General features: G+C 40.6%; 4 protein-coding genes and 1 long non-coding RNA gene across 7 annotated transcripts in view; 3 read left to right on the top strand and 2 right to left on the bottom strand.

The window, feature by feature from the left end:
* The window catches only part of LGI1 (leucine rich glioma inactivated 1), a 39,128-nt gene extending 18,186 nt beyond the window's left edge, over positions 1-20,942 (bottom strand). The window contains exons 1-4 of one of the 2 annotated variants that reach the window (XM_082722097.1): positions 20,339-20,942; positions 19,860-19,931; positions 663-734; positions 493-564 (exon numbers count right to left, since the gene is read on the bottom strand). In XM_082722097.1, the coding sequence (XP_082578223.1) occupies positions 493-564; positions 663-734; positions 19,860-19,931; positions 20,339-20,805 (683 nt within the window). In that variant the 5' untranslated portion in view covers positions 20,806-20,942. The remainder of the gene's footprint in view (positions 1-492; positions 565-662; positions 735-19,859; positions 19,932-20,338) is intronic. The other variant, XM_082722098.1, reaches the window with a different exon arrangement.
* Positions 1-24,923, top strand: part of LOC309859371 (uncharacterized protein) — a gene marked incomplete at its 5' end in the record, with an annotated part of 202,471 nt that extends 177,548 nt beyond the window's left edge. The window contains 3 exons of the mRNA XM_082720003.1: positions 21,117-21,220; positions 22,151-22,398; positions 24,500-24,923. The remainder of the gene's footprint in view (positions 1-21,116; positions 21,221-22,150; positions 22,399-24,499) is intronic.
* Positions 24,924-57,203: 32,280 nt separating this feature from the next.
* Positions 57,204-91,381, top strand: LOC309860236 (protein FRA10AC1). Its single transcript, XM_082721985.1, has 15 exons — positions 57,204-57,393; positions 57,496-57,563; positions 59,255-59,331; positions 60,853-60,948; positions 61,076-61,121; positions 64,212-64,288; positions 65,535-65,618; positions 66,176-66,260; positions 70,698-70,743; positions 73,183-73,296; positions 74,464-74,506; positions 78,395-78,513; positions 83,366-83,404; positions 88,861-88,939; positions 91,214-91,381. The coding sequence occupies exons 3-15, from the start codon at positions 59,255-59,257 to the stop codon at positions 91,254-91,256; spliced, it is 948 nt and encodes a 315-aa protein (XP_082578111.1). The 5' UTR covers positions 57,204-57,393; positions 57,496-57,563; the 3' UTR covers positions 91,257-91,381.
* A 1,722-nt stretch (positions 91,382-93,103) lies between these two features.
* LOC309860235 lies at positions 93,104-107,750 on the top strand. The gene is made up of 3 exons (XR_014309272.1): positions 93,104-95,184; positions 103,472-103,510; positions 106,959-107,750. It is a non-coding gene; the product is annotated as an uncharacterized lncRNA (long non-coding RNA).
* On the bottom strand, positions 95,192-143,190 carry PDE6C (phosphodiesterase 6C; the record flags this gene model as incomplete). 2 transcript variants are annotated; one of them, XM_082721979.1, is made up of 22 exons in its annotated part: positions 95,192-95,622; positions 97,470-97,626; positions 97,997-98,080; positions 98,193-98,267; positions 101,137-101,200; positions 101,306-101,413; positions 103,205-103,305; positions 110,091-110,178; positions 116,301-116,410; positions 116,815-116,922; positions 117,162-117,308; positions 121,797-121,865; positions 123,131-123,274; positions 123,855-124,004; positions 127,803-127,850; positions 132,276-132,342; positions 132,443-132,507; positions 133,873-133,947; positions 135,188-135,328; positions 136,257-136,346; positions 136,450-136,602; positions 142,756-143,190. In XM_082721979.1, the coding sequence occupies 22 exons, from the start codon at positions 143,188-143,190 to the stop codon at positions 95,561-95,563; spliced, it is 2,541 nt and encodes an 846-aa protein (XP_082578105.1). In that variant the 3' UTR covers positions 95,192-95,560. The 2 variants fall into 2 exon arrangements, with proteins under 2 accessions (XP_082578105.1, XP_082578106.1); XM_082721980.1 differs by lacking the exon at positions 95,192-95,622 and having other exon boundaries at positions 97,142-97,626.
* Between the last annotated feature and the right edge of the window lie 989 nt (positions 143,191-144,179).

Raw genomic sequence — 144,179 nt, 5'->3', positions numbered from 1 at the left:
CCCGTGAAGAGCAACTCTTATAGCTATAGTCATCCATTGAATAATTAAGTATTCCATTAATAAACAAATTGTTCAGGTACTCTGTAGCCATTGCTGGTGGTTATAGGATATGTTTAAATGTATATAAGGTCAGGGCTTACACAGAAAAAGAAAAACAGCACATATCAAATTAAGCTATACAGTCAAACCATAACTATCCATGAAGTGAGTAATGATGTAGATAATAAAAAAGTTATTTCAGTCACACAACTTCCCTGCATTAGATTATTTTCCTAATTATCGTTAGATTAGTCTAATCATATTAATAATGATCAGTTTCCTGGATCCACACTGGCTGATGACAGGGAGATTTGGCACATGTGCATGGAGAGAAGTCATTTGGGTTTCTTAAGTTTTCATGGACTAACCATGAAGTGGGTGTTTGACCCACAGATTATCAAACTGCATTATCCATTAGTAAGCTTAAAAAGTAATAGCAACATTCATACTTACAGGTGAATTAAAGACTTTAGTCCCCGGAAAGTATGTCTTGATATGGACTTGATGTTGTTGTTTTCTATGAATCTGCAATAGGTTATAATATTTGTTGTCAGACAGCTGTAGGAAGCTGAGAGCACTTGTCCTGAATCATTATGTAAAAAAAAAAAAGTTTCTTTACTTACAAATACTCTAGATGTGGAAGACCAATAAAAGCATCATCACTGATCACATCAAAGGAGTTCGATGTGAATAATCTGCCCAGAAAAAGTACACAATGAAAATGGTTAACCTGATAGATTGTTAATCTTCGCTGCTATTATCTCTTAGAGAAATTAGAGGGAGTTGTGTATGAAAAAGTGGACATCTACCTTTTAAAGTGTTATTTATTTAGGTAATCTTTGCAGCCTTTTTTTTAATACCCTCAATTATCTCCTCATTAAATACTCATTGAGAGAGGCTTTATGCCCCACTTTTCACAGTGTGGATGTCACATGCCTTGGGTAACATTTTGAGATATAACTGGACAAGTATGACAGTCAAAGCAGCCAAAGCAACATTTTGCACATTAGCACAATGAAGACACTAACAGAATCTTTTCCTTTTGCTCAAGAAACTTCTGGAACATTCTGATCAGTTCAAACAATGGTGCCTCAGGGTATTAAGTCTGGAAACCCTGGAAAAGTAGCTCCATCAAAGCCTAGTTGTGCTTTGGTATCTAAGAGTAGATAAGCCATTAACATTGGCTCAATGAACATCAACTAAACTTCTTAGAAAATAGGACAGGCTGAAGATAGGAAACAATGAAGCTTAAAAAAGGTATTAGATCCATTTTATTTTTAACTAGTCGAAAAGAACAATTTCACTTGGATACATTTATTTGCAATTTCAAAATAAAAAAAAATTTTGAAATTACTGATGAAAAGGAACATCAACCAGCAGTCCCAACATCCTGTTGAACAACTGGGAAGAGTTGTCAGTTTTTGAATGGGAGATTTAAAAGAGGTGGTTGTAGGCCAAATAATACAAAGGGTGGGGATATTTTTGTTTGTTTGTTTTTTTAGAATGAGTTTTAATTTACAAAATTCATTGGCTAAAGTGTTGGTACAAGCTAAAAATAAGGTTTTAAATGTACTGATGACAATTTTATACCTCAGTTTAAGTGATGTTCAGTCTACATATTAAGGTTCTCGTGTGGGGGAACCTCTTATTCCACTTAGAACTATTATCCAAAATGTGACCCTGGTCATGGGCCAGACCAGATGTTTTACTTAATTTGACAATTCGTGTCTCATACATACCATTTAACTGCACTATGTAAAGTCCAGTATTCTCTGTTAGCAACCTTTTTGACTTACTTTTGAAGTCTAGGGATTAAAAATAATTGCTACTAACCAGCTTGGTGACTTTGCCTCTCTGTGCCTGTTAACTAAGGAGATTAAAACTAAGAGACCTCACTTTCCGAACATTTATGAATAACTAATTTGACAGCTGGGATTGCTTTAGAACAGTCAGAGGAGGGGAAGGCAGTGGGTTAGAGATGAATAGAGCATGATCGATAATCTTTGAAGGTAAAAGATGGGTACATGGAAGTGAATCTTACTATTATCTCTACCTTTATTTTTTTAAAAGATTTTATTTATTTATTTGACACAATGAGAGAGATCACAAGTAGTCAGAGAGGCAGGCAGAGGGGGAGGGGGAAGCAGGCTCCCCACTGAGCAGAGAGCCTGATGCGGAACTCGATTCCAGGACCCTGAGATCATGACCCTAGCTGAAGGCAGAGGCTTAACCCACTGAGCTCCTTATCTCTACTTTTATATATGCTTGACATTTTCCATAAAAATGGGGGAAAACGGGAACCAAACTAATAAAACTAGATTATCTGTTCCATTTCCTCTTAAGCTATCAATCCTGGCGTGACGTTGGGTTTTCTATCCCTCCTCCATCATGCTCAATCATTCACTAGGCTCTGAAAAGTCAACACCAATGAATAATGATGTATATTAGATGCTTGTAATTATTAAAAGAAATTCAAAGGTTTATGATTTCAGTCCAACTTTGGCAATTGTTTCTTCTTATTTCATGGTTCTGGAAAGCAACAAGATTGCTCAGCTTTACTCCAAAGTAAGCTAACATCCAAAGCCTTCTTTAGGTTCCAGATTTTTGTTTCATTCTGTATAGGCATTATCAAGGATGGAGAGAATAGAATAAGGCAAAATAGATACAGAGCAATACCTCCCCTGCTCACTGGTTTACAAATTGTCTCATGGTTGGACTAGCAACTTCAAAGCTATATACTGCAAGTCGCCAGAAGAAATAGCTTTCAGCACCAGCTCCCCTTATGTTGAAAGCAGATGCAAAACAGAGCGGGAAATGGGTATTAGTGGGCAGCACTTGCCCACACATGTCAGGGAAGTAAAACAGAGAATTTCCACTAGAATTTGTATCTGCTTGTTCATTGCTTATCCCTAGCACCTGTAACATTGTCTGCCCTATAGTGGACACTGAATAAATATTTGTTAAACAATAAAGGAATTCACTTGACATTAAATTGTTGTCAATGTTACATTACTAAATTGAATGTTTCTTATAGCAGGGACATACCCTTATTTGCTTTTGTGTCCCCAGCCCTGAGCACAGTTCCTGGTTAAATAATGCTTGTTTAACTAGATTTCAAGGATCAAGATCTCTGGCTAAAGCTGAAACTACATGCAAAAGTATGAATGAATCTCACAAACCTAAGTTGAGGGAAAGAAACCAGAACACAATAAAGTATATCATATGTGATTTCACGTATATAAATTAAAAAAAAAAAAACAGTAAAACTCATCTATACTGGCAGAAATCAACATAATGGATACCCTCAGAGGTGGATAGTCACTGGAAGGGAGCACAGGGGGAGCCTTTCAGGTATGGATAGTGCTGAGTTTCTCAACCTGGATGCTGGTTACAAAGGTGTTCATTTTACAAAAAAAAAAAAAAAAAAAAAATGGTGGTGGGGAGGGAGGAATGAATAGGCAGAGGAATTTTAGGGCATTGAAAACACTCTGTATGATACCATAATGATGGGCACTTGTCATTATACATTTGTCCAAACCTGTAGAATGTACAACACCAAGGGGGAACCCTAATGTAACTAGGGACTCTGGGTGATGATGTAGCTTCATCAGTTGTAACAAATGTCCTACTCTGGTAGTGGATTTGGTAATGGGGGAGACCTGTGAGGGCTGGGGGCATATGGGGAGTCTCTGTGCCTTCTCCCCAATTTTGCTGTGAACTTAAAGCTGCTCAAAAAAATAGTCTTAGGGGTGCCTGGGTGACTCAGTGGTTAAACGTCTGCTTTTGGTTCAGATTGTGATTCCAGGCTCTTGTAGTCGAGCCCTGCATTGGACTCCTGACTAAGTGGGAAGCCTGCTTCTCCTTCTTCCACACCCCCTGATAGTGTTCCTCCTCTCGCTATCTCTATCAAATAAATAAATAAAATCTTTTTTAAAAAGTCTTAAAAAACCATTGAGATAAACCCTTAAGATATATGCACTCTTCATTGTGTATATTTCAATTAAAAAGTTTCTTAATAAAAACAAGAAAGATAATAAGGTAATAATGAATATCTTAGTCTTTTGATTCTAAATTCAATTGTAGTTTTCTTTTTTTTTTAAAGATTTTATTTGTTTATTTGAGAGAGAGAGAATGAGAGAGCATGAGCAGGGGGTAGGGCAGAAGGAAAGGGAGAAGCAGACTCCCTGCTGAGCAGAGAGCCCCAATGCAGTACTTGATCCCACAGCCCTGGTATCATGACCTGAGCCGAAGGCAGATACTCAGCTGACTGAGCCACCCATGTGCCCTCAGTTGTAGTTTTCTATGGACAAGGATTCTGTGGACAAAGATATATAAAATTTATATATACACAATAAATATAGTTGAGCAGGCTATTCATTTTATTGCCCTATCTATACTTAGAAAAAGACTAAAAATCATGTTCTATAAAGGGGTAAAACTCTGATCCCTAATTTTTATGAATTTCTTGGAAATATATTTGACTTCAATATTATGATTTGTTGTTATTGATCCAGATATTAAAGAATCCCACAGTCGCTGTTAAAAGGAAACTGTGCCACCCGACACCATCTTCACATGCGACAGACCTGGAGAGGACCACGGTGGCCATCTTTTATAGCACACGACCTGTGTCCCTTCCCACAGATTATTAGGGCAAGAAGGGCTCGGGTCTTCATCCAGGATAGCTGATTCTGAGGTGGGTCAGCCTCCCAAGGCCCAAATGTCCTGGTCAAAAAGGCTAGTTGGGTTAACAACGAGTTCCCTTCTGGGGATTGGGAATCAGCATAGATGGAGCCAGCCAGTAGAAGAGCCGAAGGAGAAAGCATGCCTCAGGTTTAGTTAGCTATATGGCATGCAAAGTGTATGCAAGCCACACTCAGGAGAGAGCAGAATGTGGAAGAGGCCTCACAAAGAGAGGGAAATGTTGGAGCAGTGGGGATGCCTAGATCTGTGTTCAATCCCAAGCCGCTGCTTCTCAGTTTTGGTTGCACTTGGGAGTGACCTGAGAAACTTTAAAAATACTGATACCCAGTTTTGCCCTGAGGGGTTCCAGTTAAATTCTACATGTGGGGTGTAGCCTGGGCATTGGAATGTTCAAAAGCTCCCCAGGTGACTCCCCAGGTGCAGCCTGGGCTTTCCTTCTGGTCAGTTTTCCTACTCCTGTTCCCCTCCTTTACCTGTGGCCACGGAGAAAGCAGTCAGCTCTCCTTGCAGCAAGTCTGGTTGGAGCGGTGGCTGTGGACTGTCCTGTCCCCTTAACTACATGTAGTAAGAATCTGCAATAATATGATTCAGATTTGACAATCATCCTCACAATAGCATCATGGAAGGGTTGGTGGGGACCAGTGTACCATATGAATGAAGTTGGTACTCTGAGCCACAAATCAGAGATCTGGATCCCGCAGACTTTCCAATCAGTCATCCTGTGGATTTGTCTGGAGATAGTGTAGAATCTGCCCTTCACTCTTCCCACAGGTCTTGTGGGAGCCTGTGAGGTCTCTGCCATTTCCTCTATTTTCACTGAAGGAAAACACTAGGCATTTCCTTGTAGAGTTTTGGTGGAGTTGGACACAGGGATGTGCGATGAGCTATCTGTATCTTACCACCAAAGGTGATGCCCTTAGATCTCTTAGCACCCTCACAAATTCGGTAGGAAAAGGAGCTACAGGAGGAATGGGGAGGACTTTTTCTCCCTCTGCAACCAAAGGAGTATATGTTTCCTTACAAGAAGGAGATTTAGGATGACCGTACAAACCAACTGTTAATTCTAGACAGGCAATAGCTCATTATTTAAAGAATGGCATTGCCTTCATAATAGCCTATATTTCATAGACTCCTGCTGGATTATATTCTTTGGTCTTTGGAAAAATTCTGGAAACTGGTAGAGGAGTTGCTAATATCTATTGAATGGGAGGAAACTGAGGCTCAGAGGGCTGTTAAAAGCTTTGCTTAAGATCATGAGGCCCAAGACTCCTCGTCCGGTAGCTGCTCAGAATAGGGTCTTAATATCTCCATTCTGGCAAATAATCATGACAACACTGCTCAGCTCATAGATTTAAGAAATCTAGTAAAATAATAATTCCTTTTTAAAAGGAACTAATAAATCAATTTAAGTAGTCTCAAAGTGACATTAAGATCATTTAAGCCCGTATTTTTCTTCAAGTAAAGATGTTAAAATTTTGGAATGCACTTCAGTGTATTCTGTTTATGAATACAATATCCTCATTGTAGAGATTCTGAAAAACACAGAAAGTTTGAAGGAAAAAATAAAGATTGCATAATCAAACTACCCAAAGATATTGATATGCATATTCATGAACATATATGAGATATACACATGTATATTTATAAAATTGGGATAATGATGTTATGTTCTTCTGCCCTTTTCACATACTTATTTTATCATGACCAATTTCTCATGACAATAAATTTTCAATATAATTTTAACAGATGAGTATGTTTTCTGTTATAAATGTAATTAAATTTTTTTCTTGTTGATTCCAATTTTTATTATTAATCACTACCATAACCATCCTCATATACAAATATTTTTGCCTGTTCTACCACATCAACATTTAGAATTATAATTTTTGTTTCTTTTTCTATGAAACCATGTCCTTTGATAATTTCTGTTGGTTCTGAGCCCTTTTATATATTAAAAACATTACTTACTCTTTTCTTATCTTTATTTGATGCTAAGAGTTTTTCCCTATTAATTATGACTTGTCTTTTCATTCATGATTTTTAACAGGTAGACATTTTACATTTTTAACAAAATGCATCAGCTTCCCTTGTATATTCTTTGCTTTTATTCTTAAAATATTCTTTCCCACATAAAGATCAATGAAATATCACCTATGTCCCCCCTCTTAAATTTTTTCTTTTAAACGTTTGACTCCTCAATCGATTTGGGACTTCCTTTTATGTATAATGTGAGGTGAAACACTGCCTTGATTCTTTCCCAAACACACACTCAAATTTACTCAAAACCTTTTGTTGAATAATTGATGCTTTCCTCATTTATGAGTGTTTTTTCCTTCAAATGTCTCCTATTTTATTGGATTTTTCCAAGAACCAAATCTTGGATTTATTGATTATTCCTACTGCTTCCTAATTTATTATTGTATCCGATTATTATTTATGTTCTCTTGATTTCCTCAAGATACTGAGTTTAGTGCTCAATTCATATATTTTTATTCTTTTTGATTTGAAAGGAAAGCATTTAAAAATATGACTTTACTTCTGAGTAAGGCATCCAGTAAGTCTTGAAAGGTAATAATCTTTTAAAAATCGCATATCTGATTTCTGCAAGTATTTAGAATAATATTATTAAAATCCCCTCTCAATGATAGGATTTTTTAAAAAAGATTTCATGATTTTAATGATGTTAATATTTCACTGGGAACAGAAGATGATATCTCTGAAAAATATCTGTTCACCTTGAGTTCTAGTTGCTCCTTCTGGTGCCTGTTATATCCAACTACCTAGATTGGGCGGGTCATATTTCTTCACAAGCAGTAAATTAATACCAAGGTTGTAAAGTTGTTAGGGGGTTCCTGGTTGAACTGAAAAGCTAGGACCAGAGCATTTAATTCAAAAGGAGAAAAAAGTGGGCAACAAGGTTAGTGTGGAGCTCAGAGTCTTGAGGGAAACCAAGGTGGCGACAGAGAAGTAAAGAAATGAGCAGATCAGAGAATGCAGATCTAGCTACAGGGGAAGAAGGTCAAGTTTCAGGCTGCCAGATATCCAGCCAAGAAGCCAGAGATGGGAAGCCACCGGAGCAAAAGGCCTGGGCAGGCACAGGTGTTGATGACGAGGCTGATGGGCTGCTGAAGTGGTTTCCTACCCAGGTTCCTCACTTTTTCAGGTTCCAGGGAAGGAGCATAGTGAAGAGCGAATCAGGAAGTCTGGGTCTTAATTCCTGTGAATTGGTCATAAATCCTCTGTGTGGCCTTAAGACTTAACTCTACATTGTCAAAGGAGGAGGCTAGGTGGTTTCTAGCTTGAGATATATAGGAATCTATGCTTGCAGCACTGTGGGCTTCATGGAAGAGTAGGCACGAGCTCTGCACAGGGAGTGGGGAGTCCCCTCAGGTCTGCAGACAGCTGAATGACAGGTGTAACCCTGCTGAGAACACCTCCCTTGTCTCAAGCCAGACTGCTCACCTGGTCGTGTGCAAGGGCCCCCTGGTTCTACCGATACTTCTTCAAACTTCCTGTAGGTACTTGCGACATCTCCATGATCGTCAGAATTGTCATTGATCCATGAGTGGCCTGCATGGTGTCAGAGCACGATTTTAAGCCAGAGCAGATTCTCCTGGCTACTCTCACCTTGGTGAGGGCTACTCCGGATGAAAAAGAAGAGTGAGCAGCCAATACGTGGTTGTCGCTTGGAGATGGCATTGATCAGATACAGAACAGAGAATCTGGTTTTTAAGTTTGTAACTGCCACTCATTACATGCATGATACATGAAGTAGATGAATCTGTTTCATCGTCTGTCAGGATAGGAATTATAATAGCAAAAGGACTTCCAGGAAGATTCTAAGAATTACATGGGATAATATATGTGAGCATGTCTCCTATGCTTCTGCCAAAGAATATCTAAGCAAAGAGCATAGACATAAAACACTGGAGCTGGGAGAGCCTTTAGATAGATTTTTTTTACTTCTAGGGAAACTGAGAGCTAGTGAGATTGTCACCTGTCCCAGACAGGTGTGGTCCTGGGAATGAGGCAGTCATGGGGAGTGTGTGCAAACACAGAAATGCACAAATTTAGGAACATCTGTGATGTATACATGCATATACAGCCAAATGAGACGTGAAGCCACCTAGGCCATAAGCTGCTGGGAAAGTTAGGGGCATAGCTGGAGGGATTTGACAACTTGTGTACAGTTTGCTGTGCTAAAATGATTCAGCCCCTTGAGATCCTAATATTCTCCTTTATCCAAAAGAATAGGGATGGTTGGATGATAATTAATAATAGGCTGATGATTCACTTTAGTTAAATGCGCACATTCTAAGGGCATGTGCCATGTGAATAATTTACATTTGAATATTTAAAAATATACTTTTAAGACAGGAAAGCATTAAAATGGGAAGCATCACATGTGAGCACCTTATGTCATGGTGTTTCATTTGGGGGGGGGGTTGGGTCTCTTATCCTTGAAAAAAATTTTCAGTGAAATTCAGCTGATCCTTAAGTAGACCACCAGGTCTGCTTCATCCGGGTTGATGGGAAATAGCCCTACTTTAGCTTCACATAAATCTGGTGGTAGCTGAGGGACTTTCCAGAGAGATAGATGGTTCATTTCCTCTTTTAACAGGTGAGGAAACTGAGGCCTGCAGAAGTTAAGGGATTTACCCAAGGTCACATACATCTTTTATCAGCAGCAGGGCCAGGATTAGAATGTTGGTTTTAGATCTGCAGGGATCCCCTTGGGAATATTCTTGATATGATGCCTACTAGCAAAGATCACATCATGGGTCTACTTCTTTGTTTTTATGGTCTATTACCTCTTATCTCAGGACAGTCAAACTTTTCCTTTCTGGGAGTTGGCATAACTAGTCTAGGAATTGACATAACTAGTCAACAGCCCACCCCTCCCGATGTTGTTTATAAATTCAGTCTGTATTGCCCTGGTCCTGAAGCACCAAGAATAAAGGACTTACATTTTTTGGAAAGCCCATTCTGTGCCAATCCTCATCTTCAGCAGCTTGCCATCTATGAACTCATTTTAATCTTAAAGTGAACACTGTAATTTAGGTTTTATATTCTCCTCTTGAAATATGAAGGAAACTGAGGTAAGAGAGGCAAAGTAATTTGAAGCTTGTAACTGGCAAAGCTGGGATTCTGTGCTCAAACTGGTGATGGTCATAGGTGAGGCTATGCTTTCTCTTTTTAGTCCCATCAGATCTGCCCAGTGTCTGCTGCAGATCTAGAATAGCCTTGCCTAGAAGTTCCCAAAGTCTATTCCCTAGAATACAAGGCCTTCTTAGGGTTGAGAGGTTTTACATGAACAGAGAAACAGATAAGTCTGGGGAAAGTAAATAAGTAAAGATCATTAGGGTTCTTAATCACACTAATCTTTCTATCCTTAAATAAACTGAGACTCTTCAAAATGGAATGAAATACACAGCTTCCCAATTTTATTGATCATGGGACCCTTTTATCATTGAGCTTTATGTTTAATGAATATTCCATGAAATATACCCAGGGAAATGCTGTATTAGCCATTTGGGAAATGGCTGTGAGGGAACCTGCTCCAAACAAAAATAGTGAGAGTGTAAATATAAGCTCAGGGGCTTTTTCCTGTTAAATGTGCTGTGAGGGGTAGCTACTTCCTCAGAAAGGTGGAGCATCCCCTGAGAGGTCCCCAGAGCAGCTGTGTGTGCCAAGCTGCTTGACCAGCTGGACAGTGTGGGAGGCAGGCATGCTCCTGGATATCACACTCCATGAATCCACACTAATAAAACTGAGTTAACTCCTTATATGGAGATAGATGGTTTAGTGTATCCTTTAAGGTGGAGTTCTTTGCACTTGCCTAAGCACTGCTAGCAAGCCTTTCTAGAACAAGGTGAGGTATAAATAATTAAGTTCGTAAATACTATGAATCCCCAAAGCATAGATTCCAATATCCTATGAGATGTGAAGAGAAGTGAAATGACATAAAATAATTCCAAAGGCTTTTCTAAGCCAAAGTGCATTGTGAGTAGCCAAGGTGGGGAGATAAAATGTACAGTTTCCCAAATTTATTTGAGCATAGACCTGTTTCTTGCTGGACAACAGTTCCACTGGACACAAGTTTAGAAGATGTTGGTCTAAGGCATAACTTTAAAGTATGTAAGTCCTTTTTCTTTTGCTATTTTCTTCTCTCTTTTTCCAAGCAAGGGGACCAGGGCTTACACATACAAATGAGAATTAAATCCTAGGGAAACGAGTTGCTCTTGCCAGTAATGCTGCCGTTCTTTCAAAGGGCTTTTGAAACTCCTTCTCATTAATTGTCCTCAGGAATCAGGACACATTCCCCTGAATACCCCCATTAAGGGCAAAGGTTGACCCTTTGAGAGGGGGTTGGATTTGGGGAATGGAACTATGTGAAGTCAAGCCCAGTGATTCATGTTCAAGAGGAAGTAGATGCAAGTAGTTAAAAGTGAGGATGTAAGGTTAAGCTCCAGATGTGCCACTTAGGAGGGTTGTGACATAGAGGAGGTTACCTAAAACCCTTTTATGACTCAGTGTTTCATCTGTGGAATGGAGGTAATCATATCCCCTCATGGGGTTATTGTGATGATGAAGTAAAGAAATGAGGTCCATAAAGTGCTTAGCCTCAGGCAATACAAACATGACAAACACCCCCTAACAAAACTTTGCCTGGTTTTATTGTATGGCTTGTAAACTGGCAGTAAAGATAGTTCTCAAAGAAGGATCTAGAAATGCTTAGCTGTGGAATCGTAGCTGGGAGGAATCTAAGACCTCCCACAGGAATTCTCTAATGACTCCAGAATTGTTTGTACATATAAATTCTGGTCTATTTTTTTTAAGGCTTATTGCTTTTTAATCACATTGTACACAGGCAAACACCTGCCATCTTGTCATGTAAATGGGCACAACAATTTCTCTCTACTCCCTACCCAGGGGAGAAATAATGAAATATTGTTTTATCATCAGTCATCATGGGGAGGTCTTGGTAAAATCCCGGAGGATCTACTTGGAAAATTGAGAACCACATAATTATTTTTAATGATGAATTTATAATAACCAATTCCATATTATGAGACTCTTTCATTTAATAATCTAATTTGCTGCTTAATGTTAGAAATGATCCAATAAATTTTGTTCATTTCTTTAATGAGACCACCTTCTATATATATTAATTTCTAGGAATTCTACTTGTAGAATGGAATACAATGCAATAGAATTTTTTTAAGACAGGAAGACACCTTAGTTAATTGAGTAGACAGGTCTCAAAATGTCAACTTATGTTTTGTTTGTTTTTTAGCCTTTAAAAAAAATCTGCTTCCAGATTTTTGCCTTTCCCTGAAAATTAGAAAAATATGGCTCCATGCTCATGTACCATATTCTCATCAGCAATGATCTGCTGGAGCTGAGGATCTTGTCATTTTTAGACAAGGCATGTCTTCTCTGGTTTACCTTGGTCACTACCATCCACTATGGTCTTATACTCAACTGCTTCCTTTATTTACCCTAACACCCAATCCCCATTGGCATTTGAGTTTGAGAATCACAATTTTATCTATCTCTGGTATTTTATACATATAAAATCTGAGGCCCAGGGGCGCCTGGGTGGTTAAGTGGGTTAAAGCCTCTGCCTTCAGATTAGGTCAGGATCCCAGGGTCCTGGGATTGAGCCCCGCGTCGGGCTCTCTGCTCAGCAGGGAGCCTGCTTCTTTCTCTCTCTCTGCCTGCTTCTCTGCGTACTTGTGATCTCCGTCTGTCAAATAAATAAATAAAAATCTTTAAAAAAAAAAAAATCTGAGGCCCAGGGGTATTTCGTGACCAACCCAAGTTCAGAAAGCCCATTAGTGGCTGACTTGGATTTGAAACTCATGTCTTTGAGTTCAGACCTCTTTCCTCCTACCACAGAACTACTCATCTGAAGACTGGATAGTGTTAATTATTTTGAATAAAATAGTGTTTTACAAAATTTGGTGCTAGTTTTTTTTTTTTTTTTTTTCTCCATGAGGAAGAAGGGAGAGGATTCTGCTTCCTCTCAGTCCTGTAATCCCAGAAAGGCAAATAGTTCATGTTTTCGGTGAGAGGTATTTGAAGGCAAGATTGCTTAGAGGTTCTGATGGACACCTATGGGTAGAACAACAACATTTTGAATCTAGGATCATAAGCAAACACAGCCCATACAATCAGATGCTAATCCAATATCATGGTTGGTCAAATTAAAGTGATTTTCAAAAACCATAATAAAAACTAACGTTTATTATTGAGGTACAGGAACTGTGCCAAGCATTTTCCATCTATTGTTTCATTTAATCCTCACTGCAATCCTGTGCAGGAGGTATGATGGTTATTCCCCATTTTGCAGATGCAAATCATGAGACTTGATTAAACTTGCCCCAAATCATGGAACTACTAAGCAGCAGAGTGGAGACTGGACCCATGTTTATTTGACCACAAAACCTGTGCCCTGGGGCACCTGGGTGGCTCAGTGGGTTAAAGCCTTCCACTCAGGTCATGATCTCAGGGTCATGGGATCAAGCCCCACATCGGGCTCTCTGCTCAGCGGGGAGCCTGCTTACCCCTCTCACTCTGCCTGCCTCTCTGCCTACTTGTGACCTCTGTCAAATAAATAAATAAATAAAATCTTAAAAACAAAAAAAAAAAACCAAACCAACAAAACCCTGTGCCCTTTACTACTTGCCATATTGCCAGCTCTCCAGGGTTAGCCATTTTGATATCACAGCTGTCAACATAAAGGCCCTGTAATCATTTTGTAGCCCATATCTCAACAGTTAGCGAAAGTCATCATCATTGCCAATCAACTGAGTATCATTTTGAACAAAATGAGAAAGGCCATCAAGACTACCTGAGGATAAGAAAGTTTAAAAAGAGAACACCTTGTGATACATTCAAACGCAGGCGATTACAATTTATCTTTTTAGGGATTGCTGCCAAACTCTATCTGCCATACCAGAGCAGGGAGAGAGAGAGAGCTGACTCTCATCTTCGTGTCCCTCACAAAGCCCAATGCTGTGCCTGTTGCACCGAAGAATCCCACAATGCATTTACTGAGATGGGAGGCTTTTGCTTTCATTTTGTTCCTGCTTGCAACACTACAATGAATACATACTGATAGCTAAGCAAGTATAAATAAGTCAGAAAGGAAATTACCTTTCTATTAGGGAATTTTTTTTTCATCTTAATACTGCTTAACCAACATTTCGCTTTGGAGGTCGTATCAGACTGAATAAAGGGGAAGTTTTACCCTTCATACACCCTTGATGCTAGTCAACCTCCAGAATCACCAGAGAACCTGGGAAGCAAATATGATTTTTTTACATGTCAAAGGCCTAGAAGAAGTCCAAGTGGGACAGAAGAGACTCAGCAATGGGTCTAAGAAAGGCTTTGGATGCTTTGCCTTGTAAATTCTGGTACACTAGAAATCTCTGTTGAAGAAGTTTAACATCATAACACCATGTTTTTTCCTTTTTCTTCTTTTTGGAAGTATAATTTATATGTATAACCAATACACATTATGCAGAAGAGGGGATTGAGATAGCCCAGGAAAGTGGGTGAAGAGATTAGGGAAAAGGCAGCAAGAAAGTGAAGGGACAGCAAAAAGGAAGGAGGTGTTCGCCGACAAACTGCCACTCTCTCTGGCCTCTCCTGGGGAAGAAAATGTCCCGTGCCTCCCAGACTTCCCTCCACTATTTTGTTCTGGTTCCAAAGGCAAGGCAGTTTCCTGACTAGACTCTGCTTGACCCACTCAGATCTAGGCTGTATCCAGGCCTTCAGGAGGGAGAGTACAGGTCCTCCAGGAACTGGAGCCTCAGACCTGGGGGTTCCCCGATGATGGCCTGTTGTGTTCTGTCTCACACTTTCTAGGTTACCTGGGTCCCTAAGACAGATTGGGGGTGCTCCTCTTTAACTTGAGGGAGTATCACCCAACCATTACTCTCTTTGTATGGGTAGTCCTTGATTCCTCAGGAAGGAGGCCGATTCCCAACGTAAAATGCCAGTACGCGGGAAATAACTGAGCCCGTGAACAGCACCTTCACTCTGAGGCTGAACAGAACCTCTTCACATTGTTTTGATTCCGTTCACTTTCTAGATGTCCACACAATTAGTTCGCGTGATATCTGATAGGGTACACTACCATAAAAAAGAATGTGACTATCTACTGTTAGGAAAGCAAGACTCTTCAGTATAAAATTTGTGAAAATATGGATTGAATTCAACAAATTGAATCCAACAAATGGATTGAATTCAACAAAAAATTGAATTGGCTCTGGATAACCCTCCATGAGGTCCAGAGACATGGGGCAGATAGAAGCACAGATAATTCTAGTAAATGACAGGAAGAACTGGAGATATCCAGAAAGTCTATAGAGTTTGAGAGAACAGAGGTCAGGGAATTAGGTACTTCAGTTTGTTACGGATGGAGCTTGGGGAGTGTCTGTGTGCACGTGTGTGTGTGTGTGTGTGTGTGTGTGTGTGCACGTATGGTATCAATATTATAAACGATGACCTTGCCCAAATATCTACATTCTATGAATGCCAACTCGGGTGTTCAGATTTTCTCTGTTTTCGGGGAACTGAGATCGGAGTTTCTGGAAGTAACACTAATGGAGGCGGGTAGCAGGAGCACCTGATGCAGAAATTCCCACAGCAGCCCATGAGCCCCTGATGGCAGCTTTAATTAGGGCCATGGTCTTGGGGTGCAGAGGAGGTGGCAGGTTCTCATCCTGTTTGAGAGAGGACTTGTCTGGTTGGAAGTGGACAGTGAAGGAGGAGGGCCAATAACTCCTAAGATTCTCGCTTGAATAATTGAGAGGAAGAAATCCATTTTCAGAGAAAACATTGATTGCACAAGGTTGCTTTGCAGTAACAACAACTAAGTAATTAAAAAAGTTGAAAATCAGAGCCATGGGTCATGAGGCGTATTGTAGACAACACAACCTAGTTGCTGACTGAAATTGTTACTTCGTGGTCTATTGTGAGGGGCACCAGCTGGCCCCAAACAAAACCAGGCTCATCCATAACCAGCTAACAATTCCCCCAGAAGCCCCCTTAGCATTTAGGTCTGGCTTGAGTAGTCATTAAAGGGTGCTACATTTTTCTTATTCTTGTAATATAAGGAGGAATAGAAAAAGGGGCCAATCACTTCCAAAGGTGAGATATGGTATTTTTTTCCTGGACAGATAGTATTTTGAAAGACTAAATGATAAAACCTTAATAAGAACGGACATATTGGGGTTCCTGGGTGGCTCAGTGGGTTAAAGCCTCTGCTTTCGGCTCAGGTCATGATCTCAGGGTCCTGGGATCGAGCCCTGCATTGGGCTCTCTGCTCCTCAGGGAGCCTACTTCCCCCTCTCTCTCTACCTGCCTCTCTGCCTACATGTGATCTCCATCTGTCCAATAAATAAATAAATAAAATCTTAAAAAAAAAAAAAAGAACGAACAAATTATTTATCTTGTTCGTGGTATTTACTTTTTCCTTTTTTAATATTTTACTTCTTAGGGGCTATGTACTTGTGTGCTGACTGTGGATTAATAAAAGAAATAATGATTTTTTTTTTCCCCAAAGGGATCAATTCTCTTGCTTCAGATAGGACCAAATCTCACTGGAATAAATAGAATTTTTTTTTCTGACCACATTGAATTCTTATATACATGGATTTTTTTTTCTTTTCTTTTCTTTTTTTTTTTTTTTTGAGCACAATACTAAAGTCAACCCTGTAATTTGTTCCCTGCAAACAGAACTCTTGCAAGAGTTGGAGGGATTTGGTTAATTAAAAATTTTATAAACAAATGGCAATGTGGCCACATTTTATACTCTTCAGTTAGAATTTTACTTCTGAAATGAGCCTTTGTCATTGGGGATTTCAGTCAGTAGTTGAGAAGAACAGGGCTTTAATGTGTGAAAACACATTTCTGCAAATTCCATTTGCTACAAGCACTGTTCCCCACCACTAAATGCAAACCCAAATGAATAATTATTCTCATTGGTTATGTCTCACAACTGACTCTATGGAAAACATGAATGAAATTGCGTTTGCTTGTGCAAAGTTTTGTTATTGTGGCTGTTTAAAACCAGAAATAAGATATTTTTTAAACATTTTGCTCACTGTGATGAATTTTTATTAGATAATTCTATTCTTCCTCTCCTCTCTACAGAGTGTGGGTTTTTGTTGTTCCTGCCCTCCAAAACACATTGTCAGCCTCGGCCTAGCAGGATCTTTTCTCCCCAAACACTGTGTATAACTCAAAAGGGCACTGCATCTGTTTTCCTCAGTACCTCATGCTGACATTTCAAAAAAGTACTTCTCATCATGCTTCTGCATAAGGTCTGAAAAAGCATTTGGGACCATAACAAAATTATCAGATTGTTAGCATGGATCATGGGAATGGGCCATTTCTTTTCCCTTTTCAACAACAGAGCAAGAAACCAACTGTCTTTGCACAACAATGAAGCAGCATCAAGTCTGAAGTTTATCCCTTCCCAGGATAGGACAGGTCAATTTGGTAATCCATGGTCACAAAGGCTGTTAGAATTCATTGCAAAACACAAGCCACCGCTGCTGTGATCCAGGCCTTGTCTGATGGCCAAAGTCACACAAAGGCAAATTCAGGCCCCTTCCTCTTCGTATTCCAGGAGGGACTGGCAGCCCACGTGGGGTTTTCAGGCCACCCGTCGGCCCTGCCCCACAGAAGAACTATTCATCCATGAACCATCTATTCCCATCAATGTTATGATTATGGCACAATTCCCATTTGGATCCTTACGATTTAGTTCCTCCTCGGTGAAAATGAGCTTATTAGACCCTCTTCTGAAGAGGAGAAAGCAAAAAACATTGGGCAGGAAGAATAGGGAGCAAAATCTTTAGAAAACAAGGTGCCGGGATCAGAGACAAACTTCGACACCTGACACTTACGCATAAACTCTGCCCAGGCACATATCTGCATGTCGAAGGTTAGCCAATGTGAGTTAAGTAAGGACATACAGGGCAAGAATTACTTGCCCTTTTGTTATTTCTGAAACCTGAACTGCTTTTAGAAATAAGGGCTGGAATGTTCCATAGGAACTCAGAGCATGGGACACAGGGGCATGGCACACACTCGGTGTGGGCTATTTAAAAACCAGTTCCTTGGCTTCCCTCTGTGATTCTAAATACGTGTAATCACATTACCCCGCAGCAGCCGGTAACTATTCCTATACCACTGTCCAGCATCTGCGCTTGGGAGGCTGGTCCCCTGGCAAAAAAAAAAAAAAAAAAATAGTAGACATGTTCTAACTGATTGGGTTGTTCAGTCCAGGTTTTCTGTGTCACAGCTAATGTCTATTTAGTGTTGGAATATTAGAATGTGTTGACTGACGCTTCTCCTTGAATTTTAAGGACTCACCTATTTCACTATCCTGGGAGGGAAAGAGGTGCCTTAGCTCTGGAAAAGGATGCTTTTTAAATGAGCCATTTATTTATTTAACAAGTGGACAACATAAGCACAATTATCACTTTTTCAGATACAACCAATTCTTACACTGCAGAAGGATCCTGCCATGGGAGACTTTGCCTCTCCATGTACTGAAGACTCTTTTTTGGATTTGTCTGATGTGCTAACTCTTCCCCTAATCATACCACCAGCCATCAATCAGATAAATCCCTTAAGAATACTCTGCTCAATTGCATATTACCCCAAGACACTCGCTAGTAGAAAGACATTAGCCAACATTGTTACATAATGTCCGAACACCTAATCAGGTTTATGAATTCAAAGAATTAGTCAAACCAGTTTTGGAATTTCATATAGATAAAACAACAGAGTAACAGAATTAATTTATAGATTTTTTTTTAGCTTTTTAGCTTTTTAGCTTTATGTAAAAATTAAAAACACTACCTTTCCTAAAATGTGTAACCATTTGTCATACCCGATGCCAAGCATTTATCTACTTAAATATTATCTATCTCTGATAACAATCCTTCAATGTATCAACACCTCCATTTTATAGATGAGGAGACTGAGGCTCAGAGAGATGGAGTCATTTGTACAATATTCCTTGTCTAGTTTCTAGTGAGTGCTGGGGTTAGATTTACACAGATCTCTCCAGTTTCAAATCATGCTGTTTGTCTCTGTATATATAACCTCAAAGAGCCAAAATAACTAATTAAGGCAAAAAATAAAACCCAAAAAAACCCCAAAAACAAAAAAACAAGCAAGCAAAAAACTTGTGTCCTGAATCATGCAGTTCAGATAATGAAAACTCAGTTGATCAACAATTGGCTAATTTCCTCCTGGAACCATATCACTACAACTTCAATCTGTCGCCTGACACCTGAGTCTGGGGAGACCTCTTGACCCTCACATGGTCCAGCTCTAAGAACTAGCACTCCAATGGCCAAACATTACACGTCAGAACAAATGATACATGTGATATTATGCCGGTGGAGAAATAGAATTTCTTAGTCAAATATTGTTTTTTGACTATTTTGAGACATAGCCAGAATAGGTGGTTCCCTCGTGGCTAACTCAAAACATACGGCAAAGACTAATCCTTCGCACCACCCTATATTAATATTTTCTTTGCCTCCTTGTAAGGCGACTAGTTATAAGTGATGGGAGATTAGAAAACAATCTCACAAGAGTTAATATATTAAGGAGTTACCTAGAAAGAACCCGGATTTGTTTTTCCCCACATGGTAAATCATACAGAATAGCAGCCCGCCCCAGATCCCCGGGAGACAACATCTTGAGCGCATATGTTATGCAGGGTTCTCTATCGACTAATTCAAAAACTCCAGGGCAAAATAAGCAAAGTTCCCAAGTCAAAAATGAAAGTAAAATAGTGGCATGGAATTGGGAGCATTGTTGCAAACATTCCAACAACTTCATAAATAGCCGTTAGAATAGTCAGCATTACAGGTTAGCAAATTTACCATTGCAAAGAATCAACCTGCACTGCTCGTGTCCGGTCCCAAACAAACCCAGCTACCTCTGACTTTACTGATGTCTTTTTCTTCCCAGAAATGCAATCACATTTGACAAAATTAATATTGAGATCGTTTTACTAGAGGGCTTATCCAAATATATGCTATATTAAAAATAGTCATGATATAAATATTTCTCACAAGAGCTGCAGCGATGGTGTGAATAAAAAACTCCCTTCTGAGATTTCAGTAAAACCAGATCTCACAAAGGATCTGAAAGAAAACAAACAAAAAACAAACAAACAGACGTACACAAAGAGACACACACACACACACAGAACAAACCTTATGTTAATCCAGTTTAGCAAAACAGTCACTATTTTGACACTATTTTATGAAGTACCATACTGTTCCTTCCCAGATGGAGCAGGAGAGATGAAATCGGCTACAGGTTTCTCATAATAATGTTCAGGGGATGGGGGATATCTAAGCACGTTCCATAGCAGCTTAATCAAAATCAAAATTTCTAAATGCAGCAAAATGTTAGCACTGTCAAATGGCCAAGCACGCAAGAGGAAATTCTCTCTCCATGCCCTTCTACCGATACATACAAAGCCCCAAATACATCGGCTGGAATTTTTAAATCGTAAATTAGATATCAAAATGCTTACGGGCCTTACAATGAGATAACATCAGGAGGAACGGTGCGTGGGATGGATCTGGCATTCTCACATAAAGCATTATCTTTGGTACAAGTACACACGGCAGGGCATTTTGGCTTCGCTGGTTTCTTCCCCTCAGTCAGCAAAAGCGCAGATAAGAGACATAGGAAATAAGCAATTCTTTTCAGGGGGATGCAGGCAGTTCCCATCCTTTGGCTTCTCTCTGATTCCATGCAGTCGAAAAAATATCCCCAAACATGAACAGAGCTTCTGGAATTCAGCTGGTGATTGTCTTGCTCTGAGACCAGGTCACACAGGAGTCCACCCGTTTCCTCTGCCTCTGTATCTCTGCTTTTCAAAACCGGGACCTGCAGCTGATTCGTGAGCTGCTCTTCGCTCCAGCAACGCACTGCTCGGGGAAGAGACCTGTGAGGTGCTGTGCGATGGGAGGGACCCAACTGCTGGAGGAGAGAGCCGACTTGCATCACCACGAGAACACTGAGCACAGAACAGCCTTCGAAGGCAAAGTGAAGTGATGTAACAGAAAATAAACAGCGTTTTGCTTGCACCGAGAGGGCCTTTAATTGTTACCAAAAATAGGACGGCTTTATGTCTTATTAGTGGGTGGGTGGGCGGGTGGGTGGGAGCCGTCCTCTTGTATCAGATCTCAGCAGTCTCAGAAACCTCTGGGAATTTGCTGTGCGTGCAGCAGAAGAACGAGTGAGAAAAACTCGCTTTGGAGCCAGCCCTGGCTGGAAAAATGAAGTTAAATGAAACTCTCTCTCTCTCTCCGCAGCATTTGGCTAAAACCTTGGTCTTGCTTGCTGATTCCACCTGACTGATGCCATCGTTGAAAGACAAATAGGAACACATGGAGAATGTGACTTTCAGGGAATGAATGTGAGTAAACACTTTTCTGACACTTATCAACTCTTATGAATTCTTGCTTTTCATAATCCGCCCCCCACCCCCTGTGTAAGCCATCCCCTCCTGCCATGATGAGGGAGGAAATGAGGATGTAGACTGCCCCTGTGCATAATCCACCCTCCTCCTTTCTCAGGCTCCCTTCGTCAGCCGTCAGCCGTAGGACCAGAAGCCCTGAGGGAACTCCCTGCCAGCAGGAGGCAGCCCACTTTGGCTTCTGAGGGCCCTGTAAAGGCCTGGTTTAGCCCAAGAGGCTCAGACAGGGCGGGGAAAGCACTGGATTAAGAGCCGGAGCCCTGGCTTTGAGGTCCCAGGTCTGCTACAAGCGAATTGGCCTTACCCCTGCATCTGTTCTCCTGTCTGTGAAATGGGGATGGTAGCATAGGTGTTCCATAAATATCATGAACATTACATCAACGTGGTAAGCTATCTCACTGTCATACCTGATGGGAAGGAGAACATATCTTTGGAATAGGAAATTTATTTAAAGAAAAGAAAAAAAAAACAGACCTTGACACTGGGGCAAGATGGTATAGTCCAAGAGGGTGGGAAGACCCTTGGCTTGGAGGACAAGGAGGAGAATAGACCCTTGATCCTCTTACCATGCTGAAGTCGGCCACTCTGGAGCTGGCCCAGCTGGCCAGGGGATGTCAGTCTCTAGTCCTTTCTCCTGCTCAGCTTCTTAGACTGAAAACAGTAAAAGGACTGTTTGAGCAAATGCATGATTATGACCAAACTCGTCCTCCACGGGAACTTGACGCATTGGTGGTCTACCCCTTCCCTTCCGTCACATGCCCCATGCTCACTGCAGTCACTTGTTTAATTTCTCTGAGCTCTGGAGGTGGGGGTGGGGGGGCAGTGGCAGGCATGTTCACTCTTGTATTTGGTTACTGTCTGTTTACCCAGAAGACGGTAAGCTTCATAAGGGCAGAGACCCTGCAGTGACTCCAGTGCCTGGACAGCATTGTGCACGTGCTGGGCACACAGTTCACCTTCTAGAGCAACAACAGAGCGTAGAGGCTATTCATGACCAGGACATGCTCATCCAATGAAACTTCACATCCCGTCTCAGAGTTACAGTAGAGGCATTGGATCTCATCAAGGGAGCCAGAGGACAACTCCCTAAAGAAGTATTGATTGAGCTGAGTTCCCAGGTAAGGGGGAATGAAGGAGAGAGCTGGAGCTTTCCGGGTGGAGCAAATAGACCCAAGGGGCCGGCCTTGACCCTGAGGACAGCAGACACCTCTGCAGTGTTTTGGGCAAGGAGTGATATAATCTGGTTTTTGCTTCAAAAGGACCAGTAGATTATGATCATTAGACCGATTTTTGAGGGCATATAAATGTGTTATATTTTTACAGAAAAGGAAAAAACCTCCATGCAAGAGAAGTAATGATTTTAGAGTATATTCTAATAATGTTTCACTATCTAAGTCTCTTTGAAGGGAGGGAATATATGATAGTGTTTATAATAACTGTGACCCATGGGCAAGCCCCACTTGGAATGGTAAAAGTGTCACTTAAAAGTTGGCTGCAAGCCAGATTTCTATAAATTGGGTCTTGTTTCAAGTGCACACTGGAAACTTGTTCCATAAAATAGTTATGTGGTAAAAATTTCATAGAGGATTGTTTTTATTTTAACTACCCATCCCCTAACTTATCTGACTTGTAAATGATGCATTTTGTAATTATAAAATAAAGACCGCAAGAACCTTCAGGGACTTCAGAGTTCTCAGATCCAGTCCCCAAAATGTTACATGTGGGGAAACTGAGTTCCCAAGAGGTCATACAGATGGTGGGGAGCAGAGCAACCATTCTGTGTGAGGTGACATTCTCAGAGATGTGGTGAAATGGATCAGTGTGGTTAAACAGGGTAAGTCACTCCCTGTGTTTCACTTTCAAACATACCAAGTTACCAAGATTGCTTGATCAACCCTTCGCTTTGCACTCTGTAGACACAGTCAGAGAAAGGGTGAGCACTTTCATTTTTGACTGGACAAAGGCAGAAGGGCAAATGAATGAGGGAAAGAAATCATGCCCATAACTTCACTTGGCAGCTATATTTATCTGGTGGTTCAGTGTGTCAGTTCTAGTGGAAAAGCGACCATGGGGAGGGGAGGGAGGTCTCTAAGGGCAAATTACAATGGGCATTCTGAAAAGACAGTAACTTTTTCTTTCTCTTTGGCATTTAAAGACCAGACTTGAATTCCTTATTCAATTAAAACACCCACTAACCCACTAAGATCAGGCAAAATTGTAACTGTGTAATGTGGAATGCTGATGGCCTTTTAAGGGAAGAGAAACTGCCTGGTTCCCAAATTGGAACTGAGGAGGGGGCTAGGAAGAGCAGTTTGCCATAATGAAGTCTTGAGGGGCCTGGAGAGGGGACTCTTGTTGCTGATGAGACTTCCTTTCCCCACAACTTCCTCCTTCTCCAGGAAGCCCTGGTACGGCACAGAGAGGATGTGGAAATCGGGAGGGTGGAAGCTAGGGGTTTCCACCAAGTCGAACACCTTTAGATACAGTTTGATAACCCAACTGTGGATTATGATGGGGACCCTTGGGACAGTAGGCTAGAAGGGGTGAAAACAAAGCTAGAAGGATGCCCAAGGGGGTTGGGAGGCTTGGCTGAGGAAGGCTAGATGCACAGGCCCAGCTGTAGAGGAGAAGATGAGTGGATCTCAGGATGGCGCTGCGTGTTGCCAGCTGTGTGACCACAGGCTACAGTGTAAACTTTCTAAGCCTTAGATTTCTCTTCTGCATCTTGAGAATATTAGTAATACATATCACATGGAATTGCTGACAGAATTAAATAGATCTAAAGTGTTTAGCGTGAGGTCTGATACATGGGGATGACTTGTTACCATCATTGTCATCATTGCGACAACAGGACTTGAACTCTGAGCATGTGACTCCCAAGACCTGGGAAGCCAAAGCTCTCAAATAGAAATGGGTTTATCTTAAATCTGTATTCACTCCAGGAAGCAGGGTCTTGTGGGGGGAGGCAGGGAGTAAGAGTCTATTTGCATAAAGCAACCAAGGATCCTCCTGGGAAAAGAACTCGCCAGTCTGGGTGAGACTAAGAACATCCAAGCCTAGTCCAAGGGCAAGGTCCAGAGCTGGAGAAAAAGAAGGTTGTTTGGGTGATGAACGCAGGGCAGAGATTGTTGTCAGCCTGCTGCCCTTGAACATGTGTAAGTTAGAAGGGGTAAGAAGAATCTACTTTCGGGTCCCTGGAACAAAGGGTCTTCTTTCTAGGTTAGCGGCCATTATGGCCTTGCACGTGGGTGCTATGAGGAACTGTGCCCAGCGCTGTGGTACCAGAACTGCCATGGAGATACAACAGCGTCCCTGTCCAGGCCCGTGACTCATACGTCACCAAAGGCTTTGGGTTTTCCAGCAGGAACAGCTCGATATTAGTGGCCCAGCCACAGTGACAGCCACACAGAGGAGTTGGCAATGATCCCAGCAGAGAGCCAGAGCACAAGAGAAGGGAGGTGAGGTCCTGGTGTGTGTTAGGGAGCACATGTGCGAAGTTCTCCAGGAATCCTCAGATCAGGACCGGGGCTTTGTGGAGGGGCTGGAGTTTCTGGGAGAGCTGATGAAAGCAGAGGGAGAGAGGAACAGCCTGTGCTGGTTCTGATCCCAGCTCTCCCCTCAGGCTGGCTGTGGCCTAGGAAACACGCATTATGCAAGTAAACAAATCATTATTATGAGCCTCAAAAGCTCCAGCTTAGCCCTGCCTCCCTTTTACAAACACTGACACATGCAAATGGGTGTCAGTTCTCGTGTGTGTGTGTGTGTGTGTGCGCGCGCGCGCGCACGCATGCGTGTGCTCGCATGCGTGTGTACACATGGTTGTGATGTAAAATGTTGCTTACAATCAGTCTAGGACCAAAAAAAGAGAAAGAAAAAGAAAACGCTTTATCAGAGGATGAGAAAGATCTTCACCCACCCCAGGAGTCTGTGAAATTGCTGAAAAATGTTGATCTCAATTCCAAAAGAATTCACTTTCTGATTGAGGGCAGTAAGTAGACTGATCAGAATATCATTTCTGTTATAGCTGTGTGACCTTGAGCAAGTTGCTTGGCTTCTCTGTGCCTCATTTTCTACATTGATAAAGTAGGGCTGGATAGGTAAAACCAAGGGACACTCACTAGGGGACGGTATGTGTGCTAGCATCTGTTAGCCAATATTGTATCCCTTGGCCCCAACCTATCACCCCAACCAAACAACCATATAATTTTTAAGAGAATGACCAGAGGACAATTTAGACAAACAGATATGGGTAATTTCTCAAAAGACAGCTAAACCCTTGTGTCCTGACTATGGAATTGGGGACTTTTTGACTCCTATGGTCCAACTTTGGCCAAGAGAGGAGTTAGAAGACAATAGGAATAAAGCTGACACTTAAAGAATGCATATTTTGTGCCATCTGCTGTTCTAAGCCCTTTATGTAATTAATTCATTTACTCCTCGTAACAATCTAATGGGCTAGATATTTATTATTATTGTTGTTGCTGTTATTATTTCCTCTCCACTTAGAGAAAAGAAAACTTAGGGCCAGGAGATGAAGTAGTGTGCCCAGAGTACTGTAGCTCGTGAGGAGTGGCACTGGGATCTAACCCAGGCATCTGAGTCTGATGTCCACGGTGTTAGCCACTACAGGGCACTGTCTCCCCAAAGGGTCAGTGGGATGCGGGATTCTGGGTGCTGTTTTGGAGGTCCAAAGTGCCTCAGGGGGAAAGTGTGGTTCTTGTACTACAATTCCCAGCATGCAACTGGGCTATCATCTTAACCCCTTCCTCACCAAAAGTTCCTGGTGATATTGAGTAAAAAAATTTTTAAGGGCAAATGTGACAAAATCTGGTCTCCTTAAAGGATGACTATGCAATTGAGGCATGAATGCAGCTACAAGTGGAAGTAGAAGAGGAGAAGGTAAAATTCTAGTTTAAAATATCCTCTATGTTTTTTTTAGTGTTACTGGAATTACTGTGGGAAAGACGGTTTTTATTTTTATTTTTTTAAAAGATTTTATTTATTTATTTGATAGACAAGAGTACACAAGTAGGCAGAGAGTGAGAGGAGGAAGCAGGCTCCCCGCTGAGCAGAGAGGCAAAGGCAGAGGCTTTAACCCACTGAGCTACCCAGGCATTCCAGGAAAGGTGGTTTTTAAACTGACAAATGTTTACTGTGATAATATCACTAAGGGCGTTATAAAGCACCCATTCTCAAACTTTGTTGCACTTTGTAATCACTTGGAGAATTTCTAAAATACTTAATGCTGGGGTCACATCCCTAGAGGTTCTGATTTAATTGGCCTGGAGTATGACCTGGACATCGAGACTTTTAATTCTAAATTGTAGCAAATTTCTAAAGTACAGCAAAATTTGAGAACCCTTGTTTTGAAGAAGAGAAATATTCAGGTGGGGTCATAAAGGCAAAGCAAAGTGTGACTTGCTCAGGGACCTTGTCAGGAAAATGACAGGGAGACAGAATAGACTATCAGGCGATGATTTTCAATCCTGGCTGCACGTTAAGATCACCAGGGAACTGTTTTTAAAAATTGCCTTATCCCGGACCAACTGAAGTAAATATCTCTGAGGATGTATTCTGGTGAGAGAACTGAACCCCAGAACAGTGATTCTCGAAGTGTCCCCAGACCAGAACTTGGTAGAGCTAGAGATTCTTGGGCCCCATCCCTGACAAATGGAAACAGAAATTCTGGGGGAGCGCCCAGCATTTTAAGTTTTCACAAAGCTTCACAGTGGTTCTGATGCACTGTCAAGTTTTGATAACCACTGCCCTGGAATGGAGGCTTCATGGAGAAAAGAACTTGGTCTGACGTTTTCACCAACGATCCTAGGAAAGTGGTAGGTACAGAGAATGTGCTTTCCATAGTCTGTTCCATTAAGAGCCCTCAACGAACCAGGCCTCCCATTACTCATGTCCTTGTGCCCTCTCCCCTGGGAGCAGGACTGGCCCTCTTTAACCAACAAGATGAGCACAAGTGATATACTGCCAGTTCATGGCCAGAGTCTTAAGAACTAGCAGCTTCTGCTTTCGTATTTTTAGAAGGCTTGATGTGCTTTATCAGTAGTCAGGCTGTTTGTGAGGAGGCCACATAAGAGTTAGAAATCCTGAGTCTCCATAGAGAGACACAGCCACCCCAGCACCCAGGCTGAGTTCAGCTCCAGCCAGGTTTACCAGATGAATGCAGCTGCAAGAGAGACCAGTGGCAAGACCAACAGCAGGAACTCCCAGCTGAGCCCACACCAGATCAAAGAGCCATGAGCAAATAAAATTATTTTAAGCCAGGATGTGTTGGTTGGTTGGTTAATGTAGCAACAGGAAACATGAAACAATGCTCAATACATACCTGTTGAATTAATGGTGAAAGTGCTTTGGGGACACGGAGCCAGAACACAGTCTCTCTCCTTTGTCAAAGGAGGAAAAAGAGGAGTTAAATAGAAAGCAGGGACATACTCGCCAGTTGACAAAAAGAATGGCTGAGGAGGGGACTTTGACCAGATGCCATTAATACTGCACTCTCAGCCCAGCAAAAGGCCCACAGTGCCCAGCCAAGAGCAGAAGTGTCAGATAACTAACTCTTGCTATCACACACTGACTACTGATTATATGCCAGGCATATGGATAAAACATTTTTTCCAATATTAATTCTCAGCAACAAATATTACATATTTAAAATATATAATTAACTATGGGACGCCTGGGTGGCTCAGTTGGTTGGGCAGCTGCCTTCAGTTCAGGTCATGATCCTAGCGTCCTGGGATGGAGTCCTACATCATGCTCCTTGCTTGGCGGGGAGCCTGCTTCTCCCTCTGCCTCCGTCTGCCAGTGTTCACTTTCTCTCTCTCTCTGACGAATAAATAAATAAAATCTTAAAAAAATAATAAAATATATAATTAACTCATATAATATTCTATATAATTGTATTATATATATTTGAGTTATATATTAATTCTTCTCAACAGATTTGCATAAGCACTATTATTACCCCATCTTACAGATAAGGAAACCATGTGACACTGGTGTGTCAGAACAAAGAACAAGAGAGAGAGGGTCAGTGGGCTCCTAAGGTGCTTGGAACTATTTACCCGCCCTTTTGATTACTCTTCATTCATTGGTTCAACGTATACTTCTTCATACTCTGTTATGCATGAGACATTGGGGAACGCAAGGACACCTAAGTCTCTGTCTTCAGCCAATGGAATGAATACGGAGATTATAAGATGGTAGATAGCTCACTCTTCCTTTTTAGTTCTCACTTTGCTTCTTGGGGATGCAGCAGTAGAATTGTGGATACAGATAGATCTGAGTTCAAATTCTGACATTGCCTCCTACAGGCTGTGGGATCATGGTCAGTCACTTAGCCTTTGTCTCAATATCTTTGTGTGAAATCAGATTAATGTTGACTTCACAGACTTTTGCCAACGGCTGGATGAAATCACGTCAATGGAAGCACTTTATCAACTCTAGTCTTTTACAAGTATGAGGGGTTCTTTTGCTGTTCTAGTCATGTTTACTAAATTGAAATCAACCCTTCATCCCCAACAAGCTCCTTTTTTTAAAAAAAAATTTTAAAGATTTCATTTATTTATTTGAGAGAGAGACAGAAAGAGTACATGCTGGGGGAGAGACAGAGGGAGATGGAGAAGCAGATTCCCTGCTGAACGGGGAGCTTGCTCTCAGGACCCTGAGATCATGACTTGAGCCAAAGTCAGAAGCTTAAACGCTGAACTGACTGAGCCAGGCAGGCACCCCTTCCCCAGCTGACTCTTATCTCTGATTCTTTCCCCTTTTCATTCCCTTTAAGAGGATACAAGTAAAGGTAGCCAAGATTCATTTTAATCTGGTGTGGTACAACAGGCAGACATGGAAATGACTGTCATGAAGGAAGAAGTTGCTGTACCCAGCCCTGGAGTATGAAACAGGAGGCAGGGCACACCGTGCAGGAAGTCCACATGAGGAAGCCCTAGGTACTGTCAAGAGGCAGAAGTTATCAAGGGAAAATGTAGACAAGAGCCTTTATTGTGCTAGTTTGAATAATCACGGTGGGCTTTGGGACGTGGGTGCTGTCTCCCATTATCGGATACCTGCTTCTGGGATGATTAGGGCAGGTGGACATTGGCTCAGAGTAGGAGAGCCCAGTAGAGGCGATGGTTGGGGAGATGGACGCTGCCTTGGTTGGTTCACATATGACAGATATTCTCACAGATGAGTCATTTACTATTTCTAGGAACTGGTTAACTCTGGCCGGGATAGTCCCTCCAGTATCAGGAAGACCCCAGATGTCAAACCATCAGAGTAGAGAAAATAAGAAGACGTGTTTAATACACTCATCCAAACACTCCTCATCCTTCCAAACAACTGGCTGGGCTCTAAAACAACTAAGACCAGTGTGGAAGCCTGGGGAACCACCCCACTAAGAGTGGGTTAGGGTTAGGGTTAGGGTTAGTGGTCTATAAGGAAGGGAGCAGGAGGGGCAGTGAATCCAGTGGGATTTTGGCTTTCACACTCTTTACCAAGATTCCAAGCCCATCACAGAGTGAAACCCAGGTGAATGGGATGAAACGTAGCAAGTTGTACTTCTTTAAAAAGCCTCCTTGAAGACAGGATCTGCAATTAATGAATCTTTCTAGTCCCTGGATTGAAGAAGGTGATGATGGTGCTACTGTTGCTGACAGATAACACTTAGCAGGTGCTTACAGTGTGCCAGGCGCTGGTGTGGGGGCTTGGGAGCCATTACCCCATTTAATCGTAACACAGTTTGGCTACTGTTGACTCCTGATTTATAAATGAGGAAAATGAGGCATAGAGGCCAGGCAGCTTGTCCAAGATAAGAGGTCCACCTGGCTTGAAACAGAGACATCCACACTCTTCCTCACTCCACAGCACTGTCTCCTTGCTGCAGAGCGGTTTCCTGGAACAAAGGTGACCCCACCTTACTCATACAAGGATGGGCAGGCACTACGGGTATGGAACCTCTGGGAGTGATGGGTATTGGGCCCTTGTGCTGGTCTGGCCATGTACCCAGGGCTGATCCCTTGGAGAGGTGGTGGCACTGAGATGTGTTAGAAAGAGAAGGGGCCAAGATCTGGTTCTATCTGGGATGAGCTGTAGGACCTCGTGTATAGCTCTTGACATCGAGGCTTTGCTTTTCAAAGAAAGTGCCAGGGCTGGGTGGGATCTAAGGATCCTGTACATGTGAATGGCCTCTGCCAGGAGTCCTGCTGGAGAGGTTATTGGAAAGGCAGGGAGAGTGTTGAGCAGGTTCTTGAATGTACAACAACAAGTTACTAGTAGCTCTGGGTGCCCTGAGTTGTGCTAACATTTGCCTGGTTGCCTCCTGCTTCACCGTGGCTATAGCCGCCGGACTGGAGATGCCAACATCCTGAAACTCTTGGAACCTCTACACACAATAAGGAATTGTCCTGCCCCAAAGCTCTTAGCATTCTTGCTGAGAAGGAATAAAAGAAGTTCTCATAGTGGGAACATAAAAAACTTCCTTGTGTATTTTTCTGAACATTAATCAATAATCCATTAACCCAAGGAAGCTGAATGCTCTACACACAGAATCCAAAACAATCTGACAGATATCCCCTGGCAAGAAATGTGGAAGGGCTGTGTGGCCGTGGACAGGCACTTTTTTTCCTCAGGTCTCAGTTTCTTCATCTTTCTTACACTAACATTCAAGAACTTCCAAACTTTTCTCCTCAAGCAGGAGAAATACTTTATCAAAACAGAAGCTTGAAAAGACTTTGTTTTCTTCATTTTGTGTATAGTACATGCACGTACCACTGTTAAACAAAATGCCCATGGCAGTGTTTATTTTATTTTTTTTTTAAAGCTTTTATTTATTTATTTGAGAGAGAGAGAATGAAAGCAAGAGACAGAGCATGAGTGGAGGGGGAGGGGAAGAAAAAGGAAGAGAGGGAGGGGGAGAAGCAGACTCCCCATTAAGCAGGAAGCCTGATGTGCGGCTCAATCCTAGGATCCCAAGATCATGACCTGAATCAAAAGCAGACACTTAACTGACTCAGCCACCCAGGCACCCTGCACATGGTGAAGAATAAATCAAAATACAAAAGCATACTTCACCGAGTATATTGACTGTAGTTAACAATACCAAACTGCATATTTGAAAGTTGCTGGGAGAGTATATCTTAAAAGTTTTCATCCCAAGGAAAAAAAACTCTTTTGTGGCTTTATATGGTGACAGGTGTAGATTACGTAGATTAATTGTGGTGATCATTTTGCAAATCGTTGTATAAATGTCATTATGTTGTATGCTGGAAATGAATGTACTATTCTAGGTCAATTGTACCTTAATTTTAAAAAAGTGTACAGAAGCAAATGATCCAAGAATATTTTTAATAAACTCTGATTTTAGCTATTTAACATTTTCTCTAGAAATGTATTTGAATATTTCAGAGCCGAACACCAAAAATGCACGGAAGATCTCGGTAGGCTGCCCTTCTTACCTGCTAGACTTGAATAGCAAAAAAAAGGTTGTTAGTGAATAAAGCAAGCATAATTCTCAGTCATGAAGAAGATGAATGAAATTGAGCCAGAAATATGATTTGGGGTGGTACTAAGGGAAAGCAATGCCTCTGAGAGGCGTTGCCATAGGGAGGACTTGTTTATTAGAATATAAATCTGAAAATATGATTATTCTCCTTTCTTCTTCTACTTTATGCCCGAATCACTCCCACGGTAGTTATTAACAGTCATTTTTTTCCTTAAAGGAGACACTTCTTCACCATTTCAAGGAGACCATTAAGTGCTTTTTTGTTTAGTTATTTTGGTTTAAGATTCTGAAATTGAAGGCGAAACCTGCAACTAGACTGTTCGTGCTTTGGAAATGTGAACATCATGATGCTGGATTTCAAGCTTGTTGCTTTTGCCTTATCCCTTTAGAAAGGCCCTGTTTTGTTTTGTTTGGCTTTGTACTCTTGTTCTGGAAGAACTGAGAGCTTTCCATTGCTGCCTGTGACTTGTGGCCTGTACTACACCCATTAAGTTGCCGTAGGAATGATGATCCCAGAAGCTTGGAATTTAACCCCAGAACATGGCAAGGGAATGACGGAACTGGTTATGACCGTAGGATTAGTGCCCTGCTGATCTGGAGTAGGGAGAAACATGGGCAGCAGGGGAGCCTCAGGCTTCTGCACCAGCCCCTCTCCTGGACACACACTTAGCACTGCCTGGACCGCTCCCAGTGGTGGAGCCAGGGAGATGGAAGAACCAGAACTTACTGGACCAGTTGATCATCTTACCTGCTCTGCCTGCCAGGCATTATCATCCTCACTCTGCAGATGAGAAAACACAAGCTCCCAGAAGTTCAGTGACTTGCCCAAGGCCATTTAGTTTGGCTTCAAACTGACTTCTGTCATCTTCTTCCAAGATGTTTATAATAGGATTCTCTAGTTTTGATGTATATGAAATTATGGGCAGTTCTAGAGCCCTTCCTTGTCCACGTGAGGTGAGTACTGTGTAAGATGTCCGTAGAGTGTATGGCATTTGGGGCATGGAAATGAGTGAGGTTGATCCAACCCTGGCTCTGGAGGCTCTCAGGGGAAGCATAGGGGAACTCTTGGGTCATCCCAATCTAGTAGGATGCAGTCTAGTGTCGTGGTTATGGCTCAACTCCTGGTGTTGACATTTACTGGCTGCATGACCTTGGGAAAATGTTTAAACTTCCTTATCCTCAGTTTTCTCACCTATAAATTGGAGATACTGGTACTCATCTCACAGGATCTTTATGAAGAGGAATAGAGATAACTATGTGCAAGCTTAACACACAGCAAGTTCTTATCATTCGGATCTGTCCCTCAGTCTCCGAGGTACCCCTACGAGAGCATCCCTCCTGAAGCTGTCAGAATGAGTGAGGGAAGGGAGCACCTGGGTGGCTCAGTGGGTTAAGCATCTGCCTTTGGCTCAGGTCATGATCCCAGGGTCCTGGGATGGAGCCACGCATTGGGCTCCCTGCTCAATGGAGAACCTGCTTCCCCCTCTCCCTCTGCCTGCCACTCTGCCTACTTGTGCTCTCTGTCTGTCAAATCAATCAATCAATATTAAAAAAAAAAAAAAGAGAGAGAGAATGAGTGAGGAGAGAAATCAGGCCTGGCCATGGGGGAGAACAGGCTGGAGTGGCTGCCTTCCCGACCCAGGCTCTACTCTCAACCCCAGGCCTCTATGATGGGTTTCCTCTGGTTAGTTTGAGGGTAAATCAGAGGATCCTGAAGAAACACAGTCCAGTGGTGGCCTTCCTTCCTATCCCCACTCTAGAGAGCAGCCAGATTTCAGAGGGGCTCTCAAATGATGTCATCAACTCTCTGAGACGGTTGTTCAGGTTTTTCTAGGAAAACCCCACTTTCCCCTTTTGTCACTTTTCTGGACCTACGTTGAAGTGATTTGTGATGGACATGCACCCTCCTTTTTTTTTTTTTTTTTAGATTTTATTTATTTATTTGACAGAGAGAGATCACAAGGAGGCAGAGAGAGAGGAAGAAGCAGGCTCCCTGCTGAGCAGGAGAGCCCAATGTGGGGCTTGATCCTAGGACCCTGGGATCATGACCTGAGTCAAAGGTAGAGGCTTTTACCCACTGAGCCACCCAAGTGCCCCAGACATGGGCCCTCCTGAAAGGGACTGTTCATCATCTGATATTTGACTATAATCATGCCACTCAGATTAGAACTAAATAAATGCTGGATTTTTTTTTTTTAACTGTGAACAACTGAATCTTATTCTTACTCAGCATAATTATCTAAGTTCATTCATTCAACAAATGTGTGCTAAGTGTGATTTCTAGGTGAGGCACAGCCCAGCACTGGACATTCAGTACAGGGCAAGACCCACAGAGTTCTGCCTTCGGGCATCACATAGTCTAGAGGAAGGGTCAAGAATTAAATAAGAGGAAGCACTTGGGGACCAAAGGCAGTGTCAGGGGAGAGTCAGGTCAGTGGAGCAGTGATAATAGCACAGAGACTCGACTAAGGTGTCAGGAACGTTTATACTAAACCCAAAGGGCTCCGTTTCTGTTTTGGTCCATCCTGACAGCCTCCCCAAGGTCCCCAGATTCCTTGTGGGTGTTAGGTGGCTCTCTACTGAAAGGGTCCCACTGTAGCACATGTGTCCCTCTGCTCCCAAAGATCTGGGAAAACTCCTCTATCCTTGGCCTCTGAATCCTCCCCACAATGGCCAAGGCTTCTGAGGGATGGTTTCTAGGGTAAACCAGGGAACACAGACCATAATGTGAAACAAGAGAAAAATATGAGAGGAAAAGGTTTTCATGCCTCTGTTAGGAAAGTTCTCTTCTAATCTCTTAGATTTTCTACCTGAGCCCTGAAAAATAAACTGACAAAAGGCAGATTAATAAGAGTTTTTTTAAAAAAACAGAATTTAATTGTATACTTATGCACAGGACTTCACAAACAAGCATGACTTAAGGAGGTGTTAGAATTTGGGGTTCAGGTATCACCTTAACAAACGGTGACACTGTCTGGAAAAGAGGTTAGACAAAGGAAAATGGGTTTGGGGCTTCTGGAATGTGGATAAGTTATAAGAGGAAACAGATGGTAAATAAGAGTTGTTTAGGGGCACCTGGGTGGCTCAGTCAGTTAGGTGTCTGCCTTTGGCTCAGGTCATGACCCTGGGGTCCTGGAATCAAGCCCCTATATAGCTCAGCAGGGAGCCTACTTCTCCCTCTCCCTTCCTGAGCATGCTCTCTCTGTCTATCTGTCTCTCTCTGTCTCTCTCTCTTTGGCTTTCTACTCAAAAAGATAAAATCTTTTTTTTTTAATAAAAAAGGTCTAATAAGGTTTGTTATATAGATAAGAGTCCTCTCAGGTGTTAAGAATTGTCCCAGAACATTTCTTTCTCTGGTACTGGGGAGGTAGGCACATTCACAAGTGAAAATTTATATTACACTTACAAAGGGAAATGTGTGCCCTGCATTTAGACAGGAAGGGAAAGGGCAAAGAGATCATTCCTTTCAGCTCAAAACAAACCTTATTCCAAAGTGGTATATATTGGGGTAACATACTCTGATCTCTTTCACTGGTCCTGTGTGGGTATTGAGCACTGTGCTGAAAACTTTTCACATATATTTCATTCCATAGTTTTATTCCTCATTATAACTCTGTGAGGCTGGTGTTCTTAGGCCCATTTTTCAGGTCAGGGAACTGAAACAGCGTTGCTCCTGAAAAGGGGTATTTAAAAAGAAGTAAGAACTGGGACCTTTGGTAAGAATAGTAAGTCCTCCTCACCTGGGAATATGGGTCCCAGGAAGAGCTCCATCAGCAGGAACTGAGTAAAGCAGAGAGGGAAGGTGTGAAGACAGGAGGAAGGGGAGGAGGGAAGCCCCTCAGCTAGTCTCTCCCAACTTATCAGGACCCTTCCAGGTTCTCCTCCCACAAACCCCAGTCCCAGTCCAGCTGGCTGCACCCTCCTCTCTTGTACCTGCCTGCTCCCAGGAATTTGGGGGGCGTGGTGGCTGGTTTCCACCACTCTCTCTGGTCCCTAAAATCCTGATCCTCAGGTACTTGACAAAATACAAGGAATACTTCACAGTATTAGCCTTAAACATCAATGTCCAAAAAACAATAATCTATTAGCAGCAGCAGAATTTGATTCCCTCTACAGGCGGAGTAAACCTGAAGCAAAATGTAAAGTTGGTTTTCATTCCTTTTTGTATTCCTTTTCTCCTTCCCACCTGGCCACACACCAACAGGGCCCTTCAACCTGGGTTTGCTATTCTATCTCCCTGTCTCAGCTACTAGGAAATTATCTGATAGGATATGATGTATGAATGACACGAAGTGGTTCCTCTAAGGCCATTTGTATCAAAATAGGGCACAGCTGCTTTAAGCTAGTGGATTTTGGACTGCATTTTTTGGACTGTGCATCGAATTCCCTAAACTTTCCCTCTCCCTGCCTCTCCACCCCATAAATACACTTTGACCAGAACAACTCCACATGTTCACTACGATTCAGGGTCCCACTGAATTTCATTTGAGTGATCAGTTATTTAGGAGATGCCCTGAGCCCAAAGAAATAAAGGTTAAAAATGGCAGAGGCAATTGTGCTGTCAAGAACTCCGAAGCTACTAAACACATTAAGGGTCCCCATTCTGCTCTTTCCAGCTGTGCAGTCGTGTGCACATCACTTGATTTCATGGAGCCGTGGGGTCCACGCTTATACCCCAACTTTGTTGGAGATTTGGGAACAGTATGAGAAATCCTATAAAGGGACATGTATTTGTGAAAGATTGCTGTGAACCATTTTTCAGGCATTGCCAGCATGCGATGGAGGAAAAGTTTGGGGGCCATGGGGGGAACCCCTGAACTCCTCAAATCATGCTGATTAAGTGGCCACATAGTCACATGACTATTGATTTAACTCTTACTGTAGGAACACTGGCTTCCTCATTGACTTAAACTCCTTGCATTTGTCAAAATTCCTTTTGCTGCCCATCTGGTTCTCCAGTGTCTAATCAAAATTTGGAAGTTTTGTGAAAACTCAGCAGGAACACTTTTTATGGAATGTTTTCTCCAGGGGAGCAGATTGTGCTGCCCTCCAGTTTAGTCCTCAAACAAATTCATCTCTCGGCCCTGTAGCCCTCATGCGGAAAGGCAAGGAAAGCAGAGCTGAGCTGTGGGGAACAGTGCCAATTGGACTGCCTCATGCTTCTGACTCATTAGCATGTTAACAGAAGCATCTCCTCTCTCCCCATATTTTTTGCAAGGAAATGTTATTAGTGAAGCAAGGTCCAGGCAGAAGTATTGCACTGACATTGTGATCAGGCTTAAAGACAAAGCAGAGAGAGACATCTACATATGCCTCAGTCACTGGATCAAAGAGAAAAAAATAACATTAGAAAAAAATGGAAAGGGAAAGTCTAAGTTCCCAAAGCACAAATATCACATGATAATAGATAACTATTCCCTACTAAACCTTTGCTGTTCTTGACATTGTGCTTCTACAGAAATTAACTTGTTGACTCTGTGATTGCTGTAAAGTCAGGGTAGGCTAACGGCCACCACAAAAATTCCCCAAATCTCAGTGACTTAATAGAGTAGAGGCTGACTGCTTACTCACAGGCCACCCTCCTCAGGGCCTTGGAGTCATTCACTGGACTCTGCCTCCCAGCAGCAGAAGAGGGGAGAGGGAGAGAGTGCAGGCATGGAGGTTCTGGAGCAAGATTTTCTTCAGGTCTAGCCCTGGTTGTGGTGTGTATCACTTCAGCCCGCATTCCTTTGGTCTGAACTCAATCTCATTGTCCTTTACGGAGAAAAAGGAGACAAGATTTGGGGACTACACAGCATGTGCTATAACAACCATGGCATCCTTTCTCAAAGATTTTTTGAGATTCCCTTTTTTAATAGCCTCTGCTGTGTTGTGGCTGCAGGGACATCTACCATAGTGTAGATTTGGGGACAGGGAATTAAACCCTACACCATTACCTCCATTTTGCACTGGACAGTAGTAACCCCACAATGTCACCTGTTGCTTCATTTCCCTGTTCTGTGTTCCAGGCATGTAGAACCCTAAATAACCCTGTAATCTACCCTGCTCTCCAGACCTTCTTGCTCATTATTCTTTTAGCCCAGGGGTGTCTAGAATCACTGGAATGGGCCTAGACATTGGGAATTTTTTTTTTATGTATTTAAAAGAGAGACATGGAAAGAGAGAGAGAGAGAGAGAGAACAAGCTGGAGGAAGGGGAGAGGGAGAAGTAGATTCCCAGCTGAGCACAGAGCCCAACACCTACACGATCCCAGGACCCTGGGATCATGAAGTGAGCAGAAGGTAGACGCTTTACTGACTGAGCCACCCAGGCACCCTGGGAAATTTTTAAGCTCCTTAGGTAGATCTGTTTTATGGCCAGGAAAAAGAACCAATGAAAGGATTTGTTGAATGAATGTACTCTTTAACCAAACAAGATCGGTGAGATATTGAGGAGTCTACTCTCATGACCAAGATTATCTCTCTAATTATCCTAGGCTGATATGGGTATCTTTTAAAGGGCTTTTAACACCTTTAATCTATTCCTCTCATAGAGCTAATAGTCCATGTTAGGTGATTGACTGGCCTGGGCCATGGTACCCTAACGATTTGGAAGACTGGCTACTCCCAATGTGTTGTCACAGTTCTCTAGTCCTCCCTGAGTCCATCACTGCTCTATAGGACAATAAAGTGATGGCAGTGGGTTCTGGGTTTTGCCCCAAGTCTAAATGCGGTACACACAGCAATCTTTTAAGTTATCTCTGTACCAAAGGAATACCAAGGAGAAGGCCCAGGTTGCCCGTGGGCAGCTCCCTGCCACACAGCACCATCATGTACATGAGACTTGCAGATTTCAAAGCTCTCTACCAGATTGGCACAACTATGATGAGTCACTAGAGGAAAACGATAACAGTGCAAATGGAAAACACTATTGTGAGTGCTGGGCCAGGGACGATGTCTTCATCAAGCCATCAGTTGTGACAGTGGGGGACTTCCCACAAGGAAGACTGTGAGTTCGATGAGATGTGATGCCCAAAGGCGGGCATCCCCCTGCTCCAGATCCTAACTCGTCCACTTCTTACCCCTCCCTGTGCATGCCTATGGCCCTCCTCCCTGATCCCATTTCTATTTTATTCACCTTTTCCTTGCCATTGAGTTTTGAATGCTGTGCATTATGTTTGTTAGAAATCCAAGGAAAACAAAAAACTACTCTGTTGTTGGTGATACTTTCTGCTTTCCTAGGATACCTATCTGCTCTTCTCCTTCTCATCCTTGAAGGTTCTACTCAAATGTTACCTTCTTGAACTCAAGCTCAGTGTTTCTAGGCTCTCCAGGAGAGAGGACAGTCAAGACAAGGGTTCTCAGCATGGGGTGAGGCTGATGCTGGACTTGCTGGTCTGGCCACGCAGGCACCCTAGACATGCCTTAGGATAGGCTCTGTGTGTGTGTGAGTGTGTATAAACTGGTCAGTGATTAATGCTGGAAGCACTGATCTGTTTGGTGCAGAATCTTTTAGGATTGTCAATGGCTGTCTGTCTTGGTGTTATAGCAATACCTAAAAAAAACCTAGAGGCTCCTTCTACACAACTTTATTTCTTCTGCACCAGTGTAAATCTGTACCGACAGCCAATGACAGAGTCCTTAGGTGGATGGACCAGACTTTATGGCTTCTCCTTCTTGGAGGCCATATTAACTAATTAACAAAGAACAGGTTGCTCTCACTCTTACTAATGTGTCGGGCACACTAGTAAGAAGAGCAGATGGACCCTTGATCAAGAATGAAACCTCAAAATCGTTACGTTTTTCTTTTATTGATGTATAATTGATGTAAGACATTGTATTAGTTTCAGGGGCACCACATAATGACTCAATATGTGTACACACTGGGAAGCAAACACCACAGTAAGTCTAGCTCTGTCCATTACCTTGCAGAGTTAGGAATCTTTATTGTCTAAGTCCTAACACAAATGTGGCCTCATTCTGAACCAAAGGCAGAGGAAGCAAGACTACCAATTAAATTGTTGAAACAGAGACCTATAATCTGATACCTCATTTTCTTCCTCATATCCCTGATGTGCGGAACTCCTTCAATGAATGTGCCCTGAGGGCTCGTGACAGGTTGGGCATTCTTGCCAGTGCTGGATGGTGCTGGGTCCGTGGCAGGAAATGGGGTGGGGAGGTCCATGCCTTCAAGGAGCTGCTGGTCTGCAGCCAAAAGGTCTTGCTTCATTCTCAGAATTTCTCTTTTGCAGGTATCTGTGTTAGGCAGGTGGCTGTGTTAGGGGGACTTTAAAAGCAGTGTTAACATTTCCCCCTGGAGAACAGAGCAGTAATAATCAGTATAGGAAGAAAAGTTGCTACTCTGGTACTCACGAAATGAAGGATAAATGTCTTAGTTTCGTGTCTGTTTTCTCCACGTGAGAAGTAGTTTGCTTACCTGATTCCATACCGTTGTGGGTGACTTTTCCATTCTTCTCTCTTGGAAACATAATTTAATGAGAAGCATCTATTGGTGGGCTGCAGGTATAAAGAATTCTAGGATAATGTATTTAATTTCCCCCTTGAAATCAAGTCACATTTATTAAGTGTTCTTTATATATAGGAGGCACGGGACAAGGTGCTTCACATACATTATCTCACTTAGTCTCCTGTAAGCCTTCCAATTGCCCCATGAGTGAGGCATCATTAGCCAGCTTTCACAGAGAAGATAAAAAAAAAAGAGGACAGAGGAAATGGTAGCTCAGGGCTCTGAAAAGTGCTAATTCACTTCCAGGGGATGAATGCACTTACTGTCTACTTTCTATTCAATGGATTTCAGTAAGCATGTTTAATATTAATACCTGTCACGTATTTGCATAATCCTTTCAACTTTTCAAAGCGCCCTTATGTCTTCCAGATCTTGTTTGACGCTCATGCTAGTTCTGCACTGTTAACAGTCTAGAACTCTTCAATGGTGTTTCTTTTCTAGCCTGAATGTCTGCAGAGAAACTTGCTTTTTAAGCCAATGGAAACCTTGCTTCCAGAAATCAAATCTACATCATATCTGCTGGGTCTCCCTGGAAGGGCGTAGTCGACTGCTTAGCACAAGCCGCAGACATTGGCACTCCTAGTGGGGCTGATTGCTATGGTTACATCTGCCCCCAACATTTTCAAAAACTCCAGATTTTAGAAATTTAAGTGCCTTTACTACCCTGCCTTTGTCCAGATCTTCCTGCTACTCAGTTCACCCCAGTTAATGACAGCCAAAGAAATAAGAAAGAAAAAGAAGGGAAAAGCACGTTTGTGGGCTTGTGCACCGAGGTGCATTTATTCTCATAAAAACAAACAACCCCTCCCCCAAAACCAAAAGCCAGCCTTAATGAAGCAGGGAAGGGGTGATGAGAGATGAAACATAAAGCAGGTGCTTACTTAATTGCTGCAGCTGGTGTCAAGCGTTTGGCATAATTTTTCTCCTCGTTTTATTGGCACTGGTGTTCATTTAACTTTTAGCTGAAGCATCTGAAAGGAGTCTAGGAACCCACTCTGTTCTTGGTTTTACAGAAAAGCAAGCAAAACAGTTTTCTTAAAATAATAAGTAAATAAATAACAGTAATAAAAGTAAGTAAATAAAAATCCTAGGATTTATTTATTTATTTATTTATATTTATTTTTGCTTCAAAACAACTCATTGATTATAGAAAGGAAAATTGGCTTGAAGGCCATTTTCCATCTTATTTGATTCTGCCTTAATTGCCATGGGTCAAATTTTTAATTTGTTACCAAAGACTTGATTCAACTTGTTCAGACTCATTTGTGTGATACGGATTTCAGAACTGTGGGTGTGAGCTCAAAGCTTTCCAAGGTGTTTTCTTTGGAAAAGCAACTTGTTAGATTCTTCACTTGATGTGGCAACATTCATTTTGCTGTTTGTCTTTTCTCCTTTACATGGTGAAGGGACAAGTCGCAAAAATGTTGGCTGCAAGTTACTTTATGCTCTGTCATTCCACAAATGTTTATAAGGTGTAAACACGGGGCCAAAACCTTTTGAAGAATAAACAACGTGCCAGAAACAATACAAAGAATCATGAGGTATGATTGGGTCATGGAAAGAAAGGGAACCGAGGACCAGGAATAACATAACGTAGTTCCAAGGGAACTTACAGGAGTGTGCCAAAGAAAAGCACATGTAGACCCGTTACATCTGATGGCAGATCTAGCTTAAAGGAAAAAATTCTTCTTTTTCCCCTTTCTTAAAGTAATTCGATTTAAAGAATGCTGTTCGATTACTTCATTTAAGGTGATATTTGAATTACTACACATTTACTATAATTTTTAAAAGATTTTATTTATTTGGCAGAGAGATAGAGCCATAGCGCACAAGTGGTGGTGGTTGTGGCGGGGAGCGGTATCAGAGGGAGAAGGAGAAGCAGGGTCCCTGTCGAGCAGGGAGCCCAGTGTGGCTCAATCCCAGGACCTTGGGATCATGACCTAGGCTGAAGGCAGATACTTAACCACCTAAACCACCCAGGACTTCCCCCCCAACACTTACCATAACTTTATTGCCTTCTATTGACTCTAATCTGTATATATATATGATATATATTTATATATCTTACATATTTTATAAGTATGTAATTATATCTTATAGAAATATGTTTATATTTTATATATTCTCTCTATATAATTAAGACTGAAAAAATTTTTTTTTAAATTTTGGAACTTTATCTCAGGTTGCATTTCATAGAGGGGGAAAGACAGGTTTTAGTACAGAGAGGCCTTTAAGAGACCTGGTCCTGGTCTTGTTTTCTCCTTCACCACTCGTGTTTAGGATCTGTGAGACCTTAGCCCAGAACCTCGCCCTAACCTTAGCATGATGCCTCCCATTTTCTCAAAGGAGCCAAGGAAGCTGGAGGCATGAGGGAGGAGGAGCAGAGATGCCGGAAGTGGGACAGGAAGTACAGGACTAGAGGGGAGACACCCCAGAGCTCTGCTCTGTCAGCCTTCTCTTTAAATACCACAGTATTTGTAGAAGGCCATGAGGTCAGGACCACTCACCATTTGTGGTGGGTATGATTCCTCTTAATTACCAGTGGGTATAGCCCTGGCTCTGGAAGATGGGGAGCATGGTCTAGCAAAAAAATATCGGAAAGATCTACAGGGTGGCTAAAGACTGTGCTGAGTTGTGTCCACAAAGCCTTGAAGACAAAAGAAATGAGTTCTAAAGGATGGATGGAAGGAAACTGGGGATGGTGTGGAGTGAGGGAGGAATGCCATGTCTCTCTGGGGTTCTTGACTAATGGCACAGCCAGCAATTCATCCAGGCCCTAGCTGACCCCATGCCTAGAGATTGCTGCTGGTCCCCCAGCAATCTCCTCCCTTCACACGTGACTGTCCTTCCTTGGACACTCCACTCACCATGTTGCTTCCCAGGCTGTGATTTCTCATGAATCCCTGTTACCTCTCACATCTCATCTCGACTTTTCAGCTCGGGGTTTGTTATTTTAGCCCAGGAGGCACAGTAATAAAATAGGAGATCTAGCTTCTGCCTTGGTCTTTGCAGCTTTCAAGCTGTGTGACTCTGGAGATGTTCTTCAACTTCCCTTGCCTTCATTTACCTGATCTATAGAATGACTGGGGACTCCAAATGTAAATGGTCTCCTAGAACTGTTTGTCCACCATGACCACCCTGGTCTTCCATTTGCCAGGGGTGCCCAGATTCTGATTTGCTGGCCCACACTCCCAATAGCATCTATACTCCCAAGCTGGTCTTGGGTCACAAGTTTGGGTTTTAAAAATGTCATCGCCCTAGCTTATCAAGACGATCTTCTGTTATTCTCTATAGCAATCTCTACTCCAGACACATGGGTAGCCTCAAGGACTCTGAACAAACTCAAATGATTCTATCCTAGCTGCTCTGGCTCTGGACCATAGCAACCGCCAGAAAGCAGCTTCTGGTGCCTCACCACCCCGTGGCTGTCAACTCCCGGATTAAAGCCTGTCTTACCCAGAAGTCCTCGCTGACTAACACTTCCTACCAACGGCCAGCTCTTGCTTCCACTGTGGCAAGTATAACAGCCATGTTCTTGGCTCCAGTGGCCTTTGGCAATCTATTTTAAAATTCCAATCATCCTTCCAAAAGTGCTTAACAAAAAGAAAAAAAAAGCACAATTGTTATTATACCTATGTACAGTGTTGGAGGCTCCCCCCGCCACATTGTATCACAGATATTCTCTCTCATTGTCTCAAAGTCTGCACAAGGAGTAAATGAATGCCTTGGGAGTCTGTTAATGTATCCCCTCATGTGGGGCAATTAAGTGTTTAGTTTTTCAATATTATACATACCTCAGTGCATGGTGCTTTTGAATTTTATTTTATTTTATTTTTTTTGGTCACCTCAGATGTGTTGTTATTGTAGGACAGAAATGTTCTTACCTGCTTATAGCATCTTGTGGTTTAGAAACCCCTGCACAGGTCTTACCGATACTCTGGCACACATCCAGGACAGTTGTCCCAGCCTCCTTCTCTGCTCTTTCAGCCTCCCCATGTGCCCACACTCAGCAGATGGCCTGCCCAGAGCACCACATAGCTTGGTTTCAAAGATCCCTGCCTCTTCAGCTCCTGCCTAATCCAGTGGTTCTCCAGCTTCAGGTACACTGGAATCACCTGGAGGGCTCGTTAAAGCAAAGATTGCCTCATCCTCCAGTTTCTGATGTAGTGGTCCATGGTGGAGCAAGATAATTGTGTTTCTAGCCAGTTCCTGATGGTACTCAGGCTGCTGGGACAGGGTCCACACCTGGCGAACTCGGGCTGTAATTCTTCCCTCTGATGTCAGGGGAAATGGTTTAGCTTCTCTAACTCATATCCATCCTCTGAAACTCCTTCTCATCTTCTCTGAGACTGGACTCCTATTCCCATTTTCTTCCAGTGCCTCCTATATCCCTGCCATTGAAACTGTCCTTACCAGGCCCTTCAAGCTCCCTCCCGTCACTGCCCCTTCAATAGTCACCTTCCTCTTAACAACATTACCCAGTTCTAGTTAGAACTACCAACCCCAATGGCTTTCCTTCTGCCGCACATTTTTCTGAACTTAACTTTGATCTTTACTTGCTACTTCTACTTCTTGTCCATGTATTTGCTTTCAAATTACCAGAAATTTCCCAAGCTACTCTCTTGAGACTATCTGAAAAATTGAAAATAACCCTTCTTCCCAAATCCCATGGCCTTTCTTTATTATGTAACAATAGCAATTGATATTCATTGACTTCCAGCTGTGTTCCAGGCATTGTGCTAAGCACTGAATATATAGTTTGTATATATAAATATAATCTCATTGTGAAGATTATCCTCATTTCAACCCTATGGGGTAGATATTATTTTATAGATTTAAAAAACTAGGCTCTGAGAGGTTAAATAACTTGCCTCACAGATTATGTGAAGGAACCAGAATCATACCCATTTCTGATTCCACATCCCGTGTTTTACATATTACTCCAGAACATGCATCAGTATCTCTGAGCACCTATTAAAATGCCAGTTCCTGGGTGCCCGGGTGGCTCAGTTGGTTAAGCGACTGCCTTCGGCTTGGGTCATGATCCCAGAGTGCTGGAATTGAGTCCTGCACTGGGCTCCTGGCTCCTGCCTTCTTCTCCCTCTGACCCTCTCTCTTCTCATGCTGTTTCTCACTTTCTCTCTCTCAAATAAATAAATAAAAATCTTAATTGTTAGTTCCTGCTTGAAGGACCAGATGTTCCAAACCAGTGTGGCTGAGGCCTGGGAATCTGAATTCTTAATAATGCCCCAAGTGATTCTGATGTGAGCGTTCCCAGATCCACACACATTTTGAGAAACAGTCCCTCGGTATTGACATAATTGGCCACTTCCTTTCTTTAAACATTTCCTTCGGTTGCTATGATACAACATTTTTTTTTCTGGTTCTGTGGGCTCTGAGTCTGTTGTTCTCCATCTCCTTCTTCCTCTCCTGGCCCTATCAGTGGCCTCAGACTCTGTCCCCCGCCTTCTCTTCTCCCTGCTGTCTGTCTCCGTGCGCCCATCCACTTGCAGCACTCCAACTCGGGCAGATGGTCCCCAATTCAGCCATGCTGGTGCCAGCATCCTGGTGAGAGTCATGGAGCAGCGTGATACGATTTTGGAACAACGATGAACTATTGCCAGGCTCTGGACAGAATCGGGAGGCAGATGATACATTGATCTGGGTGCCCCATCACCCGATACGACCCTTGGGTCTCTCCCTTTGCCTGTAAGAGACCTGTGCCTTGCAGCTTTGTCATCAAATCAGTTCAGCAGAAAGCTGATCATTGTACACAGTCACACTAATGTGTTAATTCTCATTTGCCCCTCATTTGCATTTTTAAAGCCTTTTATCTTTTTTGGGGGGTTCAACCATTGTTCACAAGTTGAAGACATTTCAGGCTTCACTTAGCAGAGGGGGGTAGTCAGAGGGAAACTGGGTCAGAAGAAGGAGGACAAGCTGGTTCGGGAGCAACCCTTCTCTTCTCCTTTGCATTTTTTGAAGCTTAGACTCAAAGGCAACCAGTTCTGCCACTGGGAAGTCAGGACCTGGCCTTTGTTGCCTCCTAAGCACTGGGGCAGGGATAAGCAGTAACTGTAGCTGCTGCGGACCAGTCCCTAGAAGCACAGAGGGTGAGGAAAGACTGTAGAGTTGGCTGCTCTCTTGGCTTCCTGCCGCCCTCCACACTCGGAGTAGCTGGCTCTTCTTCATTTTCCAGTCTCGGCTGAAATGTTCTCTTCATAGCCGCCATCCTGACCACCCTACTTACCTAAACCCTTCTTGGGGATTCTCTGCATTGACAGCTATTTGCCTTCGTTGCGTTTATCAGTTTGTAATTATTTTATTTGTCTATTTATTATTCTTCCTGCCCTATTTGGACAGGAAGGCGCCAGAGGACAGACATCAGACGGCCCAATACCCACTGTGCTCAGAGCATAGTGCTGGCTCAGAATCCATAGTAAGTATTTGTAGCAAAAATGGCTGGATGGCTGTACCTCCACCACACGGCACCCCATGAGCAGTGCTTGAGCTGAAATAACTGTCCCCAGGAGCCATCAGAGTGCTGACGGACTAGAGGCAACCTGAGAGCAGCTGGTGTCCCTCACTGGTGGGGGAGTGGTGCCGGGGGTGCTCTGAGAGCGGCGTCAGGAAAAATTATGAAAGACACTGAAATAGGCAGAAAAGGGTTACTAGGCTGGTACCCTATTGAGTTATTGGGACTTCCATCATCTTTGAGCTATTTTACAACTTGTTAGGTTGTACAAAACCGATAGCATACAAATGATTCTTACCAATAGAGATGTAAATGTGTTTTGTCAGGTGAAAGCGCAATTGATTATTGCCCTTGGGTATTGACCAGTTTTTTTTTTTTTTTTTGCATGTTTAATTTTTTATTTTTTATAAACATATATTTTTATCCCCAGGGGTACAGGTCTGTGAATCACCAGGTTTACACACTTCACAGCACTCACCAAAGCACATACCCTCCCCAATGTCCATAATCCCACCCCTTCTTCCAAACCCCCTCCCCCCAGCAACCCTCAGTTTGTTTTGTGAGATTAAGAGTCACTTATGGTTTGTCTCCCTCCCAATCCCATCTTGTTTCATTTATTCTTCTCGTACCCACTTAAGCCCCCATGTTGCATCACAACTTCCTCATATCAGGGAGATCATATGATAGTTGTCTTTCTCTGCTTGACTTATTTCGCTAAGCATGATACGCTCTAGTTCCATCCATGTTGTCGCAAATGGCAAGATTTCATTTCTTTTGATGGCTGCATAGTATTCCATTGTGTATATATACCACATCTTCTTGATCCATTCATCTGTTGATGGACATCTAGGTTCTTTCCATAGTTTGGCTATTGTGGACATTGCTGCTATAAACATTCGGGTGCACGTGCCCCTTTGGATCACTACGTTTGTATCTTTAGGGTAAATACCCAGTAGTGCAATTGCTGGGTCATAGGGCAGTTCTATTTTCAACATTTTGAGGAACCTCCATGCTGTTTTCCAGAGTGGCTGCACCAGCTTGCATTCCCACCAACAGTGTAGGAGGGCTCCCCTTTCTCCGCATCCTCACCAGCATCTGTCATTTCCTGACTTATTTTAGCCATTCTGACTGGTGTGAGGTGATATCGCATTGTGGTTTTGATTTGTATTTCCCTGATGCCGAGTGATATGGAGCACTTTTTCATGTGTCTGTTGGCCATCTGGATGTCTTCTTTGCAGAAATGTCTGTTCATGTCCTCTGCCCATTTCTTGATTGGATTATTTGTTCTTTGGGTGTTGAGTTTGCTAAGTTCTTTATAGATTCTGGACACTAGTCCTTTATCTGATATATCATTTGCAAATATCTTCTCCCATTCTGTCAGTTGTCTTTTGATTTTGTTAACTGTTTCCTTTGCTGTGCAAAAGCTTTTGATCTTGATGAAATCCCAATAGTTCATTTTTTCCCTTGCTTCCCTTGCCTTTGGCGTTGTTCCTAGGAAGATGTTGCTGCGGCTGAGGTCAAAGAGGTTGCTGCCTGTGTTCTCCTCAAGGATTTTGATGGATTCCTTTCGCACATTGAGGTCCTTCATCCATTTTGAGTCTATTTTTGTGTGTGGTGTAAGGAAATGGTCCAATTTCATTTTTCTGCATGTGGCTGTCCAATTTTCCCAGCACCATTTATTGAAGAGGCTGTCTTTTTTCCATTGGACATTCTTTCCTGCTTTGTCGAAGATTAGTTGACCATAGAGTTGAGGGTCTATTTCTGGGCTCTCTATTCTGTTCCATTGATCTATGTGTCTGTGGTATTGACCAGTTTTACATCTATTTGTAAATTCCTGTCAGCTTTTCTGATTGCCTTTATGGGTGGGTTCTTTGGATTCTTCTTCATAACTGATGGTAAACTCCAGCTGGTTGTCTCATGAATTAGGTAAATAAAATCTCTGATATGTGTTTTTATATCTGTATATCTGTAGTCATGATTTTGGCTTTTAAAAATTATCTTTTTAATTAAAGGGTACTATCAAGAAAGCAATAAGATAGCATGTAGAATGGGAGGAAATATTTGTGAATCACATATCTGATAAGAAATGAATACCTGGAATCCATACAAAACCCAAACTCAACAACAGAAAAAAAACAAAGAATGCAATTCAAAAATGGGCAAAGGACTCCAACAGACAGTTCTCCAAAGAAGGTACAAAAATGTCCAATATGCACATGAAGGGATACTTAATATCATTAATCATAAGAGAAACCAAATCAAAATTACAATGAGCTACCACTTCACACATACTAGGATGGCCCTAATAATAATAATTTTTTAAAAAATGTATTCGATACAGAGAGAGAGCACAAGTAAGCAGAGCAGCAGGCAGAGGGAGAGGAAGAAGCAGGCTCTCTGCTGAGCAAAGCCTGATGTGGGGCTCAATCCCAGGACCCTGGGATCATGACCTGAGCTGAAGGCAGCCGCTTAACCAACTGAGCCACACAGGCACCCCTTAATTTTCAAACATAACAAATATTGATGAGGATGTGGAGAAAGTAAGAATGTAAAATGGTAACTGCTATGGAGAACAGTTTAGTAGTTTCTCGAAAGGTTAACATAGAACTCCCATATGACCCGGTAATTCTACTTCTACATATATATCAAAGGAATCAAAAGCAGGGACTTGAACAGATGTTCATACTGTCATTATTCACAATAGCCAAAAGGTAGAAGCAACCCAAGTACCTTGTCAATGGATGAATGAAAGAATGAATGAATGAGTGAATGAACAAAATATGATATATATGCAACAGATAGTATTCAGCCGTTAAAAGGATATAAATTGGGGCACATTAGCATATAGGTGGACCTCTGGGCCATGGCCATGTCTGTTGGTGCAGGTAGAAAAGAGCACCCAGCCCCAGCCATGCAGAGCCCCAGGAGTCTGAGAAGGCATAGACTCTGAGGAAGAGGGAAGACTGAGTGTGGTGTGGCAGAAGCCAAGACAGACTAGTGACCTTACTGCTGACATCTTGTAACTCACTGTCCAGTGACTGGGGCCACTTCAGCTGCTGTCTAATTCTTGTCATGTGAGGGCATCATCCAACAGAGTAATGCTTTTGGTTATAAACAGAATCTTGTCAACAACACACCTCATTGTCATAAATTGTGCTAAATAGTATAGGCTGAGTAAGGACACCGTCTAATAGAAAACAAATCAGGATGCAGTTAGAAGAGACTTTTTTTTTTTTTTAAGATTTTATTTATTTAACAGACAGAGATCACAAGTAGGCAGAGAGGCAGACAGAGAGGAGGAAGCAGGTTCCCTGCTGAGCAGAGAGTCCTATGTGGGGCTCGATCCCAGGACCCTGGGATCATGACCTGAGCCAAAGGCAGAGGCTTTAACCCACTGAGCCACCCAGGCGCCCCTAGAAGAGACTTTTATTCAAAGATATTTACAAGGGAGGAAAGGGACTATTACAACAGGGGGAACCTACAAGTGTCTCAGGGGTCAGGGCACATAAAGGTTGTTTTCTGCAGAGAGGCATGAGCAAGGTTGGAAAGAAGCAAGTGTGGGGAAAATGGAATGAAATGGTGTCATGATCGTATGATGATGAGAGAGGATTTTATGCTAAGGCCAGACTGTTCTCAGGAGGGGCTTGATGCTGGCTCAGGCTGTGGGTGGGTCAAAGTTCAGGGGCTTGGAAGGTGGAAAGAAGCTTACTCAAAGTTTGGTTAATAAGCATTGTGTTCTGATTGATCAGTGGAATAAGCAGTTCAGCTCATCATTTAAGAGGCAAAGAATGGGAATTTGGAAGGTCTGTGTGTACCTTTGTCACAGGTTAAACAGGGGTTATCTGAGTCTTATCTAAGACTTATGGTAAGAATGGTTCTTCGTTTTAAGCTGTTTTCCAGAACACAAAAATGAGGGGATTCCTTTAATTGTCCTTGTGTTCTAGGAACGAAGAGCTCGGGTAAAATTCAACATTGTCAGCATGTTCTGGGATGTGAGTTCCTTCCCCCAGTCTGGGAGTCACCCTGCCCTTTTCAGCCAGCATAGATATTCCTGACCAGGGACTTAGGGACCACTCCTTGCTGTGGCCCAAGCTGTGACCTCTCCAAGCCCCCTTTCCTGAGTATTTATTTAACGCTTTAATTCCTTCTCCCTGACTTGCCAGGAGCCTATCTTATCCCCAAGAGATTAAACCCAAGATAGCTTCATAATCTATGTTTCCGAACCACGACCTCCAAAGAGGATAATGGACCACCCCTTGGAAATTGGCATCCTATGGGCTGAATGCGCCTCACAGAAGTGTTTTATTCCAAATGCTGTTTTTCTTTGATTTTTAAACTTGAATTAGATGCCCATATTAAAAATCAGCCTACTGAATCTGAAAATCCAGATTTCCAGCCTCTCTGGAAAAATGGATTGCTCGGGTAATTCTGGCCTACATTTCTATTGTAAGCCACCCTACAGCATTTAACAGAATTCCTGACAATAAAGTGTGTCATTGAAAAAGTTCTATTTATGGATCCAAATACGACTTTGGGTGATGTTGTTCAAGCTCATGGCATGAGGTCTCCATCTCCTGTTTACCACCGCTCCTCTGAGCCTATTCAGTCATTTGTGCTATTGTGTGTGTTGAAGTGTTTCTATTTCCTACCACCCGTGATCACTTTCGGTACGGAACAACTAGTCAAAGAGGTTTTACTTTCAAGAGATTATGTAATTAAGGCGTCATTTAGGAAAATTGCTTGCTACTTACATATAATTGCCTGAGCACATAATAATGCTGAGATGTGTCCTTAACCATGCCCCAGACCTATTTCACTGGACATTTTCCTTGACTATACCAGCATTCCCTCTACGTGGTCAACAGTGTTCATACACTGTGGAATCATGGGATTTGGTCAATTCCTCCTTGGTTTTTGGTTTTGCCGTATAAAGAGAGAGGCTGTTGGTGGTCACTGGGGAATGTGGAAGGCCTGGGAAGTCATACGGTCTTTCTTTTGGATGCAAAATCAGGGCAGTTTGTAGCATAGAGTTAAATCTGTGATTTAAGCATTTGGAACATAAACACAAAGTCCTCTCTCTCTTAAGCATTTCCATTCTTCCTATTCTCAGGTCTAGAAGCCTCTCCCTGGCACTTCCACAGCCTTTTGGGGCTCTCCCAATCACTGCCCACAGCAATGTAATCTAATGACTTGTGTCTGTGTCTGTGCCCCCTAGAGAGCTTGGGCCTTGATGGGGGAATTGTGTATTTTCCATGATGATGGGCCCAGGCCTAGCCAGCCCTTGAGGCAGAACCAGAGATATGACACCCATCAACCTTCATTAGTCTAGTGAATCTCTCTACTTTGCACGTGCCTGAGCAAGGCATGAAATCTTTAGACACACAGATATTATATGACAAAAAATAAGTGCATCAGTTTTCCAGTGACATTTAGTGTTCCTGGTGTCTGCTTCTCATCGCGTCTGATCTGGCGTCTCCCTATCTCTTAATCACAAGGCTCCTTACCCATGACTGCCTCAGAGAGGAATTTGATAGACATCCTGTCTCCATTCCCGCCTCCTGGGAGCAGGCCTAAAGATGACAATCAATTCATTTGGTAATTGGTATCTTGCTGTCTCTCCACTTAACTTCCCAAAGTCCATCCAACCTCAGTGTTGGTGCTCTGGCAGTTTCCTTTGGGCGTTTACACAAGTAAGTGACTGACTTCTGACCAGCTTGCGAAAGATACCTATTGGACTGTGTCTCTATTCACGGACAGAGCTCCACCATGGAGGCTGCAGGGCTGCCCTCTGCCCGACCCTGACTTGTAAACGTTGGGGAAGCACAGGCTGACCTTGCCGAGGATTCTAGGCCTGGGGGCTTTCAGTCCTTCGGGTGCTGACTAAGCACTTACAGAGCTCCCTCCCACCCCCCGGCTGCCCCCATCTCAGGGCCTAGGAAATTTGTCTTTTACTATGTAGCATTTATATGCCACGATTTCCCAGGAAATCCCACCTCTCTACTGCCCAACCTATTCCGTCATGCCTGACACTGCTTTAATCACTGACACTTCCATTAACCCATTAGAGCCAAAATTTTTAAAAACCTCTAGGAATAGTTCGATTTTTTTTAAATGCAAATTTTTTATTGAAGTATAATATTCACACATAAAAGTACACAAACCAGGGGCACCTGGGTGGCTCAGTCGGTTAAGCACCCGACTTCTGATTTCCGCTCAGGTCATGATCTCAGGATCATGAGATTGAGCCCCACACCCTGCTCCACAGGGAGTCTGCTTGCGATTCTGTCTCTCCTTCCCTCTGCCCCTCTCCCCGTCCCTTCTCTCTCTCTCTCTCAAATAAATAAATCCTTAAAAAAAATGTACACAAGCCATAAGTACAATTGAACCACTCATGTACTGAATGCAAGGATCAAGAAACAGAATATTGCCATCTTCCCCAGAAACCCTCCCCACCACTGCCTTGTAGCCCCTTCTTGTTACTTGCTCTTCACCCATCAGGGAAACCATTTATCCTGACTCTATATAGATGGGATTGTAGTATGTGTATTCTTTTGCATATATGATGTTTCTTTTGCTCAGTATTATATTTCTGAGATTCATCTCTGTTGTTGCAAATGCAATTTGCTATTATTGCTCTATGGTCTTCCATTGTGTGAATAAGCTACAATTTACTCAACTATTTTAATGGGGATGGACATTTGGGTTGCTTCCAGTTTTTTATTTATAAATAGTGCAGTTATTTGTAACTAGTGTTTCATAGTTCAGGTCTTTCAGTGAACATATGTATAGTCTTATATTGAAAATACGCTGAGGAAAAACAAAAAAAAATTAAAATTTAAGAAATTAAAAAAGAATATACACTGAGGAATAGAATACATGAGACACAGGATATATTCATCAGTGCTAGATCCATCCCTTCCATTTAACCATTGTGGAGCATGTGTAATGGGGTATGTTGTGTTCCTAATTTCCATTTCTCTGATAACTACTAAAGATGAGCAGTTTGTTTTATATGCATTGGCCATTTGGATATCATTTTTTGGAGAACTGTTTGTTGAAGACTTTGGCTAAATTTTCTATTAGGGTTTCTTTTACTTTTCACTTTTTTCTTTTACCTTTTACTTAGTGGCTTTTAAAGTTCTTCATATAATCTGATAATGTGTTAAATATGCATACTGCAATATTTTCCCTTACTTTGTGAATTAAGTTTTCATTGTTTAATAGCTTTCAGAATGAACAGAAGTTGTTAATTTGTTGTTTTTTCCCTTTACAGTTAGCCAGCCCTTTGTGTGCCCTGTCTAGGAAGATTTTTTAAAAGATTTTATTTATTTATTTGACAGAGAGATGGAGAGAGCACAAGTAGGCAGAGAGGCAGGCAGAGGGAGAGGGAGAAGCAGGCTCTCCACTGAGCAGGGAGTCCCATGTGCGGCTCTATCCCAGGACCCTGGGATCATGACCTGAGCCGAAGGCAGTCGCTTAACAGACTGAGCCACCCAGGCGCCCTAGGAAGATTTTTTATGCCCTAAGGAAGACATCATCAAATATCACAAGATGTTTTCCTGTTTTCTTTGAAACTGACTTTTGCATATGGTGTAAAGTAGGAATCAGTATTTTCTTACATATTATTTAATTGACCCAGAACTATTTATTGAAAAGTCCACCCTTAAAACTATGTCATTAATCATGGGATTATATATGAGTGGATCTGTTTCTGGGCTATATTCAAGCAGCAGTTAATTTTTAAACTTATTCTCAAGAAAGAATGCTTGTAATCTGCTTCTTTCCTCAAGTAGCATTCATTACATACTCCTTATGAACTAGGCATAAGAATTTTTGCTACATCATTTAATTTTAAACCTCATTAACCCCCTGTAAAATAGCTACTAGTATGATCTCTGTTTTGTAGATGAAGAAATTAAGACTCGGAGAATGAAAAATTTGTCCAAGATTTCCCACCTAGTAAGTGGAAGACAGTCTAGCTGACTTTGGTATGTGTCTCTTTACCATACTATTTCCCAAAGCAGCTTTCCGAGCGGGCAAAAAGAGTATGTATGTTGACAGTTAAAGGTAATGCGGAGGAGTGAGACTAACTTCCCTCACCCCCACCACATACCTATCATAGTATTTTGTTGCTTTATTTGAGTTATATAGCACATGGCACTGGTGTACATTTAAATTTTCACATTCATTGAAATAATACACTTTATAGATTAGGAACTATAGGTTTATGCCATTTGCTAGGTAGTTGGCATATGATAGAATATATATTTCCAACATGAGGCTTGAACCCCGAAATTAAGAGTCTCATGTTCTACTGACTGAGCTAGCCAGGCACCCCCACAGAATATATTGCTGTTATTATACTATAAATTCTTTATTACTTTTAACCTTTGAGAGTAAGGATTGGCTTTTATATATTTGTAATCCTTATATATTTGCAACTCTGCCCAGAGCAAGCACTACAATTAATATTTATGTTTTTATAGTTGTTGAGCTGATTACTAACTTGAGATTTTCTGTTCAGGTAGCTTTTCTATCCTGTAAAAATTATTTTTAGTTCAGATGGGGTGATCCATCCCTAACATATATTTCCCATTATTTTCTCTTTCAACAATTGCTGCCTCAAGGGAAAAATACAAATCTTTAGCTGAATGATCTGGCACAACAAATCTGAAATTCTTAAAATGTTAGAACCAGAAGCTACTTTCCACACAATCAGTGCGCTAAAAGAGAGGGAGAAATTGATAGATAGAGACACAGAGACAGACAAAAAGCTGAGTGTTGTAGAGAGACAAGCACTCCTAGTTCTAGACCTTCACCAGGTCTGTGGTTTTAAGTTCTGTGCTTTAATTTCTCACGTGCAAAATGGGGCTAATAACAGGGCTTGTTTTTAAGAGTAAAATGAAGCAGTGGACAAAAACATACCAAGAATGGTAGAAAAATGCTATTAAATGTCAAATACTGATAGAAAGTAAATTGAATACCAGGTACAGATGTATTTTATGTATTTTAGTGATAATAAAAGAACTAAATATAGATTTTTAGATTTTTACTAAAAAAAGGAACTGCTTGACAAAGTAATTCATTATAGTATAAATATAATGTTAAATTGTGAGGCTTCCTATTACTTCAAATTTTTTGAGTAAATATCTTTATTGAAGCATAATCTGGGGCCCCTGGGTGGATCAGTCAGTCTAGCACTGATCTAGATTTCAACTAAGGTCATCAACTCAGGGGCCTGAGCTCAAACCCAGCATCAGCCTGGGTGCCATGTGTGCAACCTGCTCAAGGCTCACTCTCCTCCTTCCTCTGACCTTCTCTTGCCCTCTCAAAAAAAAAAAAAAAAAAAAAAAAAAAAGGTATGATCTGATTGTATTTTGAAATAACCGAATTTACACTACTTTGACTTACAGATTTTTGAGCTCACATTCACTGCATTGAGGAAAACAGGATTTATCTATAATTCACTGTCAGAAATAGAAGGGGGCTTTGAATATCGTTATCTTCTGTTTAGCGCAGAAGATGTAAAATGATATGTATGTTAAGTGCCAAGGTTTTCTCTGAAATGGGCCCACTGTAAAAGTCAGTGGCGTGCCAGTTCAATTCACCAAATATTTAATTAGCGCTTCTGATTTCCAAGGAACTGTGTAGGGGGCTGAGGAGGCAGCAAGGATGAACAGCATCCTCTGAAGGCAGGCAAGACCTGAACCCAGTAACTAGTCTGCAAAGCTGAATGAGGCATCATAACATAGAAAAGGTACAACACAGGGAGAATCTAGTGGAGCTCAAATAATTAAAATTTCCTGCTTACTTTTTCCCCCTTTTTTCTTCTTCTTCTTTTTTTTTTTAAAGAAGTCTTTTGGATCCGTTTTCACATGTGCCAGATGGCTGTCTGCAGACAATCTGCGACCCTGTGAAATCTCCTATTCCCTCTTCTTCCTTTCCTCCCATATTCCATGAGCTCTTCTGCCACCAGCACTGCATTTGGAATAGTATCTATTGTGTGGGCGGTGAAACGATGGAAAGTTATTTTTGTTCTAATTATGAGAACTGTTTTATGGAGTGGGGGAGGAGAGGCAGATCAGAGCCACGCAACGAGGATGCTCCGAAGAGGCGTTACTAAGGTTACTAGAAAGAGGACGGCAGGTGATATTCAGGCGGGGTTTTTTCTAAAACAAAACATTTTCAAACGACGGGCGTGGGCGTAGTGTGAGCAGTGCCACACGACAGTAGATGACGGGCTCCCGAAGGGAAGGAAAAAATTGAGGGCTGCGACTTGAGATAGCAGGAAGCCTCTGCTTCCCCTCCCGGACCTGTTCTCCGTCGCCTTTGTTTCCCGGGGCTGGTTCTGGCAGTAGCACAAGGTCGCCGCGCCGGAGTACGGTGTTATTTGAATGTGACACGCGGCCGAGCCAGACCGGAAGCAGCGCCCAGTCGGGATCCGTAGGAAGAGGCGGGGAGCGGGCTGCGGCGGCTGTCTCTGTGGCGAGGCTGCGCGGCCGGGGCGAACCGGACGGGCCCTGCAGCGGCTCACTGAGGCCGGGGTCGTCGCTGCAGCCTCCGGGAAAAAGGGAGAGGACTCTGCAGGGCGCACTTGACAGAGCAGGGAGGAGGGAAGGGGTGTGTGATAAGCACCTTGAGTGTAACGGGGGTTGGGGAGAAGGACCTCCAAAGTTGTTCCTCTTTTGCTCTTAGTTGATTACTTTTTTTTTTTTTTGGTAGGTTCTAGAGACACCCGGCGTCTCTTCTCGAATTTCTCTCGGCCCTTGTCAGTCGATTCGTAGCCCGAAGTGAGTGAGAGCTTCTTAGTGCAGTCCCTGATTTTTGATGGGTATGGGATGAAGGAAGATGCCAGAGAAAAAGGGCGGGGGGGAGCAAGGAGAGGAGGTGGTGTCGCGGGTTATGGGAACAACATGACCTTAGTAGTAGTCAGCATTTACAGGATTTTACCCTACTGGACTCTGTTCTAAAACTCTTTATATGCTGTAGCTTATTTAACGTCCAGTCCTATGAGACCGGTACTCTTATTAGCCTCATTATGTAGAAGAGGCAACTGAGGCTCAGGTTAAGGAATACGCACAACGAAAGGCATGAAAATTTCAGAGCCAGGATTTGTACTCTGGTAGGCCGATGCCAGAGTATTTCTCTAAGCTCCCCACAATGGTTGACTCCCATCAAGATGTAAAGAAAATGACATAAAGGGTGAGAAGCTGGTATGGCTTCAACAGATGGGATAAGACAGCTGGAGCAAGGAGTTGACATGATAAAGGGTGTGAGATCTGCAGGTGTTGATAGATGTAAGGGAGGATAGAGTTGGAGCTGTGTGGCCTTCTAACCTTTATCTCTAACCTGGGCTAGGACATTCCTCTCTAGAATTCTGGGGGACAGGGAAGAGGGTGTACACCCGCACATCTAAGTTTGAAAAAGTTCACAGACTTTATTCAGGGTAGCCAGGACTAGGGCTGTCGTACCTTGTCTTAGGTCCAGTGCTTTAAAGTTTAGGGAGTTCTTTTCTCATTTTCCTGCTGCTCTTGTAAATATTACAGTTTAAAAGTTTTGATAGGTCGTTTGACCGGGACTAGTTTCTTGTAGCCATATGATTTGAGTATGACATGAAAAGTCAAATCATCCTCTGATTCCCCCATTAACGTGTGTCCCAAATTCAATATAATGCTGAAGCCAGAGGCTTCGAACACAACCAAGTGACAACTGAGCTCTTTCAGTATTTCTAAGGATTTCAGTTAAAAATATGAGCTGGAACAAGATAAAATTAACTAGGCCAAAGAGCAAGGTTGTTTAGTTTGTGGAAACTAGGTTTAAAAGAAAAAGGAAATCTCAACATATGTTGAAAAAAAAGATAGGAAAGTTTTAATGACTTGATAGTGACTGTTCACGAATACAGTGAATCTAATAGAATATAATCATGTTAACATATTCCAAAGGCAGTTTAGAGTAGTTGAAATCATGAGCTTAAGAATCAAGTAGTTCAGTTTAGCTGTTTATTTGCTCTATAGTTGATTTACTTAACTTTGTTTGTCATTGATTTCTTCATCTGTAAAATGGAGATCATAGTTCCTAACTTGCGGATGTGGAAGAGTGTTTGTTAAGGACCTGCCATAACATCTGGGACAAAGTTGATAAAAACACAGCAACTGTTAGTACTCCGAGTCAGAAGTGAAGCATTGCTGAACCTTGTGTGCAATCACACAGCAACTTCTAGATTTCATTTTCAATGAGAATGTCAGAGAGTAGCCTCCTGGTAATTAAGGTGTAAAGTGTTGATTCATTTCTGAAAGTTTAGACTGTTATTTCAAAGTGAGTGAAAGTTTTAGATGGCTGGATGGCCCATGAACGGTGATATACCCACCATGATCCTTTACAATTATTATGGCTTTTAAAGATAACTTATTTTTGAACTATTCTGTTTCCCGAACTATGGGCGACTTAAGTTCTAAGTAACTGACTTTATACTCCTTTGCAGATGCATGGTCATGGAGGCTATGACTCTGATTTTAGTGATGATGAACATGGTGGAGAATCTAACAAAAGGAAAAAAAGGTAAGTAATTTTTTATTGATCTGTGTTTCATATCCTTTCTAGATTGCAATGAGGTATAAATAAATAATACTGAAAGTTTTTGGATTGTGTTTGCATGTGAAGACAACAGTGCTCTACTGAATGAATTTTCGTTTATTAAACTAGAATGAATTGACTTGAGAATTTGAGAACATTTAGGTGAAAAATAAGAAAATAGTGTTTATGCTGTGAAGGGATTTATGGGAAGGGAAGTGGGGGAGAAAGGGAATCAATGAAAACTCTTGGATTTCTCTCTTGCATCTATTTTTCATTCAGCTATTAAGGATTTTACTTGCAAACGTCAGAGTGAAGAGAGGGGGCTTGGTTGGTGGTCCCTTTGCAAGTATGTGACTTCAAAGTGAGGTTAACATGGAGAGTGAGATTGTGATATGGTGCATTTTTATGGTTTTGTAAATGAGCAGACTAAGTGCTCAAAGGAAGGAGCTCATGGAAATTTTTATTGAATTAGAAGGGACAAGAACTGTCAGCAAATAAAGCCTGGGCCTTATAAGGAGGTCGCACCTTGATGTTGCGGTGTGAAGGGACATTGTTTTCAGCTTTTAGTGTTTAGAAACTGATTTTATCTTTTAACTTAGGAGTGGTTAACTGATTCATAGGAACCAAACTTAGAAAAATTGCTTTATTATTTCACACTGAGAGCAATATATTGGGTATACTAAATTGGACTGAACATTTTTGTTGGGTACTCAGTCTTCATGGATGACCAAAAGAACAGAAATAGTGACAATAAGTTATATTGTATGGTTCTTTACATTTTCAAGATTTTTCATTCAAAATATTACATTGTCAGACTAGAATTGGAGCAAATCTAGTTGATAGTTTCTACTCTAGGGTTCTACCTATCTTCAGAACTAGGGCTGATTATCTATAGTCCATCTCACTTATAATCCACCTTTATTTTTTTTATATTATTGATTACCAAAAGCTTCCTTATCTCTACTTTATGCACAAAGAGATTAAGTAACTTAAATTTACTTAAGGTTAAGATAGTGCGTGGCAGAGCCCAGGTTTGGATACCAGAACGTGGGTGATCTGACACCAGAATCCATTCATTTGTTAGTTTCACTTTCTCCATTTTATAAATAATAAAGTTAAGATAGTAATTAAGCTACTTAAGGAGACATAAAATGTCTCATTAGGGGCGTCTGGGTGGCTCAGTGGGTTAAGCCGCTGCCTTTGGCTCAGGTCATGATATCGGGGTCCTGGGATCGAGTCCCGCATCCTGCTCTCTGCTCAACAGGGAGCCTGCTTCTCTCTCTCTCTCTCTCTCTCTCTCTGCCTCTCTGTCTACTTGTGATCTCTCTTTGTCAAATAAATAAATAAATCTTAAAAAAAAAAATCTCATTAAAGATCAGTGAGTCTTCTTTAAGTTAAGACTTGAATTTTTAAAACCATGTTCCTGTTATGAAAATATGAAGAAACAGGAAACATCCTTTGAGGAAAAATGTGCTCTTTTCATAATTTTTCTTCTTCACAAACCAGGACAGTTGAAGATGATTTACTGCTCAAAAAGCCATTTCAGAAAGAAAAACATGGAAAAGTGGCCCATAAACAAGTTGCAGCAGAATTGCTGGATAGGTATGTACATCAGTGTAAATTGCTTTTTTTCAGTTTAAGATGTTTTATAAACTCAGGGACTTGGGGATTTAATTCTGTTAATTAGAATATAGACATTTGAATTTGCTTAAAATTTATCTTTTTACAGGGAAGAAGCAAGAAATAGAAGGTTTCACCTTATAGCTATGGATGCTGTATCCTTTTTATATCTCTAGATTTTTCTAACTAATAAAATATTTTAAAATCTATTTTTTTATTTCATAAAATCTTGTGAAGTCAGGTAGACCTATATTACATTTTTAAAGGTAACTGTTTATTGATATGCAGTCTTGACATTTATACTTTTGAGTACAATTTCCTTTTTTTAATACATAAGGAGGACTCAGAAACAAAAATAATAAAACATATTACTAATGATCTATGAATAGGTTTACAAAGTCCATGAACCTGCAGATATTTTTCCAACTTATTTTTGCCAAGCTGTCAACATTTCTCATTTTAATACTGGTCTTACCTTTAGTCTCATAATAACTCTTATTCTCTTACTACCTGGTTCTTGGCTGTTTAAACTCTTTGTAAAACTTGTATCTAGAAGTAGATGTGTTTGTGGTCTGTCCTCAGGCCTCATTCATCTTTCAGGTGTGACTTGGGGCTGTCGTTAAGCTATATCTTGCTTCTCTATTATAGCCCCGTCTCATCTCAGCTTTTTGGTAAGGCTGTGGCTCTTTACACTGACTGCTGCCACTGGCCATCCATATTACTGTTGGGAATATTGGAGAATGAAAGAGAAGACGAACAAGACCTGACGTGTTTCTGGTATTTATTACTATAGTCAGGATTAAGAGAAGGGGACAATGGCAGTTAGATACATCCCCTACCTATTGACATCTGTTTTACTTTGTTACCATTTCCTAATCCTTTGCTTTAACTTACAGGAATTCTCTTACCACCAATTTATTCTTCTTATCTTCTAACTCAATAGCTTAACTTTCCCGTGGATCTCATCTGTCACTTGTTCCTTTGGCATTTCAACATCTATTGTACCTTCTATGACACCACTCATTTGGGGGTATTGGGGTATCTAGTTACAGACTGATGAGGGTGAAAGTGTAGGTCCCCTTTTTTGACATGGATGGAGGTGGGGCCATGGTTATTTCTAGAATTTTTCGCTGGAGTAGCGTAGGTATTGTCTCTAAGTTACCTGTCTTGTTGGGGTGCCCTCTGTCTTGATTATTCAGTTAGAGAGAGCAGGCTTTGTTGGGACTTTTCTTATCTGTGCTTGTTGGCATTTTCAGCTTGTCAGCATCTTCATTTTCAAGTCTGAATTTATGAGTCAAAAAGAAAACCTGGGGAGCTAACCACCATGTGTGGTTAGAGTCTTGAGCTCCCTAGCTGTTATGCCTTCATCTCCTCACCTCTCAGGATCTTTGTATATTTGTTTTAGATACAATTTCCAAGGTTTTTAGTTCTTAGTGAGAAGAACAGGGAGAAGTACATCTTTGTCTACTCTAGTTTCCTGGAAGCAAGGTCCCATTCAGCCCCTGTTTTTATAAATAAAGCTTTATTGGCACATAACTGTGCTTATTCATTGAGGTGCTATCTGTGCCTACTTTTCATGCTAAAATGACAGAGCTAAGCTGTTGTGACAGGTGCCATATTGCCTGCATATTGACAATTGACAGAAAGAATTTGTTAATCTAAAAGACTGAAGTGACTTGCCATGGTCACATGACCAGTTAGAGATAGACCAAGAGCTAGAAAGGATGCAAATCTCTGGATATCTAGCTTTTCTCTTTTTTCCTTTTCTGAAAGGTTAACTGGTTTGTTGCCAGTCTTGGAAGTATCATATTATGGTTCAATATTCTGTTAGAACGTACTGTGATGAATTAAGTCATTATTTATCTTTGATATAGTAGGGTGTAGTCAGGCGGTACTGTGGATGAGGTCAGTTCTGTTATTTGCATGTCCAGCTCTGGAGAGAATACTGTTGAGCTTTTCAAAACAAAAACTAAGATGCTCATATATCTTGTTATATTGCATTAAAAATAAACATGACTGAATTCTTAAATATTAAAAGAAAGTATTAAAAAAGAACATCTGAGTTCTTATATTCATAGGTTTTTGAAAGCCTAATGTTAGGATTTAATACTATAAAAGTTGTATCTTCTATTTTAGAGGCTTTATCATTACTGGAATAATTAAATTATATGTTAAGGTAATAAAAGGTAAATTATACTCCTTTATTTATTTTTTAAAGATTTTATTTATTTATTTATTTGTCAGAGTTAGAGAGAGAGAGCACAAGCAGACAGAGTGGCAGGCAGAGGCAGAGAGAGAAGCAGGCTCCCCGCTGAGCAAGGACGCTGGGATCATGACCTGAGCTGAAGGCAACAGCTTAACCAACTGAGCCACCCGGGCGTCCCAAATTATACTCCTTTAAATTTTAGACATTATATACTCTGGTTTCTCTTCAGATCGCATAAATCTTTCGCCTTTTAAATTTTAGACATTATAACTTTTCATATTATGATTAAAGTGAATATTGGTGTGAGTCTGTGTGTATTTCAGCAATAGAATAAGAAGCTCTCTTTCTCCCCAGGTAGAACTATATTTTATCACAGGAGTAGTATAGGAACAGTATTAAGTAGAAGGTGAAAGCCCCTCTGCTCTACAGTATTGACTCTTAACAGTTAATATTTACCCTTTCAGATATATTTTTTATTTTTATTTATTTATTTATTTATTTTAATGATTTTATTTATTTATTTGACAGACAGAGATCACAGGTAGGCAGAGAGGCAGGCAGAGAGAGAGGAAGGGAAGCAGGTTCCCTGCTGAGCAGAGAGCCCGATGTGGGGCTCGATCTCAGGACCCTGAGATCATGACCTGAGCTGAAGGCAGAGGCTTTAACCCACTGAGCCACCCAGGCGCCCCAGATATATTTTTTAAAAGATTTATTTATTTCAGTGAAAGAGAGAGCATGTGAGTGGGGGGAGGGGCAAAGCAAGAATGGGAGACAAGCAAACTTTGCACTGGGCATGGAGCCCCACATGGGTCTCAGTCCCAGGACACTGAGATTGTGATCTGAACTGAAATCAGGAATTGGATGTTCAACTGATTGAGGCAGGTGCCTCCTTTTAGATATTTTTTTTAATTCATAAGCATAGGTTTTGCATATTAAAAAAACTTAAGTAGATTTATACTGTTTTTCTTTACTTTACTCATTTATCATAGACATAGAACAACTCCTAAGCAAATCAAATCCTTAATTTTTTGCATTTCAGTATCAAAGGCACACAAAATTTGTAAATGACTATATTTTATACTATGGTGGCAAAAAAGAAGACTTCAGGCGATTGGGGTAAGTGTCATGAAGTTCACATAGAACAGGAGGAAAGTATGGAGGTCTTTAAAGACTCACAGCTACTGTGTCTTCAGATTCTGTCCTTCTCTCCAGCTTTCCATTCCAGTTTCCATATAATATCCTAAAGTGGAGAGGCTATCCATAACTTCTTGCTAAGTATCTCATCATGAACCCCATTTCTCTGGCATTTGGCCTCAGGTAGCCTGCTAAGCCAGATCTGCACTTGGTGATAACAGGTTATGTGACGAATACTCATGTGCTTGATTATGCAGTAAATTTTTAAAAAATTTTTGAACAAGGATCTTTGAAATAATTTATTTTTTTAGGCCTCAGTGTTTGGGATTGGTTTTTAAAAAAAGGTAGGGCAAACAGGACAAAAACCAACTCCTTCCTATATTTGAGGCTTTCTATCAGAGCCTCTTGGTTGTGTGTGTGGTTTTTCCCCCAGACTTAATAATTTTCTGAGTTTGGTAGAGCCTTAAAAAACTTTGTATGATCTCATCTACCCCAGATTTATCTCCCCCTCTCAATTTAGTCTGTTTTCCCCAACAATCCCTTGTTCTTTCCCCAAACTGTTAGCATCTTAAAATATCATTCTCTCCCCCCATTCTCTTCTGCTCTTACTCAGTCTCTCTAGGAAGCTATAGTAAAATGAGGTATAGAAAACTCTTTACACAGTTTTTAAATGTGATGAAAATGGGGTTATTGACTTTTTTAGATAAAACTTGCTTTCATTATTTTTCCCTATCCACTTAGTGTTTATTCAAGTTTATTCAGGTTCCTCCTCCTGGCTTTGGTGATTTAGCATCATCCATATAATTGAAGCCAGCACAATAGGTAAATGGATGCCTTATCCATTTAACTTGCTTCTGGAGCAGCATTCTAGACAATAAGGAATTTTTTTTCTTTTTTTAAGATTTATTTATTTGATTTGAGACATAGTGAGAGAGAGAGGGAGAGAGAGAAGGAGCAGGGAGGAGAAGAAGCAGGGAGCCTGATGCATGGCTCAATCCAGGACTCTGGGACTATGATCTGAGCAGAAGGCAGATGTTTAACTGACCCAGCCACCCAGGTGCCCCAATATGGAAATTGTTTTTATAAGTATATATACATTCACACATAAAGCTATCTTTATCTTCATGTATTTTTTCTCAAGTGCTAAAAAAAACTCACAGAACTGTTTAACCTCCTAAATTTGACTAATTTTGTGTTTATGTGTAATTGGAATAGTTTTATTTTCCAGGGAAAATGACAAGACAGACATGGATGTTATACGAGAAAATCATAGATTCTTATGGAATGAGGAGGATGAAATGGACATGAATTGGTAATTTTTGCTGTCTGAGATGTAATGCATGAATTGCTTTAGTCCCGTCTCTCCTGCTGTTTCCATGTCTTACATTCAGCCCCGGCATGGAGGAGTTCTGAATGGAGGACATAAAAACATGCCTAGTATTGAGTCTGATTTGGTTCCTTTGGTCATTTTTAGCAGTTTTAACTGACTTCTCATTGCTTGACTTAGTCTTGAAAAAAAAATATATTACACTTTTACTGTATTCTTTGTTGTCCTGTTAAATGGTTTTTAAAATTTTTAAAAAATATTTTGGGAAAAAGTAATACCTGAAAGTGGTTTTAAAAATGTAAACATTGCAAAACGTGAAAAGGAGTGAGGCTCCTCTCCTCTGACTGTCAATCTTCCTGTTTCCCTCTCTGAGAGAGCCACTATTAATAGTTAATATTCAGGTATTCTATGCACATGTAAGTAATAGGCCTCTTTTAAAACATTAATATGTATATCATATGTGTTATTTGACATTGCCTTCACCTGGAAAACTGTGGTTTAATTTATAAATGTAAAAGATTTATGTTCTTTTATGAATCTAGGGAAAAGAAACTTGCAAAGAAATACTATGATAAATTATTCAAGGAATACTGCATAGCAGATCTCAGTAGATACAAAGAAAATAAGGTATGCCTTCCAAATATTTATAGACAGTTCTTATTTAAGTACCATATTATTTTTTAATTATACTATCACACCCCATATTATTCTTTTAAAGGTGCTAAATGAGCTAGGTTGCCCTGCATCTATGAAGTGTCATTTGGACAGTTTAACTTCTGCAACTATGAAATTTACAAAGGGCGCCTTAGTCAAGGGTGCTTTGTGAGCTGAGGCATGAATAGTCTGAAATTAAACAAGTGGCTACTGGATCCTGTTTCATCCTAACTCTGGCCTAGAGCCTCTACTGATTATAATGAATGATTTGACACTGCAGAATGATGTCTTGTTTCACAGATGATGTTTGAAATTGATAGGCTTTTTTTTTTTTTTTTTTTCAAATAAATTACCATCTATAAAGAGGCAGATGTACATCTTCTTTTATACCAATGTCTGGGCTAGTAGAATTAACTCTTATCAGTGCTATTTTGTAATGGCAGATTTCCATTCCTGCTTTACATTAGTTACTTTAGTTGATAGTAAAGTGATTTTTATTTCTATCTCAAATTTCACATTCACAGCTAGAGAAAGTAACCTGGAACAGATGATCTCAGTTTGAAATGGAGGAGGGAATGTTGCATAAATCTGTGTTTTGGATAGTGTACGTTTGTATTAAGACAGAATCTATTTAAAAAGTTTTTTTAGATTTATTTATTATAAGAATTTCTTTTTCATTTAATTAATTAAATCTCAAACCATGATTTGTTTCATATTTTTTTTCCATAGTGCTTTTAATATATGGGTTGCTTCACAGTATTCTTATAGATAAAAGTGTCCAGATTTACAACCTTGTTTACAAACCCATCCCAAAGACTTCCTTGATTTCTTAAGAGCTATCTCTCCTCTCTATACTAGTTATTGATCACAACAAATCCAAAAGGCACCACAGCAATTGGAGTTACTTGAAGTTACTACACTGCAAGTCAAGTATGAAATACACATCTTTCTAGGAACCTAATAAAGCAGCTTATTCCATGCTAGCTTATTTGTTGATTGCTGTTCAGTATTTATTAAGGACTGGGCAGGGTATTGTGAATTAAAACGTGACTGCCCTTCAAAAAAAAATCCCTATAATTTAGTTGAGGGGAGGAAGTACACATAAAACAATAAGTATTTATATTCTCCATTTGAAAAACATATATTATTGGAAATCATACTTTAAAGAGGATAATCTTGAAACAAATTACATTTTCCTATTAGAACATGATGAGTAGTTAGATGTGAGGGTAAATCTAAGTAAGAAATCAGAAATAGGAAATGTGGAGTGAGGCAGGTTTTGTTTTTTTTTTTTTTTAAGGCCCGGTTTTTAGGGGTAGTTTTTAAGTTCACAGCAAAATTGAGGGGAGGGTACAGATTTCCCATATGCCTCTTACCCCATATATATGAGGGGTATCTTTTCTAAGGGAAAGATGACTATTTTTTTTGGCACACCATGTTTGAGTTAAGAATAGTGCCTTTGATTTCCTTGCTAGGATGCATTTTCTCATAATTTTATTTATACAAAGACAGTGTTTTATTCACTTGTAGTTAATCAGCTCCTTGCTCAGTGCCTATTACTTGGGGCATTTTTAGTGAATTCCAGCCTCTGTCCCACACACTTGTTCCCTTCTTTACTACTTCTTCCCTTTCATCATTGAGAAATTGGTTGGATTGTTGAATCAGTTAGGATTAGAACCTGCTGCAAGGACTGAAGCACTCCTAAGTAACTGACTTAAATGAGCTAGAAGTTTATTTTTCTTCTGCATAGAAGTCCAAGTAGATGGTCTTGGAGCTTCGTGTTTTCAGGAAGTTAGGATCCATCTGTCTTACTGCTTGCATGTGTGATCTCTCTGTGCTAGCAGGTAGAGTAAGAGAAGGAGGCTTAGCACCAAATCCTGAGTAATTCCAGTGTTTAATCCAGCCTATCAGCAGGAAAATGTATGTCGGGCGAGAATATAAAAACACATTGATGCAAAACCTCTATACAATCTTTAACTAGTAAGACATACTATGTTTGTTTATTATATTTCTTACCCCCTGTAAGATTATAACTTTCCTGATAATAGACACTATTTTAATAATCATCTTGTATCTTCAGCAGAGTGCCAAGCCCAGTAAGTAGTTGCTTAATAATTATTTGTTGAATAGATTAATGAGTGGAAGGAAAAGTTGAGAAACTATTGCTGTACAAATTTTCTGTGCTTCAGTGGGCATCCCAACATATCTGTTAGATGGCAGGCAATCTTAACATAAATGGGCTTAAAAGTAGAATAGAACAGAGTCATTTTGAACGTTTTATTTTTTTTCTAGACGGGGGAGGGAGGTTATTTTTTTGGATTTTAATCAGAGTATTTTCAAATATTTGAGCCCCTAGTTGCATTTAAACTACAAAATTGCCTAATTCAAATAAGTGATAAAAATAGACAAAGTTAACCAGGCATTGAACAACAGTTCATCTGAATTATCTCTCATAATACAACAACCTATTAGACGAGGTTTTTATACATAAAAAGAAAGTAGACTGAGAAGTTAAGAGACTTTTCAAGGCCACAGAGCTAATTAATGAATGGTAGAGCTTCTGTTGGGTCTGCATGATTCTAAAACTGAGCTTTTAACCATTATAGTAAATTGAATAGAAAATGAAATCATTTATTAAAACTATAGAAAATTAGCCCATGAATATGAAAGATTTCAGAAAGGCAGTGAAGAAAAATTATTTTTAGCCAAAAGAACAGTTATGTTTAGGAATCTGGAGGAAAGTTTAGGGCTCCAAAGGATCCCCTTTCTCTTCTCTTCATAATACTTTGCCAGTGGGGAAAGAGCCATACATGAATTGTGATTGTGGTTGTTTTCCAATAAAACATAAAAAAGGCAGCAGGCCCTCGTTTACTAACCCCTAGGATACTGTGTACCAGGTACTATTCTAAATACTTTGTGCGTATTATCCCATTCAAACTTCTTAATCCAAAGAAATAGGTATTGTATTTTCTCTACATTACATATGAGGAAGCTGAGGCACAAGAACATTAAATACCTCGTCCAGTATTATAAAGCCATTAAGTGGTGCAGCTAAGATGTAAACCCAGACAATCCAACTCTTTTGGACTATAGCATATTGTCTCTTTGCTGTACCATATCCTCTTTTTTTTCTGCCAGTGTCATAAAACAAGATAGATATTTTTTATTAATTAGGTATCTTGCAGCCTAGCACCTGTACCTTTTAATAGGTAGTTTAAAAGTAAATAAGATTAATTCCTTAATAGGGAAGTTGGTAATTATTCAAATGTTTTTTTTAAACACCTGGAATCCTATAAGGAGAAAAAAAGTTTCTCACAATGAGAATTATGTTTGCTTTTTCTTTTTTTTTTTAAATTTTTTATTTTAATCACCCTGTGTTCATCATAAGTGCACTTCTAATCTGCATCACCTGTTTCACCATCCCCGCACCACCCCCCACCTCCCTGCTGGTAACTATCAGTTCTCTATAGTTAAGAGTCTGTCTTTTAGTTTGTCTTTCTCTTTTTTTTTTCCCTTTGCTCATCTGTTTTGATTCTTAAATTCCACATGTGAGGCAAATCATACGGTATTTTTCTTTCTTTGACTGACTTATTTCACTTAGCATTATACTCTAGCTCCTTCCATGTTGTTGCAAATGGCAAGATTTCTTTTCTTTTAGCTAAATAATACTCCATTTTATGAAGAAGAGGTCTTGTAGTGCCCTGTAGTATAGTGTCACCTGTTCTCCAGGGCTCGGTGCTTCTGGGAGTGTCTCCAATGTATACTACATGCATTCTGCTTTTGTGTCCTGACCACTTTGTCCTTCAGGCCAGTCATCTGCGAAGGTTCTCTTTTCCTGTCATAGGCAGTGTTTTAACTAGGTGTGCTCTGGTCTGCTTGTGAAATGAGACCTGTCTCTGCCACTATTAGAACCAAGGCTTGCAAGACTTCTGGGTAGGGAGATATGGTGTGGAAGGGATTTGGGCTAGTTGTCTCTAGGGAGAGGGCCCACTGTGCTGGGACGGAGGCAAATGTGTCTGAGAAGCAGGGCTTCTCTGGAGCATGGGGGCCAGCAGGGTTTTGTGTGAGCAAGTTAAGTAGTGAGTGTCAGCCCTGTGCTGGTTTCCACAGGTAGCCCTGTGTTTATGCTGAGGGGCATGGGAGGGAAACGGTGCTGGCCAGTTTCTTTAACCCCAGAGAGGTCTGTCTGTGAACACTGCCTTTCTGGGACACGCTCAGAGATGAGCAGCTAATTTCTGCACCGTGTTCCCCACGCACTCTTCAGATCACTGTTTCTATGCTGTGTATCCATGGGGTGTTTGCCCTGTCTTTTGTCCAAGAGTGGCCCCAGTGTCCTCTATGTTTAGATGTATATACAATTTCAATAGTGTTTAAATTTATGCTGGTATAAATGTAATTTTTTTCTCAAAGTTTGGATTTAGGTGGCGAGTAGAAAAAGAAGTAATTTCAGGAAAAGGTAATTCTTTTTTTAAAGTTTTACTTTTTGGGCGCCTGGGTGGCTCAGTGGGTTAAGCTTCTGTCTTTGACTCAGGTCATGGTCTCAGGGTCCTGGGATTAAGCCCCACATTGGACTCTGCTCAGCAAGGAGCCTGCTTCCCCTTCTCTCTCTGCCTGCCTCTCTGCCTACTTGCGATTTCTCTGTCAAATAAATAAATAAAATCTTAAAGTTTTACTTTTTTATAAGATAAGGTTTTTTGTTATTGAATTGAAGTCATTGAGTAAGATTATTTCTCATGTGTACAATAAGTGGTTATCTATATAAGTAAAATTAGAGACAATATATTCATGATATATGACTAGCAAAGGTCAGAGTATAATGCTTTAGTGATTTTTATCTTTAAATTTTTGCTTTTAGAACAGTCAATGGAGATTAAGTAGAAAATATTTAAAGAATTAAAGGAAACTAATAAAGGATGAATACTTGAGTTTTTTCTTTTCTCAACTTTTGAGATAATGAGTAGGTATTACCATATTCAGTCTAATCACATTTTGAATGTAGAGATTAAATATCACTTTGAACTAATAGAATTTTTGAACAGGCTAGTTCTTACTTTGGGATGTCATTGAGATTAACCCCGAATATTTAGTCTTATGGCAAAAGATCAAACATTTGGTAGGCAATCAATAAATGCTTTTTCTGTGCATTGTTGCAATCTACTCATAAATCTCTGAAAAATTAATGTCTCTGTACTGTGTCATGATACAAAAGCTCTTTATTGATAATTGCATTTTAAAGTGTTAATGCTTCTGAAAACTGCATAAGAGCATTTAGGAAATAATTTTAAACTAATAACCTTTAAACTGAAAATAAAGGTTATACTTTAAAATGATTAAACATTGATGCCATCATTGTGGATCATTTACATCTTCCATAAATTGGGTGTATGTGTGAAGTATAAAACTGGATCTGCAATAAAAAAATTAAGGAGTAGGGAATTTTTTTTTTAGATGAAGGATCAGCCCTGAAGATACTCTAAAGGAGAAGGAAAAAGAACAAATTTAAAGCTAGTTTTAAGGGTGCCTGGGCGGCTCAGTCATTAAGCGTCTGCCTTCATCTCAGGTCATGATCTCAGGGTCCTGGGATCAAGCCCTGCGTCTGGCTCTCTGCTCAGCAGGAAGCCTGCTTCTTTCTCTCCCACTTCCCCCTGCTAGTATTCCCTCTCTCCCTCTCTCTCTTTCTCTGTCAAATAAATAAGTAAAATATTTTTAAAAATTTTTAAAAAATAAAGCTAGTTTTAACTTTTCTTAATATGACAGTTTAGTTTGTGTTTTTATCCAAACAATGAAAAATTATGAAATGTCTCACAGTTTTAAAATTTTGTACTTTTATTAAAATGGAATTTTCAGGTGATGGTAAGTAATGCTGCCTTTGAAAAAATTGATGAGCATTCTTTAAGTTACTATAACTGAAAAAAGAGATGAGTTGGTAAGGGAAAGCTATTGCTCTGATTTAGAATTATTCCTTCGTTGCTGTTGTTACTGATCATGCACAGATTTCATGAACTATTCATTTGGAATGAGTAAAAAAAAATCCCAATTTAGAAAAGTTATAGGCTGTTTGGACTGATAATTTTCAAAATTCATTTTGATAATTCCTTTTTTATAAAAACTTTAGATTTGTTTCTGTTGGTGCAAATTATTGAGATAAAAATTCTTTTTTGTGCAAATACAAGGTTCATCTTCTGCTGTGAAAGTAAATAGTTGTTGAGTAGTTTATTTTTTTTTAGGATCATCAGTGTTAGTCCTTTTTTTACAGAATGGTTTAATAAAAATACAGTGAACATGATAATGTGCTGTTGATTTTAGTGTCAGGTAACTCTTAAACTTAGAGTATAACCCAATACTCTACTGATTATTTAGTCTACTTCATCTCAGAGTGCTTCCATTTTAAAATGTGCTTTAAGTGCCATTTTATGCTGGTGCTTAAAATAGAAGCCATAATGTTAATACTTAAAATAAGAATTTTAATCAATTTAAAAATTATTATTAAATATTAAAAAGGATTCACCCAGGTGTAAATATGTGTACTATGGAAATGTATTTATTCTTTTAGGGTATTATTGAGTTTATTTTTTTAGTATTTCCATTTTCTAAAGTGTAAGATTTCCTAATCAGGGAGTTGCTGAAACCCTGATCTATACAGTATATCAATCTCTTGAGCAAGAATTCTGTGATTTATTTTTCTTAATAACCTTTTCTTCACCTCTTTGATCTAATACTTGTATATACATTTGTTAAGTATACTATAGTTATTATGTTCAGTTATTTTTTTAATCCTGACTACCTAGAACTAAGAATTTATGTATGCAAAGAGCAAATTTTAGGAGTAATTCCAGATAGTACAGATAAACATTGTCACCAACTGTCATAGCTAATATTCCTTTCTTTATTGCAGGCCAGTTTTTCTGTGGAAATAAATGTTGTGATAAAAAAGATGACTTGAAGAGTTGGGAAGTTAATTTTGGTTATATTGAGCATGGTGAAAAGAGAAATGCACTTGTTAAATTAAGTAAGTTGACTTCAGGTGGAATATAATTGATTTCTTCAAAGTTTATCTAGTAATTTAGATTTAAAAATATATAGACTAATTTAAAATTTAATTTAAAAAATTTAATGTATCTTTCTGGAAGCACTCTTTTTTCTGAATTTCCCAAAGTGACAAATAAATTTTGAGACTTCAGTTTTTTTACTCTCAGCATTATGGTAACATTTAGGTGAAAGAGTTCTAATGCCAAATAAAAACCTATAATTTGTAAAGTGATGACCTCTTCCTGTTATGGAATATTGGTGAGAATATCATCAGTGCAGAATAAGATGCGGAGTATCAGAAAAGGCAATGTAAAATCTCATGCTACCTGGTAGCCATATTGTTGTGGTGTGGACAATAATTAGACTCTTCGTGTCAATAAAGAACAAGTTCTAAGATGGCGTAATTGTTCTTGATGCCAGTCTTAAAAGCTTAGTAAGGTTTATATCCAGAGTACAGCAGCTTCTCTTGATAAGAATGTATTAGAATCTGTTGTTCCTTCTTTCCTCCCCCTCCACCATGAATTAAGCTAGTCTTATGTGTCAGCTTCTTCAGGCCATCACGTTAGCAGCCTTCTCTGGGTCCTACATAAATGTGCTTCAGAGTTTTCTGCCTACTCCCTATAGGAGTCAAGAATTTCCTCATGTGCTTCTACTTAATGCACACCAATGTAGAGGTTCCTCCTGGAAGTGTTCATGATAGAAAAGTCAACTGCTGTGAACTGAGATTAAGGCAAAAGAAGAGGTCATAATCATGGAACCTTTTGAAAGTTTTTTTTCTATTTGAAAACTCTGAAAGCACTTCAGAAGAAGTAACTATAGCCACACTGTTGTTATTAGATATCTTTGATGTGAGACACATATTAATCCTATATATGAAACAGAGTTTGCTTTTAGAATAAATTGACAGCACTTTTTTCTAAAGTAATACTAGAATATTTTCAATTCTTCAAGCATTCTGTTACCCTTTTTATTATGCATATGTATTTGTCAAGGTGGAGAGAACCAGATTGCTTTTTTGGATTGTTTTTTCAGATAATCTGTAAAAGGGATATATGGAATAATGAGAATGTATGATATTAAGGGTAGAGTATCAGTATAGTTAATTCAAATTCAACCTTTCAGTGGTGTCACTTTTTTTTTTTTTTAGGATTATGCCAAGAATGTTCCTTTAAATTAAATTTTCATCACAGGTAATATTATCCTGTAAAATGCTGTTGTTAATGTTTAGTAGTCTTGGACATAGTCACTTACCTGCACTGAATGTCTAAATGTGGCCTTATGAGGTTGATGGTTTAATTTATTGATTGTATGGGATATCTGGCATTACTGTGATACACCAAACACATATACCAGGGAACTGGAAATTTTCTATGCCTTTCTCTAGCCAGCCAGTTTTAAACATGAAGACCTGTGCACGGTGGTAGATAGATGCTAGAATTTTTAGTCTGGAGTCAACGTTCAGAAGCCATAATATTGTATTAAAAAGCAGATCTGTATTGAAAAGCAGATCTTCATAAAGTGTTTCTTAATATCTCATTAATTTTTTTTCTTTAAATTCTCTAAATTTAAATGCTGTTAATTAACATATAATATATTATTTGTTTCAGGGTATAGTTCTGTGATTCATCAGTCTTATAATAATACCCAGTGCTAATTACAACACATACTCTCCCCAGTGTCCATCACTCAGTTAACCCCATGCGCCTCCTCTACAGCAACCCTTAGTTTGTTTCCCAAGACTGAGAGTCTCTTACGGTTTGTCTCCCTCTTGGCTTTCATCTTGTTTCATTTTTTCCTCTCTTAACCCTATGCTCCTCTGCCTTGTTTCTTAAATTCCACATATGAGTGAGATAATATGATAATTTTCCCTGATTGACTTATTTCACTTAGCATAATATCCTCTAGTTCCATCCATGTCATTGCAAATGGCAAGATTTCATTTTTTGATGGCTGTGTAATATTCCATTATAGATATATCTTTATCCATTCATCTGTCGATGGACATCTGGGCTCTTCCCATAGTTTCACTATTGTGGACATTGCTGCTGTAAATATTGGGGTAGAGGTGGCCCTTCAGATCACTACATTTGTATCTTTAGGGTAAATACCCAGTAGTGCCTTTGGTGGGTCATAGGGTAGCTCTATCTTCAACTTTTTGAGGAACCTCCATACTGTTTTCCAGAGTGGCTGCATTCAGCTTGCATTCCCACCAACAGTGTAGGAGGGTTCCCCTTTCTCCGTATCCTCACCAACATCTGTTGTTTAATGACTTGTTAATTTTACCCATTCTGTCTGGTGTGAGGTGGTGTCTCATTGTGCTTTTGATTTGTATTTCCCTGATTCCAGGTGATGTTGAGCACTTTTTCATGTGTCTCTTTGCCATTTGGATGTCTTCTTTACAGAAATGTCTGTTCATGTCTTCTGTCCATGTCTTGATTGGATTATTTGTTCTTTGGGTGTTGAGTTTGAGAAGTTCTTTATGGATTTTGAATACTAGCCCTTTATCTGATATATCATTTGCAAGTATCTTCTCCCATTCTGTCAGGTGTTGTTTGGTTTTGTTGACTCTTTCCTTTGCTGTGCAAAAGCATTTTATCTTGATGAAGTCCCAGTAGTACATTTTTGCTTTTGTTTCCCTTGCCTTTGGAAACGTGTCTAGCAAGAAGTTGCTGTGGCTGAGGTCAAAGAGGTTGCTGGCTGTGTTCTCATCAAGGATTTTGGTCACATTTAGGTCTTTCATGTATTTTGAGTCTATTTTTGTGTATGGTATAAGGAAATGGTCCAGTTTCATTCTTCTCCATGTGGTTCCTATTTTCCTAACACCATTTGTTGAAGAGACTGTCTTTTTTTTCCCACTGGATATTCTTTCTTGCTTTTTTGAAGATTAGTTGACCATAGATAGAATTGAGGGTCTATTTTTGGGCTCTCCATTCTGTACCTTTGATCTATGTGTCTGTTTTTGTGCCATTACCATACTGTCCTGATGATCATAGCTTTTAATAGAGCTTAAAGTCTGGAGTTGTGATGACACCAGCTTTGGTTTTCTTTTTCAACATTCCTTTGGCTCTTTGGGGTCTTTTCTGGATCCATATAAATTTTAGGATTATTTATTCCAGTTCTGTGAAAAAAGTTGATGGTATTTTGATAGAGATTGCATTGAATGTGTATATTGCTCTAGGTAGCATAGACATTTTCACAATATTTGTTCTTCTAGTCCATGAGCATGGAACACTTTTCCATTTTTTTGTCCCTTCCTTAATTTCTTTCATGAGTATGTTATAGTTTTCCAAGTACAGATTCTTTGCCTCTTTGACTAGATTTATTCCTAAGTATCTCATGGGGTTGGGTGCAATTATAAATGGGATTGACTCCTTAATTTCTCTTTCCTCTTTCTTGCTGTTGATATATAGAAATTCAACTAATTTCTGTGCATTGATTTTATATCCTGCCACTTTACTGAATTCCTGTATGAGTTCTAGCAATTTTGGGGTGGAATCTTTTGGGTTTTCCATACAGAGTATCACTTATATCTCATTTAAACCAGTGTTTTCTTTGGAGTTTGTCATTCTTTAAAGTATTATATACCTTTATTCTCATTTCAGATGTTAAAATCAGGCCTCTGTCAAGTGCTAGGACGTGTCTTTCATGTTGGGTGGGGGAGGAATATCAGTGTTCTGCAATATGCAATATATATAAATAAGATCATGGGCTTTGAAACAAGACCCTGTTTATTCCTTTCAGCTTCTCCACTCACTAGTTCTCTTCTTTGGGCAAGGTACATAACCTCTGTGAGTCTCAATTTTATCACCTCTAAAAATGAGGATGTTGAGGTTATCATGGGGATTAATGAAAGTGCATGTAAAGTGCTTGATGTAGTGCCTGACATATGGGAAGTTAAGCATAATGGGGTCTCTGGCACTGAAGATGTTCAGACAAAATCTGTGACCTGGTGTTGTTGTGATGGTCTGGTTTCAAGGCCTGAATAATAGTTGAAAGTCTAACAGTGAGGTTCTGCAACTTTTAAAATGTATTTGTCAGTATATTAATTTTAAAATCAGCTATGTTATAAATGTGCTTTATCTAGTATTTTAGTTATTAAAAATAAATATTAAGTAATGAAAAATTTTTTAATTCTTAAAATTAGCAGAATTTTAAAGATTACTTGAATAGCCTAACTTTCATTTCCCGTCTCCATCAGTGATCCTGAAAGGTACCAGAGAGTTTTTTTTACCTTGACTTTCGAGCTCTACTTCAAAATTGAATTGATTCTTATGAGAGGCAGAAAGTGGTTACTGCCTTAAATAGTCTTAAAACATTTGTTGTAAGTACCTTAAGTTAGAAGGTCTGATGAGGAAGTTTCTTGAAACTCAGGCTCTTTGTTTTCTCTTCATTCTCCTTCATGGTCCTAGTTTCAGCATTATCGCCTTTTCCTATCTAGTATTTCCTATCTTAACCAGTTAAAATCAATTGTTTGCCAACCATGGTACTGGCAGTCTTATAAAGAGCCTGCCTGAAAGAGATAAAGAGATAAAGCTACAGCAGTAAAAGGACAAATGGTCTAAAGTAGACATTTAAGTAAGCCCCCCTATCCCCATTCCTTCATGCCTTTACTGTATTTTTTTATTCTTAACAGAAGAATTTTCTACTTAGTGGTGGTTTAGAGCTGTTACAGCGTTTCTTCGTATTTTCAAAGTATGTTTTTTTTTTTTCAAAGTATAGGTATCTATGAATTTATATGGGGAGAAATGATGTTTGTTTTTGTAATTAAAAAAAAGTGGCTAAATGGTAGAAAATAAAAAGGAGGAAATGAGTAAAACTGTGATTTATATTTACTAAGATTTGTGTATGGAACTTATGAAAAATGATTTCTCTCAGTTTTAGGCTTCATTATCTTGCAGAATTGTCTTTAATTAATATACTAACCCAAGATATTTACAGACTTATTTAAGGCTTCCTTATGTTAATTACATTGTAAATATAAGTTACTTTAACTGATTTGACTTTTGCTCATTGGTTCTTATTTTTCATAAAGGTCAATTGAAAAAGTTAACTTTAATTTTATATTGTTTAACATAAAGGAGAAAAGAAGTTAAGTCAAAAAAAAGAAAGGATAAAACCAAAAAAGATTGTGAAGAGTCATCGCGTAAAAAATCCAGATTATCTTCTGCAGAAGAGACCTCTAAGAAAAAGGAAAAAGGTACAAGGGAATTAAAATACATCTATTCACATTTTTTAACATGCATTGTAATCTGCTATATGTGTCAAATGTAGAATTTAATTGGTGAGTACATTTAGATTTCTATTTTATTCTAGTTGAAAGGGAGACGCCTGGGTGGCTCAGTTGGTTAAGCATACAACTTTCGATTTTGGCTCAGGTCATGGTCTTGGGGTTGTGAGATTGAGCCCCAAGCCAGGCTCTGTGCTGGGCATGGAGCCTGCTTAAGATTTTCTCTCTCCATCTCCCTCTGCCCCCCCACCTCCTGCTTGCTTTTTTTTTCTCTCTCTCTCTCTCAAATAAATAACTAAATAAACCTTATAGGAGTTGAAACTGGTTGGGGAATTTATAAGATTTTTTTTTTTAAGAGAAGGGGGGGGCAGAGGAAGGGAGATAGAGAATCTTGAGCAGGCTCTGGAGCCCAGCACAGAGCCTGACTCTGGGCTTGATCTCAGGATCCCAGAATTCTGACCTGAGCCAAAATCAAGAGTTGGATGTTTAAAAGACTGAGTCACCCAGGTGCCCCCTGATTGGGGAATTTAGATATGAATTTATAGCAACTCAGGAGTTTCAAGAACAATATTGATTTTAATGCATTTTGGGCAGATGGTAATAATATTGCAAATAACACTCATTACCTTCTTCAGTTTTACATCCCTCATATAAATAGGGGGATGTGAATATCTGGCTTCTGTACTGTTTGAGCTTATTGTGGAGAACCAAATAGGAATGTGAAAAGCATTTTGAACACTGTTAAACAGTACATAATCTATAAGTCAGTTTAAACTTATAACAGTGGGATTTCATTACCGTGGCCTATGTGATTTTCTCACTAGCTTATGAGCTTCTTGAAATCATGGAGCTTGGTATATATATATGTCCTCAGAACCCATTGTGGTCCTGTACACATACACTTAGTAAATAATTGTTAAATTCAAATCCATCAGTCAGTTACTTACTTCTTCCTCAGTAGGGCTGAAACTCTAAGCTGTATTCTCTTCATGTGTAAAATGGGTTAAGCTAATATTTCCTAGCTCATAGGATTGTTCAGAAGGTGAAAGGAAATAATAGATATAAACAGTTTGCATGGTGCTTGGCGCATAGTTAGCTATTATGAAGGTTATTGCTAGTTTCTTTTTCAGTCCGTAATAGAGTCACATTGGCTATAACTTCGAGTGAATTTAATTTAATTTATGTCGGTAATGATAGATTACATTAGAGTCAGCCACATGTTAACACAGTTCTTGGACAGGAGAGGGCTCCCTTGCTCCAGCTGTGAAGATTATTAGCTAGGTTTCATTCTTACCATACACTTTTTTCTGGCGAATCAGAATATATTCAAGCATATAGTATCAACAAGTTTTCAACTTGGTGAAACTGATAGATAAAATAAAAATTATTGTTTATTTTATAATAAAATAAATATATTTTATATAAATAAAATATTCTTGTTTATAATGGTATTTGAGAAATGATATTTGAAGTAGAATACTTTATTGTGTCTAAATCATTCCCAACCCCAAAATAAATGTTAATTAATAAATGTGAAAATTCCATTTGAGTTTGAAAAATTTTTGTTTTAAAAATGTTTGATGTATCATACTTGAGAGTTTTGTTGTATTCATTATTATATTATGTAATATTGTATAAGTCATAGTATGGTACCATAGTAATCACTATATATTCCAAATTAAAGAATAATTCCTACCTTGTAAAGGCGTGTTTAGCACCTTCAAAGCAGACAGGTAGCTGGATATTCAGGATCTGGTATGGGGTTGGAACCCTCAGATTATGCTTACATACGCATGTGATCTTCCTTATAGATGTTTTCCCTGTGAACACTATAGTAGATGACACCTCTGTCAAGCTAAGAACTAATCAGATATCTGGAAATTATCCTTGATATCTTCTTATTTCTCATTATTTATGTTTAATTTGTCACCAAATCATGTCAGTTTTGCCCTCTGAGTGTATATTTCTTGAGTGCTCTCCACCCTCATTCAAACCACCATGTTTTCTCATGTTTTTCATGTTTTCTAGACTACTGCTCTGTTCTCCTTACTAGTTCTGCCATTGTCTTGTTATTGTACCTACCCTCCCCTTAATGCATTTTCAATAAAGGAGTGATTGCCCGTTGTTCTTAGGATATTACTGAAATCTGCACAAAGCCCAGGTGCTCTATACGATCCTTCATACAACACTTGTTTCTGACCATGCTCCACTTCACTTTCATACTCCATGCTCACAGCCTTTCAGTTTCTAGAAAATGTCAAACTTCTTCCCATTTAGGTACTATGTAGATGCTACTTCCTCTCTTTCTAACCTCCTCCCCCCACTGCCAGTTCCCATCGTAACTCATCCTCCAGGTCTAAGTTCAAATATTTCTGATCCTTTCTTGATTCCATCCCTGACCATGAATTTAAATTAGTAATTCTGATTTAGTATTCCCAGCACCCCACTAGCACATGTAAGGTATAAACACTAAAGAAGGAAGAAATGAAAGACTTTGAAGATTGTTTCAGGACTTCAGGAATAGAGACAAAGCAGAGTGGAATGGAGATAACTGTTTCTCATTTATTCTTTATTTAGAGTACCTTTAATAGCAGAGAGTACAGGATAAAGTTCTTTTTTTCAGCTTCTATGGCGTAAAGCATAAATGGTGTAAAGCAGAAAATGACAACATTTTAGCAAACTTAGGAAAACTATGTGGAGCTCTGTAATATATTTGTATCTGGGATCATCTGTAACTAGATTTTGATGTGATTCTTTATAGCCAGGCCACCTTAATTTGTCCCAAACTTGAATAATAATTATTAATAAATACTTAATATTTTATCTGCATTTGAACTGTTGACAGAACTTCCTAAAACAGTCTACTTTCTTGATTTCCTTCCTATTTCTCTGGCCTTTCCTCTGCCTCTTGGTTATAGGTATTCCTCAGTCTTAACCTTAAATGTTGGAATTGCCCAAGGCTCTTATTGAACTTCCCTTCATTCTCTCTCTTCTCCCTATATGATCTCACCTACTCCTATGGTGTCACTTTACAAACAAAAAGTAAGTGGGTGGATGGATGAATAATTGGATAGCTAAATGGCCAAATGAATGGATAGAGAAAAAATGTAAGAAAGACCAACAGCTTGACTTTGAGGACCAACTTTGGCAGGTCTGAGCAGAACAAGGTACTTTGGTAGAGCGTCCTGGCAGAAAGTTGAAGATCTTATCCCTCCCACCACTACCACAGCATCCCCAAGCTCAATTCCTTGGGAAGGCCTTTCCTGACACCCTTCATCTAATTCCTCCAGGCAAAGTTAGGTCCTTATTACATATTCCAGTAGCACCCTGCACTTCTCCTTTAGAGATACATATCAATCACCCTTGGAAAAGTTTGTTTATTTTCTATTAAGGAAGGGACTGTATGATTTAATTAATTCTTTATCTCCAGTTTCTAAGCACCATGCTTTCTCCATATAGTAGGCATTCGATAGATGTTTAGATGAGTGAGTGAATCAGTGAAACAGTGGTTTCTCAACATTGAAAGGAACATCAGAGACCCATCCTAGGATCATGACTAAAAAGATATTCTGTGACTTTGCTTTTCAAAGTATAGTCTGCTGGCATTCTCATCACTTGGGAATATGTTGGAAATATACAATCTCAGACCCTTCCCCAATTGCACTTTAAGTCAGGACGATTCATATGCATCATAAAGTTTGAGATGTACTGCTCTGTATTAGGTACTTGTCTGCTTTTGCTTCAACACCTCCAGGGAAGAGGAACTTACTACCATCCAAAATATTCTTTACTTTTCAATTAGCTGTAATTGCTAGCAGGTGTCTTAAACTAATTTAGCCCCAATCTACAATTTCTTCCCTTTGGTTCCAGTTATGTCCTTAGGCCTCCAAAGTAAGCCTAACCCGTTTTTTACCTGTAGACATTTGTGACGGGTATTGTGTTCCTTAGATGACAGGAAAGAATTTGTCACATCGTAGCTATATTTTTATTTGCTTTCTGATGGTAGGAAATCAGAGGGAAGGCCAGAAACAAAACAAAAAATAAATTATAATTCAAAGCTGCAGTCTAGGCCTTGGCTACCTGTGGAGTCTTGACCCTGTGGTCCTGACACCCACTTCACTGGGCCTGAAAGGGGCAATATAGGTAACAGCTTTGGTTTATGAGACCTCCTATCCAAGGAGAGGAAGTGTTACTCTCCATCTGTTAGCTGTAATTTTTTTTTTTTCAATTTATCAGTCTTTGAAATTCTTTCCCTTGTAGTCTTATTACGGGAGACCTTGTAAAGTGATGATTTTTTAAAAAATTACGTTAGTAGATTTTCAGTACTTTTTTCTTTCTGTTTCTCTGGATAACTTGTAGAACTGAAACTTTGTTTTATGAAGTAATATTTTGTGTGAATTTTAGTTATTAAGAATTCTCATCTGTATTTGAAAAAGTATTTTGAAAAATGAGTATTTATTTATAAATTGCTTTCTGATGTTGAACAGCTATAGATAAAATATGGTTATATTGCAGCTAATCTATAAGGTTTTTTTGAGCAACCTGAGATTTTTTTTCTTTTTTTTTACAGGTGTTCATATTTTTTAAGCTTTGTGCTATGTATTCCAGGCATAAAATAACCTCTGCCTTGAAGAACCTAACATTTTAATTAGAGAGATAAGTCTGAGGAACATGAAAGATTAGAAGACAGTGAGGTGTTTCTCTGTAAGACTGTTAAGTAAACTAGACACTTAGGAAGTCTTAGGAAGAATTCTGGTTACAGCTAGAACTGTTACATGATTGCAAAATGATTTTTAACAAAACAATGCTGTTTTCTTTTCAGGGCATTCATCCTCAAAGAAATCAGAAAATTCTATAAACAGTAAGTATCTAGTATTTCTTTAATAAAAATGCATGGATTAAAGCTATTCACAGTTTGGGTTTCCCATCAATTGTGACTTGCTCTGATATATCATTTTTTGGTTTTGTACCATGTAGAAAAAGCCATGGAAAAAAAATAGCAAAAGTGTATGATTTCTTCCCCAATTTTGAACATTTTAAACTTTCTTATTTTAAAATAAAAGAGCATAAAATTTTCTTCTTCAGTAAATACAATGGATACACAGTTTAATTTCACTTTTTAGAATATGAAGGAAGAAAAGCAAAAGTATGAGGTTGGAATGGAAAAAGAATTGGGGAATTGGATTAAGATTTAAGAAATGTTTCTTGTATTGTATATTCAGTAATCTCTTATTTGGTGATTTTGATTGATCAAATGAAATATGTGGTTTATATATGAAAAGTAAGATGTTGGCAACTGGTTACTAGTGGTTAGTTTTTTAATAAGTACTGTGGTTTTCACTGGATTATATCAAGTCAGTTTAGATTTTATTGAATATTTGCCATAGATTTTATTATTTTTTTCCTGCAACATTCCAAAAAACATTCAAATGACTTACAGATACAATAAAATAAGGTTTATAAAAGTAAAATCAGGATAATGGAAAAATAAGAAAGAAGAGCAAAGTAAAGCTTGAAGTAAAATTAACACAGACAGACGTTTACTAAAAAGTCCTGTGTAATTACAAAGGTAAATCACACATTTGTCACTGTTCTTCTAAACAACCAAACCAAGGGAAACCACCAGCAGAAATTTTAATTGTACCCATAAGATCATATGCAGGGTATTCATCTCTTTTCCAGGCGGAGTTCTGAGAGCAGACTCTCCTGTGTGTTCATAAAAGGGACATCCACCTGTGATATAACAAACAGTAGCCTTGCATCTCAATAGTAACACAGTGTCAGATTTCTTAAAGACCTTGCAGTAGGGTTAGGGTTAACAATGAAGTGTGACTCAGTAGCCTGTCTAATTCATTTTACAATATCTGGACTTATTTTATGACATTTCTAGGCTTAGAAATTTGTAGACTTAAAAATTAATTTTTTCCTGATATAAAGTAATATATATTTACTCTGGCAAACTCAAGAAAAAAAAAAATCAGTAAATACTCCAAATCCCACCATTCAAAGAGAAACATTATTAGCATTTTATTAATTTTTTTTTAAGATTTTATTTATTTGACAGAGATCACAAGCAGGCAGAGAGGCAGGCAGAGAGAGAGGAAGCAGAGAGCCTGATGCAGGGCTTTTGATCCCAGGACTCTGGGATCATGACCTGAGCCAAAGGCAGAGGCTTAAACACATTGAGCCAACCAGGTGCCCCAGTTAGCATTTTAATATAATTCTTAAGGAGAATTATTAAGGGGTCAGTAATCAGAAATTTTGCACTATGAAAAAATAGAAAAAGAGAAGTTTAAAAATATTTTTGTTTAAAGATTTAATGGAGAGGGAGTTGTCAGTGGAGGCATTCCTCTAGTTTAGGAAGACAGCATATTCCTTATGAATTATTTTGCTCATACCAGTTTTATTTTCAGCATATTTGAAGTGTCCTAAGCACTGATACTTTGTTTCTTCACTTGTGAATCCTAATTGATCTATAGCTCTTTTTCCTAAATTAAGTATAGTGACAGTTTCTAGGATATCGCTGGGCATGAGACCAATAGACTCAGGCTATCTGGGCTGAAGTAGTATATATATAGTATCTTTCATTTGTACCTAGATAATGTTCAGTTACCCTTTTACCACCATTTAACATTGGATTACTAAAACCAAATCTATGAAGAAAAACCCAGTTTCTGTGAGGAAAAAGAATTTTAACTTGGATTTGTTGATTATCTACTCTATCAGCCAAAGTGGCAATGATTTACTTGTATTACCTCATTTAATCTTAATGATGGGCATATAATCCCATTTTGCAGAACAGGAGAACCAAGACCAAGAGAATTTACATAAATTACCAAAGTTCTATTAGTTGGTTAATAGCAGAGCTGGGATGAAACACAGATTTATAACTCCACAATGTCTGTGCCCCTTTACCTATATCATCAATAACTGTTCAGTGAGTCAAATGTAAGTACACTCTTCAAATCCCAGTTTTGGCAGATACATTGTATAAATCTACATTGAATGATTTGACCTTTCTGCGTCTCAGCTCTATATGTAAAATAGGTATAAAGAGACTTAACTTTGTATTATTGTCAGAGCCAAATGAGACAATATATATGTAAAGCATGTGTCCAACACAAAGTAAGTTCTTGTTAACCTATAGCTATTATTATTGTTACAGAAAGGGGAAAAAAAAACAGCCATTAAACAGATTCTGTGTTTTGTTCTCCAGAATTGGTCAGATCAAAAATTAAGTTTGTTTAAGTTTGACCTGTCTATTTGTTACCATAATAGGAGACTTGCCACTTCTTCAGTAAGCCCAAGTTATTTAGGCATCATATAATATCTAGAAAAACAAGATGACATATCTGCTTTCATTATTCAAATGTATGGGGGAAATTATGCACAGTTTATATTTTAGAATTTACATTATAAAAGGAACACTGAAAACTTAAAAGCAGATTAAGAATGGAATAACCAGGGCATTGACAGAACTTGAAATTGTGTCACAGGAAGAAGGTTGAAGGAAATATAGATGTTTTCCTTATAGATGTTCAACCTTCTTCCTGTGACACAATTTCAAGTTCTGTCTGTCAATGCCTTGGTTATTCCATTCTTAATCTGTTTTTAAGTTTTCAGTGTTCCTTTTATAATGTAAATTCTAAAATGCAGACTGTTTGGAAAAAAGTGAAGGGATAAGAGGGGAGGGGTAAGGAGGTAGATATGGAAACTGTAGATGTTTGTAAGACTGCTTTTGTGTAGGAGACTTATTTTTGAGGACTATTTGGCAGAATGAGAGTCTCTGGATAAAAATTGCCCAGAGACAGATTTTTGCCTTAATTTAAGGAAAAACTTGTCAATTAGAACTATCTGAAGAAAGGAACAAAGGACTGGGCTACTTCATGAAGTAGTGAAGTGTTAAGCCTAGATTGGACAGCCACTTGTCAAGGGAGATGTTGCAGTAAGAGATTTAGTCATTGGATAAGGGCTAGTTCAAAGACCTGCAAGCTTGCACAGAGTCAGGGATGTACATTCTGATCCGCAGTTGCTAGTAACTACTGTGTAGTTTTGACACTGATACCAGAGCACGCATTTGTATTGCTTATTCTTCTCACTGTGTTTTCCTTAGCAGTGCCCCTCCCATCTCAGGCCTGTCGTGGCAGTTACCATAGGAATGGTTTCTAGTTACTGCTGTTCTCAGGGAACTAGAATGGTATAGATTCAGAGTTGAACTTAGAGGTCATGTAGTCCAGTCTTCTAGATTTGATTCTCTAACAATATTTGGCTGCTTTTTAAGCATATGATCTTTGAAAGAAGGTTACTTTATAATATTCTAAACTGATTCGACCTTTTAGTAAAACTCACTAGTCTAGTATCAGAAAACTGGTGTAGGAAAGCTGGCATATGGGAAGTACTCTTGAAAGGGAAGAGAGGGCAGGTGTTTGTAAGGCCTTTTAAAATTAGCTGCCCATTTTCAAAGATCTTGTAAGTTTGTTCTTTGACATCATTAAGAGGGTAACACCATAATGTTAACTATTAGGCCTAATTAGTTTTTTCTGTGGTTTCTTGATCTCATGTTAGTGAGTTTTCATAAAAGTAAGAGTAGAACACTTATTTTCACTTCTCACACATTCAGTTTGAGACACTGGCAGCTTCCATGTTTGTTGTCATTGAGTGGGAATCTGGTTCCCAAGGCTTTATAATTTTATCATCTTTTATTGTCTTTGTATGTAGATCATTACAAATACAACCCCTGCGGCGCCTGGGTGGCTCACTCGGTTGTGTCGACTCTTGATTTCAGCTCAGGTCATGATCTCAGGGTTGTGAGATCAAACCCCATGTCAGGCTCTGCACTGGGCATGGAGCCTGTTTAAGTTTCTCCCCCTTTTCCTCTGCCCCCCCCAAATATAACCCCTCTCTTTCCCCCCCCCTGCCATTTTTGTTATAATTTGTGCCAGAATAGACAGTTGGGACCAAAGTTCAGACATGCATATTGATTGAAGGTTCAAAGTCCAACAGGTAAAAGGCTAAAAGCACTGTGGGCAATCAATGCTCTTTTATTTTTGTGTGTGTTTAACTAAGGGACATTCTGTATTGATAGGCTGAATTTGTTTCACTTCTTTTTGAGACTAACTTATTGCCTTATATTTTTCAGGGGATAAAAGTATTTGATAATTTTTAGCTCACTAATAATAGGGTGATTTTTGAAACATGTTGATTTTTTTATATTTTAAAAATAGAAATTTCTTTATTGTTTTGACTGATTTTTAAAAGCATTACTTGATCATTGTTTAAAATACAAAAAATTTGGAAATGTTTTACATAGAAAGTGAAAGTATCCCAGGCCACAGGTGATGTAATTACTGTTAAGTTTTGTTTGTCCTTACAAACTTACCGTATATATACACAAATGTAATCATAAATGAGATTATATCATGCATACTTCCTGTAATTTTAAAAATGTTGAAACAGCGTGATATTTTTTCATGGTAATATTATAGATATGCTAAGGTTTTTTAAATAGCTATATTATATTAATTTAACCAATTTTTGATCCCTAATTGGTAGGGATATAGGTTTTCTTTTGTTGTTGTTGTTGTTATGTAATGAACATCTTTGTACATGTATCTCAGGTGCTTATTTATTCTAAGTAAATAATTAAATTCTTAAAAGCCGCATTGCTGGTCAAAGGATATGTAAATTTTAAACTGATCTATATTGCTAGATTTTCCTCAAGAATGAAGTTCACAGAATTTTTACTCTTAACAAGTATAAATATGTCTATTTCTTTATTGAAACCAGCTTCTTCTAATTAATTTAATCAGCATCAGATTTTTGAAAGCATCTGACAATATTTATTCATAATTTAACTAACTAGTTCTATGTACTAGTTCAGTTCTTGAATTCTTGATCCTAATGTAAATATACTCTACAAAAACCTTAACCTACATGTCTTTTATATGCCAACAGAAAGAAAAAACTAAGTCAAAGGCAATTATATTGCAAGAGATCATTCCTTTATGAGTTAGTACTGGAATTACCACAGTGAAAGTGGAAGTGCCACTTTCAGTGGAAGTTCCACTGAAGTTCCCTCAGTGTAACTTAGGGAACTTTCCCATGAGACTTTCCTTAGTGTTTTTGCTGAGACTCTTTGGTATATCTCAGCTTATTTATTTATTTTTAAGAAGAATTTATTGGTCTGAAAGAGTGAATTACATTCTCAGAGCTATAAAAGTGAAACTAAACTGAAGCTAATTTAATTGCATTGGTGGGTAATTCAAGATATGTTCTAAATATAACACATTTTTAAAAATCTCTTTTTTAAATGAATAGGAAATTCTGATGAAGAAGAAGGTACTTCAGAATCTGAACTTTGGAAGGGCCCCCTACCAGAAACAGATGAAAAATCACAGTGAGTCCTGATATTACTAGATAATGCATACCTTTTGCATCAGTAAGGAAGTTACAACCACAGCCATTCTTGATAACAATTAATGAAAAAGCTTTTCATCAAGAATGTCTTTTTAATGCCAAAGACTACCTAGCCTGGTAAGATCAGAGTTTATTCCTAGTCATTGTTTGTGGCCACAAACTGCTAACTCATCCAGCTTCCTCTCAGTGAGTAAATCTTACTTCAGCTTTCCTTGCCAAATGACCATCCCGTCTTTACTTAGGATCCTTTAGAGAAGGGCTGTTCCCTAGTTCCACAGAAGCCTATTCTTGATACTCTGATGATCATAAATGTGTACAGGGAGACCCTTGAAGCTGTCTGTGTATGGGTAGAAGTTTACTTGCCCACAACCACCTTAGCCTTCCGAAGACAGGATAACTCAGTGTGTACACTGTTATCTGTCTTGAGTTGGAAGAGCCATCTGGATATGGGCCGGAATTTTATCAGCTCTTGTTGTATACTGGGATGTTCAGCACTTGAGCTTTATCTGTAACAAGACGATAAAATAATACCTACTGCAGAGTTTATTGTGAAGAGTTAATGAAAGAAAAATTTGTAAAGCACTTGGTACAATACCTACAAATATAAGTGCTCAATAAATTTTAGTCTCATTTTGTTAGTCTTTAGGCATATTGGCTCATAATGGAAAGATACCTGTTGAATAAATCACAATTCACTAATTTAAGCTACTTATGAAACATCTTGCTAATTATATGTTCTCAGTGTAGTAGAATTCAGGTGTTTTAGAAAGAGGCTTTTTAAACGAGCACTTTTTTTCTGTGAACTTAACTTTTTTTCTTCTAGTCAAGTAAAGAATTCCTAAATGTATGGTCAATATAGATTAGATTATAAGAAAGCTATTACTATAAAATACTGCTATCCTGGTTAAACTATGGACTAAACTTCTAATGGTATAACTTCCCATGAAGAGCTTTATAGCTGAAATTGACAGATTGGCTCACCTTTTAAGGCAGTAAAGATACTTGAGTAAATCCTAAGAAGACTCTCATCATCCAGAACTTTTTGTGACCTTATAAGTACTTGACAGTGATCAAGTACTGAGCACCTAAGCCTACACAGAGATTCAGTTAATTTCCTATATTTAAATTCTTACTACAGTTTAAAAAATTTTACTGTATATTGCTGGCATGTGGGAGGAAAAGCATGGGAGATATCAAATTACAGATAATTCTTAAATCAATTTTATCTGATTCTGTAGTAATTTTTAAAAAATTTGAACATGGGTATAATGGCTTTATGTATTCACAGTTATTTAAAACCAAATAATGGAGTCCCATTGTGAATCCCTGATCTACAAGAACTTTTTTTGAAGAGACTGGTAGACTGGATTTTACTTTCCAGCTTGATTTCCTGTCCCAGAAGGGAGAAAGGCAAATGTGTGTGTGTGTGTGTGTGTGTGTGTGTGTATAATCATTTAATCCTCACGGCACCTCTGTGAGGAACTACAATGTTCTCCTTTGTACAAACATGGAGACAGCCCAGAGAAGTTAAGTAACCTGCTAATATAAGCTAATAAGTGACAGAGCTAGAACTTAAACATTGTCTGACTTGAAATCCTGTGGTATTTTCCTGTATCACTCTGGTTCCAAGTGCTAATATTTATTTAGTACTTGATAGTTTTCATTTTATTTTACCATATTATAATACAATTTAATATTTCCTTTCAGATTTTGATTCATTGTTTTACACATGATATTTACTGCTACAAATATATATTTACTATTCCCATAGCAATAAAGACCTACAGCCTAAGGAGATTTTCCCCATTCCTAGGAGTAAGACTTGTATTTTTCCTGAAAATAGTTTTCTTTTTCATTCATTTCTTGGTCAGACTATAATTTGAAATGAGAAAGAACAGAGAATTCTGTCAACCAAAAAAGTAAAGAGAAGTAGTAACATTTCATAACAATTATGAAGCATGACTCTTCTCAAAGTAACATTTTACTTTAAAGTAAAATCTTAGGTAATAAATACATATAGGATGTGGGGGCAACATATAAAACATTTCACATTTAATCAATCTGGGTATACTTACGATTATTCCAAAAGCTGAGGATTATTTGATGGCTGAATCATGGAATATATCATATATAGAAAAATCAGCAAATGAGTTAGAATATTTTATTTTCATTAATCACCTATAATGTGTCACCTAGTATTTTTTTTCTGTAATTGTTGATCTTAATCAATACATATACTTTTTCCTTTAAATAGAGAAGAAGAATTTGATGACTATTTCCAAGATTTATTTCTGTGAGATGGAAGAGAGAAGGCTACATTCCTTACTATGAAAGTACACTTTGAAACTCTTCACAAAAATTTTATCTACAAGTTGCAGCTTGAATGGTTTATCTTCAGAAATAAAAATCCAACTACTCTCAAGATGTCAGCTGCTTTGGAAGTTTTTCAGTTCTATTGGAGACATGTTTCCTCATCCCTTATATATCTTTTCAGATGCTTATTTACAACTGCTCCATCTGTAGCTGCTAGAGGATAAAGCTAGTACACTGTATGGAGAGTTCATTGTTCCTGTATTTTGTAGGGGTTTTTGTTGTTGTTTTTATTCATTCATATTCATCTTCCCTTACTTGAATTAATTTAAATTATTAGAATTATTGATGTCTCACAAAAATTATAGAGTAAATATGTCTTCACCTTCTTTCCTTTGATACACGGGTACCCCTCCTTTTAAGCACCTACTTTCCCATTACCACCTGTTTCTAGCTGCCTTTTTTTTTTCTTACTTTTCTCTTGCTTCCTTCTTCCTTCTCACCTATACTACTTAAAGGAGCTTGTTATTATCAGATTTGACTTCCCAGTGTGTGAGTAGTTTATTATAAAGTAAATTAATACTGTGGGGCAGCAGGAACAGCAAATGAGGTCACAGAAGTCTACAACAGTAGATTAGGTTCACAAAAGTTGACTCTCCAACAGAGAGATTCTATAATAAGATAATTTAACTAATAATAGTATATGCTGGAGCTTATCTCAGATGTAGTCACACAAATACGGATATACTTATATGCCAGGATATAGTATAAAATGGAACTTCTTAATTTGCTGATCATCCCCCTTAGAGTTGATGCATGTGCTTTAGGAGATCTAAGCACTCTTAGAATCTGAGTGTAAACTTCTGTGATTATGTGTATTTATGGGGGGAAATTCAGGTCCATAGTTTTCATCAAATTTTCAAATCTATTGATTTCTTTAAAAAGGTTTTAACCCATTTTTGTAAAGTGCCAAGAGATGGATATGAAGATGCATGATTTAGTGAAGAGAGGACCTGTAGAAAGCAATCACAGCATTTTAATTATTTTGTTAATATAAGTATTTTAAATGACATTTAAACATGGAATGATTGGCATTAAATTGCAGAATAGTTTAGTGTCTTATTTTTAAGTGGTTAGTATCTGATTTTCTTTTTATTCAAAAGTTGTTATTCATTAATTCAAATATTTATCAGGCTTCTGTTACATGTGAGGCACTATGCTAGATGTTGCTACAAAGGAACTATCTAGGAAATAATTACACAGTCATTTCTAAGCCATCAAAAACAGTAAATCAGTATCGGTTTGTTAATGTTGAACATTGTTTTTAAATCCCCTTATTAAAGAAATTGTATTTTTTTTAATCTCACTACTTACAGTGAATAAAAAGGAATCTTGGTTTCTAAGGAGAAAGTGTTGAAATGTCCGACAGCAAACTGATACTAGTATATATGTAGCTAAAACATGTTTATGATTAAAAAAATTCATAGTTTAGTGATCATCAGAATATAAAATTCCTATAAATGATAAGTAGGAAAACTAGACTCTCAAAATAAATTCATGTATTTGGTGTTATAAGTATGGTTTATAGACATTAGGTTCATTAGTAAATTTTATTTTTTTTTATTTTTTTTTTTAAAGATTTTATTTATTTATTTGACAGACAGAGATCACAAGTAGGCAGAGAGGCGGGCAGAGAGAGAGAGGAGGAAGCAGGCTCCCCGCTGAGCAGAGAGCCCGATGCAGGACTCCATCCCAGGACCCTGAGATCACGACCCGAGCCGAAGGCAGCGGCTTAACCCACTGAGCCACCCAGGTGCCCCTCATTAGTAAATTTTAGATCATTATATATAATCACAACACTTAATCCATTCATACATAATCGAAGTCATATATTTGTTTTGTTTTGTTTTATATTTTTCTCTTAGTTATATTTTTAAGGAGCCTTTGAAAAGACCACAAGATGATGAGTTTAAAGATTAATTCTCCGACAGACCTCTCTCATATTTGGCTATAGTGCAGTCAGTAGTGTTCAGTGGACCACTTTTTGGGATATGAAGTTAATGCCTTCTTCTACTTGCTCTTTAGCAAAGCTCCTATTTTTGCAGACCTTCAATGGCAGTACATCTCTGCTCCTCAACTTGCTTTCTAGTGAATGAGGAGGGGATGTTGTTTGAGCTGATAATTTGGGGTCCAAAATTACATAAAACTAAAGAAAGAGGTCCTTTTTTTTTTTTTTTTAAGATTTTATTTATGTATTAGAACATGAGCGGGAGCCGGGGGACAGAGGGAGAAACAGACTCCCCACCAGGCAGGGGTACGTTGGGGCTTTCTGAGATGATGACTTGAACTGAAGGCAGACACTTAACTGACTGAGCCAGCCAGGTGCCCCTAAAGGAAGAGTTTCTTAGGCAGTTTCTAAAATAATCCTAAAAGTAGAGTTTCAAAATTATTTTAAGTAATGAAAGTAAGGTGTACATGTTATCACTTACTCAAGGTGATGACTTATTATTGTCTATACAACACTCATGCAAGTGTATATAATAAATGAGTTTTTTCCCCCCTTAAAGATACTTTATTAACTTGCAGGCACTCTTCATTTATACCTGTTGGTTATGACATTTATTCAAAATATCATTCATTTGTATTCACTGAGAACCTACTTTGTACCAGGCACTACTCTCTCTCTAGGTAACAGGATAGAGGTAGGAACAAAACAGAAGAAAATAGACAAAAATCTTTCCTCTCATAGACCTTACATTCTAATGTGAAAGTAGCAATCCTATGATTCTAAATCTTATAATTTTTGCTTGTAAACGTAGAACAAATGATTTTTACCCCCTTGACCTTAACATTGAAAAATATTTTCTGTATAACAAAACATTGGAGGTTCATAGACTATAAATTTGATTTATTAAAATTTAGATACCTTTTGGTAAGAAAAATCTGTGGTAGAATTTATGGCATAATTTTTATTTGGTCAATGATTTTAGATAAGTAAAGAAGAAATCCTAAATTTCTCTGATGTCTAAACAGGCACCATGTAGTAGTAGTAGTTAATTGTCCTTAGTTTCTCTTGACAAAAGAGTATTTAGAATGCTTGGTAGATGGTTTTAGTAATCTTTTTTTTCTAAATAACCTCTGTTAAAGTGCTGCTAAACTGCTTTTGATAGTAAAATTCTTGCATAATCAAATCACATGCTTCTTAATAATGCATAACATTTATTAGCTGATTTAATTTACATTAGGATTATCCAGGGAATATCTTATAAGCTGATTATTCTTTCAATGAGAAGAATAGAATATTTAAAAATATCCTTAGTTATACATAAAATAATTGCTTTCAGACTTGGGGAGAGGGATGGGCATAGGGCAGACATATAAACTGCCAAAAGCAGTGTGGTCTTTACCCTTCCATTATCAAGGTTAAAAAAAGTAGAGGAAAGATGGTAAGCATTTCAGATGGAATAACATTTGACATCCTATTACGTGTTTTGTGTATAGTACTTACAGATGTTATAAATTCTATATTGTATTTGCTCTTAAGATGCATAGATGAGAGATTTTAGTTTAGGAAGGAATTTGAGATATGAATCACAATTATTAATGTTATGCACTGAATTGTGTCCCCCCCCCCAAATTCATGTTGAAATTCAACCCTCCAGGACCTCAGAATATGACTATATTTGGAGGAAGGGTATTTAAAGAGTTAATTAGAGTAAAATGAGATCATACGAATGGGCCCTAATCCAATATGATTGTGTCCTTATAAGAAGAGGAGATTAGGACACAGACACACAAAAGGAAAGACTATGTGAGGGTAGAAGGAGAGAAGATGACCATCTACAAGCCAGGGGGAGAAGCCTCATAAGAAACCAAACCTAACACCTTGATGTTGGACTCCTAGCCTCCAGAACCGTAAGAAAATAAATTTCTGTGGTTTATGCCACACAGGCTGGTATTTTGTTATGGTAGTCCTAGCAAATGAATACTATTAATAAGAACCTTTAAAAAAAGAATTGGTGACTGGTTTCAGGATTATATATTTTTAATTTAAAACAAATTGGCACCAAGAATGCGCTTATTTTCATCTTCTATTTTGCACTTTTGTTGTACTTTATTTTACCCTCAGCATTTTCAGGCTATCAATATATTTCCTTTTGGTGGCCACAAGGGTAGCGTATCTGAAGATCCTGGTACTCTGTTAGTTGATGGTGTGCTGAATGAAGTTTGTTTCTTCTATTTTTCTTCAAAAGTAGAAACGATATTTGAAATTTTGACCAGTCGGATTATATTATAACATGAGGCATGTTTTGGACTTTTTGTCATCACTGCCACCTCCTACATCTTCTGTGGCTAGTAAAAATGAGAAAAAGCAGTAGCATTGGGAATCCATGGGCACACAGTGTTTATTCTAAAACTCTGATAATGTTAGTATCAACTTCATAGCTAGTTAATAGTTGTTAACTTAGATCAAGTACTAAGGGTTTGACCATTTAAAAAACTTGAATTCATGTTCAGAGTTGACCCATCTGAAAAACAGAATCTTATAAATGATTAACCAATTAACATCTGTTTCTCAAGCAAACCACTGAACTGCACAATCTGGGAATCTGAGTTGTTGCTTTGTGCCAGGCACAAAGCTTGTTGCCTGAAGATACAAAATAATGTTTTTAGTTCACAGAGACTTGCCAGGGTATCAGGAAGAAAGTTCGGAAGTAATTTTTTATGTAAATAAAGATAGAAGATCTATATCCAAGCCACTTAAAGAATCTGATAGACTGTTCATCATAAAATTAAGATAGGGATTAAATTTAATTGTACTAAGAAATACCTTTGCTTTCCACTTGCATAGAAGAATTTACCCCTTTTGTTATCTTTTTGAAGTGAAAATGAGGTTCTTGATTTCCCATCTAAATCCCTTTAAAGACTTCCCTTTGCTCCTCTAGAAGAGGAATCCTCAAGCAAGGCATTTAAGGCAGCATTATCCTGCCCAACTGCCTTACCAGCTCTACCTGGTACTTAGCCCAGCTTGCTCTCTAGACTCTGGCTACACCAGCTTTTAGATTCTTCAGTCACACCAAGCTCATTTCCACTTCAAGGCCTTCGTGCATATTCTGTTCCTTTGCTTCCTCCCCACCACCTCCCCCTTTCTTGGCTTAGCCAAAGCCTCCAGTCTTCAGAGTTTAGCACAAACATCCTTCAGGAAAGCCTTCCCCCATGCTTCCTCTGATAGTTATAATCAATTGTTCATGATGATAGATAATCAGTTCATTTATTGGTTTAATGTCTACCTCCCCAACCACAGGGTAAGCTCTGTGCGATAAGGACCCCAACTTTTCCCAGGCCCTGCCTAACCCAGGGCCTTGTACAGAATAGACCCCCAATAAATACATTGGTGAATGGGTATCAAGAAGTCAAACTCTTACTTTTATTCTGTTGAAGGACATCCTTAACCTTTTAAGCAAAACACTTCTCCCTCCATGATTTCTTGGTTACAACGATAAAAATTTCCTACAAAACCTTTGAAGTGCTGAACCCTCAAGACAAAATGCAGAGTGGTGACATTAGCATTCCCATTTCAAGATGACAACTCAGTAGTTGATCCCAACAGAGTAATTTCAGGAGTAGAAGTTTCATCAGGAAAAACCACTATCTGGGGACATTTGAGGCACAGCCAGTCTTGAAATACCTGCCAAGTCATCCCATTCAGCTGGCCAGCTCTGCTTTCATGTGGGGCTTCCTTAAGTCTAGAAGGGAGGCTGGAGGTCTGTAAAATCTCATATAGAGAAGAATATTGAGCTCAGGTTAAGCAAGTTGCCCAAAGTAACAGCTAACATGTAATGTTAGTACTAAATTTATTTTCTCACCTAATCCTGATCCCACTGATTCTATGGCTTTCGTATTTCTAAAATCTCAGTATTCTATGGAGGTGATTAGGAGCCACATACCAGAGTGGAAAGAAGGCTAGCCCAAACCCCTACTTCAGCTGGACCAGTCAATTCCTCCTGGAATTATTCATAAGATCTTGTTGGGGGCAGTGGGGAGTTGTAATCTGAAAAGCACTAATCAATTTATTATATATAATTACTTGAAAAGCAAGTTTCCTGTTTGCATTTACTTTTTATGGTTTTGTCATGTGAGATTAAGCTCAGCCTGACTCCGGGTTACTTTACAACTAGCAAAAACAGATTCCATCTAACCTTTTGTGGTCGTGTTTCCTTCTTCCTGCTTTTTCATCTCCTCTTCAAGCACCTTCATCTTTGCATCATACTCATCAGCGAGGGATTTCCACTCTACTCTGTTGTTCTGAAGACCATTCAGCATTGGTGTGATTTCTTTATGAAACCGTGAGAACTCCTAGAGAGAATTTTAGGTCAGAAACTATTTAAATCATGTAGTTGATTTTCAGTACTTTTCACATGCAGAGAAGGAGCTATAAGGAGTTGTATCAGTGCTCAGAGCTGCTAGGATGAGTTTAACTCAGTGCTGTGGAAACAGGGAAGACAGGTACTGTTTTCTAAATGCATCTGGTCTGTTCAGGGTGCTCCTGAGTTCTAGTTTTTCTTCCAACCCTAAATGAGATTAGGGTAATTCCTCAAGCTACTTTGTAAAAACAAGGATACCCCTAATGGCTTTTCATGTGAGTGACTTTTGATTTTGGTAACACTTTGGAAGAAAAATCCTTATCCCCAGATGATTATATATTTCACTCAATTTGTTTACTTACCTTATATACAAAAGTACAGACAAAATCAATAAATCCAACTTGAAGTTTGGGTAGTTCATCTTTTTTGTTTCTGTCCATCATAGGCTGGAAAGAGAAATAAATCCTTTAAGGATAGTTTTCTAAGACTGTGTACAAAAGAGACTGATTTGTATCGATAATTTGTAATAGAAGTGCATTTTTATGTCAAGGTCTTTACAATAGGCTGTTGCTGCAGCACAGTCCTCTCCAGATCTCCTTGTTCCCAAAATTCATTTGCAACCAGAAGTGCCACCTGCAAATAAAAATAAGACTTGTTTCGTGAAACTGAGTCATTCATAGAGAATTTGCATTTTATTAGTATGAGTGACATTTAAGGGTAGCATTAATATTAATGCTTGAAGCATTGTCATACCATATACTCTGGTTTTAGAAAGATGGTGTCTGGGTGGCTCAGTTAGTTAAACGTCCAGATTCTCGATTTCGGCTCAGGTCATGATCTCGGTGGTGGGATCAAGCCCCATGTTGGGCTCCACACTCAGCAGGAAGTTGGCTTGAGATTCTTTTTCTCCCTCTTTCTCTCCCTCTGCCCCTCCCCCTGCTCACATGTGCTCTCTCTCTCTCAAATAAATAAATCTTAATAAAAATAAAAAGATGTCATCTGCAGATTATATTGAAATGGGAAAGAGAAATTTCTCTTGTCACTTCAGCATTCTAGGCCCATTCTGGGAATACCTATCTCCATTTGCTATTGCCACAACATCTCAACAATAAAAAGGGGAGATAGGAGGATATTTAATTCCATTACATTTTGCTTCAAGCTCTGCAGCTTCCCACACATCGTCCTCTTGTCCTGCTTATCTGTTAGCTTCTAGCATATATCTGGGTGTACACACATGCACACAGATGAGCACCCAGATTTACTTGATAACAGGGTGAGGATATTTGAGGGTAAACTTATATAGCTTTTAAAAACCCAATACCAAGTTTAATGAACTCCTACTAGCTTCCTAATATTGGCATAAACCAGGCTTGCCAGGAGGAATCAGATGTGACCTGTTTCTTTAAGATGCTTCTAGTCTCATAGAGACAGTCATGTAAACCATGTGGGTAAGGGCTGTAAAAGTAGTAGTTGAAGTGTTGGGGATCAGGAGAAGGAAGTAAAGATGAGTTTCATAAAGGAGCTTGCATTTATTTTGTATCAAGGATGAATAGTAGTTTTTCAGATAAAGAGGAGGGGAAGACTATCTGCAGAGATAAAATTGAGCATCCAGAGCTTAGAGTGAGAGACAGTGAATGGGAGAGAGTGCCAGGAAATAATCTGATGAGTGTGAGTTAAAGACAGGTAAAGACAGACCATGTAAGCTTTGCTAGAAAGTTTGATTCTCTAGACCAGCGATTCTATTTTTTTTTTTTAAGCTTTTATTTATTTATTTATTTGACAGACAGAGATCACAGGTAGGCAGAGAGGCAGGCAGAGGGAGAGAGAGGGAAGCAGGCTCCCCGCTGAGCAGAGCCTGATGCGGGGCTCTATCCCAGGACCCTGAGATCATGATCTGAGCCAAAGGCAGAGGCTTAACCCACTGAGCCGCCCCGGCGCCCCTAGACCAGTGATTCTTATTCTTGGAGCCCTAGTGCACCAAAGAGCACTAGCAGGCCCAGCAGGTAGGGGCCAAAAGAGATTTCAGCTAAAGTAAGCTTGTTTTTTCTTTTATATAAAGTGATTTTGTACAACTTTTTGTGGGGTGTTTGGGGGAGGACTTTACTTCTTTTTTTATTATTTATTTATTTGTTTTTAAAAAGATTTTATTATTTATTTATTTGACAGAGAGAGAGAGATCAGAAGTAGGCAGAGCAGCAGGCAGAGAGAGGGGGGGAAACAGGCTCCCCTCTGAGCAGAGAGCCCAATGTGGGGCTCAATCCCAGGACCCTGAGATGAACCTGAACCAAAGGCAGAGACTTAATCCACTAACCCATCAGGCCCCTTTACTTCTTTTTAATAAGAAAGCTTGAATACCTCTGGCAGTGGCAGGGGGTGGGGAGGTGGGGGGTGGTTAGTAAGCTTTTAAGTAGAGGAGTGGCTGAGCGGAGGTCTCAGTATAAATAATCCCAGCAGCAGCTCGGAGGAGGGCTGAGTACAGCTCAGAGGAGGGCTGAGTAGTGGAGGAGGAGGAAGGGTCACTTAGGAGGATCCCGCCACACCATCTTGCTGATGAAAGAGAGTAGAAGTCTGACCTGAGGCTGTAGCCAGCATGACAGACAGGAATGGGGAGGGGAACTTCATGCAAGGCCCTAGGTTTCTGGCCTGGGTGATTGTGCAGATAAAGAATAAAGAGTAAATAAAGAAGGAAGAACAGGCACATCAGGGTGGAAGGAGCACAAGTGTTTGGTTTTGGAATTTGACGGTTCCAATTACTCTATCCTTATTCATATAACCCACAATTACAGTTGAACCCAGTGAATTCTGGCCTCTCTTCTCCCTAGGGTTTTTCCTAGAAGTCACTGAGGGAAAAAGAGAAGTTTCTTTCATCCAGTTAGTAAGAAATCAAGTAATAAACTAGCGACTCCTGACTCTCATTCCCTGAGGTTGGCAAAGAACTGGGGAAGGCACCCTTAAACACGAACTGACTATAGACAGTGCCTTTTACTTACTGACACACAAGAAGAGGTTGTAGGAGCAAAACCACCCTTGATAGAGGAAAGCACTATGTTTCTTGTGCCAATTTATCTCCTCTATTAAAAACTCAGACATTCCCTAAATAATTGTATATAAAGTTTTTGCAGTCTGTTCAATGATAAGGAATTCTTTGCAAAAAGCATTTTCTTTCTAAGGTCCCTTCTCTTGCCTTGGAGCCTAACCAAATGACCTGTTGTCTTACTGACACTTGCGAATTCTTGAAAGCTAGTTGTCTGCCTTCATTAGCAGAAATCCAACAGGGAACATTTTATTTTTGTCCTAACTTCCTAAGTTTCTTTTATCTTTTTAAATATAAATCAATTGTTTGTTCCAGGATAATGAAAGGCAATCACTTACAAAATGTATAGTCACATAATTGCTACCTATAGCAAAATTCCAAGATTGCCAGAATATTCCTTTTCTCTCTTACATGTGATCTAGATAGCATCTGTGCATGTGACAGAAGAGGAGACATAACGGTACTCGCCTGACTTTGTACCTCCCAGGGTTTGGTTATAGCTGACAAGTCGCATGCAGTCATCATCATTGCCCTTGGGAGAAAACAACAGTTGTTAAAATAGAAAGATATACAAAATAAGTGGTTTATTGTTTTGTTTTGTTTTTGCCAAAAAACGAATAAAATTCTGACTACTCACATGATAACCTCTTTTTTGGTTGGATCAATGGTCACATATTTGATGGCCTCTTCTTCAGTTTCCATTTTTTCACAGGCATCAACAATTTTTTGAAACATGGTTCTCTTCCTAAAAAAGATACAGCTATGCAACAATCTTAGCATATAAGACCAGAGATAAAAAGTATCTTTAATATGTGCTTTTCAGATTTCCTGTTCCCACTTTCCATCAGATGTCCACATAGTGGATCTAAGGGGTCGGGGAGAAGAGAACAGGGAATGGCTATTAACTTTGGCACAGAAAGAGTTTAAGAGAGAAAAACCACAAGCCACAAAAGGGCAGGGGGGAACACTGATAAGTTTGAATACATTAGTAACAAAGGAGATCATAACATAAACAAAAAGGCCAGAGGCTGTGTTGAGAAAAGATGATGATAAAAAATTCATAAAACCAACAAAGAACCTAAAATACATGAAGAGATGCTCAGCCTCACTGGTTAAAAAAAAAAAAAAAAAATACAAATTTGAACAGCAGTAAGATTCCATCTCACACTCAAACTGACAAGATAAGTAAGTGAATAGAAGTGACCATCAGATCAAAGGTAGTCCAGATACAGGATAACAGGAACTCTTGCATACTGCTGGTGGGAAATTAAATTGGGGAAACTACTCAGGAGTGCAGTTTTGCAATGTAGTATTAAGACTGAAGATTTGCAAACTCTACAGCAATCTCAGTTCTAAGTATGTACATTAGAGAAACTCACATGCATACAAGGATATACTATATAGCATTGTCAACAATAATGAAATGTTGGAAATGATCTAAATGTCCATGTGTAGAAGAATGGCTGAATTCATTATGACTTCTTGGTAAAGTTGAATATACAGTTAAAACTAATAAACTGGATCTTCGTTTACCACCGAGGTAAATCTTTAAAACATAATGTTACATGAAAAAGCAAGTTGTAGAAAAGTGTGTACAGTAAGATACCATTTATGGACAATTTAAAAACACAATTAACAATATAAAAACATGGAAAGGACGAGTACACATCAGCATCAGAATGATGGTATCTGTGAGGGAGATGGTAGGGGCTTTTCATGGCGGGATGGGATACCTTGAGTGCATGACTTTTTCTTCCACAAAAAAATATCTCAGATGGGTGTGGACAAAAATCTTAGTATTTGCTGAATCTGGGTTATGGATATTTGGATATTAATTATATTATTCTAAGTATCTGTCTTCATCTTCGAATAACCACATTTTTAATTAAGAAGGATCAGAGAGCCACAATTTGATACTACCCATCTAAATCATTAGATACTACAGTTAGTACCACAACTAGTTAGATACTACAACTAGTTCCCCTTGTTCTAATCCATTTTCACTAACAACTTTATAGTTCACTGACAAGAAAATGGGCAGAAGCTTGAAGTATCTGGTCTCCTTGGTTATTATTACTATAAATAGGCTAGTACTCTGCTGTATGTGACTCAGAATTATCCAAGTTTTGTTAATGTGCACTGGTATCACCAAGATTTTTTAGCTCCCAGATTGCAGCAGAATCAAATGTCTGATCCTGCAACTCTAAATACCAGCCCCTGGACCATGATGAACCCACCAGGACAAGCATCACCTCATAAGGCTTTGTGGCATCACTCTTCTGGCAATGCACCAACCTTGCTGTACATTCTTCAATTCAAATTTCTTCAGATAACAAACCATTGACATTAGGGGATTAGTTTTCTAAAATATGTTTTCAGATGTCTAGTAAATTATGAGGTACTTGGAGTATATTCTACTGGTGATCCCAAAGGAAAGTGAATAAATATGTGTGTGAAGAAATGCCTTTTAACTTGAATGCAATGGGCCATTTATATAAGGCAGAAGCACACAGAGTATAAGGAAGTTTGTACTTACTTAAAATACAAAGCCAGGTCAGTTGCTATTATTGCAACTTCAAACAAATGAATAACTGTTTCAAACTGGCGTTTATTTAGGTTCTGAAAGATATTCAAACTCTGTAAGATAAAAATTCACATAAATGGGTCTATTAATTTTTAAAAATCACAATAAAGTACACTCATTAATTTGCCTTTGATTCAACAAACCAACAAAACTATGCCTAACAAAATAAAGATAATTAGCATAGAAGAAAAACTAGGTCTTTCACTTTTTTTCTTTCAGCTTTCTCCCTTGGACTGTTACTCCTCTACATTGAGTAAGGTAATGTAAAGTATAAAAATAGATATTAGCAAACACTCATGTAATCAGTGTATAAGTTTGGGAAGCAAATAATAGTGCTTTTTCCCAGAATCAATTATAAATATAATCGATTTAAATTTTGCTTGTATTAATTGAGGAGCTTTAATAAAGAATATCTGGTACAGCCAATTGTTGGATATGCTGAATTATCCACCCGATAATTTTAGAGTAGTCACAGAAATTGTTGGAAAACTTTCAGAAACTACAAGTTATACTAGTACTCATGTATTTACTGGGGGAAAAAATCCTCTCCAAGTTGTTCTTAAAATGTTTTCCTGAAATTATGTTTTACAATTTAACTAGACCTTTCTTCAAAGAGCTTCCCACTAATTATCTCCTCATAAATGGATCAGCTTCATAGTGTTCTAGAAAATGAGAGCAAATTTGGGAGTGGTTTTTAAATGCTCTTATATTCCAAAATGTATCATTTTGATGATTGCATGGTTTTAAACAACAAACTACATCTAGTTAATAGTATTGTAACAATATGTATCATTTTGCAAAAGCTTTCATATTCCAAATCCATCATTTTAGTAATATAGGCCAAAGGACATGGATAGTGGTTTTGCCAAATAAAGTTAATGGTTATGAAATAGGCATATAGACGTGAATCACATTTTTATCTTTTTTTCTCACTCATTTTCCTTGTAAAGATTTTATTTATTTGACAGAGAGAGAGACACAATCAGGAGGAGCAGCAGGCAGAGGGAGAGGGAGAAGCAGACTCCCTGCTGAGCAGAGAGCCCTACAGCATGGACCTTGATCCCAGCACCCTGGGATAATGACCTGAGCCAAAGGCAGACGCTTAACTGACTGAGCCATCCAGGGCCCCTTCTGACTCATTTTTCACTTTCATCTAAAAAAAGGGGAAGTCTCCTAATTGAAAAACTTTGTCTTTATTCTTTATTTTTATTTTCTCTATTCTTTCATATCTAAGGATCTTTAAAAAAGAGCTTTTAAGTGGTTTCTTTATAACCTATGGATATAGATTCATATAAAAGATCCTGCTTCTGTTTTTTATTAGTGGCTAGAAAGCCCTTGACCAAATTTGAGGCCCATGTCTTACACATCTCACTGTAGACATTTAGGGCCTTTACTATTTCTTTCTTCTTTTTTCTTTTCTCTTTCTTTCTTTCTTTTTTTTTTTTTCTTTTTTTTAGTTAGATAAGGCAGAGTCAGTGATTAGAGCAGGAAAAAATTAATACAAAATGATCAATACCAAGATATCCAGATGACATTACTAAAATATGAAGAATTAAGTATCAGATGAACATCTATGCAGAAAAAGCAAGTCATATGTAAGACGAAAAGACTGGCCATATACAGCTCTTGAGGACAACACTTCAACGCCAAAAGACAGTGAAGCAATGTTCTTCAGTTTCTGAGAAGTGTGATGCAAGACCTTTATGTCCCGCCAAATTGATCTTCAAAAACAAATGTAACAAACAGGTATTCTTAAACATGTACTTAGATTAGACTCTCTTGGAAAAACTGCCATTTGACAAAAACCTAGCCAATCAAGGTGTGAGTCAAAATAAAATACAGAGGAATGGAGAAGCCATAATAAAATGATTGATTTTTTTTTTTAAAGATTTTATTTATTTGACAGAGAGAGATCACAAGTAGGCAGAGAGGCAGGCAGAGAGAGGAGGAAGCAGGCACCCTGCTGAGCAGAGAGCCCGATGTGGGACTCGATCCCAGGACCCTGAGATCATGACCTGAGCCGAAGGCAGTGGCTTAACCCACTGAGCCACCCAGGCACCCCAAAAGGATTGATTTTAAGTACAGGGCCCATTTAAGAGTAGAATTAAGAATACACAATTGTGGGGCACCTGGGTGGCTCAGTGGATTAAGCCTCTGCCTTTGGTTCGGGTCATGATCTCAGGGTCCTGGAATCGAGCCCCGCATCAGGCTCTCTGCTCAATGGGGAGCCTGCTTCCTCCTCTCTCTCTCTCCGCCTGCCTCTCTGCCTGCTTGTGATCTCTCTCTCTGTCAGGTGAATGAATGAAATCTTTAAAGAAAAAAAAGAATAAACAATTGTGTTGAAGCTAGAGGGTATTATGTGAAGTGAAATAAGTCAGTCAGGAAAGACAAATACCATATGATTTCACTCATGTTAAATTCATGTGGAATTTAAGAAATAAAGTAAATGGTCATGGGGGGAAAAAGAGAGAGAGGCAAACCAAGAAACAGACTTAACTACAGAGAGCAAACTGATGGTTACCAGAGGGGAAGGGGTGGGGGTACCGGGGGAGACAGAGGATGGGGATTTAGGAGGGCACTTGTTCTGATGAGCACCCTTGTATGTAAGTGTAGAATCACTACATAGTACGCCTGAAACAAATATTTCACTGTATGTGAACTAACTGGAATTTAAGTAAAATTATCCTTTTAAAAAGGGTAAACAATTCTGGAAATTATCAAGCAACATGTGAATTTTATAAATACTGATAATGATAAAAGAAATAGTAATGATAATAAACACCTTACAAAACAGAAGTGAAGGTCTGGGAAGAAGTAGAAGCATCTTAATTGCTTCATGTTTCAAAAATATCAAAATTCTAAAAGTTGAGCTCTAGTTTGTTACAATTTCACAATTTCTCACTGTGAGTAATTTGTTCATTGTAGAGGGCTCTTTAAGAGCTAGTATCTCTTGCTTAAAGACAGAGTGTCCAAAGTTCTGCAATTCCTTCCATTTCTAAAATGTTTCTTCCATTAAATTCAAATAGAATTAAATAAAGATACATGGAAAACTAGTCAGCAATGAAAAGGAATGAATTACTGATATATACAATGCAGACATATCTCAAAATTATTGCTTTGTGTGCAAGAAACCAGCACAAAAAATTACTTGTATAATTGCATTTATATAAAATCTACAAAAATCTAAACTAATTTATAGTGACTGAAAATGTTTCAGTGGTTGTCTAGGGCTGGGAGCAGAGAGCAGCATGCACTGCAAAGGAGAATGAGGTATGGTTTGGGGTGATAGACGTGTTCTATATCCTGATTGTGGTGGTGGTTTCTTAAGTGTATAAAATTATATAAATTCATAAAGCTGTACACATTGAGGGGGTAGAGTTTATTGTACACATATTATACTTCAATGAAGCTGCTTTTAAAAATGTAACTCTGACTTTAAAAAAAGCTTGGATAGTATAACTCGTTTTTCTAAAATTGTTTCCATCCTGCCTGTATACTCACAGGGTGGCCACAATGAAGTTCATCACGTGGTAACGAAATAGCTATTTTCTGAGTGATAGGATTTGAAATAATTTCTTTAACATTTGTTTTTGAATTTTTCCCTGTCATTGAGCTTTTATATTGGCAAGTATAATTTTTACAACCACTATGAGGTCATTGATTTTAAAAACATGTACGTATGTAATACTCCATTTGTTTCCCCAAGGACTATGCTGAAAACCTGAAGTGGGAACAGGTGCACCAGAGCAAGAGAGGAGGCCTGCTTCCCAGCTGAATCCTGTGGGCCCCGGTGTGCACAGCGGCTCTCCCTAGCCCACAGAGAGTCTTGTTTGTTCTCCCTGACTATTAAAATGGCAGTAAGTGTATCAGTTCCGAGTGGTCCTACAAAATAAGTAGGAGTGACTCCATTTCATCCCGAGTAGGGCTTTCAGATGCGGTGAGGCAGGAGAGAGTACAGGCTGCTCCAGCCTTCAGTATGGAACCTGCAACACCGATCAAAAGAGATTGCTAACATGTTCATGGCTCACTGGGACCAAACACAGGATATTTCACTGCTTCTTCGCTCCTTTGTATACGATGGGCTTGGTATGGGAAAGCATAAGTAGAATTATAAACTCTGTATAGAAGTGTTTTGAATAATAACAGCGCTCCCATTAGTAAAGCTGAGAAATTCATTTTGTTTTTTCTACAATACATGATGGTATTAAAATTTATACTTTTACAAATGTGACCAGCATTTTTCCACCTGTTGACTCAGGTGAAAGAGTGGACTTCTGTCTGGTTTAGAATTCAGGTGGTTCTTAATCCTCAGAACAGTGAATCCCACTCTACTAGAACATAAGGACATTTTAATTCAAAGCCTCACTAATATGCAAAATAAAATGAGTAAAGACCACAAAATGCCAAAACTGTTTTATAAATCATGAGGATTTATCTTATTTAAATGCTTTTAATGCAAATATTTTCTTTATACAAAAAAACAAATGGAAGAAGAACATTGTCTCCCAAAAGTGTAAAAAGAACATCTGATGGCTAAAAATTTCATTTTTTTTTTTTTTAGTGTTCCATTTGCCTGCTCATAAAAAGCTCTGTGATTACATTGCCTAGCGACTCTATTTACAGGCCCTGTAAGTTTGCAATTAGCAGGTTGGATAACATTGTAGACAGGTCCGTGCCAAGGTGGTATGGATTACCCAGATGCAGTATGACTTTTTAGAAAGAATAATAAGCCTTTATATAGCCATCAAAACCAATTTCAGACTCCAGTGTAAATAAAATTAAAAAAAAATTAAGATGGAAAACCACAAGTCTATTATAAACCTTTAAATTCCAGAAAGGAAAACCATAGGAGATAGGAAGACCACGCCCCCAGCCCCACCTCCACTGCCCCACCCCCCACCAACCTCCAATGTTAAGCATTTAAATACTTGGTTGAAATTCTTTTTTTGTTTTTGTTTTTTTAAGATTTTGTTTATTTATGAGTATAAGCAGGAGGATGGGTAGTCAGAGGGAGAAGCAGACTCCCCGCTGAGCAGGGACCTGAGCCAAAGGCAGAGGCTTAACCCACTGAGCCATCCCGGCGCCCCTTGGTTGAAGTTCTTAAAATGTATTTTGCTTTGCAGGGACATGTAAAATTAAAAAATAAATTATATTTGACACTACCAGCTTGTGGTGTAACATAATCAGTGACACCACTGATTATAAAAAGAAGGGAAAATTCTTACTCAAAAATGTAAGATTGTCCCAACAAAGACTCATAACAAATTAGTAACAGGAATTTACTCTTGTCTTCCTGAATTACTTTCAATTCCACTCCTTTTCTTAATTTTCCATAGAACAGATAATATCATTTTTATGTTATAAACCCTATTGCAGGGATAGGTTCTGGCTGCACACTAGAATTTTCATTCTCATTAAAAATGTATGAGACGCCTCAGTGGCTTAGTTGGTTAAGTGTCTGCTTTCAGCTCTGGTTGTGATCCCCGGGGGTCCTGGGATTGAACCTTGCATGGCGTCCAGCTCCCTGTTCAGTGGGGAGTCTGCTTCTCCCTTTCCCTCCATGGCTCCCCCACCCCTGCCCACACATGCTCTCTCTCACTCTCTCTTTCTCTCAAACAAATAAATAAAATCTTAAAAAAAAAAAAAAACTAAAAATGCAAATTCCTGGGCCAGAATCCCAGAAAACCCCGTCAGGAAGTGCAAAATGAAGCCCAGGAACTTTTTAACAACCTGCATGAATTCTGATGAATTCGTGAATTCCGTGTGAATTCCACCCTGTGAATTCTGATGCACTGGGTCTGGGTTCCCTGTCTGGGCGTGGAATCAATCACAGGCTATTAAAAACACTCAACTATTTTTTTTTTCTTTTCCACCTTTCTGCCTGGTCAATCTACCTTGCAAGTTTCCCCACTTGCTTTACGTTACTTGGGAGAATTTAGTGTTATCTCTGGGCTTGGGCATATTTCTGTATGCTCCTTCCCTGAGCCTTTAATAAAAGATTGTTACAGAAACTGAGAAAAGCTCTACCCTGCCAAAGGGCTTATTTCTCCTGACTGAGCACATGTGATTCCCAACATGTTCTCTGTTACGACAAAATGTTTCCCTCCATCTAATAATGACTCGTTTTAATCAGCTTTCGCTTGGAATTTCTCAAGAGGTTTTTTTTTTTTAAGTATAACTAGAATATATATCCACTTTCCCCCAAGTCTATATACCCCTTAAATAAAATTGATAAAAAGAAGAAAGACAGCCTCCTATGGAATGTTAGTAACATGTGACATGTGCAAATCAAAGTGAATTCAAGACCAAGCTTCCTGCACAAAGCTGTCGCTGCTCCCTTATGCCCTACCCACTCTTGAATGTGGCATCTCCTTCTAGAATCTCAGCATTACCAGTGCCTCTCTGACCGCAGTTGTCTGTTTCTGTTTTGTATCGTGGTTTCACGCTTACCTTACCAAATCTTGACTTCCTCAACGATACAGACAAAGCCTCACAGGGCATGCTCCGTGAATAAGAAAATCATTGGCTATGTAGCCTACTTTCCCCTTTCCATATATATATCCCTTAGGGAGAACAGGGCCCTCTCACATCCACCATAGATTTTTCTTCTTTCTCCACAGACCCACAGAGATTTTGTGGCTTTCTATGGCTCTTTTCTATCTCAGCTCCTTCCAGCCTGGTTGTTCAAAACTCTTGCAAAATAGGCATTTCTAGCAATTGACTGCAATAAGGGTTTAGGCTGCCAAATGCCATAACTCAAGGCCATCCTCTTTCTAGGCATTTTTGATGGGTTAGTGCTTTGATCCAGAGCTTCTGAGCTGGAGAAGGGCTCATGTACCTCATCCTGCAGGAGGGTCTTACTGTACTCCAGGTGATGCCTCTCCAAAATGGAAGATCCGTGAAGCTTTGCTAATGGAGATGTGGATCTAGGAGGAAGAGGATATGCCATAAGTTCAGCAGCTTAGAGATTACACGGAAGTCCATACAGTATAAAGTCTTTACTCTCTGAGGACGTTTTCCATTTCTTCTTTCTCCCTTTCCTCTAATACCTGTGAAATGATCGAAAGGAACACACTGGGACCAGTTTTTTTAGATTTAGAACACGAGAATACACTCTTTAAAAAAATTCTTTAAGAAAGCTAATTTGTTGAATGCATAAAATGACTGAATTAATTTAAATTAGGAAGTTTGGTTCATCCCCTGCATTTTTAAGTTTAAAATCTTGAGGTTCCCTGGAGCTTATGGCACTGGTCTGCGACTCCCTGAACATGGAACAAACCTCGTGAAGGCCCACAGATCATTAAATGGAAAATGTTTACTAAGAATTTCCAGGAACTAGGGCACCTAGGTGGCTCAGTCAGTTTAGCATCTGCCTTCAGCTCAGGTCATGATCCCAGGGTTCTGGGATTGAGCCCTGCTTTGGGCTCCCTTCTCAGCAGGGAGTCTGCTTCTCCCTCTGCCCCACACCCCCCTCTCATGCTCTCTTTCTCTTTCTCAAATAAATCAATAAAATCTTAAGACAAAAGAAAAAGAATTTCCAGGAACCAAAATAAAAATGATTATAAAGTGATCATTTTTTTTTTTTCCTCCTCTAAGACAGGGACAGCAATTTTAAGTTAAACTTCCCATTTGTTAACTGTTAGGTCACAGCTTTCTATAAGTGGGGACTACAGTCTTGGGTGCCCTGTCTTCCTTCAAGTTTTTCTGTTTGAGAAGGGGATGCCCTCAAAAATAAAAGGTACAGAGAGGAAGTGATAGAGAGAGGCTGAGGTCAAAGGCCTACACAGGTAGTATAAAGAATTTGCTATAAGAAATACAGAATGAATAAATAATTTTAAGAAAGGAAGAAATCAGAGATAGGAGTGGCAGCCTTAGTAGAGAAGTTTCATCTTATTTGAGAAAGAACAGAACTTTAGGGAGTAGAAGAGATAGTAACAGGTCACTAACAAGTCAGGTAACCCACATGCTCTAGTTAGGGAACAGCGTCTGAACAATATGATAATTGATCCTAATTTTAGGACATATTTAAATACCTCCTCTGTGTTAGCACTGGAGATTTAAAAAAATTAATTAAAGCTCAATTCCGGTCAGAAAAGAATTCCTTTAGGTTTAAAAGCATCAGTCAAGAAAGATTTCTGGGCATTTAGAGATACACCCAATCTCAGAATAATACCTCATAGATTATTTATTAATACAAAAGAGAAAATGTACCTTTACCTAAAGAGAGCTCCTGGATATTGCCCATAAATAATTTAACTATACTTCATAAATAATGGGACAAATTGCTACTATGGGCTTCCTGATGGACTGAGAAGGGTACTATCCATGTAGAAATCCGACCAAAAATGTTTACCCTGAATCTGGTAAGCAGGAAACCACTGGGAAAATCCAAATTGAGGGCTTTTTCCTGCACAAGAATCGTCCTAGACTAAAAAATGGCCATATTCAGAAAGATACAGGAAGGTTGAGGAGTTATTACAGATTAAAGAGATTAAAAATACTGGACAACCAAACACAAGGCGTGATCCTTGATTAGATCCTGAATCAAAATGGAAAAAAAAAAAAAGCTATGAAGGACATTATTGGGAAAATTGGAATCACTTGAATAAACATTCTATATTGGATAACAGTAGTGTACCAATGTTAAATTTCCTCAGCATGATCATCATGTTTTGTGTCTATGGGCAAATGTCTCCCTTATTCTTAGGAGATACATGCTGAAACATTTTGGGGTAAAATGTCATGATGTCTGCAACTCACAGATGGTTCAGTAAAAAGAAAAAGAATTAATTTATATATATACATAGACATACACATATGTATATACATATTTGGAGAGAAAATTAGTTTAGCAAGATATATATATATATATATATATATTTTTTAAACTTTTTATTTTTTATAAACATATATTTTTATCCCCAGGGGTACAGGTCTGTGAATCACCAGGTTTACACACTTCACAGCACTCACCAAAGCACATACCCTCCCCAATGTCCGTAATCCCACCCCCTTCTCCCAAACCCCCTCCCCCCAGCAGATATATTTTTAAAGTAAATTTCAGAGATGTCATTAAAAGTTTCCATGGGATACTGAGAAAAAAAAAATTTTTTTTAAATCATACCATCCATCAATAATTCTCTGTATATTGGAAGTCTGCCAATAGTAAGCTTGAAGGATGGAAAATAGCTAGTTCAGCTGTGCTACTGACCAGGGAGAAAATAACGAAAGTAGAGAAACTCAAGCAGGAGATCATGGTGTGACTTGACTAGCCAACCTACCAGTTTTCCTGGACTTTTCAAGAATGATTTTTGAAAATTAAGACTCCAGCCAGGGACAGTGTTGGTAAGAAAGTACTAAGGGGTTCTTTTAAGGTAGACGAGTAATATCCCAACTTCCCGAAGAAATCTGAGGACTGTTGTGGGGAGGGACACCACTGTCAGTATTCCCTAGGGAATTCTGAGGTGGTGGAGGAGATGATTGAAGACTGGATACAAGTAAATTTTATCCTAAAATTTAAGAAGCAGAAAATGACACAATCTGTAGATGACAGAACAGGAAGGTTGACCTTTACCTCTGAAACAATTTAAACTATTTCAGAGTTTGCAAGCACTTACAGAATAATCATTAGGAAATCCCAAAGCAGGTTTAGAAGGAATACATGAGGCCAGGTTGATGTTATGGACCCTTTTGTGACAGGGTTGGGGGGGGCAGAAGGCCGCGGAACCCCTGTGTCTGGATTTCAGCACGGCAGTTGACAGGGCGCCTTGGGATATCTGCAGTAGGTTCTGGAACAGTGAGTGTATCCACTCACACAGCTGGGCAGCAGAGCCCAATGAGTGGGTTTAATTGACTGTCTTCAACCGTGAGAACAGTTTTCCAGTCCTGGGCCCCAAAACTTTGCCCTTGCTCTTGTCCTGATGCATAATTTTACCAGTGACTTGAATGAATATTAATGGAAACCATGACTAATTTTTCAATGATAAAAAACTGGAAAAAAAATGAATCCATTGGCTGACAGAGAATGGCAAAGGCGATTTCAATTAAGAGTGAAATGAAGAATCAAGAAGATGAAATTTAATTAAGATTAAAGGTAAAACACTTCAGATCCTGTCTGGATTACTGTGTTAAACCCCAAGACCAGCATTTAAAGAATGACATAAAACCACTAGACTGGATTCACAGAAGAATAGCCCAAAAAATGACGTGTGTGGAGACTTTATATATGAAATGGTTTAAATAGCTGGGTGTGTTCAACCAGGAAAGGAGGAGGGGGAAGTGATAATTCTCTTTTATACGAAGGAATGGTCTGTGGTACAGAAATTATGCATATTCTAGCAGCTCCAGAGAGAAACCTGAACAGGACAAACAGATGTGATTGGGAGACCAATTTCAGTTCAATATCATAAAGAACATCCAACCATCCGAATCATCTAAGAGGGGAATGGTGTGTCCTGTGGGTCATTATGGGAAAAGCCAGATATGGACTCGAGGACATCGGGAGGAAGGCAGTCGAGGAGAGGCCTGTGTTGGATGGGGGATAAGATAAATTTTAACATTCCTCATATTTTGTCCCAGTAACTGCATTTCTTCAGGGAGAAGACGGAGGAGAGAAAAGAGGCAGAAAGACAAGATGGCCAAAAAACTAAACAAGGAAAGGGGTGAGAGGAATAAAGAAATCAGTAAGCTTAGAGATGAGTGAAGCAGAAAACAAACTGACTGGAAAAGTGAAGGGACCAAAGGGAGTAGGAGAACTGGAGGTAATGACAGAAATCTGAAAATGGCAAGGTTTTTGTTTTTTGGGTTTTTTTTTTTAAGATTTTATTTTTTTGTTTGACAGACGGAGATCACAAGTAGGCAGAGAGGCAGGCAGAGAGAGAGGGGAGAAAGCAGGCTCCCTGAAGAGCAGAGAGCCCAAAGTGGGGCTCGATCCCAGGACCCTAGAATTATGACCTGAGCCGAAGGCAGAGGCTTTAACCCACTGAGCCACCCAGGTGCCCCGAAAATGGCAAGGTTTTTAAGGCATTGTCAGAGGGTAGTCCATAACTCTAATAAATTGAGGGTGGAAACCAGAACCAAGGGGGCCAGACATTCTGGAGACGAGAAATCAGACCATGGGCACAAGGTCCAGCCAAGAAGCAGAGTCATCTGTGATCCCTGCTGCTTCATGTCACCCTCTATGGCGAGCTGATTTGTCACCATCAATGTGAGAGTAATAATCGTGTTTCATTCCACCTTCTCAAGAACATGCCAACATCATGTCTCCATAGCTCTGTGGACTCCTAAGCAATTCTTCCAGAACAATAGGGATATGAAGAGCCTCAGTGAGCATCACGATTGAAGGACAGCATGCAGCAAGGCGGTGTTTGATCATGGTGGCATAGCAGAGCTGCCGGGACCAAGGGCACCCATGCTGAGGTGCCTGCAGTGAGGAAGCCCGAACACGGGTCCCAGTCCTTCCACTGCCTCATATTCCTGTCATCCAGTCTACAGAGAGAAATGGCAGGAGACATTCAGCATGCCCCCCAGCAGATGGATGGAGGCACACACACAAGACCCCAGCCCGGCCAAAGCAGAGACCTCAGAGGTGGCTGCATCCTTCCTGGAGGCCAGATGCCACATCCAATTTGGCAAGATGGACTTTGCCTTTCTGAGCTTGTTTCTTCCTCAGTGAAAGAGGGAGGTGATAGGAGCCCCCATGTAGGAGCGCTAGGAGAATTCAAAGAGGCAATGAGTGCCAAGTTCTCAGCGCGGGGCAGCACACCTTGGCTACTCAGTAGATCTGAGGTGGCCACCACACCAGTGGTCAGAGGAGAGGAAGGGAACCCAGCCACTGTCAGGACACTGGCCTGCAGGAATGCAGAATGGCCCACGTGCACGGGGATCTCTGGAAGGGAATCCGTCCCTTGCCCGAAGCCACAGAGCCAATCCTCTTTTCAAGACAAAGCCCTATAGCTGGAGTTACTGAAGGTGAGACTGACGTCACCACTCACGGGGTGCTTTTCATTCACTGAGTAGATTTTTTTGGAGCAACTCCTGTGTAGTTTCAGATACGTGTAATTTCATTTGAGTCCCCTAACCGTCTTTGAGAGGTAGATATCGTGCCCCTTCTGTGGTTCACAAATAGAATCTCAAATAGACCAAGTGACTTCCCCAAGCTCCCCCAACCAGGAAGTGGTTGGACCCCACAAACCCAGACTTCTCTCTAAATGCCTGGTGCCTCTGGAGAGGGGTAGGTAGTGTGTCAGAGTTGAGGATACAGTGTGTCTAAGTTAGACAGAGCAGCTTAAAAGCCATGATCAAGGAGCTCAGCTGGCCACAGGCATTGCTGATGAATTTTGAAGAGTGTCAGTGACATCATAATAATACTTAGTGTTTATTTATTGTCCAGAGACTACCAGGAGTGGAATGCTTTATATGCATGATCTCATTTAATTTTTACAAGGATCTTACCTGTTAGGTACCATTGTTACAATCCTTACTTTTCAAATGAGGAAGTTGAGGCTTACAAAATGTAAATCAGTTGTGAACCCAGTGAGCCCACATCTTTCTGAGCTGAGAAACTGCACCTTCATTGTTGCCCTTGGCTGGGGCAGGAGGGGAAGGCTGACAGAGAGGATAAGGTGCCAAGCCAGCTGCAGGAGAGCTTGGGAGCTGCAGAGGAGCCAGGGAAGGGAAGGGGAGTGAGCCCAGGAAGGAACACCCTCTGGCTGGGGGTGCTCCACAAGTGTGTGTGCATGTAAGCCCAAGCCTGGTGCACTTTCATATATGAATTCCATACTCTGACTAAGCACTTGAAGAGAGGAGGAGTGACAGCATTTATGAATAAGGCAGGGCACGTCTGGAGATGAAAACCATAGGGGACGGGGGCTGCGGGCTGCAAACATCCAGGGAGAAAGAGCAGACATTATCATGAGGGCTGAGGCTCTGAAGGAACAGAATGTGACCCTGAGATTCCTGAACATGATGGAGAAGAGCTGACAGGCTAAGAGACAAGTTCTCTTCTCTTCCAAGATGGCTTCAAACATCACCAGTACTCGTCACTTACTTCATCTGATACAAATTATTGGTGCCTCGGTGGTCAATGTCGTGGCAGAAGGCAGCCGCGAGCATGGCAAAGGCTTCAAGATCCGTATAGTATTTCTTCAGTCTTCCTGTCTAAAAACGCACATATGTATATATATATATATATATATATATTTACTTAGACATATACACCTCTGAGCAGGCTCACTGAGGTCAGCCTGCAAAGGAGAAGATGGCCTGCCCGGTTTGTAGAGCAAATCGGCTTTACATCTCGGGTACTGCAGCTCATTCCCAGCAATTACAAAACCCAGCAGGTTCCTGACTGTTTTCTTTAAGGCCATGAGTATGTGAATGCCACAGTACTCATCCAACCACGTGCCCAGAGATACCCATGTTGCCTGGCATCATCTACAGGGGCGTTTGGGGCTTATAGGATCCAAAATTACTGATCTAAAACCATGGACCACAGCTGCTTGTCATCGTGCTCACGAGGGAAGCGTGCAGGTTTCCCGCGGTTTGCAGCTCTCTGTACCTACCATGAGCAGAGTGAACATGGTCTGCCCCACATTGAAGCCGTGCCGCCAGTTGTGGTAGGTGATGGAACGGTACCCTTTCCTCACCGTGTACATCCACCTGGTCAGAACCTGCCGCCCAAACAAGACAGCTCTGTTCAGACTTTGGAATCGAATTCTAAAGATCAGAAGGTCTGTGACCACCTTATCTAAAAAGATAGGCTGGTCCTGTTTGCAGGGCTCAAGCTGATATATTTACAAAGTTAATAATCATTGAAAACCCAAATGGAAGTTAATCTTTTGAACCACGGGAAACACAGGTGAGGGCAGCAATGGCATCACACCTTACTTTCAATTACATGCTATCTGACCTCGACGGGTACTTTGAATTTCTCCACCACGTTGATTTCAAAAAACAGCCGCAGCCCACACTTAATCAGCTCGTGCTCTGTGATGGGGAAGTCGCTGAAACGGAACTCGTACAGGTCCACCGCCTGCGGGTCCGGCAGGTCCTCTTTCTGCGGAGACAAGGGCGGACTGCTTCGGATTACCTGCCTCTTCCCCCGCACCCTGCTCTCCATGAATTACCATGAAAGGGGACCACGTGGAGCCCCCCGAGCCTCTGTGCACCTGACCCCAGGGCCATGCAGAGGCCGTGTGTGATCCCCCAACAAGCCTACACCATCGTCCCCAGTTTCCAGAGGGAGACGCTGACACTTGGCTCTATTAAGAAACTTTCTGAGCGATGGAATTCAATTCTGAATCCATCTCCAGTGGCCGTTCTCTTTTTCTGATGCTAAAGAAAAGGTCTTGTTGCCGCTGCCTGGTCTGTTTTCAGGATTCAACTTCTCTCTTCTCCTCTTCCAGAAATACTTGGTGAACAGTGAATGATCACTTCATTCATTCTTATCTGCTCTTTACCTGTTCGCAGACAGTGGGCTCTGCCACATGGGATCGTGCCTGTCTTATTTGCTGCAGCTCCTGGTGTCCACAGGCCTGTGCCAGGGAGGGGCTTGGGAAATGTCTGTGGGATGAATGACGCCTCATTCACCCTGCACCTTGTTAGATTGAGGACTGTGGATAAAACAGTGGGCCCGTGGCAAATGACATGGCCAGGGAAATAAAAATAGGGATCATGCCCTTAACAAACTTAGCTCATTGAAATATTTTTAATATTTCTAATATAGATCATTGAAAGGTAAGAGTTTAGAATACTCACAGAGTGTAACAACATCCCAGGCCCAAGGCTGGGGGTAGAGTTGAAGGCAGGCTGGAGAGGGAGTTAGAGGGATAGATATTCTGGAAGGATGTGGACTCAGCTGGTTTGGTGGATGGCAGGGAGGAGGCGATCCCACGGGAGGAGAGAGAGCTCCAGGAGGGAGAAAGAAGCTAGGAAGAGAGACGTGGGTCCACCGGAAGCGCGCAGGAGCAATTTGGTCCAGTGGGTATTTACTGAGCCAGTCCTAAGTCCTGCACGCGGTGCTAAGGCCATGTCGCTCAGCAAGTTATGGTTTCCCAGGAGGAATAGTTCATGCTCTATTTTATACAAATTTCAATACCAAGCGGTAGATGGCTGTTTTAAGCAAAATTATGATTTCTCATCCCTTAAGCCCTCAGTCTGGATTGATCTCTCCCCCTCGCCCTTCTCTCCTTCCCCAGGTCTCCCAGAGCCCTATGATGCCTTCTCACCCGAGCTAGTCTCAGACTGGTCACATCAGGTAGACATGATTTTTTTTTTTTTGCCCTGCAAAGCAATGGTTTGGAACCAAGAGACTAGCCTTTAGTTCTGGGTTTAGTTTAGCTACATCTCCCAGACTGCACAAGCCTCAGTGTTCGCATCTGTGAAACAGGAACAACAATAGTAACTGTCTTTGCTGTCTTCATTGAAAAGCAATGCTAATCTGATCTGCCTGCCTCACAGAGAATTAGTGGAGATTGAGCTCACAAAAACCCTTTCTCCGTTTCTCATAGAACCTGCCTATGTCCTTCGTTACTCCTTCTTGTCACCTTCTTTCTCTGTCCAAACACTCCCAGGTTCCTTGCCCACGTAGGTTCTTCTTTTCCTCTTATTTATTCATGATTTATCATTCAATAGACATTTATCGGTTTCTATCTGTGTTGTAGGCTTTATGGGTGACTAAAGCAGACACTGTCACTGTCCCTGAAACATGCATTCTCATGGGGAGAGGCAGACAACAAGCACATCTTTTAAAAGTCAGAATAGAGAAGCTTAAAGCAGTATGGTGGGGAGTACCCCGGGCCACACAGACTCTCTGCTGGAGGTTGTCTCAGCCCTACAATTTATAGAGTGAAGATAGGATGTGAAAATGATTTTAATGCTTTAAAGGCTCAGTCACAGTAAAGTGTAAGTGTGCATTTTAGCAAGAATCCAAGGAGGAGGTTCTCAAAAGAATGACCCCCAGGTCCCATTTGCAGTAACAAACCAATCAAAGTAGGTTAGTACAAAAAGTATAGAATTTGAAGAACAGCCGTTTTATAATAGGTGGTACAGAGGGTCGATAAAAAATAAAGGCGTTTGGTTGGTCTGCTAAGTAGGAACTCTGGGCACCCAACGGCCAGTCTTCTCCCCACTAAGCTGGAATGAGGGCAGTTAGGGGTGGCTGATGTCCTGCTCAAGCTCTGAAGCAGTTCTGACGGCACCTTTCAAGGCTGGCTCGCTCCATCTACTCCCAGAAGGATCCCCTGGGCACCTGAGCAGACCCCCGGCTTCACCCTCTGCCAGACAAATCCTGCTTTCCCCTCAAGCCTCCTTGCCACAGCTCCCATCTTGTGTTCTACCATCATCCGCAAGTAGAAACAGGCCCTTGGCCTCCCCTGGACCTTTGGTGCTCATGCTCTGGAAACTCGTCCCTGCGGGGCAGTGTGATTGCCTGTATTTTATCCTTAAGTAACGTGGCTTCTTGACCAGATCATACTACCTTTTGTACTCTGGATGGCAGAGTGTGACCTTTTGTACTCTGGATGGCAGAGTGTGTCTCGCTAACTACTGACTGAAGGAAAAGCATAGAATTAAGGATGGGTGACCAAGGTCCTTCTCTGGGAAGTCCTCTCTGGATCTACCGTGTAATTGCGAGGTGCAGAGCCTCCTGATGTGTCCTGGAGAGGAGGGAAGGAAGGCAGGGGGAGGACTTGCCTCGCCTCCTATGCCTGCATTGATGCAGGCTACCTCAGTCCTCCTTGGAAAGCAAAACTGCCATTGGCATCCATGATATTGTAGAAGGTCGCTAGTTCTCCAGTTAGAGGACAAAGGACCTTATGTTGGAGAAGCAATAAACCAATAGCTTTACGAAGAAACACCTGTTTGAATATAAAATCTACTCTAGGCTCATCCCAGATCATTACTGCATAAAAATTAAGAACTCAAACAAATATTTCAGAGAGTTTTCCCCAAAATTATGATCTCCACTTACCATGATTACATTTTCATGGCAAGCATTTGTTGCCAACATTTTTGCCACATAACTAATTAGCTACAAGGCAATTTTTGCCGTAAAAAATAAAATCACAAAAAATAAGAGAGGGACATTCATTAAAAAGAATGTAATGAGAGGCACCTTAGTCAGGTAAGCATCCTACTCTTGAGCTCAGCTCAGGTCTTGATCTCAGGATCATGAGGATCGTGTTGGGCTCCACGTTAGGCATGGAGCCTACTTAATTTAAAAGGATGTAATGAAACACACCAAAAAATGAATAACAAAATGAAAGAGACTTTACTGCAAAATAAAAAATATTTGAATATATTTTAAACGTATAGGTAGATTCATGGCAACATGGTGCAAATAACTGATTTTATTCTGTGCACTTGTCTTTGAAGTCTTTCATTCAGAGTAATATGTATGTGTGTATATATATATATTATATGCATATATAAGATATATATATGTATATATATTTTTTCTTGTTGATTTATCTCCTCCTTTGGCTTCACATTTTCTTTTTTTCACTAAAATTTCTTTTAGGTTTACATAATATAAGAACTATTATTTTTTATTTTACAGCAAGATTGCCTTACAAACTAATCAGTTATGCAGCAAAAATGCTTGCCCTGAAATGCTTGCAGCAAAAATGTCTATGGCAAAGAAGTTTAGGGCAAAACTACCTAGAATCAAATATAGTATTAATGACAAGAAGAGAAGTTATTGCAACCGGAAATGATAAGGGTGGCCCAATGGCAACCATAGGAAAGAATCGAATTCCTCCAAGTTCCAGAAGGAAGAAACCAGACCTGGCAGAAGACAGTTGTGCCTCAGAGGGTCTGACATTCTACTGTGATTTTGTCATGTCTTCTGGGGTGATTACAGTGCAATCCAAAACTATTAAAATAAATAAGGCCATGATATCCTTAGAGTCTGTGCCTGTGTTTCCTTATGTGGAAGTCTGGTTTCTTTCCTTTTTCTTTTTCTTTCTTTCTTTCTTTTTTTTTTTTTTTTTAAGATTTTATTTATTTATTTGCAGAGCAGAGAGCCTGATGTGGGGCTCAAACTCAGGACCCTGAGATCATGAGCTGAGCTGAAGGCAGAGGATTAACCCACTGAGCCACTCAAGTGCCCCTCTTTTTTCTTTTTTTTTTAAGTTTTTATTTATTTATTTGTCAGAGAGAGAGCGAGAGAGAGAACACAAGCAGGGGGAGCAGCAGGCAGAGAGAGAAACAGACTTTCCATCGAGAAGGGAGCCTGATGTGGGACTCAATCCCAGGACCCTAGCATCATGACCTGAGCCCAACGCAGCCGCTTAACCAACTGAGCCACCCAGACATCTCAGAAATCTGGTTTCTGATTCTAAATTATCTTTGTGGATTGGACTGTAGGAGACAAGGTGGAAGAAATGCAGAGAACCAGAAGACCACTCTTTATAAGAAATCTCTTTTTTTTCCAGCCTTTAAAGATGGCAGAGAAGAGGAAAGTCAACACTTACTTGAGAAATGAGAACATGTATCCTAATATATTTTATTTTAAAGGTGTAAAGGATAGAAGTAAAACACTTACCAAAATTGTGATGAGTTGTTTTTCTTCACAATCTTCAATTACGTCTGTATTTAACTTCTCTTTAATTTTCTAAAATGTAAAAGGAATCGGGGTGTGAGATTCCTATAAAGTGAATTTCTATCTGACTCTTCTACTCTTAAAATTGGTTTAAATGTATTTAAAATATGCTGTAATGAGTTCTATGCAAAGATGTATTCTGGATACAAAGAAGACCTGTAGTATAATTATGAAGAATTTCCAAAAAAACAAAAAAACAAAAAAAAAAACCTAATATAATTGATTTCTTTCTTTCCCCAAAAGGAAAATGTAACAGTGACTGTCTTAGAGACAGAGAGAGAAATGTAGAAAAAGAGAAAAATTTGTTTTTCTACGAGTTCTTTTATGTTCTCCTTTGTTTTCTATGAGTTAATAATAATTTCCCTTCATCCTCCCTAGATTTTCTTATTTTTAACATCTCAAATTGTCAAATAAAATTTCTCTCAACTTTCAAACCACTCAGCAAAACCAAAAAGAGAAAAAAAGAAAAAAAAAAAACACCCAAGAAAACTGCACCTACACACACTCCAAAAACTAGGGAAATAAAAGGAATAAAGATAGTGGGTGTGTGATATCTTCCCTTCATGTGGTGGTTATTAGAACATTGTTAGTAAATATCCACTTGCTTCCCCATCATCCATGATATTGGTCTTGGTCACATTTGGCCAATGAGACTTTGAGTGAATGTGACATTGAGACTTGATATGAGCTTGCACACTTGGGCTTACTCTCTCACATTTCTGACATTACCATAAGAAGAACACTTCTCAGGTAGCTGCTGGTCAAGAAGAATGATATATGCATAGAGCAAACCAAACCCACAGCTTAGAGCCAAGCCCAACTAAGAATCAGTTGAAGCCTGGTCAACCCACCAATGCCTGAGGAGGAAATAGGTGATTGTTGTCATATACCACTGACATATTTGTTATGCAGCATTATGTGGTAATAGCTGACTGGTACATTTCCCTTCCTGGAAATGTTTTTTCCTCACTAACACACTTGAATCTAGCTGCCACTCCTCTAGCTCCTACTGATCCATGAACTGTTTTTTGGGTTTTTTTTTTAAATTTTTAATGTTTTAAGCAGAGTGCAATTCCAACCAAGCAGCTGAGACATTTAATAAGGCTCTGTGTCTGCTGGGCCACCCAAGTCCTCCCCCAACCTTCCTTCTTTGTCTCCTCCTCCTTAGCCCAGGACTAAACCTATCCTCATGTGTCAGACCTCTAGGAAGTTAAACAAATTCCAGAAGCTACGCTCAGATGTCACTAAATGTCCACAGAACCGAATTCCCCACTTACCAGAATGGACTTGATTTCATCGGGAGTGGCTTTGGTCTGGCTCATGAGCATTTCCTGAGCTATATCCTTTCTGTTTTCTAGCTTATTCATTTTATCATAGGTGTCAGTATTTAAAAGAGACCATCCAAGAAATTGTGTGAGAGTCTGAAATGGATAAAATGTGATTCAATTCTCTACAATTAAAAACTTGTTTTGGAGGCAACCATTGGCATCTTTTCTATCAATCAATCTCCTTCCCACCATCAACAATCCAGCTTCTTATTTCAATCAAAGAAAAAAACACACTGATAATCAGCCCCAGACAATAAAGCTGGCTAAGCCCTTGCTTTGCAAAATGCACCATGCCCCATAAATACTTTATTAGAGGAGAGGAATTTCAAATATACAGTAGAATAAAGCAGAGTCTGAAACTCAGAGGATTGGAGGAGATAACAAGAATGACAAGGAATAGAAGGGGTGGGGAAAGGAGATAGAAACCTTCTTCCTGATTTCCTCATATCGTAAAGAATTTTGATTAAGCCAGAATTCAATCTCAGGAAGAAAATGTTGCAGTCTATAGATGTCAGGAAACAGAAATGACACAATGAGCACATACTGACCACAACCATGTGTGACTCATGCCTTAATTGCCCTTCAACAACATCCCTCCAGAGTAACAAATAATGACGCTGCCTCCATTGTTTCATGAATTTCATTTACCTCCATTATTTATAATTGCACTTACCTCAGTAATGTGTTCATCATACTCATCAAAAGGTTTTCCATCTTTTCTATTATAAAATGTAGCTACTCCCACAATATCTTCCTTCTTGTTGACAATAGGCAGGGATAAGACATTTTTAATGACCCAACCCGTTTCATCTACAGGTCCTTTCTACAAATAATAAAGACATTCAGATTATGCTTCAACTTTCAATTTTGAAATACCTGTGTTGCAAAAGAAATGTACAGAGAAGTGCTATGCATCCTTCACCCAGTTTCTCCAGTAGGAACACCTTGTGTAACTGTAGCGCACTATCAAATCCAGGAAATAAAGATTGATACAAACCCTGGATCTCACTCAGATTTCACTAGATGTGTGTGTACTTACTTGTGCATGCATGTGTGTGTGCCTTTCTGTGCAATTTCATCACACGTGTAGCCATGTGCACCCTGCCCAGAAACAAGATACAGAACTAACATAGAACCCCAAGTCTTCCCTGAGCTACCTCTCACCACCATCCCCCCAAACTAGGCTACCTTTAAAGAAAGAATAATCTAGTCTCTCTGTCAGATGCACAATTCCACACTGTATCAGAACATGGCCAGGACTAGAATGCCGTAAAGAAGTTCTAGCACATGTGATTCAGTGTACTGGAACCGAGCATCTGCGTTGTGATGACCTTAACTTCTTTTCTTTGCCCCCCAACACTCACCTCTATGTGAGCTCAGTATTCCCTGGTCACTTTTTCTGTTCCCCAACACCTGTTTAGCTAATTCCTCATATTAAATTCTCTCTGTTGAAATACCTAGTGTGGTTTCTGTTTTCCTGACCGATCCCTCAAAACAGTCTTCTGCTTTGGGGGCTGCTCCATTTAGTGAACATCCGTCGAGGTCCAGCCTCTCTTGCCTCTCCCGTGAAACCTTCTCTCACCTTTCTGACCCATACGGAACTTATCTTTTTCAGAACTCAATCAGCGCTTAGTGCCTGGGGCACACAACTTAGCAGTTAGACAGTTTCCACATGCTTCGGAGTGGTTGATTTTTGTCTGTGAGGCTATAGTCTAATCCTGCCGAAGAGTGTCTCACACATTGTTGAGCTCTGCACAATTGATGGGACAGGGCCGGGCACGTGACAGGTGCTCGGTAAACAGCGTCTTTTAGTCAGAGGTTCGTCTCTGGACTTGCAATGAAAAGCAGATGGAAATCAAACCTCAACTTAGGTGTCTTGGTGGTCAAAGTTTTGGGGAAAAAAATCAGCACACAGTGTTTCTCAAAGTCTTTATCCTCGGAAAATACTGTGAACTGTTTCTCTATGTACACTACCAGATAGACTAGGGACAAAAGCAATTGCAAAGAGTATATTACCTGTGTACAAAATACCTTCACAACCATAAGCACCCTGTATATTTTTAAAAGTTTCCAAAACAAGTTTTAGTGACTGTTTCTCAGTTTTCAGTAAATATTCTTTTGTTGCCTGGGCATGTTCATGTGTTTTGTTGTTACTAAGTTAGTTAGAGCTTGTTGACAGAAAAGTGCTAGAAGGAACTAAAGATTTAAGAAAAATTAATAGGATGAAAACTTAAAACTGAGAAAATTCTATGTGTTATTTTTTTCCCCCTGTGAATGGAAGGTCACTTGAATTGACTTAAAGGAAGAACCCATTTATCCACTTCAAGGAACACTCTGCAGGTGTCTACATCCAAATCCTAGAGCCTGTGGATTTGTTACTTTTCATGGCAAAGGGGCATTAAAGGGCACATGAAATTAGGGCTGCTCACCAGCTGCCCTTAAGACAGGAAATTATCCCGGATTTTCCAGGTGGACCCAAAGTAATTATAAGGATCCTTAAAAGTAGAAAAGAGAGAGTCAGAATTGATGAAGAAGACAACAGAAGCAAGGTCAGGGGTGAAGTCATTGCTGGCTTTGAAGATGGCAGGAGGCCATGAGCCAAGGAATGCAGTAGCTTCTAGAAGCTAGAAAAGGTGAAGAGATGGGTTCTCCCCTACCACCTCTAGAAAGGAACACAGTCTTGCCAACACCCATTTTAGCCCAGCGTGACCCATTCTTGGACTTCTGACTCCAGAACCATAAGATAATGTAGTTGTGCGTGAGTGGTAATTTGTTACAGCAGCAATAGAAAGCTAATCCACCAGGTCCCCTGAGGAACACAGTTTGAGAACTTTGCCTTTGCAGGTTTGCCGTGACCATAGTTCACTTGGGATCAGTCGTTTTTCCATTAAACTTCCCAGGTACAAAAGGGTCTAGTGAATAGAAGTGGGGTATGAGCAGGTGGAGAGACATGGGAAGGTGAAGAGAGAGGTGGAGGCCTGGGGAGGGCGGCAAACCTATCCTGAATCTGCTCTGTGGAATGATCCTCAAGGGCGATGTCCCTGAGGAAGCTGGGAGGAGGCCCAAGGAGGCTGAGAACACCATCAAGATTCAGTCCTGACCCGGGCTAAGGACGGGCGGGGTGGGGGGAGCAGTATCTTAGACCAAGATGCCATTGTCAGAGTTCACAGGGCTGTTGGGGGGGTTCCTGGGACCAACGTTGTGGTGGGAGGAGCTGGGGTCTCCCAGCAATGCATCTGCCTCAGTATCCCCACCACGCTCAGCCAGCGGCTGGAGTGGCCCACGGGAAGCAGCCCTGTGCTCTGATGACTGTGGACTTCGCAGCCCAGCAGCCATTACATGGTCACACACCCCCACCCCCACCACCAGAGACCCGAGAAGCCCATGTTCAGGGGCACCACACAGGTGTTTTTTGGAGAGCTGGGAAATTCCTATTGGCTGGAGGTTTACTCAGGCAGGTCTGCAGCCTCCTGGCAGCCAGGGCCATCGGAGCCATGTGTGGCTTCCCTCAAACCTCAGAGCATAGCCCCAGGTCCCCTGGGTCAGCTCCCTTCCCTCCCCAGTCAGGCAACAGCTGCTGAAGGTCAGACACTTTAGAAAGTGCTTGTCCCCTTTTGTTCCTTCCTGTGCACACTTTTCTGGCACCCAGCTGCCGTAAAGGTCAGGGTCAGGACCAGCACAGTGTGGTCACCGTGAGGCTGTGGCTGTGAGGGGTAGGGAGCTGGAGCAAATGCGCCATATGGTGTTTGTGTGCTTTCCATGTGGGTGAGCAGCAGGACGAGTGGGGAGATCAGAGGGAAACCTTCCAGGAAACTAGGCAAGGGCACCTAGGTTTGCCTGCCCAGCTTGGGACGCTGCTTCTCATCCAGTCCTCGGGCCCCAGGAGGCCGGCAGCTCCATCAGGCGGAGATGGGGCTCTGTGTGTGTGTCTGTGTCAGACAGGAAGCCAGGACCGATGGCCCCACAGGAAGGGCTGTCTCTATTCCTGACTGGAACCCGGGCCCTAACTGGATGTTTGTTAAAACAGGACACTAAACACAGGCCAGAAGGCAGAAAAGGAGAGGCTGTAGGGACGCATGCCAGTTTCTCCCCAGCAGTTGCAGAGTGGTGGGGAGGGTTGGAGAGGACCGGGGCGGAGGGGGATCCCTGGATGTTGTGGGAGGAAAGATAAAACCAAGAGTCTGACAGCAGGAGAGACCCCCAAGGACCCAACAAATAGATTTTCTTCCCCAGTAAATTGCAGGGAAGGGCCTGGGAAAACCACTAAAGGGCTGAATCCAGGTGGTAGTAGGCATACAGCTAATCACTCAGCCAAAAAACACTTAGTGAGCGCCTCTGATGTGCCAGGCACTCCTCGGAGCCCTGGGCGATCAGGAGTGGGTAGAATGGAGCCATGGCAGAGCTCGCACCCTCCACCCCCTGTTGCTGGGGTGACAAGCATCCTGTCTCCTTCTCTACTCCCCCTCCTTCTCTCACCTCTTCTGCCTTCCCTGAAGAATCTGCTCTTTGGTGGCTCTGGCCCAGCCAGGGTGAATGGGACAGAAGAAGCCTTGAAGGCCACCTAATCCCAAGGGACGGGGAGCGGCGCTCCTGGGTGAGGCCTAGCTGAGGGCAAAGTTACCTGAAATGTGAAGTATTCGTCTGCAGGGGCATTCAGCATGTTACAAATCTGTAAAGCAAGAGGACATGAGAGACCTAAAATATCATGTGGCGGAACCATGAACCCACAAAGCCCACGTGAAAAAGAATGCAGCGGAGGAGGGTTTCCTCCACAGCTCTACATGGCGCGCAGGTAAATTATTCACACCAACCTCGGCTGAGCCAAACTCACTCACAACACACTGAGGGTCTAATTAAGTCCTTGTAGGACATGTAGCACAATCTTGGCTCTTTCTTATTCCCAGTCTCTCAGGATTCTTCTTCCAAATTCCAAACAACTAGCGGTTCAGACCGAGGAGAGGAGGAAGCTGAGCAGAAGACTGTTCTGCTGGGGCAGGTGTGGAGTGATGCCGGGAAGGCTCTGTTTCTCTCCTTCCTTCCCTCCCCCCATCTCTCTCTCTGTTTCTTTCTTTCCTTCTTCCTTTCTTTCCTTCTGATGTGGGACCTGAGTTGCAAGCAGGTGGCTAAGGGAGGAGGAAGCTGCCCGGCAGATTTAGGTACAAGGTAAGTAGTCACTCTGAGATGTCATGTGAAGTACTGAATTCAGAAACTACTGCTTTCAACCACAAGGACAAGAGACATTCCATTCTTGGTAATTTTTAATTATCTGTATGTCAGATCATAACCACAAACAGGTCTCAGTAAAATGTTATAACTTTCTTTCCACCAAAACTATAGTAGATCCTTAAAATCATAGCATTTTAAAGTTGGAAGGAATGTTAGTCATGAAGCTTGAGCTTCTTCTTTTAAAGATGAGGAATTAGAAGCTCGAAGAGGTTAAGAGACATTGTTCAAAACCATGGGAGGAAGCTCAAAGTGGAGTCTGAGTGAGGGGGCTGGTGTGGCCCGCTCTCCTCGGGAGAGGCAGGGCGGCCGTCACTTGTAAGATCTGCCCATTTCCATGGCTCCAATACTCCCACCGTGGGCAACAGTTTAACAACCTGCTCATAAAGTTGCCAAAACTCTAACACTGGTGAACAGGGAGCAAGGCCTTCTACCCCCGCTGCCCTGGCTCTCGGGGGTCACCCCTGCTTCCTCCCTCCCCCCAGAGTTAGCACTCACAACCAACCGTGGTCAAGCCGTACATGCTGGGTTTGTGCTACTCTTAGGAAGCAACTGTGCAAGTCTTCCAAAGATTTTGTTAGCATACACAGCTAAAGAGTCGAAGGAATTACGGGTGCCATCCATTAATTTTCCGGTCTAACCTTTGTGAATTCGTGGCTGAGCACCCTTTGGGTATGTTTTAAAGAGGCAAGAAGTAGCTTGGTCCTCTTTTCTGACCTTTCTACCAACAGTGTCAGTTTCCACCCATACTTTTTTTTTTTTTTTAAGATTTTATTTATTTATTTATTTGACAGACAAAGATCACAAGTAGGCAGAGAGGCAGGCAGAGAGAGAGGAAGGGAAGCAGGCTCCCCACTGAACAGAGAGCCCGATGCGGGCTTGATCCCAGGACCCTGAGATCATGACCTGAGCCGAAGGCAGCGGCTTTAACCCACTGAGCCACCCAGGTGCCCCATCCACCCATACTTTTAAGGCCCCTGGAGAATATCTACCTGTGGGTCAAGATCCTAGAAGCCAAGCTTTTTAGCTCAGTATTCAGAAATCCTTGCTCTCTCTCAGTTCCCACATCTTAATTCTAGCTTGGCTTGATCCTGTATTTCATGCCTCCAATGCTTCAATCTGGCCTAGTTCTAATTTTTAATATCTGAGAAATCATTTAACTGGTGCCTGTCATGTCCCATTCAGAGCTGGGAGGTACTTGTTTAACGAGAACTCTGTGCGTGTGTCCCCCATGTCCAGAGAGGTCAGGCTGCGGGACTTTGCGACAGCTCGCCCTAAAGCGTGCCTCTACTTTCTCTCTCTAACCCAGTGAAATGATTGAGGGAAATGTTTTAAAAAGCTAAAAGGAAAAGTTTCAGCACTTTATAGGTGCACCAATAATTATGATTAAAATTGCAGATCATTTTTATCTAGAAAATAGCATCTAGAAATTCTCAAAGGCCCCATCTCTTAAATAATTAGGTCAGTAACCTTATTCTACAAATGTGAGTGGTAAAGCCCAGAGGGTCAGGGGATTTGTCCAAGGTCAAGGATTTGCCAAGGGATTTGCCCAAAGCAGTACTGAGTCAAAGCACCCAGGCTCTTGAGCCATAGCCTCTCGCTCTCTTGGCCAGAGTGTGCCGCCATATTACCAGAGGCCCCCAGGGAGGCATGGCTGAGGCTGAGGTTGTTGTAATGTTTGACATAATCCTTTAGACTAGGGTTTCCCAGCCAAGATGGTGTGCAGTGTCTGTGGGTAGAGATCAGTGATGCTGCTGAACATCTCACTATGTACAGCATAGCTTCCTCCCCGCCCTCCGCCCAACCCAAAGAATCATCTGGCTCCAAAAGTCAATAATGTTAAGTTTGAGAAAATGCTGTGCTAAACACAAAATGGGTTTTTAGTAAATCCGGACCCTTGTAAGTACATCATATGGGGTGACACCTTTGGGAGGGAAAGGGAAGAACATTAATAACTCCAGCACAACAACTGTCCATGGAAGCTGGCCCAGGCTCACTGGGATGTATGCTCACCCTAATTATGGAGTCCCAGGAAATGGCTCAAGCTCACCTCTCTGCAAATCAATTCCGACTTTGGGAGTGCAATTGGTGAGAAATACCTTAAACAAGATTTCCAAGAGTTTGCCACCAGTCCTGGGCTACCAGCAGAGCAGGGATGGGGCCCAGGGTGGGAGTTGAGATGTGGAAGGTAGCGGGGCAGTGTAAGCAGGGGGTCTGTGTTAGAACCGAAACCTGGGGGAGAATCCTCCCCTGCTTTGGGAATCCATCTCTTGGCAAGTTGGTTATATGGCAGTTTGATGACTTGTCGGATTAGCCATTCAACAAATTGGCTTTTGACACCTTCACTTCATCCAAATGGATTTTGGCGGGGAAATCCGTTTCTCTAGGAAATAGCCAAGGAAAGAATAGGTGCTTAAAAGTCAGGGCATAAATCCCTCCACACTGACCATGGCAGGGTTGGCCGTATTGAATCTGATAAGACTCCAAACAGGGATCTAGTAGGTGGCCTGCCAGGAAACCAAGGATGGGGCCTACGGTTGAGCAATCTGGTGATGTATTGAAGCTGAAAGTTGTGGTACCTGTGGACTCGGGAATGAACTGGAATGCTTTGGTCATTACTACTAAGTCAGGAATGACATTAAAAAAAAAACAATCCTTTTGCAAACATGAAAATGTGATATTTGTTTGTATATAGTGCTGTTTATTCCTAAAGGAAATACACTTGTTTTTTCTCTCCTTTTGCTTTTCTTCCCCTTTGGCATGTCTCTACACTAGAAAAAGGGATCATGTCATCTGTTCGAGGCCACCTGGTCTGGTAACCAGTGAACCCAGGGTTTAGGCCTCCCGGAAACCCCAAAGTAAAGTCCTCTGACATATGAAGAGCCTTCAGCCATGTCCAGAATTTTCCTACCATTCCAAACCCAGCAATATTCACACTAAGCAGGTTAACCTAGCTTACCTCTGACCCTTGAGTGGCTCTATTAGTCACTGTAACTTACATGCCCATTTACTAAATAATGAAGATGAATGAACACTGCCCACAACACAAGGACAACACTAAAGAAAAACCAAATATGCAAATGAGTGCTATAAATACATTACAGAAACTTGGATTTGTGAAGGGGAAGATAGGAAAGTGCCAACAAAAAGAAATGTTGGAAGCACTGAACTCTCTTGCAGGGAGGAATCTTGATGCCAAAAGAAGACACAGATGGTGGAGAAGCCCAACAAGGGAGAGAAATCTGCCATGGAAAGAAGGAGAGTATGGTAGAAGACTGGGAAAGCTGTGGTGAGTCTAGTTCTCTGAACTTAAGACTTATGGGACCTACCAGAGACCTCTTGTTTGTTGTCTCCCTACACCTGAGCTCTCTTCGCCAGACCTGGCCAGCTATCTGTCCACCCCATCCCACCCTGACCTAACAGACCAAGGGAAAACTCTTCACTTCCTTTATTAAATCACTCATTTTGCATGACCGTCAGTGGCAACGTCCTCCATTTTCATATTTTTGTCTTTTGTCAGTAATTTCCCATGCTTTGAAAGTCTTGACCAAGGTAACTGTACTTGAGATCAAATTAAACCCAACATGAATCATAGTCACAGACCTTCAAAAAACATCTGAAATTTGCATGACTACTGAGTGAGAAGTTGGGGGGATGGATGGGTCTTTCTCATGTTGACTAAATATTTTCGTGTCAAGTTTGGAAGTCTCTAGTTAACCTCCTTTCAACTGCCAGGAGTCCTCGCTCCCACGTCCTGTGAGGGCATGTCATTCTTTCCTCCTGCATCTCACTTTCACATCCGTTCCCATCCCATAGCTAGTAAGAGTTTCATCCAATACTATTCAAGATTTGAATGTGTTCAGGAACTTACAAATCCATTTTCGGCAACGTATGTTGGCAACCCACTAACGAGAGTCCAGTGGTCTGCAGGGGGGGTCCTTGAGGAAGATTAGAAGAAAGAGAATCATTGCCATACAGAGACACGCAATGTGCACAAAGACAAAATGGCAACTCCTGCTGCCTCGGGACAGTACTCACGGAATCACTTTGATCTCTTCTTTTCCATGTAAAATGTAATCAATGATTTTATAAAAGATGACTTCCTAAGAGGAAAGAGATTATGAGAACAATCTTATTTCCTAAAGAAAAAACTTTTCATCAGCGAACTTGTACTTTAAGGCTCATTTAATTGCGCCTCATTTTATGCTTGCTTAAACTACCGCAGCCACTGTCACATCCTGATTACAAGCTCGCACTACAACTGGAAATACTAGTGGCTCATTAGCCACACAAACAAGACTGTGCAGCTAAATTTTATTTTATTTTTTTAAAAGATTTTATTTATTTATTGGACAGACAGAGATCACAAGTAGGCAGAGAGGCAGGCAGAGGGAGAGAGGGCGAAGCAGGCTCCCCGCTGAGTGGAGAGCCTGATGCAGGGCTCAATCCCAGGACCCTAAGATCATGACCTGAGCCAAAGGCAGAGGCTTAACCCACTGAGCCACCCAGGCGCCCCTGTGCAGCTAAATTTTAAAAGCGGAATTTATCCACACAACTTTCAAAGGACTCTTGTTTTACTTTTAACTGATCCCTTTCTATTATCTGGAAATACCTGACTGATAACTAGTAGTGGAACACAGCATGTCACTTCTCAACCTCCCTTCTCCACTGTGCAATGAACACTTCCCACCTTCCAGCACTGGCCGATCGGAGCAGGTGCCTCAGGAACAGGATTCAGTGGATGCTTCATCAAAGCTGGGAGGGACTGGAGAACTAGTCTCTCTACTTTGGGCAGATGAAGAACCTGAGGCCGGGACACATTCCATCCCAGTACCCTCACTTTCCTTTGCTGGGAATATGGTGGTGAGACATTGTTCCTGACCTCTGAAGCTTGCTGGCAAGGGGAAAATTTAATCCAATCCATCCCTCGCCTGGAGTCTCCAATCTAGCAGGTTTGAGGGAGAGCCTGGGCACTGGGGCTCAAAAACCAGGCCGGTGGCTCTAATGTGTCCTTCCTGCTTGACAACTACTGATTCACCAAGCCCAGCTATACAGAAAGGGAAACTGAGAGGTAAACAATGAGTTTAGGCAAGGACCACCCAGCTGGCTTGGGCAGAGCTGAGACGTGGACCTCAAACTCCTTGTCCAGTGCTCTTTCTACTACTCTGAGGTCCCACCAAAACTTAAGGGACAAGGACCCAGGGCCTCTCAGACCAGTGCTCTTTCCTCTCTGCTGGTTCTAGAGCCCTGTACCAAGCACACATAGCACAGAGGAAGATGTTTGCACTTACTCGGCCATCCGGGGTCTTTGAAACTCCTTGTCCAGTGCTCTTTCTACTACTCTGAGGTCCCACCAAAACTTACGGGACAAGGACCCAGGGCCTCTCAGACCAGTGCTCTTTCCTCTCTGCTGGTTCTAGAGCCCTGTACCAAGCACACATAGCACAGAGGAAGATGTTTGCACTTACTCGGCCATCCGGGGTCTTTGGACCTTTATAAGGCTCGACTTCTCCAAGCTTGATTGGCCATTCGTCATAGAATTCCTGGAAGCAATTATATTTAAATATTATCAAACAAACTGTTCCATGACCTACCATGTCTTCTGTGAGTTTCATGGCTTTGCATATTTTATGTTAATTTAGAATTCTGGAATTTTAGAGCTGAAAAAGACCTATAATTCCCGGCAATACTGCTTACGAACTAAGGCTAAGAGACAGTGAGGTCTCTTAGCCTTTTTCCTCTGTAAAACACGGATAATAATAGAATTTATACTATAGGGTGGTTGTGAGGATTAAATGAGCTATACATGCAGAACACCAACCCTGACACATAGGTAAAAGAACTCAGTAGTCAGCAGCTCTTTTATAGATACTTTAACTAAATCTAAGTAGGTTAAGAGGCTTGGCCAAGGTCACGCGGGGTGGCCAACAGTGCAGGCTGCCTTACCCAACATCTATTCTCCCCCTCTTCCTCTCTAGAAGACCCCCATTTTATTTAGGCATCAGGAAGTCATTTTCTCAAGGCAGAGGGGCCTGTACAGCCCCTGAGTGGCCTTTATAAGGTGCCTGAGATTAGTTGGGTGGCAGGCGCACAGCCAGTTCTGGATAGCGGAGAAGGGGGGGAAGTCTGCTGAGCCCTTCTCGGGAAGGGCATCCCTCGGATGAAAGGCAATGGAAGTAACATTTGTAGGAGGCACCTCCCAGTTTCTTCCTCTCTGTGTGCTACCTCTGGAGTTGCATCAGCCAACTTGTCACCCCCAAGGGGAGACCTTATCAACATGCTGCAGGCAGTGGAGACCATGCCAGGGGAAACAGGAAGCCCCTGGGACCTTGATGACTGTACTGAGCTCTGAATGACCCAGCCTTACGCTGCCTGATCTTGGGTCTTTTTGTTAAATGAGATAATAACTGTCTTGCTGTTACTTACTAGGTCTGATGTTCCTTGCAGCCCAAAGCACCCCAACCAATACACTCAACCACCAAGTCCCAGAGGCAGGATCAAAGCCCAGCTCTCCTGACACCTGGTCCTGTGTTAATCCGCTTAGAACAGTTACTCTGATAAAAATAACTTCGATTAACATGGAGAATAAGAATGTAAAAGATATAGTATTCATTACTTATGTTGAGCTAGGAGTGCTCCAACTGAATTAATGAAACAAGATGAAAAATTAACATTATATATTGTGTGTGAATAGTATCCATTTTTTAATGGATCACATTTCATGTGGTGGGTGTTGTATAGATGATTTTAGGGGAAACAAAAATGTAATGGAGTGACAAGGACCTTCTCCTTGGTCATGTCCAGCAGTCCGATGGAGTACCGCTCACAATTCAGGTATGTTCTAACTGTGTAGAGTGCTTTGTGAAACTGACGCTCCACATCTGTGAGCTCTTCAAATACTTTGTTGGCTGACCACATGAGGATCTGAAAGGGGGAAATAAAAAGAAAACACTTAGAACAAAACTCACGGTGAAGAGGTAGAGCATTTGCCAAAAGAAAGCATGAGGTGCCTCCAATAAAAGAACATGTATCACTGAACAATGTAATTTCATTTTTGAATTTGCTCATGTCTGACCCACTACTCAGATTCTCTGAGTGGGATCATGAGCAGACCCGTGCAAAGGTGAAGGTCTCTGAAAGTGGTACACCATGACTGGTCCCCAATGTCAAAGGGCAGGTGACCTCACATTGGAAGCAGAGACAGTCTCCAGGCAGAGGGTCCAGTATTGGTGATGCCCTGGCACCTGTTGCTCCCCTGGGGGGCAGAAATCCTTATGCCTCCTTCCACGTGTCCTGAGCTACTCAGAGGTTACCTCATCTGGACAGTTGGCTAGGAGAAAACATTGGAAGACCTTCATCCCTACCCCTCTCCCACCATTATACAGATGAAGAAACTGACATCCAGAGAATGGCCTGGTTCCCTGGTTCCCAACGTTGTTCCATATCCCTCTGGCTCAAGGAGGCAACAGACTTCAGAAGAGGGATTTGCTCCTGAAATTAATAGCTTCCATATGGACCAGGAACTCCTAAGAGCTTTGTGTGGATGAATTCATGTAATGATCAAATGATCACAACCACCACATAGGGTAGGTACTATAATTATCTCACAGAAGAAACCATGGCTACCCAGGATAAAGACGAGGGAAGTCAGTTGTACACACAGATGGAGGAGCAGGGAGGTGGGGGTGGGAGGCAGGGGCAGACATGAGAAGACAGCCAAGACTAAAGTCTTGGAATCAGTTCCACTTGGCTTAAACCCCCAAGAGCGATAGGAGGGGTCTGGGCTTGTTGCCTCTGGGTCCCTTTGTCAGAACAGGAAAGCATGGAGTGAGGAAGGTCAACTTCCAAGTACCTGGCTTCTTCGGGATTCAATGCTGTACAGGTAGTTGGTATGATGAAGTTTTAGGATGACAGAAACAAAGTTGAGGTATTTGCAAAAGATCTACAGGAAGCAGAGAAAAACAAATTAGCTATGGTATCTCTCTTTCCATTAAATAAGAAATAAATTCCCTGAGCCTCCAGTTGGATACCCAGGGTAGCATTACCTCCTCATCCTGTTTGGAAAATTCAGAGGCATTTACTTTGTTAATCGCCATAACCACAGCAAGAACCTCCTTGCCCATCACGATCGGAGTTGCCAGCAGGTTCTTTGTGACATAGCCAGTTTGTTTGTCCATGAAGTCAGAGAAATGGCTATTCTGAAAGACATATTCACACATTTGCCAAAGCTGTACAGGACCATGAAGTGTAAGTCTAAGAATGGCACCAGAATGTTCTCTCTAGTCCAAACCTGGTCTGGACAGGCGACCAGGACCCCAGCACAGCGGTCCCACCCACACCCCCATCCTATGATTGCACAGAGTGAACTCACGTGTTTCAGGTTAAGCGTCTCCCACCTGAGCTATGGCCTATCTAGGTGAGGCTGTGGTAGGGCCAGGAGAAAGGAGGTGAGGTTATGGCCAAAAGGAAAGTGGGTTGCTAAGAGAAAACAGGGTTACAATGGACAGAAGGTGTGCAGGGAGGGAGTCACAGCTGGGTTTACAGGTGTAGGGCCACGGAACTCAGCTTTCTAATTGTGAGAGTAAAATGTGCGTGAAACCAGACAACCAGTACACCATAACATAAAGAAAAAAATGAATGACTCCTCAAACTTCTTCTAATCTTGCTGACTTGAGGGAATCAGTGTTAACAGCTTGGTATGTGTCTTTTTTTTCCCCTTTATTTTTTAGAGATTGATTGATTGATTTGAGAGAGAGACTGCAGGGGAGGGGAGGGACAGAGAGAGAGGGAGGCAAGCAGACTCCTTGCTAAGCAGGGAGCCCAACCCGAGGCTCCCTCCCAGGACCCTGAGATCACGACCTGAGCCAAAACCAAGAGCAAACACTTAATAGACTGAGCCACTGGGTGCCCCAGTATGTCTCCTTGTATGCCTTTCTCTAACTCTTGGACAAAGTTTTTTCTTTTTTATAAATTTTCCTTTCTAATTCACACCATGCTTGCAACCTATAATGATACTTTACAGACTTCCCTCCAGACCTGTGCAAATGGGAGTGAATTCAGCCTCCAGATTCCTACCCAGTACTGCCCAATGTGGGAGGCCCGTGGTACACTCAGCCAGTCTCCACTGACTCCGTAGTTTTCTTCACTGAAAACATGAATCACTCTTGCTTTCATTTTTATGGGATGGATCCGGAGGTGAAAAATCTCTTTCGCGGGAGCCACAGATATATGCAGTTTGTATTTACAACGATGACTGTTATAAAAGGTGAGAAATCTTACTTCCACTGGTCACGGGTGAAGGGGCCCTCTTGCCAGCACCACAGGCTTATCAGTTTTTAATGTTCTACCAAGGCAACGTCTTTCATACATGTTTCTCTCTCTCTCTCATTCTCTCTCTCTCTCTCTCTCCGTCTGTGGGAGAGAGGAAGTGGATCTTCCCAGATACAAGCCTCATGTAGTAGATGGGAGAGATGATTCTGACACCCTAACCATGGAAAGGGCAGAGTGATGAGTGTGGCAATGTCCCCAAAAGGAAGAGTTTCAGAGGGTCAAGGACTGTGGTTCTTATGGGCTGTAAGTTAGAGGATCGCCCACTCTAGATAGGTGTAGACACAGCCTTCCCTGGTTCATACTATCTCATCTTTGAACCCGAGTCTCCTTCCATTGGAACTAAACTTTCTGCCTGATTCTGAGACTCACTGGCCAAAGTGAATGGGGTTTTCCTTTCATAGTTTGTATTATTTTCATTTCCTTGTGTTGATGGTTAACACAAACCCTTAGGAGCTGGACTCTGTTTAGTTTCCAAAATTAAAAATATGGGAGTCCTCTGGTGTGTGACTTCTGGGCCAGAATCTCACCCAGGGAGCAGGGCTTGTTGGCCAGTAGAACCTTCAACTCAGCAGTGGACCTGGGCTCTGCCTCACAGACCCCCACAGACACACTCAGATCTGCAGACCTTCCAGCAGACCCACTGACCCCCACCCTCCTAGAATAGAATCTGTCTTCCCCAGGAATCTGTCCTCTTAGTGGGTGAATCACTCCTGCAGAGGACCCGGTTAGGAATGGTGAGATGCTAAGGGAGTCAGAGGCAGCCCCTTATCCCAGATCTCTTTTCTGCATTTCCCAGCGTGGACCCACACAAACCAACTCTTTACTTAGGAGGCCACGTCATCTAATGTTGAAGAAGACTCTGGAGTCAGAATTCCCCGGCTAAAACAAGACCCCGGTTCACCTGCTGAGTGATCCCGGGCATGCTATATAGCCTTGTGGAAATAGGAAGCCTGACAGTGTGGACTCTAGAGTCCCTGACACGTAGGCTAACACAGTGTGGGTAGAGCACTTAGAAAAGTGTCTGACATATGGCAGGAGCTCAAAAATTACTGGGAAAAGACACCTGGAATTTTATTGGGCCTCCCTGGATGAGAAGAAGTTCTCTTTTGCAAGGGCCATTCTGCTTCTAGTTCTAGCTTTTGTAACCAATCCTAACCACAGAAGAAAATAGATGCTCTTATCGATGTAGGCCTTCTATGCCTTATGCCCGGAAGCATGCGTTTGCCTGAGGGCTGGTGTCTGCCACCCCACGCCCCTCCCCTACCTCCACTCCCCGCCTTCAACAGCCACACTTCTTTCCTAACCACCTGATCTGCCATTCTCTCTGCATCTGGTAACATCTTCACTCCGAGGCCAGGACATCTCCAGACTTTGTTAGCTCCTTTCTCTTCATCCACTGCTTGCTCAAGCCAGCTCGCATTCCATTTTCCTCCTGACCTACAACCCATTATGGGTTGCAATCCCCTTCGTTTACACAGCAATCTTGACCACTAAATGCCAGATCAGATGCACACACACTAGGCAGTCGCGTTTCTTTGCAAACACACTTTACTCATCAGCTTCAAAGCTCCATGCTATTTGATTCTAGATTCTAAACACAAGGAGGTATTCCTAAGTTCATTTGGCTATTTCGAAAAAATGATATGCATTTCAAAATATAACGCTTGCTTATTATTGTATCAGAAAGCCCTACATAAAACCATCCATCAGATGACAGGTAGGCAAGGCGAGGCTTTCGGGTTCACTAGCTCAAACAACCCCTAGTGAAGTTTGCTTGAGTAATTCCTATAGTTCTCAGATTCGCAAACTCCCCTGGGTAGACCTTCAGAGAAGTCCCTGAAGGCATCTGGGAAACACTGTGTCCAGCAGCAGACTGACCGGGTCCCTCATCCAATCTCAGCATTGTTAAATTCTGATTAAGTATCATTATTCCTCGAGACCAGGAGTCAGAAGAAAGAAGGGAAGGAAGAGGGCACTGGGAGCGAGAGGTGTTCTGTTAATTATTGAAAACTTAGGACTTCTCCCGCGGCTTTCTTTTAAACCACAGTCGGAACGAGAACCACCCGTAGAATTAACCCTCAGTTTTCCCAATAGAAAAAGAAATAATTAACCTGAGGAGGATATCTCTCTGTTTCCTGCTATTAAAAGTTTTCCTGTCTTTTAACCTTTTTAAAAACAGGTGATAATCAGTGACCCTTTTTTGGGGGCACCTACACCTAGCCCCCAAACACCCCTGGGCCTAAATACAGTATTCTCACGGTTGTCGTTTACTGAGCACCTACTAAGAGTCAGGCACTATATGTTCATTTAATCTGTATATTTATTTACCTCCATGCCTCAGGTGCAGAAATGCAATCTATCACATAGTTACCTAGTCTCAAACCCACATCTGTGCTGAGGTCTGTCTGATGCCCACATTGCCAACCAGAGAGAAGCCACGTGTGGTCAGTGGCGTGGTAGAAGAGGGGGAGGGGAAGACCCAAGTTATGGCCCCAGACCTGCCACATCCTGCCTGATTGGCCTTGACAAGATTCTTCCTTGTACAGGATGGAAATAAAGATATGGTCCCTTGTTCCTCACAGGATCTTTGCCAGAATCAAAGGAGATTAAGAATGTGAACATGCTTTATAAATGGTCAAATACAACAAGAAGGTAAGAATGAGTAGAAATTTCATGAAAACATTGGTTTCCCTCTTTTTTCTTTTTGCAGATTTTATCATAGCGATTCAAGTCTGGCAAGTTTCAGGGATGTGGGGGTCGGTGGAGGGTCGAAAGAGTGCTAGACGCAAAGTAAGGATGCCTGGTCTGGCCCAGCCCTTCTCACTCACTGACCATACCATGGACTCTAGGTGAGATGCAGCCCCTGTGACCTCAGCTTCCTGTCTGCCCCAGAGAAAGAGTCAGTTCAAGATTCCTGGAGCCCCTGCCACGGAGGATCCCCCGATTGCTCTGAAATCCAATTTCCGCCCCCTCTGTTCACCCAACACACCAGTGGTTTTCAATTCTAACTGCATTTTAGAATCACCTGGAGAGCTTTTTAAAAATGCTACTGCCGGGGTGCCTGGGTGGCTCAGTGGGTTAGAGCCTCTGCCTTCGGCTCAGGTCATGATCCCAGAGTCCTGGGATCGAGCCCCACATCGGACTCTGCTCTGCGGAGAGCCTGCTTCTTCCTCTCTCCCTCTCTGACTGCCTCTCTGCCCACTTGTGATCTCTGTCTGCCAAATAAATAAAATAAAATCTTTTAAAAAAAAAATGCTACTCCCTGCATCCCAACCCCTCAGAGTCTGCTGTATTGGTCTATTGCATCTTGGACAGTATTTTTTAAATGCTCTAGATTCGATTTTAATGTGCATTTGGAGTTGAAAAGCACCACTCTTCTCTCCATAAGAAGAAAATATTTAGAAGTGATAGAAATGAAAAGCAAATGAGGCCTTTGTCTCTCGTCTGAGCTGAAGAAGGTGTCTGTCTTCAACTCAGCAGTTCTCCATCCTGCTCAGAACAGCAGGGAGTACTTAGGGAAAAGGGCAAGGGGACAACAGGGTCCCCCCACAGCCCACCTCCATTTCCTGCTCTGTCCACCGGGTGATGCTCACCACAGACAGCAACACACCAAGGCTGCCTGCTCTTCCCAGCAGCTCTCTGCCATCATTCTCTTCTCAACATGCAAACTGGACTCATTGATAATGCATTACAACAGAAATCATTTTATCCATCTCTTTAAACAATTGTTTTTCCAGAAAAAAAAAAAAAAAAAACTTGCATGTCACTTTCTTGAGTTTGAAGTCCTAGTAACTTTGGAGAGGGGCTCACTCTCTCGGGGACTGGCTGGAAGCATACTACCCCGTGAGAAAACCTCAGGGTGTGTAGGCATAGCCTCCTAACTGGTGTCTGGAGAGTTTTGCCTAAAGGGGACAAACCAGTTCAGTCACAGGCACAGCGGCAGTTAGCATCAGAATCTACCTAAAACCAGCTTGACCTCCCTGAAGCCAGGGATCAGAGAGGACTGACCACTCTGAGGTGGTGGAGGGCAACCCTTGCACTGGGGGATTGTGCTGGGCTTGTTTGCAGAGTGTTGCTAATGTTTGATGACTTCTGTGCCTTCTGGAACCGCAGGAAGGCCCTGCTCCTATAATCAGCTTCAGGAGGCACAAGGGGGATTAGCCTCCTGCCACCAGCTGCCCCCATTCACGAGTGATTTACATTCCTTCCTTCTTGTTTATTTGTATTTTTTTTTTTTTAATGAGCAACCCCACTGTGGTGATAAGAAGAGTGATTTGTTGTTGTTTTTAAAAGCACAAACCACGCCTTGTGTTTGCACAGTAGGCTAGCTCAGGACCACACCATGTGGTTGGAGGTGATTCTGGAGAGAGCTGACTTGTGTGTGTGTGGGGGGGGGGGTGTCAATTGTGCTTATCATCCAAATTTACCTTTTTCACAATCGAAATGTCAACGCCTGAACTTTCAAATGGCATTATTTGTTCTTTCTGTGCATTCGGTCCATAAGTGAAAGAATCCATTTATGAGCTAGTCCATCCCCAAGAACTGAGGGACCTGAAAGGGTTGTGAGCGAGAGGTGTGGGGAGCCGCTCACAGGTCTCAGCGTCAGGCACTGGATCTCACCAGCCTGGGCCGCTTTACCAGGTTGTCCAGAAATAAAGTCTCCAGAGCTGGGAGGATATGTAAGGGAGCAGGTGTGGAATGCACCTGGCTCCGCTAAGTTTGCCCAAGAAAATGCCCGACACTATAAGGGACACCCGCTAAGAACTCACTCACTGTTGATCTCGAATCCGACTTGAACTGAGCATCTTGTGTTTTTATTTGCTAACTCTGGCAACCGTCCGCCTAGGGGATCCTCTTCCCACTGTTCCTACTCCTCAGGTTACAGACAACCTCATGCCGCAGGCTGCTCCCCACCCCCCGCCCCCCCTACCCCACCCCACCAGCTCCCAGCTCTTTCCCACTGGCTCTTCCCCAACCCTGCCAAGACATCCGGTCGGCCCCACTGTCACAAAGCCACTTACCTTTTGCACATCTGGGACATTAATGGCTTTCTTCGTGTGAGCAACCCAACCCACTATCCCGATGTCCAACGGAAACACAACTTCTCTTTCGGGGACCACCAGGCTGTCCTCAAACCTGGAGGTGGGGGTGATGTCAAGCAGCCTGGAGGCCACCTCAGGCGTGCCGTTGCGGGCCCGGCAGGCGAAGAAGCTGCAGCGGTCGGCCTGCAGCAGCTGTGCCAACTTCCCCAGGGCCCGGTGCACCGCGAGCTCTGGGCTGGCCGCCTCCTCCTGCATGGCCAGCATCAGCTCAGAGCACAGGGCCCACTCCTCGGCCGACGACAGCGGCCCGCTGTCCCCGGGGGCTTCCCCCAGCCTCTGGGCGAGGTACTCCTTGGCAAACTGGGGGTGGTCCTCTAGGTATTTCTCCACGGCCTCTTGGCTGATCTCACCCATAGTGTGGTTTGCTTTGCTGCTTTGGCTCAGAGAGGGAGACCCTCGGAGCACCCCCTGGGATGGAGTGCCCAGAAGGAACTACATCCTGGTCGAAGTCACTGAGGAAACCCTACAGGGCCCCTCACAGGATCCCCGAAATATGGAGCAGAATGGTTGCCCAGCAGAGCTTTCAAAAAAACTGCCGGAAGCTCTTGGGCTGTGACAGAAGGTCTGGCTTAGAGTAGGATTCAGGGAGCACAGGATTAAAGAGTTCTTCAGGACATGAAATCCCTAAGCATTCTTAACTCATAAGTCCTCAGAACATCTTAGATCAGCCAGGCAAGTGGCAAGTCGAGGTGACTATTCCAGAAAAATCACTGAAAGGAGAATCATCAATGTACCCATTAATGATAGGACATTAGCATCAATTGATACTTTGAATCATTTTTTTCTTGATAGCTATATGAAGGGAAACTATTAGACTTTGGAAGGGTCTGCTTATTTATATGGAACTTTAATGAGCCTTTGGGGGAGACGGAAGGGTTTAGCATCAATGCAACATAAAATGGAATATTAATCTTTCCTTCTCTTAAAAGTCCTACGATCATCCAAGTTGCCTGGCCTTTTTCTAAAACCTTCACCTCTCAATTCCCCTCATTTCAAAGCTTGTCCTTGGGAGTGTTTTAAAGGAACAAATCTTAATCTTGTTCTAGAAAGGTGAACATGGCAAAACATTTGCCTGTGATCCAAGCCTAATCAAGCCACAATGTAATCAATAATCCTTGTCAAAAGACATGATTGTAAAAGGCAGCCAATACACCTGCTAACTGGGTCTTCCTGCCACACATCATAGTTTGGATTTTGTTTTGAGTAGTAATAGCCAGCCTCATGCATTTTTGCTCCAAGACACAGTCTGTTAAATCTAGTGGATAAAACCTGTCTTGTCTGTTGCTAGGATCTCTAATGTCTCCTGGGGTTAGGCATAGAAAAACACTTACCACTACTTAGTT

This window comes from Mustela nivalis (genome assembly GCF_964662115.1).
Source record: "Mustela nivalis genome assembly, chromosome: 2".
In the NCBI taxonomy this organism is placed as follows: Eukaryota; Metazoa; Chordata; class Mammalia; order Carnivora; family Mustelidae; genus Mustela; species Mustela nivalis.
The sequence above is the reverse complement of the archived record's forward strand: the minus strand, read 5'-3'. Positions and strand labels throughout refer to the sequence as shown.

Coding starts and splice junctions, on each gene's coding strand:
- LOC309860236 (XM_082721985.1), top strand. CDS start 59,255: ATGCATGGTCATGGAGGCTATGACTCTGATTTTAGTGATGATGAACAT. Junction 65,619..66,175: donor GATGAAATGGACATGAATTG/GTAATTTTTGCT, acceptor TTATGAATCTAG/GGAAAAGAAACTTGCAAAGA. Junction 83,405..88,860: donor ATCAGAAAATTCTATAAACA/GTAAGTATCTAG, acceptor TTAAATGAATAG/GAAATTCTGATGAAGAAGAA.